At 38.3% G+C, this 144,179-nt stretch overlaps 2 protein-coding genes across 2 annotated transcripts; both read right to left on the bottom strand.

The window, feature by feature from the left end:
- Positions 1-16,911: 16,911 nt before the first annotated feature.
- On the bottom strand, positions 16,912-58,079 carry XK (X-linked Kx blood group). The gene is made up of 3 exons (XM_025371951.1): positions 57,793-58,079; positions 49,727-49,989; positions 16,912-17,738 (listed from the first exon to the last, which is right to left on the bottom strand). The coding sequence occupies exons 1-3, from the start codon at positions 58,035-58,037 to the stop codon at positions 16,912-16,914; spliced, it is 1,335 nt and encodes a 444-aa protein (XP_025227736.1). The 5' UTR covers positions 58,038-58,079.
- Positions 58,080-66,328: 8,249 nt separating this feature from the next.
- Positions 66,329-121,199, bottom strand: LANCL3 (LanC like 3). Its single transcript, XM_025373339.1, has 5 exons — positions 121,074-121,199; positions 88,626-88,749; positions 84,773-84,970; positions 76,630-76,837; positions 66,329-68,159 (listed from the first exon to the last, which is right to left on the bottom strand). Exons 1-5 carry the CDS (start codon positions 121,197-121,199, stop codon positions 68,000-68,002), a joined length of 816 nt encoding a protein of 271 aa, XP_025229124.1. The 3' UTR covers positions 66,329-67,999.
- Positions 121,200-144,179: the final 22,980 nt, after the last annotated feature.

Consider the following 144,179-nt stretch of genomic DNA (forward strand, 5'->3'; position numbering starts at 1 on the left):
TTAAAGAAATGAAAAATTTCAAACATTTTCACTATTATTGTATCTGTTATGATGATCTGTGATCAGTGATCTTTGATGTTACCATCGGAATTCTTCCACACAAACCACACCCATATGAGACAGCAAATTTAATGTGTGCGCATTCTGACTGTTCCACAAACTGACAGTTCCCCCATCTGCCTCCCACTCCTCAGGCCTTCCTATTCCCTGAGACACAGCAATATTAAATTAGGCCAATTAATAACCCTATAGTTGCCTCTAAGTTTTCAAGTGAAAGGAAGAGTTACACATGTACACTTTCAACCAAAAGCTAGAAATGATTAAGTTTAGTGAAGAAGGCATGTTGAAAGCTGAAAGAGGCAAAAAATCAGGCCTCTTGTGCCAAACAGCCAAGTTTTGAATGCAAAGGAAAAGTTCTTGAAGGAAATTAAAAGTGCCATTCCAGTCAACGTAGGAATGGCGAAAAGGAAAACAGTTTTATTGCTGACATGGAGAAAGTTTTAATGGCCGAGATAGAAGATCAAACCAGCCACAGCATTCCCTTAAACCAAAGCCTAATCCAGAGCAAGGCCCTACCTTTTCAATTCTGTGAAGGCTGAGAGAGGAGAGGAAGCTGCAGAAGCAAAGTTGGAAGCTAGCAGAGGTTGGTTCATGAGGTTCAACAAAAGAAGCTGTTTCCATAACATGAAAATGCAAGGTGAAGTAGCAAGTGCTGGTGGAGAAGCTGCAAAAAGTCACCCAGAAGATCCAGCTAAGATCACTGAAGAAGATGGCTACACTAAACAACAGATTTTCAATGTAGACAAACAGCTGTATATTGGAAGAAGATGCGTCTAAGACTTTCATAGCCAAAGAGGAGAAGACAATGCCTGGCTTCGAAACTTCAAAAGACACTGACTCTCTTGTTAGGGGCTAATGCTGCTGGTAACTTTAAGCTGAAGACAGTGCTCATTTACCATTCCAAAACTCCTAGGGCCAGTAAGAATTATGCCAAATCTACTCTGCCTGTGCTCTTGAAATGAAGCACATTTCTAGATGACAGCACATCTGTGTACAATATGGTTTACAGAATAAGCCCACAAAAAACTACCGTAGAGAAAAAAAAAATCCTTTCAAAATATTACTGCTCATTGATATTGCACCTGGTCAACCAAGAGCTCTGATGGAAATGTGCATGGAGACGAATGTCGTTTTCATGTCTGCTAACATAGCATCCTTTCTGCAGCCCATGGATCAAAGAGTTATTTAAACTTTCAAGTGTTACTATGTAAGAAATACATTTTATAAGGCTATAGTTGCCATACAAAGTGATTACTCTGATGGATTTAGGCAAAAGAAATTGAAAACCTTCTGAAAAAGTTACCATTTAAGATGACATTAAGAACATTCATGATTCATGGGAGAAAGTCAGAAATATCGACATCAACAGGAGTTTGGAATAAGTTTATTCTAACCCTCATAGATAGCTTTGAAGGATACAAAAGTTCAATGGAGGAAGCAACTGCAGATGTGGTAGAAATAGCAAGAGAGCTAGAATTAGAAGTGGAGTATAAAGAAGTGACTGAACTGCTGCAATTTCATTTTTTGTTTTTAATTTTTGTGAGTATATAATAGGTGTATACCTTTATGGGTCACATAAGATATTCTGACACAGGCATGCAATGCATAATAATCAGTTCCGGGTAAATGGGGTATTCATCACCTCAAGCATTTATCCTTTGCGTTACAAATTACACTCTTCATTATTTTAAAATGTACAACTAAATTATTTTTGACTATAGTCACTCTGTGGTGCTCGCAAATACTAGGTCTTATTCATTCTATCTAACTATGTTTTTGTACCACTTAATAATTCCCACTTCTTCCTGACCACACCCCCTCTGCCTCCAACCAATACCCTTCTCATGTTCTGGTAAACATCATTCTATTCTCCATATCCATGTGTTTAATTGTTTTAATTTTTAGCTCTCACAAATAAGGAAGAACATGCAAAGTTTGTCTTTCTGTGGTTGGCTTGTTTCACTTAATATAATGATCTCCAGTTCCATATATGTTGTTGCAAATGACAGGATCTCATCCCTTTTTACAGCTGGATAGTACTCCAGTGTGTATGTGTACCACATTTTCTTTCTTTGCTTTAAGCTGAAAGCAATGATCATTTACCATTCCAAACTCCCAGGGCCCATAAGAATTATGTCAAATCTACTCTGCCTGTGCTCTAGAAATGAAACAACAAAGCCTAGATGACAGCACATCTGCTTACAGCATGACCTACTGAATATTTTAAGCCCACTTAAACCTACTGTAGAGAAAACTAGATTCTCCATATTTGTTGTACCAATTCACATTCCCACCAAGTGCATATGAGACTTCCCTTTTCTCCACATTCTTGTCAGCATTTGTTATTGCCTGTCTTTTGGATAAAAGCTATTTTAGGCCGGGCGTGGTGGCTCATGCCTGTAATCCCAGCACTTTGGGATCCGCCAAGGCGGGCGGATCATGAGGTCAGGAGATGGAGACCATCCTGGCTAACAGAATGAAACCCCGTCTTTACTAAAAATACAAAACATTAGCCAGGCGTGGTGGCGGGCGCCTGTAATCCCAGCTACTTGGGAGGCTGAGGCAGGAGGATGGCGTGAACCTGGGAGGTGGAGCTTGCAGTGAGCCTAGATCACACCACTGCACTCCAGCCTGGGCAACGGAGCAAGACTCTGTCTCAAAAAAAAAAAAAGAAGAAGAAGAAAAAAAAGCTATTTTAACTGGGGTGAGATAATATCTAATTGTAGTTTTAATTTGCATTTCTCTGATGATCAATGATGTGGAGCACCTTTTCATATGTCTGCTTGCACTCTGTATGTCTTATCTTTTGCGAAATGTCTATTAAGATCCTTTGCCCTTTTAAAAATCAGATTATACAATTTTTTCCTAAAGAGTTGTTTGAGCTCCTATGTATTCTGGTTACTAATCTCTTGTCAGATGGGTAGATAGTAAATATTTTCTTCCATTTTGTGGGTTGTCTCTTTCTTTTGTTGATCGTTTCCTTTGCTGTGCAGAAGCTTTTTAATTTGATGCGATCCCATTTGTCCATATTTGCTTTGGTTGCCTGTACTTGTCGGGTGTTGTTCAAGAAATCTTTGCCCACTCTAGTGTCCTGAAGAGTTTCCTCAAAGTTTTCTTTTAGTAGCTTCATAGTTTGAGGTCTTAGATTTAAGACTTTTATCCATTTTGATTTGATTTTTATACATGGTGAGAGATGGGAGTCTAGTTTAATTTTCTGCACATGGATATGGAATCATCCCAGCATCATTTATTGAAGAGGCTGTCTTTTCCCGTGTATGTTCTTGGCAGCTTTGTCAAAAATGAGTTCACTGTGGGTGGGTGGATTTGTTTCTGGATTCTCTATTCCGTTCCACTGATCCATGTGTCTGTTTTTATGCCGGTACTGTGCCATTTGGGTTACTATGTCTCTGTAGTGTAATTCAAAGTTAGGTGATGAGATTCCTCCAGTTTTATTTTTCCTTAGGATAGCTTTGACTATTCTGGGTCTTTTTGTGTTCCATATAAATTTTGGACTGTTTTTTCTATTTCTTTGAAGAATGTCATTGGTATTGTGATAGGGATTACATTAAATCTGTAGATTTCTTTGGGTAGTGTGGACATTTTAACAATATTGATTCTTCCAATCCATAAACATAGAATGTCTTTCCATTTTTTGTGTCTTCTTCAATTTCTTGCATCAATGTTTTATAGTTTTCTTTATAGAGATCTTTCACTTTTTTGCTATACTCCTATGTATTTTATTTGCAGCTATTGTAAATGAGATTATTTCTTTTTCAGATTGTTCACTGTTGGCATAGAGAAATACTACTGGGTTTTGTATGTTGATTTTGTGCTCTGCAACTTTACAGAATTTGTTTATCAGTTTTAATAGTGTTTTTGTGGCGTCTTTAAGTTTTTCCAAATATAAAATCATATTATCTACATACAAGGATAATTTGACTTCTTCCTTTCCAGTTTGGGTGCCCTTTATTTCTTTCTCTTGTCTATTTGCTCTAGCTAGGATTTACAGAACAGTGGTGAAAGTGGGCATCCTTATCGTGTTATAGATCTTTGAGGAAAGGCTTTCGGTTTTTCTCCATTAAGTATGATACCAACTATAGGTCTGTCGTATATGGCTTTTATTATGTTGAGGTATGTTCCTTCTACACCCAGATTTTTCAGGGTTTTTATCATGACGAGATGTTCAGTTTTGTCAAATGATTTTTCAGCATCAATTTTAATGATCATGCGGTTTTTGTCCTCCATTCCATTGCTATAATGTATCACATTCATCTATTTCCATACGTAGAACCATCCTTGCATCCCTGGGATAAATCTCACTTGGTTGTGATGAATAATCTCTTTAATGTGCTGTTGAAATCAGCTTGCTGCTATTTTATTGAGGATTTTTGCATCGATATTCATCAGTGATACTGGCCTGGAGGTTTTGTTTGTTTGTTTGTTTTTATGTGTCTTTGTCTGGTTTTGGCATCAGGGTAATACTGGCCTCATAAAATGAGTTCAGAAGTATTCCCTCCTCCTCTATTTTTAAAAATAGTTTGTGTAGAATTGGTATTAGTTGTTAAAATGTTTGGTAGGATTCAGCAGTGAAGCCATTGGGTTCTGTGCTTTTCTATGCTGGGAGACTTTTTATTATGGCTTCAATCTTGTCACTTGCTATCCATCTGTTCAGATTTTGCAGTTCTTCATGGTTCAATCTTGGTAGGTTGTACGTATCTAGGAATTTATCCATTTCTTCTAGGTTTTCCAATTCATTGGCATGTAGTTGCTCATACTAGCCACTAATAATCCTTTAGATTTTGGCAGTATCAGTTCTAATGTCTCCTTTGTCATCTCGGCTCTTATTTATTTGGGTCTTCTCTCTTTTTTTCTTAGTTAATCTGACTAAAGTTTTGTCAATTTTATCTTTTCAAAAAACAAACTTTTTGTTTCATTGATATTTGGTATTGTTTTCCTCATTTCAAATTCATTTATTTCTGCTCTGATCTTTATAATTTTTTCCTTCTACTAATTTTGGGTTTGGTTTGCTCTTGCTTTTCTAGTTATTTAGATGCATCATTAGGTTGTTTATTTAAACTAATCCTTATTTTTTTAATGTACGTGGTTAAAGCTATTATTATCTTTCCTCATAGTACTGCTTTTACTGTGTCCCGTAGGTTTTGGTATATTGTGTTTCCATTATTATTTGTTTCAAGAAACTTTTCAATTTCCTTCTTAATTTATTCAGTTACCCATTACTCATTCAGGACCATATTGTTTAATTTACAGGTGTTTGTGTAGTTTCCAAAATTCCTCTTGTTATTGATTTTTAGTTTTATTCCACGGTGGTCAGAGAAGATGCTTGATATTATTTTAATTTTTTGAAATGCTTAAAGACTTGTTTGTGACCTAACATATGGTCTAGCCTTGAGAAAGATCCATGTGCTGAGGAAAGGAATTTGTATTCTGCAGCCATTGGATGAAATGTTCTGTAAATATCTATCAAGTCAATTTAATCTATAGTGCAGATTAAGCCTGATGTTTCTTTGTTGTTGATTTTTTTTTTTTTTTGTCTTAGAGGTCTCTACAATGCTGAAACTGGGGTGTTGAAGTCTCCAGGTATTATTGTATTGGGGTTTCTCTCTCTCCTTAGCTCTAATAATATTTGCTTTATGTATCTGGGTGCTCCAGTGTCAGGTGTATATGTATTTATAATTGTTATATCCTCTTGCTGAATTGACCACTTTATCATTATATAGTAACCTTCTTTGTCTCTTCTTATACTTTTGGTTTTGAAATCTATTTTGTCTGATATAAGTATAGCTACTCCTACTCTTTTTTTTGTTTCTATTGGCATGAAATGTCTTTTTCCATTCTTTTATTTTCAGTGTATGTGTTTCTTTATACATGAAGTTTGCTTCTTGTAGGCAAAAGATCACTGGATCTTTTTTTAAATCCATTCAGCCAGTCTATGTCTTTTGATTGGAGAGTTTAGTCCATTTACACTCAATGTTATTATTGATAGGTAAGGACTCACTCCTGCTATTTTGTTATTAATTTTCTAGTTATTTTGTGGTCTTCTCTTCCTTCTTTCCTTCCTTCCTGTCTTCCTTTTAGTGAAGATTATTTTCTCCTGCAATATGATTTAATTTCTTGCTTTTTTATTTTTTGTGTATCTCTCACTTAGCAGATCAAAAGCAAGTCTTAGAGGGCTGAGGCCACAGTGCCCCCACAGTGCAGAGAGGACTCTGCTTCAACCTGGCATGCCTGGCACCAGAGGCTTGCTGGCCCAGAGCAAGGAGGCTATGAAGGAGGGCAAGAGGCGGTGGGCATCCATAGACTGTGGGAAGAGGAAGGCTGGCACTGAGGCCCCTGTATCCTGATGGCCTCCTCCACAACTAAGCCTGGGAAAGACACAGTAAATTGGTTGAGGCAATACCAGAGGCTCAAGGGTTTCTCCGCCTCTTCACATTGGGCACTGTCTGAGGGTCCCTTGTCTGGGGTGCTGTCTGATCCCACATTCCCAAACAGGAGAAGTATGGTCATGCTAACAGAGGGCAGAAAGTGGCCCTTTGGTGAGGCAATGTGGAACCCAGGAACGGAGCCTCATCCATGGGAGGGAGCTGAGGGGTGAGAGCCTTCCACGGCACTGCTGCGTAGAACTGCCCAGTCTAGGCCCTTGGAAGAGGCCATGGTGTGGAATCCTGGGCCGCAGCTCACAGTAGACCAAGCCAAGCCAAGGCCTGGAAGCAAGCAGAGGACAGGCCCTGACAGTTGAAGATCTCAGCAGCAGAGTCCAGCAGAACTCAGAGGAACCCATGTGAGCAAACTCGGTCCTGATTCAACCCCGGGCCCAGCCTCAGGCCGGTAGGTCCTGGTATCCCTCTGCCAGGAGCTGGCACGCAGTGTCTCCCATACACCTGGGTGCTGACATCTCAGGGAAGGAGGACAGGGGAGGCATCCCAAAATATAGAGTGTTTAATTCACAGACGTGCAGTCACTCCAAAGAGACAGACCTGCCAGGTGAGCAGAGATGGGTACACTAAGCTTAGCAAGGCTGGTTCCCCACCTCTACATTTTTTGGTACCCAATTCGGGCAGGAAATCACAAGGAAGCTCAAATCCATCTAGGATATAAAGAAGCTACATTTACTCGAACATCTGAACACAGTGTGAGGAAATCAGTGATTCTGTTACTTTTAGATACTTATACCTGATGACTGATTCACTGTTGTAAGCCCCAGATACCTACTTTTGCTTATAAAGAAAGATTTCTGGAATACTGGAGAGCCCAGATGCAAACCTGATGCTTGGGTCCCATGCCCAGAGATACTGATTTAATTGGCCTGAGGTGTGGCCTGGTAGCAGCATTTTCAATGACACCATCCTCTCCAGGTGATTCCAATGGGAAGCCATGTTTGGAAATCACTTAATAGAAACCATCTAGGCCGGGCATGGTGGCTCACGCCTGTAATCCCTGCACTTTGGGAGGCTGAGGTGGGTGGATCATTTGAGGTAATGAGATCAAGACCAGCCTGGCCAACATGGTGAAACTCCTGTGTCTACTAAAATTACAAAACAAATTAACAGGCTGTGGTGGCAGGCACCTGTAGTCCCAGCTTCTTAGGGGGTTGAGGCAGAAGAATCGCTTGAACCCGGGAGGTGGAGGTTGCAGTGAGCTGAAATCAAGCCACTGCACTCCAGCCTGGGCAACAGAGCGCAACTCTGTCAAAAAAAGAAAGAAAGAAAAGAAAAGAGGGGAGGGGAGGGGAGGGAAGGGGAGGGGAGGGGAGGAGAGGAAAGGAGAGGAGGGGAGAGGAGAGGAGAGGAGAGGAGAGGAGAGGAGAGGAGAGGAGAGGAGAGGAAAGAAAGGATCTCCTCATTGTTCAGGACACTCTCTGAGCACAGAAGTAATACATTAGAGCGAGACATCCTTGTTTTTATTGTAAACACACCTTTCCTGACATGAGCGAAGGGAAATACCATCCAAGGAACAGATCTTGGCTAATCTGACATCTTTCTGGTGTTCACTTAGTGTACATATCTGCAAAATGTCTTCTCCACCGTAACACAAACCTGATATGGGAGCTACAGAGGAAATTTAAAATTTCTTAGTAACCACAGTAAAAAAATGTAGAAAGAAGTGAAATTAATTTTAATAGTATCTTTTATTTAGCCTCATGTATCCAAAATATTATCTTTTCAACATGGTATCAAATGTAGAAATTATTAATATATTTTGAATTTTTATACTAAATCTTCAAAATCTCATGTGGGTTTTACACTTAGAGCTCATTTCAATTTGGAATAACCACATCTCACGTGCTCAGTAGTCACATGTGGCTGGTTGTTGCCATACTGGACATCGCTGGTGTTAATATTGTGGCATTAGTATTAGATGTTGAACTGAGTGCTTTTAAAGAGATGGCATTCTAGCATCAAATTTATTTTCCTTCGGAAATATGCAGATGATACCAGGGCCCCAAGAACATAATATTTGTTTTCTCCTATTACCCCAACGCTGTGTCTGGATATAAGTTGTCCTGCTGTACCCTGGTAGTTCTTTAGGGCTTAATAGAAACCTTGCTTTGCTTTTTCCTTTGGAACCAGTTCTCCAGAGAAAGTACACAATCAATTCAGTCTGAGGGGTGGGAAATGAAATGTAAAGCAATGCCAAGGAGTTCTAAGACCTAGAAAATAAGGTCAACATTCAGGCAGAAGAATTAGGATTGTTTTTTTCTGTAATTCACGGTACTGGAAGAAATGTGCGACCCTGGCCGTTGAAGAAGACCACTTTGCCTCCTTCCAAAACTCTTGGGACCCTCTCCATCTTTCAAGAAGGAGAAGCTCAGATTCAGTTTTGTATATGTGATACCTGGAGGTCAGGTTACTATGCTTCAATAATATGTAAACAAGCATGAAGATGGAGGAAGAGGTTGAAGGTGACAGGAAAGATGGAAAGCCTCTGGGGCCCAAGGATAGTTTGCCTGCTAGAATCTAGAATCACCTCTTTCCAAACTGCTTGTTAATATAGATAACAAAATCCTATTGTTTAAGGTATTTTAAACACTTTTAACCAGGTATTCTACAAATTGTAGTTGAAAGCACCCTGATATTATTTATAAGAAGGCTAAGGAAGTAAACTGGGAGGTGAATTGAAGAGTGTGTAGAAATCATATTATTTTGATGGATACTATGATAGTAATATACATGTATTAATGCTTTGAAATTATAGAAGCATTTCACCTTGATGACACACTTCCTGTGAAGGTAGATAATGTACTTTTTTAAGGTAGAACATTTACAGTACACTTTTAAAACAAAAATATTTCCTGATCTCTTGAATCAAGCTGCAAATGAGAGAAGCCACAAGATCTGTGGGTGAACCATTCTCATTTTAAAAGGAAAAGGCTATACCATAAGTCCACAGGAGAAAATATTTCAGCAGAAAAAAACTTCCCAGGGTAATAGATCCCAATAACCTCAATTACAAAAGACATCCTTTAAGGTCACCCTCCACATGACAGTGGTTGAATTTTTAATATTTGTTCATGGTGGGAGCTGGGAGAATAATGACAAAATTACTTTGACTACAGTAACACTTCTAATCAGTCCTGTCCTATCACTCACAACAGCATTCCCATTGGTTTGAAAAAGAATTGCACAAGTGTGTGCCAGATATCTGTAGTAGTGGAGAGGATCACAATACCTCTGAATCTTGGAGGCTGCAGCTCTACAACCGGGCACCATTTTTCCAGAAAATTCTGCCAATCCAATTAAGAAGGTCACCTTGTTAGGGGAAGATGACAAAAGGGAATCATTCTCCTCCCTGCTGGGGTGGCAGTGGGTGTGGTGTTGCAGCACCACTCCAAAATAGAACTTCAAAATCCTGTTTTATTTCTTGAGTGCTATCACCCCTGAAAACCTAACTCATTAACTGTAGAGTTTAGGTAATTAAGATAGGAAGCAAACTGATAAGAAATTAAACCAGTATGCATAATGTATATGTCTAAGGAGGATGGTATTTCCACAGCTCTAGGAAGCAGGCTAATCAGGTTTCAATCAGGAACTCATCATTCAGAGAGAGCAAATTAATTCAGGATAGGAGGCAGGGAGGGAGCAAAAGCACAGGCAGAACCTCAAAATCAATTTAGCTAAATCTATCCTTGGGAGGAGGCAAACCCTCTGACTCCCTCACACGAAGGTGCATGCTACAGCAGAGTCTGAGTGTTAAGTTTTCTGATAACCTGCAGCAGAGAGACGTGGCTGCATGCTGCTGTAACACTCTTTAAAGATGCTCCGGATTCTAAAACTTGCTTAAACCAAGTGTTCTAGATCTCCTTGGCTTAATAATTTCCAGAGAAACAACCATGAAGAGAGAGTGATAAGATGTTAGGTCATTCCCTAGAGTAGGCTTTTGTGGCAGACTCAACTTCTTAGCATATTAGGGGTCTACTCTGACAGGGGTTTTGTGTGTGTGTGTGTGCGTGTGTGTGTGTGTATTGGTAAAGGAGGGATTGGGATGTTTCTGAATTTCCAGCTCTGTACAAATCTCTGCTGCTATAAAGTGCCTTTTCCTGAAAAAGAGGAAATGCTCAAAATGTTATTCATTTAATTAAAATGTATAGTTGAGATTTCTGAGCTCTTTACCAGTTGGAGAGATGTTCATAGAAAATATAGTTTCCTGGAAGAGGGACATTCAGAGAAATATGGTCATAGCAGAATAATACCTACTTCCCTCACCTCATTCCTAATCTTTTAAAATTTGGGTCCAAACACTGTAAAACAGAGTTATAAAAGCAGGGCAGAGATGGGAGTGAACTATAGGTTCAAATATTAAACAGCAAACACTTGAAGCCTAAAATGGATGTCCATGAAAAAGAATTACCCAGCTTGCCAATAAACATCTCAAATTTCCAGTTTTAAGCTATTACTCAGTACTGATAACATCTACATATTTTCTTCAAATAATTTTTCAATGTCTGCTGTAGATCTTCCATTATTCATAGAAAAGTTAAAACTTACTCATAGTTTTAAATAAAGACAACCCCACAGAAGAGAACTGAGTTGATTCACATGGTTGAGGAAGCTTTGTGAAAACAAATGAAATGACTGGCACAATTGTTAACTGGGGTATGGATAGTAAATTAGATATTAGTATTGTGTCAATATTAAATTTCCTGAATTTGATAACTATAGTGTGGCTCTGTAAGAGGATACTTTTATTCATAGGAAAAACACATCAAAGTATTTAGGAATAAAGGGGTGTAACGTTGGCAGTGTAATCTCAAATGATTTACAAGAGAAAGTGACAATGATAATGGACATGGAAAAATATTAATAATAGGTTAATCTGGGTAAAGGGTATAAAGAAATTCCTTGCACTATTCTTCAGGCTTTTCTATTAGTTTAAAATTATTTCAAAATAAAACATTAACAAACACCAAATTAAATAATTTTTATATTGACTTACTTGAATGCTATAATTGTTAATATTCCGTTTTCTTAACATGAAAATATTTATTTTAAAAGACTTCTGCACAGCAAAGGAAAATAATCTACAGATTGGAGAAAATATTTGCAAACTATGTACTTGACAATCTCCAAAATATGTAAGACACTCCTACAACTCAATAGAAGAAAGTGTTTAATAACCCAATTAAAAGTTGGGCAAAGGACTGGAATAGATCTTTTTCCAAAGAAAACATACAAATGGAAAATTGGTATATGAAAAGGTGCTCAACATTCCCAATCATCAGGAAAATACAAATTAAAAACACAGTAAGATATCCCCTCACACCTGTTAGGATGTCTACTATCAAAAAAAAAAAAAATTAAATGCAAGTAAGGATTTGGAGAAATTAGAACACTTGTATACTGTTGATAGGAATGTAAAATAGTACAGCCAATATGGACAACAGTATGAAGGCTCCTCAAAAAAATAAAAAAATAAAACTTCTGTATGATTCAACAGCCCCACTTCTGGGTATGTATCCAAAATAATTGAAACCAGGATATTGAAGAGATATCTGCACTCCAGTGTTCATTGAACCATTATTCACAATAGCCAAGATATGAAAATAACCTAAATGTCCATTGATAGATAAATGGATAAAGAAAATATGGCATATTCCCAAATACTATTCAGCCTTAAAAAAAGAAGGACACCTTGCCATTTGTGACAACATGGAAGAATCTGGAGGATATTATGCTAAGTGAAATAAGCTAGACACAGAAGGACAAATATTACATGATTCCACCTAGATAGGGTGTCTAAAACAGTGAAACTCACAGAAGCAGAGGATAGAATGGCAGTTGCCAGGGCCTGGGGGGTAGGGGAAATGGGAAGTTGTTGTTCAATGGATGTAAAGTTTCAGTTATGTTAGATGAATAAGTTATAGAGATCTGTTGTACAACATAGTACCTATAGTTAATGATAGTGTATTGTGAATTTAAAATATTAAGAGCATAGATCTCATGTTAAGTGTCTTACAAAGGCAAAACAAAACAAAAACAATGAGGTACAAGGAAACTTTTAGAGGTGATGAATATGCCTTTTCCTTGATTGTAGTGATGGTTTCATGAGTGTTTGCATATGTACACACTCATCAAATTGTATACATTAAATATGTGCAGTTTTTTGTATGTCAATTATGCCTCAATAAAGCTGTTTTTAAAAGAGAGGTTTATCCTATAGCTAAGTCTCTGCAAATTCCAAGGCCACCTTCAGAAGCAAAGGAATTATTGAAACAGTCCATGTCTCTCTCATGCTCTGAAATGATCCCTTTAATGACTGATGTTTTTCCCAACCATTTACATTTGATTATATGTGTTAATACCAAGCCATTTCTTTGGTGTTTTATATTTCTGAATCAGTATATATTTATGTTTCTCTAGAAGAGATGTATATTGCCTCTCTTTTTTGTATTGTGCATGGCAACTGATGGACAACTGAACAGAATCTTAGTATCCAGCAGTGTAATTTTAACAAATGGAGTAAATGTTTATAAAACAATCAGAGGAGTTTTCAGCAACCATGGACTGTTGCTGTTCTGCAAGGCTGAATCTTAGCACTCTCAAATTTCTCAGCCTACAGAAGTAATTTCCAGGTGAGTTCATACAACTATAATCAGTTACAATGAAACTATTTTAAAATTTCTGTTTTAAAAATAGTCCCTCAAGTAAAAAGGTCATGTAAGAATTGTATAAAGAATGCAATACAAGGAGAAACTGAAAAATTAATTTATTATATGAAGAAACATAACAATATTTATTAGCATCAACGACTGCAGAGAAGCAGTCAACAAAAGCTCATATCCACAATGCATTGACTGGTTAAGTACTGGCACATTCACTCATAACCACAGCACTAATGTTTTAAGGTGGTTTCCAAAGAAATGTTGTATTTGACAATCAATTTTAATATATATTTTCCCATTTACAAGGCTGAAAAGATTAAACTCACATCCAAATAATGCCTTGAATCAGCATTCAAGTTGTAAAGCACAATTATCAAAAGATGTTGCTATATCCTTTATAGAAAACTATACTAAAATGATACATTCATTTGCCACCAGAAAGCACTTTCTCAGATTCAGTGGGTCTTTTTCTTCCAAGTGCCATGTGTTTGAGTGCTAATTTTTGTAAGCAACTGGTGGTAAGAGAGAGGGCACCTGCCGAGAAGACCAAAGATTCACATATCCACTCAGGAACTCATATGAACGACACTACTTATTTCTTTTCAAACAGTAAAAAAATAAAAATAACTTGCTTATGGATTTGAATAACTATAATAACAACTCTATAAATATGCATAGCACTTAAAAACATTTTCAAAGCATTTTCACATCTATTATTCAATTTGATCTTTCTGATAACCTTGTGAGGTAGGTTGGACAAGGGTATTATGGGGAAACTGAGGCATAGAGCATTTAAGTTGTAGGGCTGGACAGGGAAGTGCCAATCTCTACACTGGGCTGTCTCCAGTAATGAGGAGAAGTCTAAACATGTTTGATGGACTTACTTCAATATATTTTGAAGACATACTTCACCCCCATCCAGCCGAATGATAGCAATTCAGTTGAAGCAGCTATCCTGACAAGTTATGGGATGTAATTAATTAGATAAAGTACTGAGAAATTTAAAAATTGAAATTATAACTGAAAAACACATTTTAACTCCAAACACATGAGAAAATTTGCTGGTTTGTTTTATGCCTATAGGACAACCTAGCTCTCCAGTGTGAACTATAATTTTGCCAATTCAGTAATATAAATAATTTAAAAACAAAAATTATCAGTTCGCCATGGCTTATGTTTTCACCACACAGAAAGAAAGTAGTGACATCCCTTCCCCAAAGTGAATGGACATACATGTGCCCAAAGCTGGGATACCTGTGTATCAAGGGTTAAAACTGACAAAATACCCAAATGAGTTATCAAACCTCTGTCCTTATAAATGTGTGCAGTGGGCTTTGGGTGTCTGACAAACCAGCACTGTTAGTTTGGTTTGGGATCACTCAAGTTGCTCCCCTATGTTTTAAATTAAAGTGATTTAAAATGTATTTGAAGGTTAAGATTTTGTAATGGTTTTTGAGACAAGCTTCCAAACCAAAGCTGGAAAAAACCAGTCTCTCCATCCCTGTCTAATTCGTAACATGCCTAGTCAGTGGCAGGCTGGTGGCTACTCCCACACCTCACTCCCAAGGCCTGAGGTGGAGGCATTTCAGATGAAAAGGGAGCACTATCACCCCTACCATTTGCCACTGCAGAGACTCAAGGCAAGAATTTCTTTCTCACAAAAAGCTTGAAAATATTTGGTGTCAATGAACATAAGTAACTGGTGTGATACAAATATACACTTGGAATGACTAAAGAATGGCCTTACTGCTCTCCTAATCATTATAGAGCCCTTTTGTTAATCAGGAAAAAACAAAAAATGATGTATTAACATGGTAACTTTATTTTATTCAAAGTCATTATATATTTTCAAGGGTGTTTTATGTATTACAATTGTGTATCTATGCACATATGTGATTACATGAAGAGTGCATGGAAGTATATGTTGTATGAAGTATTTTGATTATATATGCTCAATATTTTAGGCCTATTAAGAATAGTGCAAGTGGTAAGTGATGTGTTAGGATGGAGAACACAGTCTTGAGTGTTATTCTTATTTGGTTAAAAATAGACAAAAAATGATCTACTGTCTGGACACAAATATTGGTAAATCAAAAACATTTCAAATGAGAAAAACTAAAATTGAGGCTCTATCGTTTAGGAGCTTATTGATGTATTTCTATGAACTCTATAAATATTAAACAATATGGATGTCTTGTGAAAGAATATATACTGCTTTCTTGACCTCTGAATGTAGTGGAAACTGATTACACCAAATTGCATTTTCTCCTGTGTGCATGAAATTACTTAAAAATTTGACACCAAGAAGAATTTAAAATGACAATTATCCGAAGTGCAATGGCCAGATAAATACGTTTTGTAGGTTAACACAGAGAAATGAATCCCTATTCCATATGGTAAAATCGAGTCCATAAATAGAGTCCCTTTTGTAAATTTCTCAGGCTTTAATATTCATTCTAAATTGGTGTGATCTTTATGTTCACCTGTTTTCAAGTATTTCACTTTCAAGATTTTAATGGTAGAAATAATGGCACTAGATCTAGGCATTTTTCCAAGATAATTGAGGATATGCTACTCAATCGTCTTTTATGAAACAAATAGGGTCTCAGATTAAAGGAAAAAATAAATAGAACATTAAAGGGTGTCAGAGGATAAAACTGGAGATCTTTATCAAATTAACTCACAATATGACAAGTCAAATTGCATTCCATGAAAGACAAAACTTTTCTGGTCATTCCGTCTTTATAATTTAGAAAAAGTTTCTGAATCAATCTCTAATTACAGGTGGTGGTAAGGAAAACCCTCTTCCTTCAAATAATGAAAATGAAAATTCCCTATACACTGGAACTAAGTGAGAGATTTCTGTGGGGCTTTCTAAAAAACCCTTAAGTTAACCAAGGTAACTCTTCTAAAATGGTCCTGACAGGCAAGGAATGGGGAGGCAGGAGTAAGATGGTAAGAATTCTACTTACATAAGCCTCCATCATTTTGATGTTTTAACACCCCTCCTGATCCAGAATTTCATCAACATACCAAAGAATCACAACTTTCCTAAAATTCCAGGGCTTCCATAGCCAAATTTATCACTCATTTCTGCATTCATGGATGCTGAGGGACAAGGTCTCCAAATCTAGGCTCTTGAATCAATTAGAGACAGCATGCCAGGGTGGTTACAGTTGGCTATGTACAAAAAGCCCTAATAAGATGAAAATGAAACCTCTATTCAAAAACCAAACTTGAACAGCCCTCCCTGAAAGCTCTGACGGGAATGATGTTGCTGATGGCAAAACCCTAGTAATCTTTTTTGGTCACCAGGACAGCTCTTGGGTGAAAACTATGTTCAGGGATCATAAAACTTCAGGTTACCCAAACCAGCACTCTGGAAAACTAGAGAACAGGTAAGCCCCTCTCCTCATTCTATCTAATGAATCTAACCAGTACAATTCAGATTTGAGGGGTAACTTGTCAGTGAAAAGGCCAGTAATGCCTAGAAGAACATAACATGGTTACCTGTGAACTGTGAAGCCTTGGGTTGCCCCTTCAACACTCAGAGGTTTCCCTGGCTTCTTCCCATATAGTTCTACATACCCAAGAGCTCTATAAAGAGGAGCAGCTCACAAGGAATTAACAGCTAACTTCCTGCCTTGTTCCCTGTGTAGGGCTCATTATTTGTATGAATAACGGGTATCAAACCCAGAAAATAATATGCCTGTGCCCTGAGACCTTGGGTCCCATTAAGCAGAGCAAAGATTTTCAGCATTCAAGAACTGACTAGGCTCAGGACTTGTTTTACTGCTAGAAGGTGTCTCATCTCTATCTCTGGATGACTGTAGATCTGACTTTCCTATTGGCTCACAGGGTTTTTGCCGCCTGCAGGCCCAGCAAAAACACCTGAGCCACCTCTGAAAGCCTTCAGAAACACTGGAGGAAAAGAGCTTTTTGCAAGGGTGGAAGAACTGATAGAATACAAGCATGAAGAGAATGGCTGTGCAGTACCCAACGAGCAGCTGCAGGACCAACAGAGGTGCGCACACATACATATAGATGTCAGTCTTGAAAAGATACCACAGGAGGAGGAGGATGGCATTCTCAATGAATCTCATCATGTAATACACCAGTAGCTGGTACCAATTATGGGACTTGCTGATGAGGTCAGGGCTGTCAATTTTCAGCTGTACAGCAGACCAGCAGAACATGTTGATACCAGTATAGAGTAAAGTTAGAAAGCATAGTACAATGGTGGTGCCCACCCGACTGAGGGCCTTCTCTATGTTCTCAGGGAATGGGGAACCACTGCACCAGAAGAGGATCCAGGGGTACAAGAAGAAACTGAAGAAGTTGATGAGTATTATAACCACCACCCAGGTCTTCAGGACGGAGGTAAAGAGGACCAGGACTACAACTCGAGTGGCAATCTCAAAGCTCCTCCACAGGAAGATACAGACATAGGCCAGAGGCTTCACTTTGACTTCATACTCATCGTACTTGATTTTGATGGCTAGGATGTTGCAGCGCAAGGCTCCATACACAATGGACAACAGGGATATGGTCATGAGGAGACCTGGGGAGAAAAGAGAGAGTATCATCAAGTCTCACCTCCACTAGGAATCCTACTGCAGCAGACACTCTGTCAGCACCCCACCCACATTCCTTGAACTCTTCTGTTTTATGTGCACAGCCTGACTTCCAGTTGTCAGCATCTGCCCACTGTGCTTGAGTATGTTTTCCAGACTGCAGAAAGCTGCTGCATCCAGATGCCTGTCAGGCTGAAGTGCCATGAATTAATACTCCCAGGAGCACCCTCAATGCCCCAATTCTAGCCCAGATTAAGAGCTGGAATACAAGTACTATGGCTTCCCCATCCATTAGATAGAATATCTCTGAGACATGTGTTCTATGCCATTTCCTAGTACTTTCTCATTGGATTAACTTCTAGTCACCCATGGTGATAGTCGTCTAATAGTTGTCTCCCTTTATTGGCTGTCTTCCCTTCCCCACCTCATTTCTCTTCTCCCGCACTCCTTACATCTTCCTCCCAAAATATATGCACTCAAATTCTTCTCATAGGGTCTGCTTCAGGGTAAGTCACACTAAAATACATTCCTGACCTCATCTGGGCCCGTCTGAATATGTAGAGTCCTTTATATGGTGTGTTTTGTTTTCTCAATTGGCTTCTAAGCTTCTGGGGAATCAAGACTGACCAACCAAATCTGATATTTCCTCTTGATGTCCTTCAGCACATACCAGCAGTAGATATACAAACAGTAATAAGTTGCTCAGTATGTTCCTTTATATCTGCAGGTTCTTTTAAACTGATACACTGACTATAGAATACTCACTGTGGTTGCATTCTTTTTTTTAAATTTATTTATTATTATTATTATACTTTAAGTTCTAGGGTACATGTGCATAACGTGCAGGTTTGTTACATATGTATACTTGTGCCATGTTGCTGTGCTGCACCCATCAACTCGTCAGCACCCATCAACTCGTCATTTACATCAGGTATAACTCCCAATGCAATCCCTCCCCCCTCCCCCCTCCCCATGATAGGCCCCGGTGTGTGATGTTCCCCTTCCCGAGTCCAAGTGATCTCATTGTTCAGTTCCCACCTATGAGTGAGAACATGCGGTGTTTGGTTTTCTGTTCTTGTGATAGTTTGCTAAGAATGATGGTTTCCAGCTGCATCCATGTCCCTACAAAGGACACAAACTCATCCTTTTTTATGCATTCTTAAATTCTGTGGGGAACTGAAGAAACGAGAACTTCACTGTTACTGAGAGTCAATCTGTCTTGGGATGAAAGTCCTTAGCATTTCAAGAAGTCTCAACTCCACCTGTTTATTTCTTAAAATGACTTATGGGTAATGGGTTTATCCAGTTTATAATAGAAGCAGAAGTTTGGGGAGACAAGATGTAGCTCATTTAAATGGAAAGTGGTATTACATTCCAGAGCACAGCACTGTTGGCCTTGAGTTGTACTATCTAAGATATATGATGCCAACCCATAAGTAGACTGTGGTCAAAACTGAAATATAATCACTTACTACAGGCTGCCAACATCTCTAAATACTGGCACAAGGAAGGATGGGAAGCAGGGCTATGAGTTAGGAAATGACAGCCTGGCTCTCGTTTTATTCTCGTCTCACCAGTTTACGCTGAAAAAATGGCAACCTCTCTAGGTTCTGTTTTCTCACCCATAAAATTGAGATAATACCTTTCCATGCCTGCTGCTTCATTTTTAAAAAATATCTTGAAATGTTTATTTATTCATTTTAATAAACTTTATTTTTAGAGTAGTTTTAGGCTCACAGTAAAGTTGAGCAGAAGGTACAGAGATTTCCCATATATTCCCTCACCCGACACAAGCATATCAACAACCCCCAGTATCAACATCCCCCACCAAAGTGATACATTTTTTTACAACTGATGAACCTACACTGACAGATCATTATCATCCAAAGTTTACAGTTTACATTAGGGCTTACTCTTGGCATTGTACATCCTATGGGTACATTGGACATTATACATTGGACAAATGTATAATGACATGTAGCCACCATTACAGTATCATACAGAGTAGTTTCACTGCGTAAAATTCCTCTGTTCTCCACCTATTCATCCCTCCCTAGTCTCCAACTCCTGGAAATCACTGATCTTTTTATTGTCTCCATAGTTTTATGTTTTCCAGAATGTTATATAATTGGAATCATACAGTATGTGTAGCCTTTTTAGATTGACTTTTTTCACTTAATAACATACATTTAAGTTTTTTTCACCATATCTTTTCATCACTTGGCAGCCAATTTCTTTTTAGTGCTGACTAATAGTTCATTATCTGGATGTGCCATAATTTATTTATCCATTCACTTGTTAAAGGACATCTTGGTTGCTTCTAGGTTTTTACAGTTACGAATAAATTTGTTATAAACATCCATATGTAGATTTTTGGAGGGGCATAAGTTTTCAACTCCTTTGGGTAAATACCAATGGGTGTAATTTGTTTGCTGGATCGTAGGGTAAGAGCATGTGTATTTTTTAAGAAACCTCTCAACTGTATTCCAAAATGATTGTACCATTTTGCGTTCTCAACAGCTATGAATGAGAGCTCCTGTTGCTCCACATCCCCACCTGTATTTTCTTTAGTCAGTGTTCTGGAATTTTGCCAATATATTTAAGGTGGATAACATAATATTCTGATATACATATATACTATAAAATGATGACTATAGTCAAGCTAATATATCTATTACCTCATATAGTTACCTTTTCTGTGGGAGAACACTTAGCAAATTTCAGGTATTATTAACTATAGTCACCATGCTGTATATTAGATCTCTAGAACTTACTTATCTGACATAACTGAAACTTTGTATCCTTTGACCATCATCTCCCTATTTCCCAGACCCATCCCTGCCCCTAGTAACTACTATTCTATTCTCTGGTTCTATCAATTTGACTTTTTTAGATTACACATATAAATGAGATCATGCAGTAAGTTTCTTTCTGTGCCTAGCTTATCTCACTTAGCATAACATCTTCCAGGTTCATTCATATTGTTGAGAAATGGCAAAATTTCCTTATTTTTCAAGCTTAGTGATATTCCATTCCAATAGGTATATAGTAGTACCTCATTATTGTTTTAATTTTTATTTCCCTGATAACATATAATGTGGAGTATCTTTTCATATGCTTATTTGCCATCTTGTCCATCTTTGGCAAGGTGTCTGTTAAGGTCTTTGGCCCATTTTTTTTAACCTGATTGTTTTCTTATAGTTGAGTTTTAAGGGTTCTTGGTACATTTTAAATAACAGTCCTTTATCAGATAAGTCTTTTGCAAATATATTTTTTCAGTCTGTGGTTTGTCTTTTTATTCTCTTGACAGTGTCTTCTGCAGAGCAGTAATTTTTTATTTTAATGAGTTAAGTTTATTAGTTCTTTCTTTCATGGATCATGCCTTTGGTGTTATATCTACAAAGCAATCATCAAATCCAAAGTCACCTAGATTTTCTCCTATGTTATCTTCTAGGAATTTTATAGTTTTGTATTCTGTATTTAGGTCTGTGATCCATTTTGGGTTAATTTTTTGTGAAGGGTGTAAGGTCTGTGTCTAGAGTTTTAAAAATTATCATTTTTCCATTGTATTGTTTTTGTTCTTTTGTCAAAGATCAGTTGACTGTTTTTATGTGGGTCTATTTCTAGGCTCTCTATTCTGTTCCACTGATCTATTTGTCTATTCTTTTGCCGCTACTACACTGTCTTGATTGTTATAGCTTTATCCATGCCTGATTCTTAAAATTCAATTCCATGTAATTCTGTCCATGTAACATAATTGTCTCTATCTAAATGTACAATTTAAAATGCATAGGAATAAATATTTTTCTTATTTAAGTTATGAACAAATGGAAAAACATCTATATTTGGTAGACATAAAAACTCTGAAGCTTTGGCATTTATTTGCCTGGAAGAGAAGCTCATTCTTACTCAAAGCGTCAGTTTTTCTCATAGTTTTTTGGCACTGACTTTAATTAATGATGCCATTCACTGGAAAGACGGGAATCTACTAATCAAATTTAAAAAGTAGAAACACCATTACCTGAGTTGACCGGGGAGTAATTGGACTGTTATTTTTCCTGAGAGGCTAATTCAATGGAGCATTGTAAAGCAGAATATATTAGTGATATACTTTGTGTATTACTTATACATGTAAGTGTGGTTACAAACTTCCAAACTCTAAGGATCCAGTATTAAATCATTTTTTCATAGTCCTTATGTTTTCTCCACTGTAAGAAAAATAAGTGCAGAAGATGAGCTAAACACAAATTATTACAATCTAAGTTAAGTAGTCACACATATACGGTATTTATATTGTTATATTTATGGTATTTTGACTCCAAAATATTTATTGCTTTAAGCAATACTATGGCCCACATAATTTTTTCTAGTATCTATCCATTTTTCTCTTGTTCAGTCAATTATTTCCAAATTACATCTTTTTCTCTATCAAGAGAATTAGGCAATTATTACCCGGTTGGTGCTTAGTAGTAATCAACCACAGAAACCTTCTGAGAATGCATAAAACATATTTTGAAATCACTGGCTTTAATCATCATTCATACTGTTGGGTACTCACTACAAAATGTCACAGATAGAAATGGGGTCAGGGAGGGAGACACATTTGGGAGACAAGAAGCTTGTACAAAATGATTCCAATGTACATTTCCAGCTCTAGACTTAAGCTGTCATCTAATGAATGACGAGGATGATGCTCATGCAAATACCTACTGATTCAGACTTAAATGGAGAAAAGTTACCTGACAATATTTCCCAACCTTATCTTCACAGAGCCAATACAAAAGGGGATAAATTGGCAGTATTGCCTATTTAAGTGGCATTTCACAGAAGTCTAACATCCCCTAGTAATCCTAATCTCATTTCCTAGGTGTGTGTATGGATGGAGGCATTTTGCTGTTTTCATCATTATTAGAAGGGAAGACATTACTTTAGGTAAAGCTAAAAGGAAGGCTTTGGCAATATTTCAAACCCTTGGCACACTCCTAAAGCTTCCTCCTACCCAATTCCAGCCAAATGAACTTTTTTCAAATGAACCTTCCTAATTCACAGAGAAATTAACTGTCACTAGGCATGGATTTGTTCATTTCCTGACTTAACACCAAAAACTTAATCTTTATGTAAAGTTATGGAGAATATTTTCTTTCCCAGAATTCCTTTTAGGAAAGGAATTTTATTTATAGGACAAGGGAACAGTTTGACTGTTGCTTTAGAGAGATAACACAAGCTGCCTATAAGATGGAGGATGGTAGATGGTTGCTTTCTGTATTATGGTTACTCTCTGTAGATACTGAATCTTCAGTAAAATGACTGAACTCATGAAATGCTTTTGTAGAATAGACTTTTCAAAAAAATTAGTGAATGACTTCAAAGAGGAAACTGGGGAAGCCAAAGGGGATATGGAGTGCAGTGGCAGAGGGAAACTGGAGGAAGTTAGCACAGCAAGCTTCTGAAAATTAGAATTTTCAACAGATTTCTGAAAGACAGTAATTTTTACTTGTTTTCTTTCAACTCAGTGAACAAAGAGTCTTTCTTACGATCTGGAGCCAGGATCTCCCCACCTGCACTACACTCTATCACTTGCCTCCTCAAAAACTTTGCTATATCAATTATCATCTTTCCCTTCTAAATTCTCAACTACTCCCTTAATCCTGACTCTTTTCCCCTAGTGTATGAATCTGCCTATGTAAGCTGCATCTTAAAAAAAATCCTTCATTGGTAAAAACACATAATTGTTGAAGACGTGATAGATGCATGGGGGTTCATTATAATATCCTCTCAATCTTTTTGTATGTTGAAAAATTTCTATAATAATGAAGCTATAATTCACATACATTTAAAGTGAACAATTTAATGATTTTTTAAATATTCACATATAAGTGCAACCATCACCAGTCAATTTTTAAAAGTTTTCATCACCTCAAAAAGAAACCCCATACACTTTAGCTATCAATTTTGCCCCCACTGGTCCTAAGCAACCACTAATACACTTTCCATCTTTAAAAATTTCCCTATTCTGGACTTTCATATGAATAATATAATAGAACATGTAGTATTGGGTGACTGGTTTCTTTCACTCACCATAATGTTTCTAAAGTTCATCCATGTTGTAGAACGTACCAGTACTTCATTCCTTTTAATGGCCAAATAATATTCCATTGTATGGATATACAAGACATTGTCCATCCATCAGTTGTTAAACATTTGGATAGTTTCTACCTTTTGGCTATTGTGAATAGTGCTGTTGTGAACATTCATGCGCAAATTTTTGTGTGAACATATATTTTCTTTTCTCTTGAGTTTATAGAAGTGGAGTTGCTAGGTCATATGGTAACGTAATGTTTAATTGTCAAAGGAACTTCCATAGTGTTTTCCAAAGTGGGTTGCACCATTTTACATTTCAACCATTATTCTATAAGGATTCCAATTTTTCCACATCTTCATCAACATTTCTTATTATCTAACTTTTTAATTCTAGTCATTCTAATTGGTGTGAAATTGTATCTTGTGATTTTGATTTGCAATTCCCTGATGACTAATAATTTCCAGCATATTTTCATGCGCATATTGGCCATTTGTATATCTTTTTTGGTTGCTTTTCGTTCTTAACTATGAATCAAACTCATAACAGATTTCACATTGCTCTAAAGGTATCTCAAAAAGTGTGCCAGAATTCAAAGCCCAGATCTGCACAGACTAAATATATATTATAGAATAAAATGTTAAAAATGCTCAACATCACTAATCATCAGAAAAACGCAAATTAATGCGTTTCTGATAATTGATAATGAGATATCACTTTATACCAGTCAGAATGGCTATTATAAAAAAGTAATAAAAATAACAGATGTTGGCAAGGATGGGAGAAAAGGGAATGCTTATACACTGTTGGTGGGAGTGTAAATGAATACAACATCTATGGAAAACAGTGTGAAGATTTCTCAAAGAACTAAATAGAGAACTACCATTTAATCCAGAAATCCTACTACTGGGCATCTACCCAAAGAAAAATAAATCATATTAAAACGATACCTGCACTCATATGTTTATTGTAGCACTATTCACAATAGTAAAGATATATAATCAACCTATATGTCCGTCAATGGATGACTGTGTAAAGAAAATGCGATATGTAATGGAATACTACTCAGTCATAACAAGAGAATGAAATGTCTTTTGCAGTAACATGGATAGAACCAGAGGCCATTGTCCTAGGTGAACTAACTCAGAACAAGAGTCAAATACCATATATTCTCACTTAGTGGGAGCTAAATAATGTGTACACATGGACACACAGTGTGAAATGATAGACACTACAGATTTGGGAGGATGGCAAAGGATAAGAAATTACTTAATGTACATTGTACATTAAGTACATTAAGTACAATGTACATTATTTGGGTGATGGATACACTAGAAGCTCAGACTTCACCACTATGCAATAAATTCACGTAACAAAACTACTTGTACCTCTGAAATTCATACAAATAGAAAAAAGGAAAAGAAAAAACGGATAAAGTATTAGTCTTGTGGCCATCAACAAACATTTAAAACGACAAAAAAAGTACAATTTCATTTTCTCATGCTTTTTGAATTCCCTAAAAAAGGCATCAAAAAGCAAAAGATTTCCACGTTAGCATGGCAGATTAGCTTGTTTAATCCATTATTTCTGTCAAGAACAACTAGGTAAACATCTGTTCAAAGACATCAGAGATCTTCTAAAGCAGTGAGTACTCCTGGAGCTAAGACATTTGAAAGAAAAAAAAAAATCTCTAGAGAAAATTCTGAAGCTCTTTTTCCCTCAAGACATTTTCCCAAATGAAAGTGAGTACTAAGAGACAAATAATATGAATACAACTTATAGCAATCTCTCAAAGCTGGTGGGTATGGGAACAAATATTGACATTCAGGCCCCATAATGATCCTAGTGTACACCCAAAGCTTTCTGGTAGAAACTCAAAGGACATCAGGAGTTAGGGTGACTAGAAAGAGATTAAGCCCTCTCAAAGACTGATATAGGTTTCAACCATCTCAAGTCATTACTGAGTCAAGTTGATCTGCATCTAGTCCATCTGGCTGCCATAAACAAAAGCAAAATCTTCCTGGAGAAAGATAGTTCATGCAGAACCTCAAAATTTCTCCAATTTTTTCTTACAAATACCTGGCATTAAATTAAAAATAACATGGTATGCCAACAACAAAAAATGACCAAAATCCAAAAATAATCATAGATAATAAAAATAGACCTATAGGAGATACAGATTTTGTAACAATCTGACATAGACTTAAAGTAACTATAATTTATATGTTTTTAAAATTGTGTGACAAAATTGGTAAATTATCAGAGACTGGAAACTATTTTAAAAATTCAAATGACAATTCTAGAACTAAAAAAAAATACCATAATTACAATTAAGAAATCAACAGATGGGTTTAATAGCAGATTAGATACAGCTATAAAGATAATTAGTACTCACTAGAAGGTAGGTCAGAAGAAAACACTCAAATGGAGAAACAAAAAGCATGAAAAACTTATGGTAGAGTGAAAATGTCCCAGATAGAGAAAAAGAGAGAGAAAGAGAGAGAAAAGAATGGCTCTGACGCAATATGTGAAGCAATAAAGGCTGAGAATTTTCTCAAACTGCTAAAATATCAAACCACAGATTGAGGAAATGCTACAAAACTCAAGTAGGATAAATATGAAGAAAACCACAACTAAGCATATCATGTTAAAATTGCTGAACACCAAAGTCAAAGAGAAAGTCTTTAAAAGCAGTCAGAAAGTATAAGTAAACAGATGAACTTCAAAGGAGTAACAATAATGACAGAGGACAGTAGCATCTCAACAGAAATAATGGAAGCCGGAAGATGAATGATAACCTAAAAGTAGGAAGTAACACAGTCCCAAAGATGAAGGTAAAATAAATACATTTTCTGTCAAAACAAAAATGAGGAGAGGGAATTTGTCACCAGCAGATCTGCACTAAAGGAGAGATGCTAAAAGTAGTATTTCAGGCCCATAAGAAATGATCCTATGTGGAAGCATGGAGATACAAGAAGGCATGAACAAGGACCAAAAGGGTAAATACAACTCAGTTTTGTAATGAGTGAAAATACTTGAATAGTCTTTTCACACATGTGTATGCATGCACACACAAACGCATGCACACACAAACACGTACACAAACACATCCCCAAAATGGCCACTAAAGACATGAAAAGAAAATTAGTCCATTATTCATCAATAAATGCAAATTCAAACTACGATGAGATATTACACACCTACTCCATCACAGAAAGTAAAACCAAGTGCTGGCAAGGATATGGAGCAACTGGAACTCTCATACACTGCTTATGGGAGTGTAAAATGGTAAAACTGCCTGTGCAGTCTCTACTTAAGCTAAACATTGACATTGCTTTTGGTCCAGCAGTTCTACTCCTGCATATACATGCAACAGAACTGTATATATATGTGTACTAAAAGGCCAGCACAAGGATATTTATAGAAGCATTATTTGTCATAGTCACAATCTGGAAATAACCTAAACATTAATCGAAAGCAGACTGTATCAATACATTGTGGTATATTCATACAATGGAATATTATACAGCAATGCTAAGGAACAAACTTCTGTTACAAACTACAACATGGATAACTTTCATGAATACAGTGTGAGTGAAAGAAATCAGAACTCTGATTCCATTTACATAAAATTTTAAAACCCAGGAAAAAATAATCTGTGGTGTGAGAAGTCTGCTTTCTGCTTAGTGGTTACCTTTCGGGGAGGTGGGTGAGGAAAGTAACTGAAAAGAAACATAAGGAGTCTTTTGGGGATTCTGATACTCTTCTGTTTCTCACCTTGGATAGAGAACTACATGAGTAAGTTTACTTTGTGATAAATCAATATTTGCCCTTATGATGAGTATAGTTTTCTGTGTGTCCTTTATGCTTCAATAATAATATGTATTTGAAAAAACTAGGTACACTGTTACTATACTTAGTAGGCACTCAATAAATGTTTATTAGATTAGAATTTTTAAAGGCAAAAAGGACTATCATTTCATTATTATAATGGAGTTGTTTCAGATATATTTTTCCCTACCCTGGCAAAATGCCAAGTAGAAAATAGACATGGCATAAACCCCTACTTAGATTACTACAGCAAAACTCATTCTGCAATATAACCAGTATGATGCCCTAGTATTGTTAAAAGAAAATTCTTAAAGTCTTAGTGACTAAGATCTCACTGTTACCAAAATCTCTCTTGAACATCTGTCAGTTTACCAGCTGTTTAGCCAAAAATTGAGGACTTTTCCTTCAATACGTATTTATATCTTGTCCTCAGAATTGTGAGAACAAATACTATGGCCCATCACTCACAACCCACATGACATGATTATAACTGTATACTCTATAATCCTTAGAGATCCTGAGTGATTTTGTTCTTTTCTCCCAGATGTATTTTGATTTCTTGCCTAAGGACCTGGATGATAAGATCTCTTCCAGTGCATCTTTCTTATGCAAAAAATTATTGCACTCTTATTTCATGCCAAGGGACTATTGTAAGAATTTTACAGCTATGAATCACTCACTTCTAACAATTCTATAAAGTAGATACTGTTACTATCCTCATAATAGAGATGAGAAAGTGGAGACATAGAGATGTTAAATAACTTCCCAGAGATCACTCAGGTTAACAGAGCTGGAATTCCAATCTAAGTAGTCTTGCCCCAGAATCATAGCCTTAACCAGTAGGCTCTTCTGCCTAAATAAATAGAATTACATCTATTTCCCTAGCAGTGGTCTCAGCTCCACATTTTATCTCTTTTGTTACTTGAAGGCAGGAAGGAGTCCGCTACCCTTAAAACTCAGGACCTCAAGGAGTCTGGAGAATCCACCAAGGGTACTTTGAGGATTTGTTCAATTCTTCCTTGCTTCCACTGAGCCCAAATTTCATGTCTGTCTTCTATTATGTGAGTATTTCATATGTAAAGACCTTCTGAAATCATGCTGGTTAGGCACCTGAGAATGGGTAAGCCTCACTGTGCTAAGCTGGTTTCTGAGAATTGCCTCTCAAGGAATAACCAATGATCAGAGAGAAGTGGGGGCAGAAGCAGATCCCTCTATCTGCCCTAGCAACTTGTCCTCCTCCTTCCTTATCATCCTGCCTCAGGCAGAGAAAGGGGCATCAGTAGTTGAACTACACACACACACACACAAAAAAAAAAAAAAAAAAAAAAACCTTCCTTTCAATAGCAGATCAAGGAAGTAAGATCCTAGACTCATATATGGGGCCCTCTATCAGCAAAATGGAAGCAGCAAAATGGTATCTAACAGCAAAATGGTAGCAAGACCACTCAGAATCCCAAGACAGAATTTCTCTATTCTACTGCAGATTTTCAGATAGGGCAAGGCATCACAAACCCTCTTAAAATGTAGCTACTCATGTACAGTGAACCTTGTAAATAATAAAGCATGGCCATTAGACCCTCCATGACTGAAGCAATCTCTCGTATTTTTTCTTTTGCCAACACTTGAACCATAGACACTCACAAATATTTGCATGCACATTCTTACCTCCACTAATCTTTTCAACTACCACAATAATCCTCAGTGCATTTTTCTTCCCAAATCTATCTTCCCTTCCCTCTTTTCCAAATACTTTATTTTTTGTTCTCCTTATTTTATGGTCATGTTTGATACATGTCCATGGTTGTAAACAACATGAAAGCCTTTTAGAAACAGGTAGGATAAAAAGAATGAAAAACAAGTGGTTTGGACCTTGCAAGGATATCACTTCTTCGATGTGTGATTATACATACTCAGTGCCTCTAATTCTATGCAGCACTACCAAGACCTACTTACTTTACGGAGATGTGGGTGAGGAATCAGAAGGCCTATACGGGATACTGGATTATTCAAATTGTTATATAAGCAGCAGTTACATGTTTCACTAAACTCAAGCACAGCCTTGACAAGACACCCTTGTGTGGGGGTGGGTAGGAGGCATATGTCTTCCCACTAAGTACCACTAAGTAACTTCCATTGACTTGTGGCCACAAACTCCAGGAAAAACTCAGAGCCAACATCATGCCAAAGCCAAACCTAAGCAAAAACTCTTGGTGGGTGGATGGAAACATTCTCCCCCCTGGCACATTTGGAGGTGGGTTTAATTTAGGAGGAATGAATATGAACCCACCTTCAAGTCTTGCAGACTTAATATAATCTTATAATAGGCATATACCATTATGCAATCATATGGACCATTGTTTAGGCTGCTACAGCAGCTATGTATACTATACTGACTATAGCTGAAAATGACCTCTGGTGCAGAAAACCACTAAATGGAATTGTTAGAAATGTAAGCCAATAAAGTAAGAAAAGTACCAGAGCATCCAATCTACTATCAGATATATACAAGCTATTTCTTTCTTGGATTTGCAATATGTGACACAGACCATAGATGGTCTGCAAAATCTAAAATATTTTTCTTCTATCCCTTTACAGAAAAAGGTTGGCCACCCTACAATAGAACACTTTTCTGCCACAAAAATGAATAAACTAAGTTTACATTCATCAATGTGTATAGTTCTCAAAAATATAATGTTGACTGAAAAAAAAATGCAAGTTTCAGAAAGTTATTTGCAGTGTGATAAAGTTTAAAGACCTACAAAATCAATATATCCTATTTATGGATACAGTGCCTATGCAGCAAAGTTATAAATCATGCACAAGAATGATAAACTCTGAAATCATGACAAGGAAGACTCACAGGGTGCCCCAACTATACTATAAATTTTATTGCTTAAAAAGGAAAAAAATACATATCTAAAGCAAACATGTCATGTAAAGATTTGATAAAGCAAAGAGGAAAATATACATATACACACACATATATACACATACACATATATATACACACACACATATGTATATATTTGGAAATATATATACATACATATATATGTATATATTTGGAAATATATACATATATACTTATACACCTATATAATGCTTTTCTAAAGAATCCTAACATACCAACAGAGCTGTAGACTATTGAGCAACAATAAATGTTTTATTTAAACCATTAAGTCTTTGGTGGTTTGTTTTTCAGCAACAGCTAGCTGATACAGCAGAGACCTCTCACCCCCTTTCCAGGCATATGGCACCACAGTCTTTATTCACTCCAGGCTATTCCCTCAAGTCTCCCTCCTTCAGGAATATACAAATGAAAAACAGGCCTCAGTCACTATGCTCATAAATACTCCTAAACTCCAGGGTACACACAACAAGCCATCTCTAAGGGAGGTAAGCAACTGAGATAGGCCTATGGGTTCCCAGCTTCGTAAGTCAGGGAGTGACTTGACTACCCTTGTTGCTAGCACCGTTCATCTTGAAATTCTACTTTAAGTGGCTTCTGGAAGGGAGGAAGTAACCTATCACCATAAATAAGTTACAGAAGATCCTCTTCTCTTCTGCCCCTTCTCCCCATGTAAGTCCTTTTAGAATTGGAAGGTATGGGTATGTGAGGTTGACTGTGGTAGTGTTAGTTTGTTACTCTCAGAAAATCCTGAGAGAAGAAAACTGGACAGTCCTTAGTGGCTTTTTTTCTGAAGGTAATATATTCAGCACATGGGCCAGATGTCATTTCTGGAGGAAAATGAAAAGTCCCACTTAATTTCTTATTATATAAGAAATAATTTCTAACAATGAGTACTTCACCAATAGAAGTGTCTTTTGAATACTGACAGCTCCACTGCTGAATATAATCAAGCAGAGGCTGGTGGAATACCTTTCAGGGACACCGAATAAGTGGTTTCTACAGAGTGTGCAAAATCAAACATGATGATCTCTTAGGTCCCTTCCATGTCTAACATTCTCCAACTCCACAAGAAGCAGTATTGGTTAAAACAACTAACATTGGGCCAAGTGTCCAAAAACTGGGTCTTGGTCTTGGCTTTGGGCCCTTAAACTTCCTAAACCTCAGTGTTGCAGATACTGTGGGTCTCCAATTTAATTGGTATCCTTCCTCTCTTCTTCCTTAAAGGCAGAACTCTAATTCTGATTAGGTGCTGCTCATCCTTCCACGTGTTCAAGGAAGATGATCCCAGGTTTGACCACTGGAGTAAATAAAGATTAATATAGACCAGTCTCCTAACTTATTCTGTGTCACAGACAAATACAAAAATTATACTATTTGTAATTTGTATTCATTGGGTTAAGAGGATGAAACTGGTCTATCCACTCCAGGCCTTGCCCAGCTGTTCTGTAGGGTCAAGGATATCTACACCTCAGAGAAATCTGTAACTTCGTTTTCTATTCCTGTACCTAGAGATTGGTTTGGCATGGACATGTGACCCAATCTTGGCCAACGGAAACGGAATAGAATTATGTTGAAAAAACGAGGCATTCCTCCCTAATAAAAAGAAGTACACAGGAAGAAACCTCCCTCTTCATCATGTCTGCATGTAATGTCTAGACCTAAAACTACCTGTAGATGTTTTAAAACATGGCTCCTGAAGTCCTGTGGAATACCACCCGTCAACAAGTGGGGTCTACGTTTTCTCTTCTTGAATCTAAGATCATGTGACTCCTAAATAGGATCAAGCAAAAATGATTCTGGTTTCCAGGCCAACATATTAAGACACAGAAAACTTCTACTTCGTGTCTCTTGGAATCCTCACTCTTAAGATCTAGCTTCCATGTTGTAAAAAAGCCAAGAGAGGTCCACATGGAAAAGAACCAAGGCCTCCAGCCCTCAGCCCCAGCTAAGCAACCAGTATTAAACAGTACCAAATTGCCAGCCCCTAGTCAAGCTGCCTCAGCTGATGCCACACGGAGCAAGGCAAGCCCTGTGGATACCTACACAAATTACAAAATCATAAGCAAAAGAAACCACTGCTATTACTTTAAGTCACTACGTTTTATGGTGGTTTGTTATGCAGAAATACATAATAGATACATGGTCCTCTTGCAATCATCAGGGGAGACACCAATAAGAAACCAAAGAAAACAGATAAAAAGATGGAAAGTGCCTGGATCCTCGACACTGTTGTGCTAATAAGTTAGTCAACCGTAGGATCACTCTGCCTCTGAACTTATTATATGAGATAATACATTTTTACAATTTTAAATTGCTTTTAGTTGCATATTCTATCACTTGCAATGAAAACATCTCAAATGATACCCTCACTTTTTTCATCTATGAAATTGAGATTAATTGGCCGGGCACGGTGGCTCCCGCCTATAGTCCCAGCACTTTGGGAGACCCAGGTGGGTGGATCATGAGATCAGGAGATCAAGAGCATGCTGGCTAACACAGTGAAACCCCGTCTCTACTAAAAAACACAAAAAACTAGCCGGGCATGGTGACGGGCGCCTGTAGTCCCAGCTACTCAGGAGGTTGAGGCGGGAGAATGGCGTGAACCCGGGAGGCAGAGCTTGCAGTGAGCCGAGGTTGCGCCACTCCGCTCCAGCCTGGGCGACAGAGCGAGACTCTGTCTCAAAAAAAATAAAAAAAAAGAAAAGAAAAGAAAGAAAGTAATTGAGATTAATTTAACTTCCCTGCCTAACTCACAAAAAATACCTTCCGTGATAACAGTTAGGTTTTTTTCAACATTCACTGACCTTACATTGAGCAGTCATATGTGTCAGAACTGGGCATGCACAAATGAGTAAGACAAAAATCCACAGCCACCCAGAGTAGCCCATGATCAATCACTCTCTCTTTTGCAACAAAAACTTATACTCATTGTGAAAGCATGAAACACAGATAAATGGAAAGAAAAAAAGTACCCCATATTCTCGCTATCTCAGGACAACAACTAATTGATATTCCAGTGTATTTCCCTTCATACTTTCTGAAGTTTTGTGTTTTGTGTTTTTGTGTGTGAGTATACACATGCAAAAAAAGATGATGTTATGCCAAAAGTTTATAAGCTTACATCACGTAAAGCACCACATACAAACATAAAAAGCTATGCCTTCAACTCCCTCCTCACAATATTCCTCTATGAATATATGAATTAAAGCTATTATCATTAGATTAGTTCATAAAATACGGTTGGTCCAGAAAACAGACAAAAAATTAAGTAAGGTTTTTTCAGAATCTAGCCAATGTGTCCGGCCAAGGTAGATCTCTGGGCAGCGATCTGATCAAACAGAAGATGATTGCATCAGGTTATCAAAGTTCAGAGAAGTGTGGTATAAAATTAGACCTAAGAATCCTAGCCTATTTAGCCTTCCCCCAAATACAGCAGAAGTGAAATTGCAGGAGTGAGTTATTAAGAGCGCTTTCCTAGTAATCCAAGAGTCAATAAACACCTCTGAAATCACTAATTCAAACACCCTATCCTGACCACCACCTTCTACCCATCTGACTTGCTTGCTTAAGAGCTACTACGATTGGTTTTTTTAAATTTTTACCAAGTCCTCCAATGAAACAAATCCTCTATTTTCCCACATCCAGCTAAGAATACTTGGTGCAAAACTTCATTCATTCTCTTGCACAAACCTCAAACATGCTTATCCTTCAATTCTATCACATCATCTGTGACTGAAATTGTCCCTGGATGAACCTAGCTTTCTTTTTCACAGCTGCATATGCCTGGCCCACTGTGATTCAAATTATCATATCTATTTAGATGACTACTCTCAAACTGAAGAGCTTGAGGCAAGCATCTGGGTACAGGTGGTTCATTTGGGAGGTAAGCCTAGAAAGCAGAATGAAGGAGTTGGGTGGGAAGTGGGAGAGGGGAGGAAGCAAGGCTACTAAAGACTATATTTTTAAACGGGTTACCACTGTGGCAAATGAGGCTCATTCCCACTGGAGATCCACAGAGGATTGTGTAAATTGTACCCCAAATTATCCATCTAAAGGACAGAGAGGCTGAGGTCTTATCCATCAACTACCATCTCCCTTAGTTTGGGGTGGCCCCGTGGGCATTACCTTACCCACACTTCTCATCAGTACCTGAGTTGCATTCCCTGCCAGAGGAGAAAGGCCTGTGGCAGAAAGGAAGAGAAACACTGCAGTATGTGCTGCGACACATGCTCAAGATAGGATGTTGGCAACGTGCACAGAATCTTTCACCACAGATGCATGGACATACGTCTCAGAGCATCCAAGGCCTGCTATCAGCCTATGTATCTCTCCAGGCTACACAGCCATTCCTGCCTCCATACTAAATCTTAAAAATCTCTTATGGTATGTCTTCTTTTAGATGTCCCACAGACACCTCCAACTAAAAATGACAGAAACTGAGAGGAGTCAGAAACACATCATGGATTTAAACTTTCTGAGAGAATTTGCTGATGGCAACAGCATGGGGCTTCCTCAAATGAGTGATTTTGCCAATGGATGAGGCTGTGAGGAGCCCTGCCAGGCTCTGGAACCCAGGCATCAGCAATTCTTCTTGAATTGGGACATGTCAATTAGACTGACTGTCCCACCCCTAAAGAATCGGTGGCACTCAGGCCTGTGCACCGGCATTTCTGCATTCTGTGGGGCTATGTAACTCCTGTTGTTGTTGTTGGTCTTGTTGCTTTTCAACTCTAGGATACAGGCTATCTGACAGGTCACTGACACATACTGCAAAATGCATTGTTCAACACAGGTTCAACTGTCTTCCCTCTCAAAATGTCATACAAGAAGTTTTGTTTCCAATTACATACTTATTTTGATAACTCTAAATAATCCTTAGTTGGTTCTCTTTTATTTTATTTATTTATTTTGTATTTTTAGTAGAGACAGGGGTTTCACCATGTTGGCCAGGCTGGTCTCAAACTCCTGACCTCAGGTAATCCACCCACCTCAGCCTCCCAGAGTGTTGAGATTACAGGTGTGAGCCACCACACCTGGCCATAACATCTGTTCATTTCCTTATGCGTAAACAACAGGTTCACATCTGTATGAGCAACATAATTTTACCCTTTGAAAAATATATTTTAACCACTTTGGAAGTCATAACAAGATGTCCAACTGATTCACCTGTAAGAGTCAGGTAAACATTGCTGACAAGGAAGTGCACCTCGTGAGCAGTTAAAGCCTAGGCATGTCCTTTCTTCGCTCTCATAGGTGAATCCAGAGCACCAATAGAGCTTTGTTGACACCCTCGTTTTCTCATTTGAAATCCTCTCTACAAATTTTGTGTTTCTATTTTGTTCTGGTTCACTTACAACCATTAAGTTATTCCCCTTTACCATTGAGAGAAATGGTTTGAAATCCGATTTTAAGGTCTAACAATCTGGAGATCTAAGTGCATCCATGGTTTAGAGAAATCTAGTCCCTATTGGGTGACGGGCAACAGAAAGTCTGGTTTGTCACCCTTTTTGTTAGTTTATTTTTCTAAGCTCAAATCACTTAAGAATTTCATGCCCTTTGACAGGAAAAGAGCTATTAAAATCTGGACTGGGGAGATTTTCTGATTTTGTGTTCAATCTTGATCCATGCCTGAAATTGAAGAATTGAAGCTACAAACTCTATTTCTAGCTGTAGGTCTATATGTCTGTAATATCCTCACTCTGATTGTACGAGTGTATAATGTTTTCCTACCTATGCACAGTATTAATACGTTAGATTATAAAGTCTCCCAAATTAAAGGAGTTCTATTCTGATTGGCATATCTAGACAAGTAACTGCTTATATAAATTGAATATAACTAGAATTTCCTAAAATACGCAAATTGTACTATTGATTTTTAAATGTGCTAGTCTAAAAAATATATTATCCTAGAAACCAACTCAAAACCATTTTAAGAATTCAGATTTATATAATTTATGTAACTCTTTGGCAAATAAGACTAGTTTAAGACTTTGAGTTTAATGTAAACATCTCTGATTTATCAGTGTCATATTTAATACAAGCATATATTTTTATACTCTTGGGTATGTTTTTCCTAAACTTATACAGCTTTTTGATCAAATGAGCTAGAATTATTCCTGTCAAATATTTAAAATTACTTAAAAACTTAAATCTATTTTTAAGCAACTTGAATCACTGTTCTGATAAATTTGTAGTTCCATAGTAATGAGGTTGTGTAGTATGTTACCTTGAAGAGCATTTCCAAAATTTTTAGATAACTGAAGATCTTGGCTATTCATTGGCTTTCCAGATCATTTCTAAGTAAGACAGAATTCTGAAAAATTGATCAGTAAGCACAGTTTTCATTTATACACCATTGCTTGTTATTCGTACATGCCACAAAGAGGCTTTATCTTTGAGTCTGTAAATGAACATTTTCATTTCTGCCACACTGTGGAATTAAATAAGGGAAGTATGTGGCTGGATAAAGCTCAGTGAAGTATATTCATGAGATTGGTTAGGCTGCTAAAATGACAGAAATTCACAATTATCTACTCCCTGGTTTTCTTTGTGAAATACAAGTAGCTGCTTAAAAGTTATTATTAATACAAGTGAATGAGATTACTAGGAATCTCAAGATAATGAAATTTTTATTATGGGCAAAAATGTATATTTCTGTTCTAAAGAAAAATGACTTGTTCCAGGATGGGAATGAGGAAGAATGGTGAAGGATAAAACCTGAGTGAATAAAGAAAGTTGTAGGAGGTTTGCAGAAAGAGTCTGAAAAGGAACACAGTTTTGTGTTAACATTTTGCCAAATCTGGCTCAGTTTTGATGGGTTTATTTGTGAGACTGTCAAAGTAAATAGTGGGTTATTTAAAAGCAAATATTTCATTGAAACAAATCTAGAATTAGTTTTTCTGTGAAAATGAGTTTTCTTGGAGTATTGGTCTGTTCTTAATAAAAGGTTGTAAAAGATTACTTTTGGCGTGTATTTGTTTCCTATAACTGCCATAACACATTACCACAAACACAGTGGCTTAAAACAACAAATGTTTGTTGTCTTAAAGTTCTAGAGATCAGAAGTCTGAAATCAGTTTGGCTGGGCTGAAGTCAAGGTGTCAACAGGGGCATGCTCCCTCCAGAGGATCAAGGAGAGAATCCATTTCCTTGCCTTTTCCAGCTTCTACAACTGCATTCCTTGGTTCCTGCCTCTTTCCTCCATCTTCAAAGCCAGCAGTGCAGCATCTTGTTTCACTCCTCACATTGTCTTCTTCCTCTGTGATCAAACCTGCTGCTGCCTCTCCCTTATACGAACATTTGTCCCGGGCCCACCTGCATGACCTACAATACAATAATCTCCCAACCTCAATCTCTTTATCTGCAAAGTTCCGTTTGCCATATAAAGTGACATATATAGGTTTCAGAGAGTAGAAAGTGAATATCTTTGGGGTCATAATTTAGCCTAAAATATTACCTATGTAATCCTGCCCTAAAAGTAGGGATTCTGCATCTTACCACAATAACACTTTTTTCCCCTAACTTTATCTTGCCCTTGATTATTCTCTTCAAAAAAAAAAAAAAAAAAAGTTCTCCATTAAGAATGTATTAAGGTCTTTTGTATGTTTATCCAAATATTGTACTGTCACTTTAATTAACAGATAGCCAAGCTACAACCATTCATGTACTCAGCCACCCATGATCCTAACTTAATTCTCAAATCTCCTAGCAATTTTGCCTTTCAAAATAAAATTCAAAAGTTTAAATGAAATAAAATGAAACTCTATAAATCTTTTACACTTAGACTTATCTTTGAGATGTCCAACAGAGTACCTAGAAAATAGGAAAGATTTGTTCTTTCACCTTATAAAAAGATAGATATTAGATAAAATTAGTTTTGCTTCTGTTAGTATTGATGAGTTGCATGGAAAAAAGTAAAATCAAAAGAGGTGGTCTCCAGCCTGGGCAACATAGGTTAGATCCTGTCTCTAAAAAAAAAAAAAAAATTAGCCAGGCATGGTAGTGTGTACCTGTATTCCCACCTACTTGGGAGGCTCAGTGGGGAGGATGGTTTGAGCCCAGGAGTTTGAGGCTATGGTGAGCCATGATTGTACCACTGCACTCCATCCTGGGTGACAGAGTGAGACCCTGTATAAAAAAAAAAGAAAAAAAAAGAAAAAAAAGAAAAGAGGTACTCAGCCTTCCCTAGATAAAATCTGAATATGAAATACATTATTAGTATAAACATTTCAGAAGTTCTAGATTGTATGAGAAGTTCCTAGAGATTTGTCAGTGCCCCCACAGTCCATAGTATGTTTCTAATTATCAGAGTCCTGCTAGTGCTTTCCTTCATGATATTAGGCAACAAAATTATGGTATTAACAGTCATCATTTCAGTAGATTTCTAAAACTATTTAGTCACAACTTTCCTTTTAAGTTTTATGAAGCATCTTCCCTCACGGCTTTTTAAGTTGAGGATGCACATCAAACCTTTTTATGGAGGTTTAGTAAAATACAGATGTCTAGAATCTACCATAGACTTACTTCAAAATATGATTAATCATTATGCTGACATACATTTTGTTCAAAACTTTTTTACATTGGCTTTATTATCTTATTTTGTATGTCACAATTTCTTCTTCAGTTGTATTATTTTTGTTATGTACTTCCACTGGACTTTTCACTTTATCACAAGTCGTAAGTGAACCATAGGCACTTTAAGTCTCTATCACCTCCAGATGCTTTTTTTTTTTTTTTTTTTTTTTTTAATTCTTGTTGCCCAGGCTGGAGTGCAATGGTGCGACTGCGGCCTACTGCAACCTCCACCTCCCAGGTTCAAGCAATTCTCCTGCCTCAGCCTCCCAAATAGCTGAGATTACAGGCATGTACCACCACGCCCTGCTAATTTTGTGTTTTTAGTAGAGACAGGGTTTCATCATGTTGGTCAGGCTGGTCTCGAACTCCTGACCTCAGGCTATCCACCCACCTTGGTCTCCCAAAGTGCTGGGATTACAGGAGTGAGCCACCATGCCCGGACGATACTTTTTTTTTTTAAGAATTGTAGTCTCACTTTGTGGCCCAGGCTAGAGTGCAGTGGTGCAATTGTAGCTCACTGCAGCTCAGAACTCCTTTGTTCAAGAGAGTCTCCCAACTCAGCTTCCCATGTAGCTGGGACTACAGTTACATACCACCATATCCAGCTAATTTTTAAAATATTTTTGTAGAGACGGAGGTCTCACTATGTTGCCCAGGCTGATCTTGAACTCCTGGCCTCAAAGGTTCCTCTTGCCTCAGCCTTCCAAGTTGCTGGGATTACAGGCATGAGCCAGTATGCCTGGCTCTCCAGATAGTTTTTGATTTACACTGATGCTTCCCTAAAGGCCCTACAATCAGCTACAGGAGGGAGATTTTTGTCTTCAGCAAAGAAGGATTGTCTTAGAGCACCATGAAAAAGGTCAGTACCTCAAGTACTTCAAAGACTAGGCTCTTGAACACAGGCTTCTCATGCCATCACATTGCCACATTTAAGACAATGGTTAGTGGACAGATCAGAATTACCGGAACACCTTAACTGAGACATATTTGTGTTCATAACACAGTTTAACACAATGTCCAGTGGAACAAGACCTAGGTTTGCAAAGTCCAAAGACTTATACTATAAAATCAGCACTTTTCTCCTAACTTGTCTGGCCTTCCCCAAATAAAGCACAAATGAATATTCTTGGGACTGAGTTATTGAGTGCTTCCCAAGAAATCCAAGAGATCCTAACACCTTGGTATTGAAGACTTTAGCTTATTTTTCTCAGAGGAGAACATTAAACACTTTCTCTTTTGAGACCCCTTTTTCAGGATACAGTAGAGGAAGGAGCCCCAGGCCATCATTCTACTGTGCTGCCCACTCACCATGTGACTTTACAAGAACTGATTACCATCACTGGGCCTCAGTGGCCTCAGCTGTATAATGGAGGCCCTAAAAGAATCATGTCCTCTGAACCCTATGTACCCATTTTCCATAGAAATATTTTGTTAGGAAAAGAGCACAGTCATAATTATACATTTCTAGCTGACCTTTGAAACAATTTTTCCATTTTCCTCACTGGAAAGTGATGGGTCCCCAAGTAAACTACACTGTAGGAGACCAGAACCCAGTTCTGCCTCTTCTTTCAGTATGTTGTCCCTTCTTGTCACGAAGACTCCCTTTCACAGTTGCCTTGGTGAATTCTTTTTATCCTACATTTCAGAACTCAACAATCTTACATCTAACATGCCCCACTGATGCTAATTGTTTTCCTTAATATTTTTTGGTTTAACAGAAGTAGTTCAGCAACATTTTCACCAGTATTATGCTAAAGTCCTAAATATAAGAGGGATAAATCTGTTTTCATGAAGACTCTGAAGGAGAAACAATACCAACTGCAAGTCCTGCTTACTGCTTTTCGTTAGATTTAAAATCTAAATCTAAATCTAAAATCTAAATCTAAAAAGTTTGAGGACTGGTACAATGAACTGTCTGTTACCAGTCAGTTACGATAAGTATGGACATTGAGAGCTGGCATTAAGGAATCTGTATACATCTGATTTAGCCACATTTAAATTAGTGGGCTCACTTTTTGAACAAGGTATATACCAGTGCAGTTGTTAAACTTGAATGACAAGTCAAATATGAGTGGCATACTAGTAATACAACCACATATCAGTTCACAATGTACTGGAACAAGAAAAACAAGGAAGTTTGCTTGGTCCTACCCCAATGATATTTTGAGAAGCACTGCACAATATACTACTTCATTAAATGAGATTGATTGTTCTGAATACTGTGGACTTGTAATTAATTTATAGTGAAAGTAACAAACTCAAGTATCTCCATTAATCAGACAACTACTATAAATTAATGAAGTGGATCAAATATAGGACCTCATAGGGAAGAGTGTGGAAGGAATGTGGCAAACCAGAGGTCCAGTCTTCATGGAGCAGTAGCTAGTCATCTCTATGTGACTGTAATCATGTATACCCTCATTTCTACTTCTCAAGAGAGCCAGAAATCCAGACTTCCAGGTAAAATGTTATTGATTTTCAAATGCTACCAGCTTATTAATTTTCTTTTAAGATGTCTGCTTAGAACTAGCAAACCTATCCGCCATCCAGTTTGAGTTGTAAGATGCCACTTTGTAGACTGTGCTTTAGGAAATAATATATTAGAGATTAGCAGTGTCAGGGTTGTCCTTAGGGCCATGTGGAAGATGTGCTTGTCTAAATCCCAGAAGTCTTTCTTGCCATATCATGTCCACTGAACCTCATATTTCGAGGCACCTCATTGTCAAGCTGCTCACCCCACCACTGCATGATTCCTTATGGAGAGCCATGGAGCACTCCCAGCCTTAGCCCAGCTCCTTGCTTCCTCTTCTGTGCATTTGAGCTGCAAGTAGGCCTCTCTCTAGCAACTCCAGGTGGGGAGTCTCCTTCAGCTCATCACTTCATGGCGACAGCGCCCCCTCCCCTGGCCGAAGTGAAATATCTTTGTGTCCAGGACATGGGTTTCTCACAGCCTAGTTTTTAAACACGAGACCGCTATTTACTTCATTCTCGGGACACTCCTGTGAATTAGCCAAAGGGCAAGCTGGGTCCTTCTGCTTAGACAGAGGCAGAGAGAGGGCGAGTCACAAGGCAGGAGGAGCAAAGGGGACACAAAGAGGAAGGGCTCTTCCTCTGCCAGGCACTCTCCTGTCTCTCCACAGGGTTCAGCAGGATGTGGCTCTCATAGCCAGTGGCCCAAGTGCCCAACAGTAACCTGAGAACCAGGCCCAGATGCACCCCGGGGAAGCCTGCCTGCATGTCTGGGGTTAGGGAAGGAGACAGATGCAGCTGTTTATTAGGGGTCACACTGTGCATATCCCAAGTGGACCCAATCTTTGGGAAAACTAAAGATAAGGGACTCTTATTACCGCTGTTTTACACATGAGCATGCCTGCCCAGCAGGAGTAAATGAAAGTCCAAGATCACATGGTCAGAAAGTGGTGAACTAGGATCTCAAACCCAGGTTGTCTGATCTGTTATTGAATCTGGCTGGGCAGCCTCCTGGCCAGCAGGCAGCAGAATGCGGCCATAGAGGATCCAAAGAACGGGTGAAAATCTAAAATAAGGACATTCACAGGCAAGGGGACAGATTGTTACAACACTTGATGTGACACCTTTTTTAAACAGTTCAGAGCACAAGTTTTTAAAAGTACAGTACATGCTCATGAAGGCTGTTTTGAACATGGTTTGGAAGCTAGTTATCTTTGGAAAAGATAACTTGGAGGGTCTATGGAAACTGAATAAAGGTGGTAGCTATGGCAGTAGCTTCACCCACTTCACCCAAAAAAAAAAAAAAAAGTACAGTACATGCTTTAGAGGCCATCACTCGAGACAGAATTACACAGGTTATTTGTATACCCTTGAACCTGTTTTTGGCCATTGATAACTCTATGCTGTTCTATGAAATACATGATCATACACACATTACTTTTTCTGGGAATGCGATTGATAATTGTGTTTATAATTGAATACATTAACAAATAAGTTTTGTAATATTTTGTAACCATTAAGAACGATTGGATTGCATGTCCTAGGCCAGAGAGCTTTTATATAATGTTACTACTTAATTTAACAGTGTCCATAAGAGGATAGAAGAATATATTCCAAACAAAGTGTCATAGTACCAGTTACTAATCCCTGTCTCAAGTCTTTTTTGGAATGAGGCAGGGTACAAATAAATAAATAAAATAACATGACCAAAACTCTCTTTTTTTTTGCATTTTTCCTTGTGTTTTCCCCATCACTCCTCAATCTCCATGTAAAGCCTGTCCCATGAAGTTCATGCCAGCCAGTATGCAGTGTGCCCCCCTCCACCCACCCCTGTGGCCACTGCCCTCTGACTTCAGACCTTTGCTATTCTGAATAAAGCCTCCCGCACCTCAGTCAGAGTCTGCAGCTCCACCCCAGGTTCCAGCATCAGGTCGGGAATTTATCAAGCCTAGGAGGCCCCCAGCAACTCCCTGGCCTCACGAGGCCTTGCAGTTCAAAGCCAATGAGGAAGTCTCTATATCTTTATCCCCAGTCAGCTCCTCCCACCAGGGCCAGTGCTCTCACTAACACCACTGGAAACTGCCCCTTCTATAATCACTGATTCAAACACCCCACCTATTCAGCTCTCTATGGGATAGCTTCTCCTAGATGTCTCACAGACACCTACAACCCAAAATTAGAGAACCTGAGAGAAGTCAGGGGCACTGTCATTAAAGACTTTAATAGCATGGGCTGATGGCAGCAGCCTGGAGTCTCTCATCCATGGAAATTTTTGAGGCTGGATGAAATTGTTGATGAAGTCCTGCCAGGTTCGGAGACCCAAGCATCCCTCCTTCTCGGGCTGGGGCACCTCATCAACCTGATGGTGGGTACATCCTCCAAGAGGCATCTGAGCTGCTCATCCTTGTGCATGGCCCTCTCCATGTGTTCTGGGGTGATATGCACCCTGCAGCTGTTCTGGGCCTCCTTGCCTGCCTGCTCCAGGATGTTGGCCATCAGATACTAGAGAATAACAGCCAGGAAAACAGGTGTGGATGAGCTCAGGCACTGGGAATACTGACCTTCTCGCAGAAAGCCGTCCATGTGGCTAACAGGAAGCTGCAGCTAGGCTTTTGTGGAGCAGGGAAGAATCTCCTTTCTAAGGCTCCTTTTTGCCCTCACATGGTCTTGGTGAGTTTTGTTTTGATCAGCCCTCGTCGGTTTTCCCACTAGCCTGAGCCTCTCCAGGTACCAGTGCTTATTCCCGCCCATTGTGCTCCAGGCCCTCCTTGGTCAGGGAGCTGCCTTCATGACAACCTCAACTTTGTGATATTATTGGTGTCCACTGAGCCCTGATCAAGCCTGGCCTCGAAATGTCTCTGACAGGAACCTGCTCACCCTAATAACTGGACCATCTTTTTGAGGAAAGTCTAACTTTATACTTGACTTAAACATTCTAGCAACAACAACAAAAAACGTGTTTCAGTCAAAACCTTGTCCTGTCTTCACTACGCCAATCCAGGTTCTGTGATTCTAGCTTTGTATGGCCAGTGAGCTCATTTACATTCCTCTATAAGCTGTAAGTCACTAACAGACATGCTCAATGTCTTGTACAGTAGAGGTTCAAATGTCACCCTTCTCATGCTGTAATAAAACCAGTTTTACTTCCATTTACATACTCATTTTGATATCTCTAGTCAATATTCCTACATCTGTCCTTTGGGTTATCTTATAAGCTGGTCCGAACATCTGCTTGTTCTCTCATGAGTTAAATAGAATCTTTAAAATGTGTTCATTTCTTTAAGCCTGAAACTGAAAGTAAAATATACCTTGCAAACCTGCTACTTCACTACCAAGACAAATGGAGATCCATGGCTACAACAGTCCATATCAGGAACTGGGAATTATTCTTGACATCTCTCACTGCCTCACCTTCATATCCAATCAATCAACACATTGTTCCACTTACGCATTCTTAATATTGCTCCAATAATCCACTCTTACTATTCCAGTCCAGGCCATTATTCTCACCTTGACAACTATAGTAGCCCACTTCCTAGCCTCTCTGTTTCCTCCTTCACTCTCCTCCAATCCATTTTGCAGAGTAATCAGTTTCTAAAACTAAATTTGATCATGAGACTTGTTACTTAAAACTCATCAGTGCCTTCCCATTGCCTCTGGAATAAAGCTTGAAATCCTGGGATGCTCTTTCCTGATTTTTCTTCATCTGGCTTCTTTTCTTCATCTAGCAGTTTTCAGTTTAAACCTAAGTTTTGGAAACCTTTGTCTCATTTCTCAGACTCAGTTAGACACCCCCCAATATACCCTCAGAGAGGCTACTTATCTTTCACTTTGCAGGATTTATCTTAAATAAATTATGCATTTGATTAATAATTTGTCTGATTTTATATATCCTATTCGAAGATGATTGGGGCCTGTCTACCTTATTCACCACTTTATCCTCAGAGACCAGTACAGGGTCTAAAACACAGAACACACCCAAGAAATACTCATTGAGTCCATAAATAAAGTCACACAAATCTAACCTCAAATTCTGGCTCCTCTGGCAGACTATGAGTACAATTTTCCTCCAATTTTTTTTTTTTTTTTTTTTTTTGGAGCCAAGGTCCTCCCAGGCTCAAGCAATCCTCCCGCCTTATCCTCCCAAGTAGCTGGGACCACAGGCATGCACCACCACTCCCGGCTAATTTTTGTATTTTTTGTAGAGATGGGGTCTCATCATGTTGCCCAGGGTGGTCTCAAACTCCTGGGTTCAAGCGATTTGCCCACCTTGGCTTCCTAAAGTGCTAGGATTACAGGTGTGAGCCACTGTGCCTGGCCCAATTTCCCTCTTTAGTAAGATGGAGACATTATCTACCTCAGGGACACTGTGTAAATGAAACAGAAGAATGCCTATCACAGTACCTGCCACAAATCAAGGGTTCATGAAACAGTCATTTTTACTACCAACATTACCACCTTGAGTGGAATAGAGAAGGGTACTGTGAGGGACAGGCAAGCCAAATGGCAGGCTGCAGGGGCCTTCACAAAGCACAGTAACGTTGGTGTGCTCACTTAGGCTTCAGCCCAACCCATCCTCCAAGATCCTCAGACTTGAGCAAGCCCTTGCTGAGAACTGACTAGACTCAGGGAATCTCAGGATGTCCAAACTCACCCAAGACTGAAGCTCACAGACACAGTGTCCATTATTCACTGACTATGAGAAAGAAAACTTCCCCATAGCATAAGATTCCATTGATATGAAAGATTCATAATAGTCAAATCTATAGAGACAGGAAGTAGATTAGTAGGTTGCCAGGGGCTAGGGGCAAGGGAAATGAAGAGTGACTGTTAATGAATAGGGGACTTCTTTTTGATGTAATGAAAACGTCTAAAATTGTCCAAAACTTTTCGGTGCAATGAAAATGTCTAAAACTAGACAGTGGTGATGATTGTATAACATTGTCAATATACTGAAACCTACTGAATCGTACACTTAAAATGGTGAAATTTATGTTATATAAATTGTATTGCAATTGAAGAAAAACAATAACTCTCCAGTGACCATGTAGCTGGCTCTCCCTTCTCTCCCTCACGGCAAACTCTGCTAATGCCAAATCCATCAATGTTTGCTCAATGAGCACAGAATCAGTGAGAGAGGAGAGAGTTACAGAATTGGAATGCTGAATAGGGTCAGGTTGTGATGGACTCTATGTCCTTCTGTCAAGAGGGACACATTTCTATTGGTCTGGACTGCATTTAGATGATGTGGCAGACACTGTCAGCCGCCTATTCATTTTCCATTCCTCTCACTATCTTAAGAGAACATGGTTTTGTTATGGGTGGTCATGGGCCCAACCACATGCAGGCCATGACTAGTCTAACCCAATGTTCTCAAACTTTGCTGATAATAAAATCACCTGGAGCCCTTGTTTAAAGAACAAAAGGGAAATAAAAAGAAAAGACATAATTTTGGCTCCCATCCCAGACACAGCAAATCACAGTTTCCAGAGATGAATCCTGGCAATCTATATATTTAACAAGCCCCCAGGTAACTCTAATCATCATCAGGGAAGTTTGAGGAATACTGGTCTAAACCACTGGTGGCAAACATTCCTAGACCTGGCTTTCCTAGCATCCCTTGAAGCTAAATGACTGATCAGTTCTGGTTAGAGACCTAAAGTCATTTCTGTCAGAGAGATTTCTGGAAAAGCTATAGTTTTTAATAAAAGGAGGAAGACAAAGCAAAGTCTATTAGGGAGATTCAAGGAAAAGCTACATTCATTAATAAAAAGAGAAAGATATCTACCCTTCCTTCTTCAGCCCTTCTTACTGTTTTGAAGGTAGCTATGATGGTTGGAACTGTAGTAGCAACCCAAGCAAAAGGCCAATGGCTTGGCAGGGACATCAACTTTGCCACTATTGAGCAGCTGAAATAATGTCAGCAACTGTCTACTTCCAATATCTAGTTAGATAAGAAAAATAAACTCTAGGTTAACTTTACAGTTAGGTGTTTGTTCCTTGCACCAAATACATTTCTAACCACATGACAGACACTACCAACATTTGCCTCTGTGACACACCCTAGGCCATGCTCCATTCATAAGGGTCTTACCCTTTCCGAGTGAGATAATCCTTCCTTATATATGTTAAGGCAGTGATTGGGGTTAGTCAAGACCTGCATAAATGGCAGCCATCTATCTTTTTAACAAGACCATGCCCACTTCCTTTTTCCGTAGCTATTTGATTTATCATTTAACTCTCAGAGGACTTATGGTTTTCCAAGTTCTTTTGGGACATTTCAGATATCCATTGTGACACTGACATTTTATAAGATAGATCTGATTTTTCCTGAACAGAATTATGTCTGAAAAATTGTAACAAGGGTTGGCAAACTTTCTTTGTAAAAAGTTAGTAAATATTTTAGACTTTGTGGGCCACATTATGTTTATTGCAACTACTCAACTCTGTTGTTTTAGTCCCAAAACAGTCACAGACCATACATAAATGAAAGAGCAGGGCTGTGTCCCAATAGAACTTTACTGACAAAAACAGGCAGTGCCCAGATTAGGCCCATGGGATGTAGTTTGCCAACCCCTCAACTGTGAGACAATCGTCACTAAAAAAACTTGAGGAAAAAAATTGGATCTACCTCTAAAAATCAAATAGGCTATCATCACATCTGATTTATTGCTGTATCCCTGCCACTTGGAAAAACAATAAACTGGGAAAAAGAGTATAGTGGCATGCAGTTTGGTCAAGACCCATTCCAGTTATAATTCCTTAGGGAACATGGATGCTGCTATATTTATTGAGCTTTTACTCCCTACCAGGTGTTGTGGAAAGTATTTCCATATAAATGTTGATCCACTAAGGTTCAAGATCTCTACTTGAGATCCTGACTCATACTTTAAGAAACACAATCAGGCAACCTGGATAAGGGAGATGGCTCAACATGTAGGTATCCTGTGACTCTGACATGAATTATTACCAGCCAGTCTGAAATATAGGTAGAAAGAGGATAAAACTGAGTGAAGTAAAATAAATAAGTCTTTCTTATATTCAATGTTTTCTTAAACATGTGTTTTTTCAACTTAAGGCTTTTAAATCATTTTGTATATCCATAATAAAACTTACCATAATAGTTTTCATTTACCCATAATATTAATACTTGGGAGGGTATCCACTTCTCATTTGTAGGCTTTTCAATAAAATCTTGACTCTGATGCAAATAGTGTTGTTTTTTAAACTTAACCAAAATCTGCTCTTATTTTGATGATGTGAGAATAGCCCAAAGGTAGAACATTGTCTTGACTTATAAACTGATATACCTATTACAAATCTAAGAAGACAGGAAAGTAGCCTTGTTACATTATTCACCACAAAGTTGTTAAGCCAACTGTCTCAACTTGTTGAGAACTAGCACTGAAAGACAGAGTGAAATCCCAAGAGGACCAGCCTCCAGTAGCTGTATTTTTAGCCTCTGGTAAACTATATTTTCTAAAAATGGCCACAGTGGTATTTTTGGTCCCACATGATCTTCCAGAACTCTACCATTCCCCAACAAGAGTCAGAGTTGGCTTCCCTCTCCCTTCCCTTGAATCTGGGCAGAACTTTTGAGTACTTCAACAATGAGAAGGAAGCAAAAGTGATGTGCCCCAACTCCCAAGCCTGGATCACAAAAGCTGATACGGCTTCCATCTGGCCTTCCCTCATTCTTAGAACACTCACCCTTGGAAGCAGCTACCATGCTCTAAGGAAGCCCAAACTCACTCACACAGAGAAATCAAATGGAGAAGATCTGAGACTCCCAGCAACAGCCAATATCAAAACGTGAGCAACAAGACATGTGAATGAAGGGGCCATGAATAGATTCTAGCCCCCCACCTTTGAGCCACCCTAGCTGATCCTTAGTGGATCACAGATTAGGTAACCCTTTTGAGCCCTGCCTAGAATGCAGAGTCATAAGCAAAATAAATGTTGTTATTTTAACTGAGTTTTGAGCATAGTAACTAGAACATAGATTCAGAATTAAATGCACTTAAGAACAAATTTCCTTTGAAACAAAATAAACTATGTTTTGCTTCTCATTTTGATCCCCAAATGTAGGCAGAAATTAAAAATATACGTACTTCTTCCAACAGTGACGTCCTGCTGCATGATACTTATGTACAGCTGTAGGGTCAGCTGAGGGGCTGAGCCCAAGAAAGCCTGGATCACTGATGCCCGGCTGAACGCTGATCGGTGGGTGATTAGCTTGCCTTCTGCCTGGCCCACCTCTTTCTCAATCTCCTCTGAGAGGCCATTTTTTGGCATTTGCCTCTTCTTGGTGATACTGACATAAGGCTCTTCATTGTTGCTTGACTGAAAGTAGATGCAGAAGACTTCGAAACACCTGAAAACAAATCAGCAAGTCATAATAATTAGAGACAGACAGGATTCTGACTTTCCATGCTCATCCTACTTACCTTTAGCCTGATTCTCAAAGACTTGACTTGACTACTCTGAACTGTAGTCACTCTTCTAAATCAACCACTCCAAGGACCAGTTCTCCGTATGCAGTCCTCTTGAGGCTTTCCAAGAGGCCAATGGGAATGTATGAGAACCAAATGAAGAAGTAACACCAAAGGCCACTGAAGCAAGGAAATATCTTAGAGAATGGAAAGTGGTTCCAGCTCCAGGGTCATAGAAATAATGTGCAGTTTTCCTTCCTGACACATACTAGCTGTGTAGCCATAGCCAAGTCACTTACTATCCCCACCCCAGTATATTCCCTCCACTATAAAGCAGATATAATGCCCACTTTGTCATATTGCTGTGAAAAATGATAATACAGTGTGACTGCATGCATGCACGCACATACGTGTGTGTTCCACATCCAAAAGATGCCCCAAACCACCCCAGTTAAAGCAGAAGCTATGGCTTGGAAATCCTCCAGCACAAGGCAGCTTACCATCTAGCATTTCACTGGGAGACCACGACATGTTACCTATCTCTCTGTTTTCATTTGTCCTTACAGGGCAGGACTAAAGTTAGTCCCACCTAGGGATGGAGACTTAATCAGTGACCTTTCCAGACTGAGAGAATACCTGGCTTTTAACATCTGAATTTCCTCTCTAGGTAAAAATATGGATGCTGAAGCTGGAAGAATACTGAGGTCTGTGATTAACTTTGAAGTACACACACACACACACACACACACACACACACGAATTGATAGATGGATAGATATGTGAAACAAAATGTTAATTGTAGAATCTAGGTGGTAAGTACTTGGGCATTCACTATAGAATTCCTTCAACTTTTCTTCTGTGTGTTTGAAAATTTTCATAATAAAATTCTGGTGAAAAATGTGTTTTCCCTAGGAGTAAGAAAAATACTCATGGCCGTAGGTTTATAATTTGTTAAAGGACGTTTTGTCCCTCCTCTAACATGCACTTTTATAACAACCTTATGATGCTGCCAGAAGATTTTAATGGCTTCATCTATTTCATTGAATGTTAATGTTATAATGCTAACTTTATACTGTCACCCTGAGGCGACTACGGCAACTGGAATGTATTTATAGTTTGAAATAATAAAACAAAGCTTGACGTAAGAGAGGAAATGCAGGAACCTTTCTGGTGAGTACAAAGTGGACATATTTTGTGATTAATACCATTTTTCATTTGTTGCTAGGAGAAAGAAAGTGCATGGTGTGTGTGGGTGTGTGGGGGTGTTGATTTGTGTACGACATTTTGTCCCGTGGGGTCAAGAACACTTTAATGTATTACATGAAAATATGTAAAACCACACAGACCAGTTTCTTCAGTTGGAAATAATGTCAGTGAAGTTCAGGCCACAAGTTCAATCCCAAGCATGTCCAATTGAATTTTCTCTGAAGGAAAACTCAAATTAATCACTGAGGGCTATATGAGGCCTAGCAACTTCACACTGTTGGACCACTGACCACAACAAAGATTAGAAAACAGAATGAACTGTCCGGGTGTGGTGGCTCACGCCTGTAATCCCAGCACTTTGGGAGGCTGAGGCAGGCAGATCACCTGATGTCAGGAGTTTGAGACCAATCTGGTCAACATGGTGAAACCACGTCTCTATTAAAAATGCAAAAATTAGCCAGGCGTGGTGGTGCACTCCCGTAGTCTCACCTACTCGGGAGGCTGAGGCAGGAGAATTGCTTGAACACAGGAGGCAGAGATTACAGTGAGCCAAGATTGCACTACCGCACTCCAGCCTGGGTGACAGAGCAAGACTCTGTCTCAAAAATATAAAACAAAACAAAAACAAAAACAAAACAAAAACAGAATAAACTGATAATCATCTTTATTCTCAAATATGAGATGAATGCAGATGCAGTTTACTAAGTGCTGTGGGGATGCAGACAGCTGGATACCCCTGCCTCATTCGGGGGCACTCACAATCTAAACGGGATAGTGGGACATATGCACAATAAGAATAATAAATAATGAAAATTAATATTTATATAGCACTTTCAGTTATGACATTTTATCACATATGATCTCACTTAGAAGAAAATGTATTGCAACAATTTAAATCATAGCATTATGTATAATAGCAAACTTCTGGGAATACTCTAAAGGTCCCAAAAATGAAAGAATAATTAAATAAATCCTAATATATCAATTCAATGAAACATTATACAGTCCTTAACATCAATGGTATAGAAGTACAAATACCAATATATAAATTTTTTTCAAAAGACAGTCTCACTCTCTCACCCACACTGGAGGGCAGTGGTGTGATCATAGCTCACTGCAGCCTCCAACTGCAGCCTCCAACTGCTGGCCTCAAGGGACCCTCACTCCTGAGCCTCCTAAGTAGCTGGGACTCCAGATGCATGCTACTGTGCCCAGCTAATTTTATTTTTTGTGAGGAAACAGTCTCACTATGTTGACCAGGCTAACTATTTTTACCATATTTGGTATGTGGAAGAAGCAAATTACAATAGAATCATATATTTTAAATTACATTTTTTATAAAAAGAAAATCACATATATAAGAAATATATACAGATTACACACACATACCCACACATACATATAAACAGTGAAATGTTTGAGCTGGCTCATACTGACTCAGGAGAGCAGACTGTTAAATAGGAATTTTGTGAGCCAGTTGTTAAACAACTGGTAGCTTGATCAATCATGATGGGAATATACGCATTAGAGAAATCAGCAAACACTGAAAATCAGGGCTTGTTTTCCCCAAGAGACAGTTTACTAGCATGCCATTATAAAAATATTAGTAAGGATATACAACAAAAGCATTAGGAATTGTTCTCTCTGAGCAGTCAAATGAGAGCTTTTATTTTCCTCATTGTGCAAATCTGTTTCCTGCCCTTCTGTCATTTTAAAAAATGTTTTACTTGCATAATAAAATCAAGCTTAGAGTTTTGAAAGACTAAAACAAACAAATTAAATACCAGCACATGCTAAGAACTGAATGAATGAAATGAGGGTTCAGATGAGAAAGCAATTTTCCTGATGCCAAGGAAGGTGCTGGATGAAACTGGAAGCATTCTGCAGAATTGTAGACAAAGTAAAACTTCCATGGTCATTTGATGGAAATGAAAGAAGGTCCTAAAGCTCAGGTGGAACCTCTTCTAAGCCACTGTTTTTTCCCAGGTGATACATTTGTATTAGCATAGAGTTTTACATGTAGTCATAGGTGTTTAATACATTTGTAAAAGGCCCCAAGACCTCCTGCCACTGTAGGTTAGGAAAACTGATAAGAAACAAACTACTATTCTTGCAATTCTGCAAGACTCATCTAATTACTCAAAATCTGTTTTTATTTTTTGGGTTTTTATTTGTTTGTTGCTTGAGAGGTTGGCTAAATAAAGCCAGAAATTAGATACTTTTATCAAAATTGAATACTCAAGGTAGTTTTTCAGTAGCATCTACACCAAGGGAAAGCAAATTTTCTGTGAAGTATTTATAAGAAAGTAAATATTTTATTATTTGCAGGCCATGGTCTCTGTTGCAACTGCTCGATTCTGTCTCTGCAGTGTGAAAGCAGTTGTAGCCAATACATAAACCAGTGAGCAAGGCTGTGTTCCAATAAAACTTTACCTACAAAAACAGGTGATGGGGGTATTAGGCCTGTGGGGTACAGTTTGCTAACCCCAATGTAGATAATCAGCAAGTTGATCCTTATTTTTTACTTTATCCCATTTTCAAGCATCATAGCAGAAGGAGCTTATTCCTTAGCTGAAATCATGCATGCGGATGTCAGCATAAATAATCTGTGGTACCAGAGACCCTAATTAAAACACTTTTTCCGAAGAAATACTATAATTTCCAATAAGCCACATTATCTTCACATGACACACATGCTCTGTAAGCCTACACAAAACCCAAATTGGTTAAATAGAAAATGCTGCAAAACCTTTGAAAAGCCACTTGCTTAATCTCACTGAACCTCAATTACTGGACTGTAAAAATAAGATAATGACAGTTAACTCACAGGGCTTTACCATGGATGAAATTAAACACTGTATATAAAAGCACCTTGCAAATGAAAAAAGAAATTCTCTTCAAATGTAGACTATTAACATTTTAAATTCTTTAAAAAGTTTAATGTAGAAGGATATATTATGGTGCATCATTTTGCAGTATTCTGGAAAGGTTTTGGGAACTTCTTAGGCTTTATTTTATAAATGCAGATTTTTCATGTACCATTTTTTTCCTCACTATACCAGTAATAAAAAAGAGATGAGGGGAATTCCTTGAACTTGTAACTTATTTATATTTATTCCTCCCAATTAATTTATAAAAATTAGCATAAATGTAAAAGAATCATAAACAGAATTTTTAAAATGTTTTTGTGTTTTAGGTAAGAGATCTTTTCCCTGCTCTGGTTTGCTAGAGTATCTATTACAATACACAATAAGATTTTCCTCAAAATTATAAATAAATTCAAGGCATTATCCAAAGTTCGTGTCATTCAAACTTAGGCTTAATGTGAAAACAATCATAAAAACTGTAACTACCATTTTAAATACAAGACTGACACAAATGAAATATGGTGCTCTCCCTATGCCTCCCTAAAGGAAAGAAGGAGCAAAGCCTAGTTAGTAGTATTTAGGCCAGAATCATTAGTGTAATGTATTGCAGTTTAACTGGGCCATCGTGCTGCATGAACTCAAACGCAGCATCTACCTAGCAAAAACACAAGTTTGGCTAGTATTCATCCAAAGGCAAGAAGAGTTAAACTGTCAAAAAACAATTTAGAAATATTACTAAATCCAATCCATAAAGAAGGGGGTAAGAATCACCATGACTCTCCTTTGTTTGAGGGAAATAATTTTTATCTTTATGTAAAGTTGATGTCTTAGAGTTAAAATGGAATCAAACAGTCAGCAGGAAGAAATTCCAGTAAGATATTAAGTCAGGCTAATACACAAGAACAAACTGCTTTTCTTTTAATCTGGAAGCTAAGAGACTTGGAACCACATTTTGTGTATCTCAGTAAGGTCATGGGTCCAATATCTCCTTGAAATAAATCAGCTGCATTAGAATCAGTGACTCCTTGTTGATGGAAGGGGTTTGCCTGTTGTTTTGTTTTTTTATCTTTTATTTTGTTTTTGCTTCAAGAAGACAATGGCCCATTCAGAACTTTCTGGAAATAGGTATTTTTATAGTGTTGAAACTTTATATATAGATGAGAAGTTATCTCTTCAAAGCACTAAAAGTTTTCTTTCCTTAATAAAGTTAAAATATTTTTACTGTAAAAACTGAAAAATATAGAAAAATATATAATTGTTTTATTATATGGTTTTATATATTTTCCAGAATATTAAAATCACTCATAACCCCACTATTCAGAAATTATTATTCTTAACATCTTGGTATGTTTTCTTGAGTTCAGGTTTATACTTGTCATCTTGTTTTTATATATATTATGTTATTAGCTTTGTCTTGGGTTACTCTTCGTGTTTAGAAACACTTTAAATAGTAGCAGTGATAGGGTATTATCATTTACTTGGATTGCCAAGATGACCAAACTTTTTCTTAATTTAAAATGGAACTACTAATAGAATGTACTACACAGTCCTCTGCTTTCTTCCACTGAGCACAGGGAACATAATTAGCTCTTTTTAAGGAGCCTTGAGAACATAGTGTGAGGCCTCACTTTCCTCACCTACAAGATGGGGACAATTACATCTATGTCATGGTGAGGATTCAGTGAATTGAGGGATGTAAGTATATATCAAACCATCTAGCACAAGAAGCTTTTGAGAAATGTCAGTTCCCCTTTTTCCTGTTACTCCACTTAAACATTATCTGTTTTCTTCTCACAGATAATGTTAAGAAATGATAAGTGCCCTGCCCAAAGTCAGATCACACTTATTTTACTGAGCGGGAATACAGTCTGGATCACAGGGTTTACCTGGCTAGAAAGGACTAACTCTCTCCTCACTAAATGGCTCCAGGTTCCAGGACTTCTAAAACTCCCCTCCCTCCCTCTCTTTTTCCCCACACTCTTCCCCAGCTATCAGGAAGTCAGCAGCAACCTCCCACTCCTGTCAGTGTACCTGTTTATTTTCCTTTCTAGGATTCTGCAGCTTCTGGAGGCTGAGAAACTTGTTCACCAAGTTTGCTGTGACTGTGTGTAAACTACAAGTCAGTAGTTCGTGTGTCAGCCGGAACAGTTTTCTTTAATATGAGGTGCAAAAATGTTATGGCCAGGTGTGGTAGCTCACGCCTGTAATTCCAGCACCTTGGGAGGCCTGGGCAGGAGGATCATTTGAGCTCAGGAGTTCCAGATCATCCTGGGCAACATAGGGAAAACTTTAGGAGGCCCAGGCGGGAGGATCACTGGAGCTCAGGAGTTCGAGACCAGCCTGGGCAACATAGGGAGACTCTTTCTCTACAAAAAATACAAAAAAAGAAAAAGGAAAAGAAAAAAGAAAAAGAAAAGGAAAAGAAAAGAAAAAGAAAAAAAAAAAGAAAAAGAAAAGAAAATTAGCCAGGCATGATGGCGCTTGCCTGCAGTCCTAGCTCCTCTGGAGACTGAGGCAGGAGTATCACTTGAGCCCAGGAGGTGGAGGATGCAATGAGCTATGATCTTGCTACTGCACTCCAGCCTGACTGATAAAGCAAGACCTTTTCTCAAAAAAAAAAAAAAAAAATTGTAACTTTGTAAAATTTATCTTGCTCCTCGACGTGTGTATGCGTGTGTGCGTGTGTGTGTGTATGTGAGAGAGAGAGAGAGATTTCCTGGTAGGAAAGGTCCTTAGCTAGCTGAATTTTCTGGCAGCTGAGGTGTCTCTCCGGCCTTTCCATCTCTTCAAATTCCTCTGTTGCCTATGTCCAAAATTCAGTATTATAAACTTATTTCTAATCCAAATGGACGTCTTTTGTTTTACTTTTCCAATAGAGATGAAAGGTACTAAAACAACACATTTTAAACTCCTTAGATAAGCCAGTCTGTTTTATTACAATATATTTCTACTTGCTTTGTGTTAATAAAAATGAATTTCCAGAAATGTCACTAACAGTTTTTCTTTACTTAACACATAGCAAGTTTTGTCTTCATGGTGCATGTGTACCAGCTTTAAAGGCTACGTTTATAAGTTCGCCAGGGCCGGAAGACATTTCTAGAACCCCATATGTTTCCATATCCCATAATATTCATTACGCCACCAAGAGAAAAGAATGGTGCATGGATTTCTTGACTTCCCTATGAGAATTAAATATTTTTAAAGCTTTTAGAACAGTGCTTGGCACACAGTAAGCTCCATGCTTGATAAATTAAAATTAAATCACCTGTACATGCTGTCCCCATAACCACAGCTTAGAACACACTTCCCAAGGGTTTGTGACCACAAAAGCCAATCCTGTCAGAGCCTACTTGACCCCAGAGAAACCAATGTCTTTAATGAGGTTGAAGCACAAGAAACTGCCATTTTTGTTGGTCAATTTCAGTTGAATGTTGGCTATTTCATTTGATGGAACGTAACAGGAATTCAGTGTGCCCCAGCTTTATAACCATTATACCATGATTCGTCCCATTCCTGACTGGAATAATGGGGCTGAGGGGCATGGCGGACCGGCTTGGGGCCCAGCCACCTGTCTACACAGGAAAACCGCCTCCCTCCACTCGAGCAGGTCCAGGGATCAGGCCACAGGACCGGGGCTGCGGCCTGGGCCTGGCTCTGGGTGTCTGCACGCACCTGAAAAGGGGCCCAAGTTGCAGCAGGTGCAGCAGCAGCACGAGCGGGCGGTCGCGGCTGAGGTCGCGGTGTACGAAGAGAAGCGTGAGCTGCACGAGCGCGCAAGGCAGTAGCGAGAAAAGCAACGTCAGCGCCTGCCACATGCGGTCCCCGCCCGAGCGGTAGGTGCTGCTCAGGCTGAGAGCCGCCGTTGTCTCGGCCACGAACAGGAACACGGACGCCAGCACCGAGGCCGGGAATTTCATCTCCGCGCGTCAGCGGCTCTCACCGGGGACGGACGCAGTGGCGGTGGCTGTGTGGCTGTGGCTGTGGCTGTGGCTGTGGCGGCGGCGGCGGCGGCGGCGGCGGCGGCGGCCGTTGCTCGAGGGGCTCCCAGCATGCCCAGCCCCAAACTGCTCCCGCGCTCTGCGCAGCCCGCCGAGGGCACGCGGGCCCGGCCGACAGGCCTGGGCTCTGGAGCTGGACCTGGGGGGGGTGGCCGACCTGGCTGGGGTGGGGTGGGGTGGGGCGAGCGGCGCAGCCTCGCCGGGACACGCCCACGCGCTCCGTGCGCCGCCCGCTCGCTCGCTCGCTCGCCCGCCAGTGCCGGCTGCGTCTCTGTGGTGACCTTCCCCTGGCGGGCCGCGAACCCGCGCCGTGAGACGGCTCAGGCAGTGGCGCGGGAGCTCAAAAGGATATAGTTGGCCCTGCGGGCGTCGCGCGCAGCCTCTGGGTCCTAGAGTCCCTTGGATCCTATCTTGGGAAACTGTTCACATCCCTTTGAAAAACTGCGACCACCCAGGCCCAGAATTGGAGTCCCGACGCCTTTCTAGCCCAGTCTATTTTCTTGGCCGAGGAAACGCGTGATTCTTCAAAGGGCCAGCGTTTCCGGTCTTTTAAAAATAACCAGACCACACATAGGCTTTTCAAAGCGCAAGTATATTGTCATGCATCCACCACCAAGTGGGAAAAGATTTCACTTTTCACTGTGCCATGTGAGCATGTCCCTTTGTCTTCCAAATACAGTGGTCTGAAGCATTGCTTCCAGTGGTGAAAAAGCGTCAAAGATCGTCCCTAAGAACCAATCTTTACCTCCCAGAAAAACTGCCTACAAAGTGTATTCCTCTATAAGTAATTCAGGGCAAAGATCAGGGCCTAATAAGGAAGCAGTTTTTTTATTCCAAGGCAGACCTCTGCTTATTGGTGTGCCAGCACCAAGACTAACAAAACTCCTTTTAGCTCATTGAACTTTCCACCATCTTCTTGATATCAGGATGTACTCAGCCCACCCCCGTCCCTCAGACCTCGATAAGCCACTAAATCTCTCTAAAACTCAGGTTCCATAAAGGGATGAGACTTAAATAATTATAAGATCTCTTCCCTTGTTGAAATTGGGGGATTTCAATCTTCAGACATCTCTGGCATTTTTCTATTTAAGAAAATAATGTAAACACAAATAGAATGTCAAGATTCAAAAGGAATCAAAACAAAAAAAAGGTACAGGGAGAGAATGTGGTGGGCTGTTTTTCTGTTTTTTATGTGGCATGAGAAAATCCATTTATGAGTTAAAGGACAGATTCAGCCAGCAGCTGAGAGGTAGCAGGCCCTTTCCCTAAAAGGATTACTAATGTCTATTTATAGAACACAGAAGGCCACCATGTCCTGGGCCAAGATACATACACTGCCACAAATACAGAATCAGCAGCAACACTCCACAGAGTATTTGTGTAATGTTTTAGTTGACATCATGGTTAGGTTTAAAGAAAAAATTGGTAGCTTAGAATTATTAATCAGTACACTGAGTATTTAGCATTAGATTTTATTTTAAGGCAAAGGATTATCACAGGTTTTACATTAAGTGTACTGTACATAAATGTATTGTAAGGAGGGGCAATAAGCCAGTAAATAACATTGCTTTAAACACTATAAAGTCCAGTTTATAGCGAATTATTTTCTACAGTACAAAACGAATACAGAAAACACATTTGGAAAGATCACAGTGTTTAGAACATTGTAACAGCAGTTGTAAAAACCATAAGGTGCATCGCTAAGCTTCTGACTCTATCTTGCTTATAAAGAGATTTCACTATACCATGCAGTGGGCTGTGAGCAAACTCCCACGTGAAAAGGAAGCAATATCAACTGACTAGTACTATCCCCTCCAGAAACAATCAATAACAAAAGCTAAATTCTGATGAGCATTTGCAAGTTGATCCTTCTTAGTCTGCACACTTGCTCACTCAGTCTGCACACCAGCTAACTTGCTCCAGTGATCAACGTCTTTCTGTATTATCATTTGCCATTTTGTCCTTGAGAATAAGATATACCTTATAGATTATGATTGCTAGTTTCCCTGTCAGACACCTCAGTGGGTTTTGACTAAAGATTAATGTCATGTATTGCATTATACTTTTTCACTAGGACCAAAATACCCATTATTTTTAAAAATATTATGTACATAATAATAGACTTATAGAAAGTGATGTTTTGGTGTATTAATATGTAACATACTAGAATACTTGAGAATTTGGCTTTATTATAAAATACAGTAGTATGACATTTTGTGATATAGTAAAATATGTGGCAAAATATTCTACTCTAAATTTAGACCTAATTGCTGCAGATGTCTTTGAAAGAGCCTCGAAGTGCCCCTAAGGAAATATAATGATTAGCAAGAGGTCATATAACCTGTTATGGCAAAAAGACATTTTTTAAAAGGCTTTCATTTTGTGTCCGAGTCTTCCAAAATTCTACTTGTGTACAACAGATAACTGCTGTTTGATTTAGTGTTAACAGAAATTAGTAGGATTTTAAAGTAGTAACAACCAATCACTAATATTTGGTAATTTTTTAATAATTTTATGCTTTTAACTCTGCATTTGTGCCAAGGCAAATATATTGCAAAGAGTACAATTTTATTAATAATACTAATTATTTGATCAGTTCCTCAAAATTCAATAGTACTTTAAATAATAGTAGTTATTCATTCCTAGATACAATTTGAAACAAGCAGTTATACTATATTGACAGAGTATTTCTTTGTACCTCCCCATAAGTAAGAAATTGCCCTAATGTGCTGTTTGTGAAATGTATCATTAGGAAGGTGAGCTTTGTTTTTTTCAATGATACAGTTATATTTCTGTAAGTACTGTGAATTATGCCAAAAAAGCTTTCTGGAGCAGTAAATTCTATTCGCTGGGAAATACACATTCCAAAACTAACATGTGGTGCTTGACCCAGTATATATTCACCAGTATATGGCTTTGCAAAGTGCTCCCCCTAATAATTTGATTCTACAAAATCCATTTTTAAATGTTTGTTAACTTAGAGCCATTGGATTAAAGATATTAAAACTCAGACTTCCACGAAGAGTTCCCCCAGATGTTCAAAGTTGAGAAAGCTGTACCTTTTTAAAGATTGGGCTGTCCTTCCTTATCAGATTCTAAAACCAAACTTTTGCACTTAGAATATTTAATTTCTACTGCTGAAGAGTCTATATGCAACTCATGTTACCTTTGGCATTTTCAAGAACATAGGGAGTCCACTGCTGCTACAGTATTCAAAAGACATCTTTAATATTGAAATAGCAAAGTCCTAAAACACAAAGACAAAACTGATTATCTAAATCAATCCACATGTTTGAATGTATCCACATATAAGGGTTACCACATTCAACATGAACCAAATTCAGCAGCAGAATTAATTATATTGGTAACTGCCACTTAAGCATAGATTTGAAAACGAAATTTATGGGGACAACATCAGAGACCCCACTAAAACCAAGTTGCAAAAAGATCACTTGTTAAAGATTGACAGTAGTCAATTATAGTCTGTATCTTTAAAACTGACTGCTATGTCACAGCTACTTCATACATATTACTAGAACAGTACACATTAAAGCATGTACATTAACACCACACGCAAAATATAAAAATAAAACATCAGCAAGAATTGCATTACTCTACTTAAGAAACTGTATGTATTTGGTGTTTACACATATACACATTCAGATGTCCCCCACCACACCCCCACATCTTTTTAGAGTGTTCACCATTTCTGAAAGAATAAGAGGAAGGTATATACTTTGGTACTTTCTGAAGATCTATGTCCAAGTGCAAGACTTTAAAGCCATCTGTTGGTTTCAATTTAGGAGGTGGTTGTTCTAGAACAAAAGAGATATTCTTCTCAGGTGATTCTGAATACAAGGATAAATTTCTATTTATCCTTGTATTCATTTCCAAAAGGAGTGGAAAAAGAGAGGAAAACACAAAGTTTTTCTTATGGAGAGACACTTGTGGCAATTTCTAGGATTCTTATAGACACAGAACTCAACAACTAAATAACGTCAAACAGGTTTCTTTACCCAGGAGAGTTTTCTCAATCTTTAAAATGTTAATGTATCATATAATCTTCAAAAGGGGGTAAAATAATAAAACTTTCCTAACTTATTTAATCACAGAATACATTTTTCCACAGGGCAGCTCTTGGTACTGCTGGGCTGCATTTGGGGAAATAGTGCAGCACTCATGTAATAGGCAGGTTCTGTTTCCATTTTCTCCCATAACAACAAAGGAAGGTAGAAAGACTTTATCAATACTAGGAACCAGGAATGGGATGCAGGCCCTGCACTGTCCGATACAATAGCCAACTCACATGTGCTCTTATACACTTGAAATGTGGCTACGTCGAGACTGGAGATGTATAGGAAGTATAAAATACACACTGGAGTTTGAAGACTCAGTACAAAAATGTAAAATATCTCATTCATGTTTTTATATTGATTGCATATTGAAATGCTATCATTTTGGATATATAAGGCTAAGTTGAATATATTATTAAAATTAATTTCATCTTTTTCTTTTTACCATTTTGATATAGCTACTAGAAAATTTGAAAATTGCATATGTGGTTTGCATTCATGGCTCACATCACGATTCTAGCAGACACTGCTGCTGTATTTGTGAAACTCATGGCTGTTGTCTTCTACAGATGGTTACTAATGGCTTCAACCTGGCAGAAGTTTTAATAAGCTTAGTCAAGCTTAATAAATAAGTTTAATAAACTTAGTCAACTTAGCTTGAACATATCCTTTTACTGAGATCTATCTAATAGCTAAATGTCAGCTTTTGATTCATATGCGATATTGACTCTCCTTAAGTCCGTCTCATTCTTTTTTGCTCGACTACTTACACACACACACACACACACACACACACGCTCGCACACAGAGGGATAAACTTTTTCCTACAGGGACTAAGAAAACCCAAAAGGGAAGCAAACAGGAAGTCTTTGCAAACTCTTTTCATAACCCTGGGTAGTTAAGCCTCATGTATCTTTACCCCCTTCTCCCTCTTCTTCCTGAGTATTGGACAGGGAGAAGAAAGAGAAAAAGAAGTCTGTTCTTTTAATCCACATAACTCACCAAACCCCAAAAGAACAAAAATATGGGTGATTCGGTTATTTTAAGTAATTTTTTCAAATTGGGTTCAGAAGGGGTAATTAATAGGTGCACAAAGGCAGAAGAAGATTCTGGGAATTCTGCAGATAAGTGACTTTGCCATTTGTGGAAGAGTCTAGATAAAAATGACAAGGTTCAATGATTCAAGAAAACAAAAACAAAATCAAATAAAACAAAAAACTCTAAAGGCATCATCCAGCAGGCCTCGATTCATTCGTACTTTCAATTAAAGAAACAAGAAGAGAGATCGCACCTCCAGTATGAGATTTATGATAATGGATGAGGGTCAAACATTTAATGTAGCATCAACCTTTTTGTAACATTAAAAATAAAATTACCAGGTTTATTTATGGAGGGAAAGCAGGATAAATGCCACCACCACCCTATTCTCATGAATAGCCACACTCACTTGTGATCTGACTACTAGACCCAGCTTCTGTTGCTGCTGACCTTGAGGTTGTCCGCCCTTCTGTCCAAAGGGTAATCCAGCCGTATTGAGGCTGGAACTCTTAGCTAAGAACAGACATGGATGGAAAAGATAAGGAGAAAACCTGCCCTCCCAGGCGAAAGGAGGTCACATGATAGAGCAGATACAGGAAAAAACATATCACAATGAACTATAATATTTAAAGAGGATAAGAAGGAGACGTTGGTGAATCAGGGGTGGTGCTGGGTTAGAGGTCCCAGAAAGCAATGGAACTCATGGGTAAAAATGGACTGGTTCTTTACAGTGTTAAACATGCATCCACAACTCACTCTGAGATACTGAGCTTCAGCAAGCTTCCCCTCACCCACCCCTTTGCCTGCCTTCTCATTTGCTTTCCTTGCCAAATTTATACCAATATTATGTGGGCTCGGCAAATTTGAGGCTCATTTAGCTATTAATTTGGGACAGTGCTGAATAAATAGCCCAGGTCCCCAAAGGAATGCCTAATATGCAATTGAGAGTATATTTTGATCACTATATGTCACATGGTTCTGAGACTTGAATTAAAGTGCAGATCAAACTCACCCCAGAATTACTTTATTTTCCAGTTCATTTTCTCTCTACAGACCTGGCTTGCCTGCTCCTTTTCTTGAGTTATTAGCACTGTAATCTTTTGTTCTCAGCAAGCAAAATAAATATTTGCATTAAAAGGAGCTTCTGAGCTAAATCAGTCTATTCCCATGTAGTAAGTCTTGTTGAATCAGAACCTTCTGAGGCAAAATGCTGTGCTCAGGACTGGTGGTAGAATATTTAAAAATGTACACTTGGTTTTTATCCATCTAGTGACCCAGACCTCAAGCACTGCATCCACATATAGAGATTCTATTTGGTGGAAATGCTTATTGGAAGTCATAACTGGGCATGATTTTTCTATGTATATAGTGGGTAAAATATAACATCCCTTTTAAATATATAAAGCATCTGCACATTAGAAGACTCACTTATATTCATTTTATCATTGACAACTTTTATAACAATCCTGTGAAGTAAATAGGGTGATTATTATTATTACTATAGTGGCCCCTAAAAGTGGCAGAGCAAGACTTTGAGATTTCCAGCACAGGGCTCTTTGCACTACTAATGGTTTTCCTTTTAATTGTGTGTTCATTTAACATGGCTAGAAATTACAAACACATTTGTTTCATTGAAATTACTGAGATTTGCTCTTTCAAATTTGAAACAATTTCAGTATTACCATGATTAAAATCTTAATATGTCAAAAAAGTTAAAGAAATAAGCTGCCACTGGAAGAGATGCAATTTAGCACAGACCAAGAAAACGACTGTTTCTCGAGTTATCAGTAAGTAAATACTGTTATCTTAATAGCATAGTCAACTACCTAAAGAAGCACAGGGAAATGTACTCTAGCAAACCCCTGTTCTACTCAGTTATCAAGTTACAAGTGGAAGTAAAAAACTACAAACTGATGACTGAAACAGGTATGGGCAAAATACAAATATATAATATTTTGGGGTGTGTGTGGAAGAGATGGTATGTAATTACATTAATGAAACAAAATACACAGAGTTGTAATGGTTTCCAAAATGTCCTGCTATCAAAGTAGAATGCAGTCTCCCCATTACTGAGAGACTCTTTCAATGTATCCTCAAACATTTCCACTATTACCTTCAGGGTTTATAATTGCTCACGCTATGTATAGTAAATAATATTAAAGTTATACTAGTGGTGGTGAAAATGCCCCTGTAGCCTTTAAGAGACAACAGGCTTAAGTACTACATTAAAAATGCTACCACAGAGAAGGGGGGCAAGTTGGATAATTAAATAAGAAGGAACATGCCACACTTTCCTACAGCAAAATGTAAGGATCTTTTTTCCCCTTCTTGGAAAAATAATATAGAAGAGGACCTTCCAAAATCTACAACTCTTTCAGGAAAATGAAAAGCTTCATCAACATGTTTAAGTGCTAAACAAGCCTATTGTTGTTTCTAATTTGCCGAGATGTCATTTCATAAAGACAATACTCAAACATGGTCTTTGCTTAGATTTGACACACAGAAGGGGTTGTCTTTCATAATGGTTAGCACATCATCATCAGACCTATCAGACCTTAAAAGGGCAGATAGGCCCGGAAGTGGTCTTGTTTTTCTGAAGTTACTAGAAATGGAACTGATATGATAATGAGCTAGAGTATCAGTTCTGAGTGCTTTAGGTTTCAGGTCTCAAGGATGAATTGTGAAAGAACAGCAAATGGAAACAGAAGGTAGCTTTGAGGGAAAGGTTATTTTGTTCACTATTGTATCCCCAGATTCTAGTCTAGAATACTGAATAAATAAACTTAGAAAGTGAAACCCTGGGTCTGAATCCTTGTTTTGTCCTTTTCTAGCTGTGAGACTTTGGAGCATTTACCAAACACATCTGAGGGGTTCTTGGACGATAAAAACTGCATGTGTTCCATAAAGCTCTGTATATAGGATGGTTATTATATTCAGCCTATATGAAAGAACTTCTGGACCCAATCTAGAGTCATCTGAAAGCTGCTATTTATGTGGTATCACGCCAAACTGAGCATTTTCACTGATGAACAACTGAGGCCAATTTGATACAGTTATATCTGAGGATGTAAAAACGAAACAGGAAACTTAAAAGTTGTATGCATTTCAAAATCATTTTGTCCTACTTTATTGCAATGAGTGCAAACATACACAGTCATAAGATACACAAAGATAGTTGTTGCTTTCTTTGGTCAGATTCTTTGAGAATGTTATGAATGCTAGAGACCCTTATCCCTGCAAAATGAGCACACACACACGAACAAACTGGTCCATACACATACATACACCAACACACTTGTAGGTTTGCTTTGTAGGCAACAGAGCATTCCCTAACTCATTCCAAAGTCTATGATTCGAGTTAAGAATTACTGAAATAAAGAATAAGTATTTGGATTTACATGGGAATACATATGGAATACACACATACATACACACATATACATAATATATCCAAATATTTAATGCCTATTTAAATAAGTCTTATAAAGTACACAATTTCCTACTCAATCTGATATATGCAATTGCCACTGACCAAATTCTAGGAAAAGGGTTAACTCATGCTCTGCATATTGAAGTGACAGATGCTCCTATAGTGTTCTGCGAACCATTGTTTACTTGAAGCAATTTCACAACTTCTATGTGTTTACAGCAGGGTTGAATTTAATATGACAACTTGGCTCAATGAGTATTACAGCCAATTTCTAGTGGACCCTGTGTCTTGGAAGGTAAGGTAACCAACCACAGAATTCACTCATCTCTTCATGTAATAGTATAAAATGGAGCAAAATTATTTCCACAATCACTGGTAACTTCCCCAGCCTGTCTCCCTGTCCCAAACAAAGGCAGAAATGACACATCTTTGTAGTGGTTACCCTGATCTTTGAAATTAGTGATTTTTACCAAGAGTATATTTTATAGTTCAGCTAATAGCTCCATCAAGATTATGTACATAAAGGCATTTTAAAAATTACTAACAATAGACAATACACAGTTCACACTTCCTATGGAGAAAAACACTTGACAGCAACACTTGCTATAGTATAAGTTTACTAGCTTATAAATTTTGCTATTCTAATTGAGCTTTGACGAGAAAAAGGAACCAGGAAAAGAGATGTTCTAAGGTCTAAGAAAACTTCAAATTTTAGTATCTGAACTAAGCTATCATATGATTTCTTTAAATTGCCCAGGGTAATGAAAAAAAAAATGGAGATTCATATGCAAATATCTTTACTCAGTAAAAAACATAAATTTCAATAAATATAAGCACAGGACAACCAAGAGTTTATTTTTATACTTCAGCAACCTGACAATTCATCCCTCATAGCAGTTTTCAGCTGGGCAATTATTTTAATTTTTGATTGTCTTTATTTCTGAATTTAAGGGTAGAGGGCACACGCAAACAGTCAAATTCTCATTGAGATTGCAAAGGTATTAGCATATTTTTTTGTCATAGTCCACACTTGCAGTTTGGTTTTCTATGTCATAACTGAAAAACAGATCATTTCTCTTTCCCCTTTTCCTATGATCCCTTGTTTCACATCTATTCCCTGAAACATTAAATCTCTGCAGTTTTGAGATGAGTTGTGGTATCTTTATTTTGCAGATCCTTTCTCAAATCTGGCATCATGTTGCCTTCACCTGCCTGATTCCTTCCTTCTGGTGGCAATGTTAAGGCTCATGGTCGCGATACCATTGAATGTGGCTTATGTGGAAACTGCCTTGGCTTGGCTCAGGGGATCTCTGCAGGGCCACAGTGGAAGATGGAGCCTTCTAAACAAAGACGCTGAAGAGAGGGAATTCAGCCTGATTGGGCTGCAGCAGGTCAATCAGAAAGCACACTGTCCCGGAGAAGCCTTCATACAAGCTGTATATACTTTCAAGGACCCGAGAACCGGCCTTGAATTCCTCAGTAAATAAGAATTGAGCAAACCTAAGAGAAGAAGAAAATATGAACAGTTTACATGAGTGTTTCCATATTATGGACCTTGGGTTGCTTCTTCCTCTTCTATTAAAGTTTTAGCATAATTTTATTTCCAGAATTATATAATTAAGTATTTTAAGAAGCACATTTTCTCTGTTAAAAAAAAAGAAGAAGATCCATTATATAACTGTGTATGTTTCACAACAAATTATGCTGGCAAGCAAATCCAACTATTCTTAGAGTTTGCAAAGCAAAGCAGTTTGGAATTTTCAAAGATTTCATTCTTTCTGTCATCCAGTAATTAAAGTAAAAAAAGACAGATAAATTGCTCTACTTTTATTTATCTTGAAAAGAAGCAAAGTGATACGTGACTGTTCCTTTAAAAAAGTAAATATGCTGTGTTTCTGCAGGCATATTACTTCTGAGCTGGGTTTTCATTTATATGTGACAAAAAAGCAGAGACTGTGAAAATAAATGGGCAAGATTTTATACAATCTGTGCTGTGAGCAAACAAGGGAATAAGATGAATAGGAAAAGGCAGCAGCTTCACAATGATAACATCAAATAGCAAACGCAGCTACAAGACAGATTATTTTTGAGACATCCACCTTAAATTAAATCACAGGCCTCTAAATTCCCTATGAAAGACCTTTTTTCTTTTACCCATATTTGCCACAAATATTATTCAGATGATTTTTAACAAGTAACATTTTTATAGTAGTTTACAGCTTCCAAAGTGCCATTACCTACATCATCTTTTTTTACTGACTTGCTCTACTCATTCCCATCAAGAACACAAATAATCACCAATCCAGAGGCTGGAATTCACAGCTTGATAAGACCCAAGCACTGATACTGTCATAAATTTAGGTTACTGCTACTACATAGGGGGTCTTACAAAGGGTAATTATTTATTTGATTTTTTTAGGGCTTTTGGAATTACATATGGCAGCTTAAAATAAATCAGCAGGAGGCCGGGTGCGGTGGCTCACGCCTGTAATCCCAGCACTTTGGGAGGCCAAGACGGGCAGATCATGATGTCAGGAGATCAAGACCATCCTGGCTAACACGGTGAAACCCCATCTCTACTAAAAATACAAAAGAATTAGCCGGGCATAGTGGTGGGCGCCTGTAGTCCCAGCTACTCGAGAGGCTGAGGCGGGAGAATGGCGTGAACCTGGGAGACGGAGCTTGCAGTGAGCTGAGATCATGCCACTGCACTCCAGACTGGGCAACTGAGCGAGACTCTGTCTCAAAAAAAAAGTGTATATATATATATATACATACACACACACACACACACACACACATATATATATACACACACACATATATATATATCAGCAGGAAACAGATTGTAATTCTGTTTGGTACAATTTTTCTATAACTGTTTTTCTGAATATGCAAAAATTTTTAAATGGAATTTAAAATTTTAAACAGTAGAATATTAATGCATCATAAGAGTTACTTCTAAATTTGTAATAATATAGCCAGCATCATGATATAGCTTCAGTTGGGCTCCTCAGAAAAAAAGTTTTCAAGTGTATAAAATAAACCACACAGGATTCCAAAGGAAAATAATTATATTAAAACACAACAAAAATTTTAAAGCCAAATTTGTGATATAATAACATATGTATTATTTGCTAACACATTAAATGCCAAGGTACAATAGTGGATTTAATAACTGCTAGCATTTCTAGCTAGTGATGTGAATATAACATATTTTACAATATCTGCAACAAGAGTAATATGACATGAGAATATCTATGAATTCTATTGTTTGCAAAGTCACAGCTACTAATACTTCTGTGACTTATTACCTACATTCAGAAAATTAGGAAATGTTACCTTTAAGTTTGAGATACAATCTCTTTGTCAAGCAAACTCACAAATCCTAGATTAAGAACCCCTGGTATAGTAGAAAGAACAAGGGCTTTGGCAAATTTCTCAAATTGACTTTAAAATGGTGAAGTTGCAGAACTGGATAGTGTTATATGTAAAGATAAAGGATACCATATATCAGGCTCTGAGAATATAGCAAGCATTTGATAAATAGAAAATATTACTTTTTACATAAACATATAATAAAAGGAGATTTATAAAACATAAATGTAAAAGACGATTTGTAAAATCATAGTATAAAAGAAACCCACAATGTTGCTGGCTATTCTTCTGACCTTTCCCCCATGCACTCATTTGTTTGTTGCATTATTACATGTTATTAAAGTATATATGATTTGGTATCCCGTATTTTTTCACTTAAAATATGCTAAATATTTTCTATGCTTTTCAAAATAATTTCTAAATGATACATAGCAACTTAAAATAGTACCAGCAATGTCTGAGAGTAGCAGTTTCATTGTATTCTGACCTGTATTGTGTGTTATTATTTGTGAAAAATATTTCAAAAATCGATCCAGTGGTGCAAAATTAAACAAATTTTTTCCTAAAATGTTATCAGTCGAAATGGAAGTCAGCATGCTAATTACAGAACTAAAAAGAATAGAAGACACAATAAAATATGAAAACATTTCATATCAAAACCCATTGATTATGACCAAAACTGAATGTAGAAGAAAATTCATAGATCTGTGAGTTACCATTATTATTAATAAAATGATGGAATGCTTTCTAATTAAGCATGTATAAACTCTAGAACATAACAAAATGAAAGGAGGTAAAAGTGGAAAACAAAAGAGAAAAACAAAAAAAAGTTAATAAGCAAAACCAGAAGCCAGTTCCTTGAGAGGATTAACAAGATAGAAAAAACACTGGTGCAGCTGGCCAGGAAGGAAAAGCATTAGAAATCACCAAGGGCACATAGCCACAGAGATAGAAAATTAAAAATATTATGGAACTATACGATCAGAACTCTATGTCAAATATTTGAAAATTCATAAGAACTAGATGGTTTTATAGAAATATATGCACTACCAAAAAGAAGAGGTAGAAAACCCGAGTGATTAAATAAGCATAAAAGAAAATTAAGAAGTTGTCAAATATTTTTCTGCAGCCATAAAATCCAACTGTATGTTAAAAAATAATAGGTGACAACCAAGTAATATTCATTTTAGGGAGGTACACATTTTTTTAACATGCAATTGTTAAAGTATGCCCCTAGCCAACAGACAAAATGGGCTCCCCTTGGCAAACTGAGGTGCTCCAAGTTAAAACAGGACCAGGCAGCTATGGCTGGGTGAGGGAGTGATCATGTACTCTGTGTTCTGAGAAAGACATTATAAAAGCATCACAGGACCTTTCTTTCTCCAAACCAGTTCCTGTCGTGAGTGCCAAGATATGCCAGCCCTCCACCCGCCATTTGGAAGAAACAGGTGACAGAGACTTCTGGTTTTGAGCTTGCAAAGTAACTAATCAGAACACACCTAAGCCAAACAATCAGAGTCACCTGCCATGGCCAATCAGGGCTCAGCTGCACTGACCAATCAGAACTGAGTTTCAATCCTTTATTTGCATAAAAGGACCTGACCCTGGGCAGGCAACTTTGCTATAAAACCCAGCCCTGAAAGGCTGCTTCATTTTACACCACAGGCTGTGTATCCTCTGTTTGCAAACTGTTCACTGGAATAGTCTCTTTCCTACACATTACGTTTCAGAGAACTTTTGTTCACACAATGCCCAAAGAATACTCAGATATTACCTCCACATTTCCAGTCTTCTACATGTTAGTGAGAACTGTAAGTTGTCCAAAGAGACCTGGACCCTAAATCTTACATCCAAGACTCTGTAAGCTAGGACTGGCCTGCCAGAAAATACTTAATGGGTACAAAGTTCATTATTTGAGTGGCGGATACCCTAAAGTCCTGACTTCACCACTATGCAATCTATCCAAATAACAAAATTACACTTGAATCCCATACATTTACACAAATTTTTAAAATATTAAATATTAAAAATTACAAAAAAGAAAATAGAGGGGTTTTTCTGATCCCTTTTAATACACTTTACAGGTAATAAATGAATTTCATTCATTTCTGATGAAATTTAGCCCAAAGGTGAAATCCCACTACCCTAGATAATATCCAAAATTACTTTCTTTTTCCATATTTGTGCACCTAAGGAGATTAAGAAACCAGGAATCAATTATATTACAGATTTCCTAAACAATAGAGCTTCAAATCGAAGACTTACATAAGTTAGTATTTGCCCTTCAGTGCATTCATGTAAATATCATGAAAAATAGTTTATGTTTTCTAAACATTAAATATTAGATAAGTTGACTTGGAAAGGCCTTTCTGAGAACGTGACTTTTGAGTGAAAGTCTGAATGAAATGGGGGAGCTTGGAGATATATGTAGAAAGTGAACATTACAGGTGGAGGGAACCAAAACTTCCAAGGCCTTGAGGTGGAGTGTACCTGGCATCCTAATGAGATTACAAGGAAGCCACAGTGGTAGAGAGAACCAGGAGGAAGAAGAGTAGGCAATGAGATTAGAGAGGTAATGGGAGGCTAGATCATGTAGGACCTTTCATTCATAGGAAAGACTGGCTTTTACTCTGAATCATATAGGAAGCCATTGGATTACACTGGACAGAGAAGTGTTATAATCTAACATGATAAACATTATAAGAAGTGAATATAAAAGACCATGGTAAAACATAGAAGCATTCCTAGTAAAATCAGCATAAAAGCAAGGGTGTTTACTATCACTCTTATTATTGAACATTGTTATAGGATTGCATTGTTATAGAGAAGAACCATGTAGTGGGAAAAAAATACCATACACATGAGAAAGGAAGTAACAGAATGATAGTTATTTGCAGATATGTGTGTATCTATTTAGAAAACCCAATATAATCAATAAAAAACTAATAGAAATAGTAATGGAGTTCATTAAGGCAGCTAGATATATTATTATGATATTTATGAAAAGTAAAATACTTATAAGATACAGTCTATATTTATATGAAAAATTATGTATTAAAATTGATAAACTTCAGTGATGTGTATGTTTTAAAAGCTTTCATAAATACCAGTAATAAATGATATGAAAATATAATGAAGGAAAAGAGTCCACTCACAATAAACCTGGAAATATAAAATACCCAGGAATAAAATTAACAAAAAACATACAAGATCTTCTTCACAAGATCAAAACTTTACCAATGACATTTGTTTAAACTTAAATAAATGGAAAGGTATACCATGTTTCTGGATGGAAAAATTCAACATTCTAAAGATGTTGATTCTCATTAAGTAATCTATAAATTCGATGAAATTCCAATCAAATTTCTGTAAGATTTTTTAAAAATATGACAAATTGACTCTAAAATACAATTAAAAGAATAAATGAGAGAATGATAGGTAGAATATGGGGAAACTATGGAACTCATATATTTATATAAACTGTTTATAAAAAAATTGGAATTTCAAATCATGAGGGTAACTGGTCAACAGATGCTATTAGAATTTTTTTAATAAACAAAAATAGATACCTATCCGAGACCATTTAAAAAGTAATTTCTAGCAGAATCAAAAAATTTTAATGTCAAAATAAAATCATAAAATTATTACAAGCCCATGTAAATTAATAGTTTTCTAATCCTGAAGTGGGAAAGGGTCTTTTTAAGCATAACACAAAATCTAGAAATTTTAAAGAAAAGATTGAAAACTTTTACAAGAAAAACACTTAAAACTTTGGTATGACAAAGGCTCCGAACAAAATTAAAAGAGAAATGGCAAAGCCGGAAAATATTTACAGCATGCATTGACGAAGAGTTACAATCCTGAATAGAAGCATCACAACAGGAAAAAAAATGGGCAAAGGATAAAGACAGGCTGTTTATAGGCCAAGAAATACCTATGGACCTAATGACTTCAATTCTAAAATTTCTCTGACAAGTGCTTTCATAAGTGCACAGAAATGTATATATTGGACATTTGGGGAAATTTTGTTTGTATTAGTAAAGATTACACAAATGTCAAGTGTCCATTATTTAAGGATTGGTTAATTATGGTACACGCATAGTGAACAACTACATAGCCATTTTTTTAAAAATGAGATAGATTCATACAAAATGAAATAAAGAGCGTCCCTTAAAAATTGTTCATTTAAAATTATAAGCTGCAAATATAGCGGGGAGGTGGTGGGCTCACACCTGTAATCCCAGCACTTTGGAAGGCTGATGCAGGAGGATAGCTTAAGACCAGGTGTTCAAGGCCAGCCTGGGCAACATAGTGAGATTCTCTCTACATAAAAAAAAATTAGTAGTTGTTGTTTCAGTCCATTCTTGCACTGCTATAAAGAAATACCTGAGATTGGGTAATTTACAAAGAAAAGAGGTTTAATTGGCTCATAGTTCTGCAGGCTGTACAGGAATCACAGCAGCTTCTGCTTCTGGGGAGGCCGCAGAAGCTTCCAATCATGGTAGGAAGTGAAGGAGAAACAGACACATCTTACATGGCCAGAGCAGGAGCAAGAGGGGAGGGGGAAGTGCTACACACTTTTAAACAACCAGATCTCTTGAGAACTCTATCACTATATAGTACCAAGAGGGGATGGTGCCAAACCATTCATGAGAACTCTGTCCCCAGGATCCAATCACCTCCTATCTGGCCCCACCTCCAACACTGGGGGTTATAATTCGACATGAGATTTGGTAGGGAAACATATCCAACCCATATCAGCCACATATGGTGGCATGAACCTGTGGCCCTACCTACTCAGGAGGCTGAGCTGTGCCCATGAGTTGCAGGCTACAGTGAGCCATAAATCACACCACTGCACTCCAGCCTAGGTGATAGAGTGAGACCCTTTCTCAAATAAATAAATAAATAAATAAAATTATAAGCTACAAACAGTACATATAGAACTATTATACATATATAGTAGTAGGAGCTCATTAAAATATATATGTACACATATACATTTATGTGAACATACATTTATGCATAAAGAAAAGTCTGGAATTATAAAACTCAAATTTATACTAATAACAATGAACATTTACATTGCAGTTACTATGCGCCAAGCATTATTTCTAAACGATTTTTCATATATTAACTTGTTTAAACTACCAAACATTCCTATGAGGTAGGCACTATTTTCCATATTTTATGAATGAAGAAACTAAGAATCACTTGTTAAAATGAGCTAAGTGACTTGTTAAAGGTTGCATGACCTTGTTAAAGGTCACTTAACAGTCACTTAGCTCATTTTAATAAGTGATTCGTTAAATGTCACACAATCAATTTGATAATCATCAGTTGTACACTTTCAGTGGGAATCTTCACAATGGTACAGGGGCTACTCTAGCACCCCCTCCCACCTCTGCCAAGTGACAGCTCAGATTCATGGGAACCAGACTACATGGGTGGGCATGAGAGACCACTCTGGCTTAGAAGACCTAAGTGTCACACAGGAAAACAATATCTTTTGTAACCACTCATGGCTATGGACGGCTTCTAAGTCCCTTCAAAGTGAATGCTACTTTCATGCCACTCTGCATTCAGGGAAGCCCCTACTTGTGCTTTTCATCAGATTATTTATAGTTCATTTATGGTCCTCCTGGCCCAGTTTACCCAGCTTACCAGTCAGAGGTAATATCTATTAAAAGCAATGTTGTCTGGTATATAGCAGATGTTCCATCTTTATCAAGTTTACAGGGAATAAACTATAGAGGAAAATTTTATATTGTCTGTATATATATATATATATATATATATATATATATATAGCCCAGCAATTTCATTTCTAGAAATTTATCTTTCAGATATACCTATACATGTGCAAATGATATATGCACAAGATTAGTCATCATAGCATTATTTGTAGTACACAATATTGGAAATAACCTAAATATCCCCATAATACACACACACACACACACACACACACACACATATATATATACATTTTAGTTTAGATATTTGACCCTTCAACTCTTGTTGAAATTTGATCCCCAGTATTGGAGGTGGGACCTAGTGAGAGACGGTTGGGTCATAGAGGCAGATTGCTCATGAACAGATTGATGCCATCCTCCTGGTAATGAGTGAGCTCTCACTCCATTTGTTCCCAGAGATGATTGTTAAAAAGAGCCTGACACGTTCCTCCTCTCTCCCTTCTTCTCTCCCCATGTGATACCTGTTTTCCTTCCCCTTCTGCCATGAGTAGAAGCTTCCTGAAGCTTTCACCAGAAGCAGATGCTAGTGATGCTTCTTGTACGGTCTGCAGAATCATGAGCCAAAGGAAACTTTTTTCTTGATAAACTACCCACCCTCAAGTATTCCTTTATAGCAACTCAAATGGATTAAGACATTTACTTATACACCATGTACACAGAATATCTTTGGGAAGATAACCAAAAAAACTGTCTCTAGGGTAAGTCAACTGCATGGCTACAAGGCACAGTTGATGTATTTATTTTTACACTTTTCAAACCATGTGACTGTATTACTAATTCAGAAAAATAATTAGATTAAAATTTTGAAAAAAAGAGACCCATAAAGAACAGCTGACCTTTGAGCTCGGTAGATATATTTAGAGTTTCCCGTGAGCCGGTACAGCAGCAGGAAGACATAGGCACTGCCGGCTACTCCATGGCAAATCCCAGGCCCCTTCTTTAGCAGGCCTTTCTGCCAGGTGAGTTCCCCACACCGAATACATGTGTCCAGGTACTGCGGTTTCTTGGAAACTAGATAAGCTTTGGCAAACAGATAGGCAATTCCTGTGAAAACATCAAAGACATTAGAGGTGACTTTCAGGACTTAATACTTTGGAGCAGAACTTCTAGAACTATAAAAAGCTCATGAGTACTGGTAAAACACAGATTCTAATATTGTAGTTCTGATGTGGGGCCTGAGACACTGCATTTCTAACAAGCATTCTTCTAAAGACCACACTTTGAGTAGGAAGGTGCTAGAATGTTCTATAAGAGAATCTTATTTTCCTGGTGAGATTTTAATTTGTTTTAATTGTATTGCAGGGTTGGCCCCGGGAGAAAGAGCAACATTTTTATTGACGTACATAGATTGATAAAATCTTAAATTTAATTTATGAATGGGTTCATATTTAATAATGGGTTCACATACTCTAGTAAGCATTATGTATATTTGGTTATTTGAAGTGGCTAAATATTTGTAATGAATTTGTAGTTTAAAATTTGTAATGTTTATAACTATACACATTTTCTTAAGAGCAAAACTGGGAGTCTTTCCAAGAAAAACAATGCTCCAGAAGGACCTTGCTAAGACTTCTACTTTAGCTGTGAAGTGAGTCCTTCCCACCCTGATTGTTCCAAGGAAAGAACTGTTCCTTCAAAGCTCTTCAACAAAAGTAGTATCAATTACAAGAGAAACAAGAGAAGCAACAGCTATTAATAGAAATGATTTTCCCCAAGTTCTAGGTGTTCATATTCAGTGAGGAGGTTGGTATCACAAGATCACATTCTCTCCTGCATAGCCTACCTTTCTCCTATACAAAAAGTGTGAAAGACTGAAATATAGCTGGTATCTTGACTACTTCATCAATCAGAGTTATCATTGCCTTTCATTGCTTTGACCCTATAGGCTATTTTACAACTCTGTAGAGATAGAAATTGTCTTGTAGAAAACTGATAGTAATGTAAATATTTTTTGTCCCTAGAAGCTCACATTCTGTCTGGTAGAGGTTGACTTCCCTCTGCCTCTGTGGAAGAAGCCAGTTTTGCATTTATTAAGCAAACTTATTTCAGCATTCCTAATGGCCTATATAAATATGTCTACTCTGGATTTTCCTTTGAAACAGTTGTAACACCTTTCTGGTTCCCTCATTAAATAATGAGCTCAGTAAAATGGTTCATACATATTCTTTTTATATTTGTATGAGGGTCATGATTTCATACGCTTTTTAAGTTTATCCTTTAATATACCCTGTGATTAATACTTACATAGCAACAAGCTCTTTGCTTAGTCAGTGTTTTCCAGTCAACTACTGACAATGTTTACCTACAGCATTCTCCTACTTCAGTTTTAGGAACAAAGTATCTTGCACAAACTAAAGGATGATATTGAAAGAACTGAACTTATTTAATCATACATTCATTCATTCATTGCGTCCACTCATTTGACAGTAGTCATTGATTATGTACTGTATGCACAGCTCTAGGCAAGGCTGGCATCATGGGCATGCCACCTGTGCAGGCCTACAGCCCATACTCCTTAAAAGGGTCCCATGTTGAGTTTAATGCTCTGCTATTACCACCTTGAAATTCTTAATAATTTTTCTAAAAAGAACTTGCATTTTCATTTTGCTATGGGCCTCCCAAATTATATAGTCAGTTCCAGCCCTGGGTGATATTAAATAAATGCTAAACATGACTCCTACCCTTCAGGAAGGCACTCTCCAAAAAGGGAGATAAAAATATATGCATATGACTGATACATAATAGGATATATAGTTCATGATGCTGCTGGAACATAAAATAAATGGTTCTCTCAATAATACTAGTGGAATCCGAAAGGTGGAAGTCCCAGGCCGGGTGCGGTGGCTCATGCCTGTAATCCCAGCACTTTGGGAGGCTGAGGCGGGTGGATCACGAGGTCAGGAGATTGAGACCATCCTGGCTAACACGGTGAAACTCCGTCTCTACTAAAAACTACAAAAAATTAGCCGGGCATAGTGGCGGGCGCATGTAGTTCCAGATACTCAGGAGGCTGAGGCAGGAAAATGGCGTGAACCCAGGAGGTGGAGCTTGCAGTGAGCCGAGATCGCGCCACTGCACTCCAGCCTGGGCGAGAGAGCGAGACTCCATCTCAACAACAACAAAAAAAAGAAAGGTGGAAGTTCCCTACAGAGATAGTTAGATGGGGCCTTAAATGGAAGGAGCACTTTTTCAGAACTTTGAAGGATACATACAAAATTCCAGGCCCAAGATGAAGTAGGGAGGGCATTCTATCTAGCACCAAGATTAGCAAGGGCAAAGATATGGAGCCAGGAAGGACAAGCCACATGAAGGCTAGTGGGGCAATGTTCTAACCAACAGACCAGTGGGGAACAAGACTAGACTGGGTTCTGATTATGGATGGTTTTACAAATCTAATTAGATAGCTTGGACTGTACTCTGTGGTCATCAGGGAACCAATGGAAGTGTTTTTGTTGTGGATTGGTTGGCTTTTATTTTTGTATGACAATGTGATTATTATGGACAAAATGTGCCAATTTTAGTGGTGTCAGGAGAGACCTAAAGAAGATAACAGGGTAGCTGTGAGCTGGTTGTTAGCAGAAAGACAAAAATGAAGCCAATGACCTGTACGTTCATCACAGCACTATTCACAGTAGCAAACACATGGAGTCAACCTAGGTGCCCATCAATGGTGGACTGGATAAATAAAATGTGGCACATATACACCACGGAATACTATGCAGCCATAAAAAAAGAGATCATGTCGGGAACATGGATGGCGCTGGAGGCCATTGTCCTTAGGAAATGAATGCAGGAACAGAAAACCAAGTACCACATGTTCTCACTTATAAGAGGGAGTTAAGTGATGAGAACACATGGACACAAAGATAGGAACAATAGACACCAGGGCCTACTTGAGGAGGGAGGGTAGGAAGAGGGTGAGGGTTGAAAAACTACCTGTTTGGTACTATGCTCACTACCTGCATGACAAAATCCTTTGTACACCAAACCCTAGTGACATGCAATTTACCCATGTAACAAACCAGCACATGTACCCTCTGAATCAAAATAAAAGTTGAGAAAACAAAATATAATAAAGTGTTAATTGTATATTATGTAAATTTCACCTCAATAAAAAAAAGAAACAAAAAAGCTTCTTTAAAAAAACCAAAAGCCAATGAAAGAGACATTTTGCAGAACTTGGTAAATGTTTCTATATTAATTGGGCATCTACTATATGCCAGGCACAGTAGTAGGTGCTAAGCTCTTAAAAAGTCTCTATCTTCATGGTGTTTTTCAGCTTAACTGGAAGTATTAATTAGACTACGTGAGGGGAAATAGAAGTCTCATGGAAGCACACAGGACGGCCCCTAGCACACACCTGGTAGAAGGAAATGACTATTAGAGGGGTGACACCATCTAACCTGATTATTGGGGGTTGATAAGGAATTAGCAAGGTGTACTGCATGCTGTTGATGACCTACATGGATCAGCTTTACGTTACCAGCAAGTGCCTCATTTCCCAGTTCCTGTGAAAGTTGGCAACTAACAAAGCTCACTGCTGCATCTTCTTGAGAGATTTGCCCTCAGAAAAATGAGAGGCTATGCTATGCAGCCACCCCTCACAGGGATGACACAGGGATACAAAATATCGGCTTCCTTGCCTCAAGGGAGACCCAGCTTCTTGATATAATCTGTGTTTCTTAGCTTCTCCTCAGACTCAGGGTGAAGCTAGTCTCCAGGTAAGACATGCTCCTCTTTGGCCTATTCTGCTTCCCTGCTCCCTTACAGGTTCCTCTTGATACCAAGCTCTAATTTTAGACCCTGAGGAAAGAGCTTGGTGAAGAAGGAGGGCATTACAGCCAATCAAAGGAAGGTGGGTGGGAAGGCCCTGCTCTTGTTGGCCTCCCTCAGGCTCTAGGTGTCCTTCCTAGATGATTGCTTTAGCCTCCTGTCCCCAGGTCTGCCATGCCTTAAATTCATTCTGTGGCAGAGTGAGTGACCTTTCTAGGACCATAATCTGACCATGACATTCTCCTGCTTAAACTACTAAATGACTTCCTATTACCCAGATGTCTTAGCATGACACAGAAAGCCCTTTGTGACTGAGCTCCTTTTCTATTTTCCCACCTCTTCTCCTCCATTCCCTTCTTGAAACTTTTCACTTCAGTAGAACCAAACCACCTACAGTGCTTTCATGCTTCTTACTACCAATGTGGTTCACTTTTCTTGGAACAAACTTTGTACCTTTCTTGATCTGGCTAACTTACCTTAGGCATCACAACCTCCAGGAAGCCTTCCCCGGACCTGGAGGCAGCATGAGGAACCCCTCTGAGCTTTCATTGATCCTATACAAACTTTAGCACTTACACAAAACCCAATTAAAATTATCTATTTCCATGGCTGCCTCCCCTAATACAGTGCAAACTACTCAAGAGCAGAAACTGTATCTTGTTCACTTTTTTCACACTAGTGTGTGGCATGGTGTCTGGCAAATGCCATGAACCTCATGCATGTCTGTTGACCATAAAGTGCCCCATTTCTCAACCCAGCACAGGCTGATACTGGGGTATGGATGAGAGATGTAGAAGGAAGAAGGGTGAGATGATCTAATTGCTATACCAGGCTATGAGCCCCAGACAGCTTAAAAGGTATTGATCCTGTGGTTCTGGCCAGGGTAAAAGAGCCTCTTCCTGCATCCTGGATCACAGAATGTTACATGGAAGTGACCCTGCAAAACTTCTAAACTAAAATTTAGTAAACCTGTTGGTTCCTAACCCAGCATAATGGAAGCCACAATAAGGCTACTTAATTTAAAAAAAAAAAAAAAAAGGCAATGGTGGGTTTCTTTGCTTTTGATAGGAATCAGGAACCACATCATTTCATCATAGGAACACTAATTATTGTGCATTGATAAGAAGCCTGAGTCAGCAATGATGTATGACTTTGCCAAATGCAACTGGGAAAAGGAATTAATTATTACTTAATAAATATGTTTTAAGAGACTAAACTTTTGAAAATATGGGATCTAATAGGACCTTGTGACAGCCAGACTTGGCACGTATACCTTCAACACACTGGAGAATCACCACTCAGGTCCATTCTGGGTTGTGTAATTTTGCTGAGGCATGTATTGTACAGTGTGCACTACAGAGCTTAATGAACAATGATATCTGCACTGCAAAAGCCTTGTTGTTCTTTATTCAAAGTCACCTACCCAAGAGCCTTTACAAAATGAGTTTTTTTTAAAAAATACCCACACCTGTACTTCATGCAGCGTCAAGGAAATGCACTGTCAGTGTTACCACAGCAGTGATGTAACCTAATGCAGTTGAGTTTATTTTAGCCACAGCATTTGTTTTAATGATTTTGTAAATGACTTTGGTCCTATATTTCAGAATTGTCAAGGTTATGAAGGGGTCACATAAATCTTCCTGTAATACTTTACAGGACTTATTGAGAAAAAAAGCTATATGCCACACAAGGTATTTAAAAACGTCTTGTTCACAAAGTTCTTGGGGCACAACCCTCAGGAATGGCAAGGGACCAAAGTATAAAAGGGGGTCTGTGGTGATCAAAAGATTGAGTTCTGCTACTCAGACTCAAAGTGCTCATTTCACAGATAAAGAGACAAAGGCACAAAAGAAACAAAGTGACCCTTTCTTAAGATCAGTAAACTGGTTAGTGTTGGAGCTGAAATTAGAAGCTGGAGTTATTAACTTAGAGTCAAGAACTATTTCTACACTGCATAAATGATAACTAGGCTTGTCACCTGTGGAGGTGGGTTGAAGGAGCATCAATAGGTAACAATTATAGGAACAGATAAGGTATCATTAATGAAGCTCCACGTTGTGGATTATTTCTGGCAGGCTTTTAATCACAGAATTAGTCTGCTGCCTCAAACCATCTGCACTGTTCATAAATCTACTCTCAAAAATGTTTTCCTTAAATAAATGAAAATTAGTTTATAGTTCGTTTCCTGCATAGCATTTTTGGAGAGTTTACTGTTGCCAACTTCTGCAAAATCTTGGTGGTCTTTGGACTGCACTTATTAGACTTATAATCAATCTTGATGCTGTTTTTAGAGCACCTCTTCAAAGAAAGATCAATACCCTTGAGGTGGGGGTAGGGGTTGGTAGAAATAATGGGCCCCACTTCGTTTTCTATTCATTTTTGAATTGGTTTCGTTTTGGTAGTCCAGTGAATACGTGGACTGAATGATTTTTCTTTAAAACTTATGTTTAATCTTCTCTAGATACTGAACATGAATGATAAAGGAGGAGATAGTCTCCAAAGTGATGAATCCTATGCTGCACTGTTATGATAAATGATTTACAAAGACAGATGGTATTTAGTGTACATAAAGGATGGAATAATTGCCCTGCAAGACACCCACATCAATTAACTGACCCAGTCATTCATTTTAGTAGATTATCTTCCCACTTTTTTCAGGACTTTTACTAGCACATTGAATCCTTTTAAGATATTCTGTGTTTAAATTGGGATGTCTCCAAAATTCAAGGATCCTTGCTGGGATGCTTGGAGGATATCCAGAGACCATCACTGAGAATAATTAAAATAAATAAGAAATGGAAGAATTGAGCATAACAAGAAGGAATATCATTTCCAGCATGGTAAATAACTTGTTTTTTCCCCAAAAAAGGTCAAATTAAAAAGAAATGGGCTCAAATCATAACTGGCAAAAGTTAGCCTAGACATAACACATCATGCATGGATACTGGTACAAGCACACATTTTGAACTTCCTTCGATAGGTAAATGTAGCAGGCAGAAAAAATATGACCAATACACTGCGACTTACATTATTCATCAACTCAATACTATACTTTCAGGGATTATAATTCATCAACTCAAACTGTACCCTCCAAAATGAAATTATAGTTGGATTAAAGACCATTAATTAATGGGAGGAAAAGGTAATGAAACTCAGGTGAAAAACTAAAGAGAAATCAAATATATTTTAAAACTGTGCTTGTGGGATTGAAGCATGGCCTTGAAAATTAAATCGACTCAGAATCTAAGAATTTTGTATTACTTTGGTATTTTAAATCTCTCCCCTGGCCATCTAACCAATATTGACTTATTTATTTGAATCTAACTTTTTTTCAAATTACCCATTCTCTGAAGGCTTAATTAGCAGTGTGATGGAATTTCTTAAAAGTGGGAAAAGATAGGGTTTACTAAATTTCTAGCCTCAATTCCACAGAGTTTACTGGGGATGGCTATTCATGTTTCTAGACATCTTGTTTGGTACTGATGGAAATTCTTATTTGAAGAAGAGTTGTAGAATAGTGCATCCCAACCTTTAAAGTGCACGTGATTTGCCTAAGGATACTGTTAAAATGTAGATTTTGATTCAGTGGGTCTAGGGTGGGGCCTGAGATTCTGGATTTCTATCAAGTTCTCAGTTGTCCGTGCTACTGGTTCCAGGGGCCACATTTTGAATTGCCAGGCTCCAGATCTGCACTATCCAATGTAGCTACTGAGCACTTGAAATGTGGCTAGTCTAAATTGACATTTGATATAAGTATAAAGTATATGCTGGATTTCAAGGACTGAATATTTTTTAAAATATGAAGTATCTCAATTTTTAAATTGTATATACATGGAAATGACAATATTAGGGGTACATTGGGAACTATAATATATACTATTAAAATTAATTTACCTGATTTTACTTTTTTAATGAGGTTACTAAAAATGTAAATTACATATGTGGCTCATATTATACTTCTATTGGACAATGTTAGTTTAACTTTATAAACAAATACATATAGATCATATATTTTAAAATGTAGAGGACGATTTTCAGAAGTTGTTTTACTGATCAGGACATTTGGCTTTGAAAAATTTCATCTCGACCCTTTTATCTCACATAGTAATGACATAAGATGAGATATCCTCAGTTCTCAGAAAAGGAACCTCCCTGTGGCTAACCTAGATGAAAGGCAATGTTTTTAGATAACAGAGTGTGTGAGACCTGGAGCGCCATGGCACCAGTGCACCAGCTCATTCTCTCTCTCGATGGTCTCGCCGAGCTCAGGTGGCCAGTTGCAATTTTGTTCCTGTTCCATGAGAAAGTCCACGCTCTGCCATACCAGCTCCCGATCTGAGGGCTTGAGATGCTCATGGTAAGAAAGAAGCATCTGAAGAATAGACGACAATCCATGAGCTGCCCCTGTATGAACAAACAAGGCATAAAATTCACACAATTGGGAGGACAGCTAGTTTGATTTAGTGAAAAGATCGACAGGATAAAAAACGATAATGCCAATATTACTTGAAAGCTCATATAGCAATGTGATAACTAAGTTGCCTAAGAACTGGGCTTCTAGCAAACTATAGCTTGTAGGCCAAATATGGCTCACTGCCAGTTTTTCTAAATAAAGTTTTATTAAAGAATAGCCATGCTCATTCATTTGCATATTTTCTATAGCTACTTTCTGGCTACAACAGCAGCATTGTATTTGTGACAGAGACCATATGGCCCAGAAAGACAAAAATATTTACTCTCTCTAGCCCTTTACAGAAAGTTTTCTGACCAATATCTGTTTTAGAGAAGAGATCTTTTCAAACTTTGTAATTGAAATATCAGTAGCTTTCATGAAAATGCTCCTAAAATGCTTGAAAATAATTTGGTCTAGGTATCCTAAACATTTATTCTTTTATTCATTCATTCAACACACAAGTATTAAGCATCTACTCTGTACAAGATACTGTTCTAGGTACAGAGGATAGATCACTGCACAAAACAGACTAAATCCCTCATTTGTAATGTTAACACTAGTTATTGATACTCATTTACTTAATCCTTTACATTTAGCACTTGCATATTAGGCACTGTCTAACCCTGGTTATACAGATAAACATGATTTGGTTGACACCCTTGAAGACCTTTCCATCTATTCCAGTGAGATGGCCAGATTTGTAAATAAATAATTAGAACATGAGGTGATAAGTGCTCTGTGAGAGATGTGTACCAGGAGTATGATGGTTAATTCTGTGTGTCAACTTGACTCGGCCATGGAGTGTCCAGATATTTGGTTAAACATCACTTCTGGGTGTGTCTGTGAGGGTGTTTCTGGATAAAAATAACATTTGAACCTGTTTGCTGAGTGAAGCACATTACCCTCTCCAATGTGGGTGGACCTCATCCAATTCACTGAAGGCCTGAATAGAACAAAGAGTCTGAGTAAGAAAAAATTAGTTTGTCCTGCCTGACTGTCTTTGAACTGGGAATTGGCCTTCTCCTGCCTTCAGATTTGGACTCAAACTGGAACTTGTATACATTATTGGCTTTCCTGGATCTGGCTTTCTCAGCCTCCATAATCATGTGAGCCAATTCCTTATAATAAATCATTTAGTTATATAATAAATCATATTCTGTTTGTCTAGAGAACCATGACTACCACAAGGACTAATAGAAGGAATGGAGGAGAGCTTAACTTGGCCTCGGGGTGGAGGGGATGCTGAAGGTTCCATACAGAGAGTGTCATCTGAGCAAAGTCTTGAGAATTCCTAAGATAATTCTGAACTAGCAATGGGTATTGAACTAGCAAAGTCCTGAGCATGCCTTTGGAAAAGAAGTTAGCTTAACAAAGGTAAAAGTCCAGTCCCTCTAGGAGTTTTCACTCATTCCCAGTTAGTAGAATCCTGATTAGTGGGTGGTACTAGGGTCAATATATTCTGATGGCTTGCTCTTTAAACTCAACTCTATAATTTTAAAGCTTTGTTTTTGCATTCAGGCACCTTTTACTTTGCCATACTCAGAACTCTTGACTCCCCGGAAACAGTTTTACAGTTTGTATTCAGTCAAAATTTCTATTGCTCTTAAAATTTGATCATGAAATTTGAAAATATCTTTATTTTGCTGGATTTGAAATTGTTGGGAAAAAAAAGATTGCTTTTCAGGAAAATATTTATGCACTAGATACAAATCTAGTTTAAGCTATATATGTAAAAAGCCAGAATGTTAATTTCTCTAAAGAAAACCTGAAAAATATTGGGAGGCTGAGGTGGGAGGATCACTTGAGCCAAGAATTCAAGGCCAGCCTGGGCAACATAACAAGACCCTGACTCTATAAAAAAAAATTTAAGGATAAAAATTTGACCAGGCATAGTGAAGCAAGCCTGTAGTCCTAGTTACTTGGAAGGCTGAGGCAGGGGGATCACCTGAGCCCAGGAGGTCGAGGTTGCAGTGAGCTATGATCACACCACTGCACTCCAACCTGGGTGACAGAGGGAGACCTTGTCTCAAAAAAATAAAACCAGAAAAATGAATGGAATAGATTAGGGGACTATAGCAGAAACTGTCAGTGCCCTGGCTCATCACCTCATCTACACTCACCATTCAGATGCCTCTTTGTTCCTGCTTCATATCTCAAGCATCTATCATTTTGCCTGAGGCTTTCTTTGGCCACAGGAGCATGCCCTGCCCAAAGGGGCAGGACAGAATTGCTAGGGAATTAACACCTCTAGGAGAAGCCAATCAATAAAGCAGAGAGTTGGTGGAAGAATACCCCAGCTTCTTCACCCCTTGGGTGAAACAATTCTGAGATGTGTTCTATAAAGTCTTTAAGATTCCCTAGGGAAACTGAGCCTCAGTTGTCCACAGTTGCTCATTATTACACACTCAATTAGCTTCTTTCTCTTTCTTGTCTCATTTCTCTGCTCCTCTATCAACACTTTCTGAAATTACCTTTCAAATAAACCTTTTACACCCAAATCCTTGTCTCAGGGCTTGATTTTGGGGAGACTTAAACAGAAATATAAAATTTCTTTGAGAAAACTCATTGAAGTTGTTTATTAGCTATTCATTCATTCATTTGGGTTCCCTAATTATGTGCAAGCTCTGTAGTGAGGTCTAGGAATCACGAAGATAAATGAGAGAAAGTTCCCATCCTGAAGGTGCACAAAGCCTGCTTAGGCAGTTAGGCAGGTAAGCCACTAATTACAGTGTAATAAGGGCTCCAACAGAAGTATGCGCAGGATGACAGCATGTTACCCAGTTTTGCTTTGGGAGAAAACCTGAAACTTGTAAATATTTCTCCAGAGAGGATTCAACAACCCTTCTTCCAAAAGCACAGAACATTTTTCAGCAGATTAATGATGTTTGAGCAGAGTCTTGAAATCTGGGTATAATTATTACAGATTAGATAAAGGGGTTGGGAGAAGTAGGGCATTCTAGGCAAAAGGAACATGGACAAAGGTAGAAAGAGAACACTGCATGTGGGAGACTATGCTGGACAGAACCTGGAGGGTAAAGATAAAGCTTGAGTCTAGAGAAAGAGGCAGGTGGTCCATAAAGGGCCTTGCAAATCTTGCTCAACAGTAATGGTGAGGCACTGAAGGACTTAAAAGAGGAATAACTAATTTCTTTTTTTTTTTTTTTTTTTTTGCATGGCCCAGAGCTCACCATTAGCCATTACTATGCAGTAGTCTGTTATAAATCCACTACTATTAGAAACTTTAAAATGTTAGTGGCTGAATCCTACTTTTCTATTCAGAGGCACTACTTTCAATCGTGTGTGAAAAGTTTTCACAATGTTTCAGCAAAATTAGGCCAATGAGCTTACAATCTAAAATAAAGATATTAGTCTTGAGTGAAAGTAATTGTTGAAATAGCTACATTTCTGTCAGGTAGACTATGAAAATAAATATTAACTTGTGATTTGTGTTATCTATCAGTATAGGTTTTTAAAGAACATTTTAAAATATTTCTTATTAAATGAATCGTAATGACCTATGGCCAAACAAAATCTTCCAGCCTTTATTCCGCATTAATATTAGAGACCTTCTCCATCCTAAAGGCCCATGCCAACACCTTTACTTACCCAAGTATTCAGTTCCATAGTAAGAATACATCAGGGGGAATGGTTTCCTCTTCTTTATGGCATACTGCTTCCCAGAGTCCAGAATTGCCTGGCAAATTGACTTGATCTGTGCTGGAGTCAGCACCTGAATAAGGAAATCCAGAAGTAGAAGTCAAAGCAGGATCTCCTTTTTCCTTAGACACTGAATTTTCTTGCTTAAGAAGTCTAGCATCATATCCACAGATTCCTGTACTATATGTAAATAAACTTAGTCAACCACAATTTATTCTTTTTTTTTACCACTGATTCTTCCTTTGTTGTCAAGTCATCAAATCTGCCCTCTTTAGAAAACTTACTATTTCGGTGGAAAACACACAACTTTATTGCTATAGGTTGCTATAAAATACAAAGACTACCTTATGGTTGTTATATCATTAATCCTTGTCACAGGAACAAGGATTTGCTCAGAAAAGAACAAATAGTCCTAACTGATTATGCTTAATAAAGCTGTTACTCCTGGTGTACGATGTAGGTCTGGCCCAAACAATGGATCTTCAATTTGTGTTATTTAGACTGTGCTTATAAAGACTGTACTTATAAAGCCATGATTCTGTGATAAGCTGCAGTATGACGGACTCACTCTAGGCATTTGTACTACCTGAATGAAACCAAAGTCCAATAGTGTCAACACAAAATAACTTCTAACATCAAAATGACTCTGAATAGAGAATGGCTAAAATGTAATGACTTGTAGTCTTCCATGTTTTATTCAATCTGTCCAGTAGGTTTTAGGATTATAGACATTAAAAGGTTCTCAAGCCTTCAAAGCATCTTTGCATTTATTAAGATTCTGCTCAGGTTAGCCATGTGTTTTGTATCCTGCCCTTCCTGGGACAAATTAGATGTTCCCTTTGGCACACTCCCTTTATGACAGTGACATTTGCTCTGGTGCACAGCACTGTTGTGTTAGATCTCTCTCTGTTGTGTTAGATTTCTCTCTGTTGTGTTAGATCTCTCTCTTTCTCTCTCACTAGACTATCGGTTTTTTGAGAGCAAACACTGTGGCACCTCATAATTTTGGTATCCGTGGCGCCTAACACAGAATTTGAGGGAGGTCCTTCACAGCTGATGAGTGAGTAAATAAGTGACAGGTTAACTGGTATGAGATTCAGAGCCCTCCCTCCCTTCGCTCTTTATTCCCTTCCTCCCTCCTTCTCTCTTTCCCTCCCCTCTGCGATTGTTCCTTAAGTGCCTACTACATTCCAGGCAAGATTGTTCTGGATGCTGGAGATATGACAGTGAGCAAGATAGACAGGACCTGTGCTCTCATGAAGCCAGTCTTCCCAAAAGGTAGACCTGCACAGGAAAGGTACTGGTCAGATTAACCAAAACTAAAAAACATCTAAGTTTAGTCTGATTGAATGAATCTGGGATCAATAAAAAGGCCGTTGGATTTTGGCCTCTCTCCTAAAACTGGCACGTTTAATTTTCCTATCCAATATCCAGCATTAGACCAGCCAATTCCTTTTGAAATAAGTTTCTAATGATTTAATTCATAAATTGCTCCTCTGATTTACCTGGTATTAGAAGGAAAAAATATAATCTGGTTTTGGTTTCCCAAAATCTAGCATTTAATTTGGAAAAATAATTACTTCATGAGGGCACCATTCATTCATTCTGCCAATTAACATTTATTGAGCTACTATTCCAGTAAGGTACCACAATAGGTGTTGTGGAGAAATTCAAGAAACCATAAGACATATTTTTTCCCTACAGGGAAGTTACCATCCAGCACTGGAGATGAGATATAGACAAGAGTCTACAATAGAGCAACTAAAGCTCATGAGCCTAGAGATAGAAAGAAACTTTCTCCTCTTTTTTTTTTTTTTTTCTGTTTGCTGAAATAATGATGTCATGGCTGTCAACTTAAATTTCCCTTTTATGAACCACTCTCTCTGTCTCTTAAGTTTACTCCTCCTAACATTCCTGAAGACACTATCTTCCTATGCGGCATCCCCACTGTCCTATCATATCAGCTCCAAGTCTTCTTTCCTTAGCTTAATAGCAAATTTCTCCTAAATGATTGAATACACCCATTCAAATTGCTACCAGAATTTTCATTTGCTGTTGAAAACATTTACTCTTTGTGCCTTTATCAGTGCCAACTGATCTTAACTACTTAAAATCTTGCATCATCATTTGTCTCAAATCAACCCCTCTTTCTCAGAAACCTGCTAAAACCCCTGAAGGGCATGCGCTTAATAGGACTCTATCCTGATTGAATCCCATAGTCTTCTGGGAATATATTCTGGCTCTGCTCAATATTGATTTTGAATCCATATGACAGAGGCAGTTTTTGTGGTAGGAAGCAGTCACTGAATTTGCAGGGATGTATTCATTTGCATTACTAAAATTTTTCCTATTTGACTTTCATGCCTATAACTGAAAATTGGCTTATTATTTCCCCAGTTGAACATTTATTCATATGTTATGTGTGTGTGTGCATGTCTGTGTACGTGTGTGTTTGCCTGCTTATTTTTAACCCAGAAAAAAATCAACTTATGCTATATGTGGTGCCATCCCCCTTTCTTTCTATCCTGAATCCACAGCTTAGAATAGGGAAAGAGTTTATAAAATATTATTTCAAAACCTCCCATGGTCATGCATCATGTCTGGGTGGTTTCCTCTTATCTCTCAGAAACACTGTGAAAAACAAAGAGAAACCAGCGCTTGTTCAGCTGGATAGAGACCAGTTATGCATGCAGTTCTTTATCTCTGGGAACAGACAAGACCTACCCTTCAGCTTATTGATCAGCAAATAAAAACTAGAAACACAGCCCATTAAAAGCCTGTGTGTGGGGAACACTGAGGAAGAGTATTTTTTGCCCCTGAACAAATAGTACAGAAAGAAGAAGGGAGTTGAGATTCTGGGGTAAGGGCTTGAGCTTGTTCTCCTGTGTGTCTGCTTTCTCAAAGATCCCTCCAGTCTCTAGTACACAGGAGCACATGCATGAGCACACCCACTGCCTCCAAGAAGATGGCCTATGTGCTTTTGAGACACTCTGAGATCCTGGGAATGAGGGAGCAGCATTTCCAGTGGGGGAACAAAAATGACTAGGCATGGCAGAGAGGGACTCCCTGGCCATCAGGCCTTCACCAAAACAAACCCAAATTATTCCCTGTCCTGTAGTTGTAGCCCCTAAGATCAAGGCATTTGTTGATATTTTGGATGGAATAGATTCTTTTCTTTTTACATTGAATTAAAATAAATGAAGATATCTCAAAAATACAAAGCAAATCTGAGGTGGTTTGGTTTATTTTGTTTAGTTTAACTGATTCACTTTACTGACCTTGTGAAATATTCCTATTGGTTTGGCCTCTGAGTATGAAGAGACAAGAGGGCAATAAAGTTCATACTATATTTCTTGGCCCTGCCTGAAAATCATGCTATGACTGAACTACCTCCATGCAGAGGAGAGATGACTTTCTTTTTTAAAAATTGAATAAAGAGACCAAACCACCATTGACTCTTTCCCAAGGCAAGAGTCCTACCTACAGCGCCTCTGAAGTGGCAGTCATTGCTAGCTATATTTCTTTTTCTAGGCATCAAACACCTCCTGCCCCTTCCCCATCAGCATTGATTGAATACACGAATAGCAACTAAATCTTGGGTGTGCCAGTGTCCTAAGGCATACTATGCCAATCAAATTCCTCCTCTCAACAATTTGAAATGCATGTTCAAAAAAAAAAAAAAAAATGAAGCTGTCAGTATTCCCAGCTGCTGCTGAAGACAGGTCAGGAATGGGCCCATGCATAAACTGAGGTCAACAGGGAGTAAGCAGGGGCTGTGAAGGAGAAAAACAGAATAAACCACCCAGCAGTGAGAGTGAAAGGAGACTGGAGCAGATATGCTAAGAGAAACAATGATACCAAGAGAGAAAGTTAGAGGAAAGTAGAGAAAAATAGCTCCCTCTTCCTAACAGTTTAGGGCTACTCCCTTTAGGGCTTCCTGCCAATTTTCCATACAATACCCACCCCCATACTCCTTCCCTTTCCCTTTAATCATTTGAGAGTCTCAGTTTCTTGCAAAAAGAGCCTAATTAGAATAGACATGAATATAAAGCCAAACCTTTCATTTGTCACTTCATCCCTCACATAAACAATCAGTTTTCCTACCTACCATACTAGATCCTTTCAGTCAAAATAACAAAGATATCTGCATCTAGGGTGCATGATAAGGTACATGCGAAGACTCTCTGGGCATGGGACCCAGCATTGGGATTTTTTTTTTTTTTTTTTTCCCTGAGACGGAGTTTCACTCAGTCACCCAGGCTGGAGTGCAGTGGCACGATCTTGGCTCACTGCAACCTCTGCCTCCTGGATTCAAGCAATTCTGCCTCAGCCTCCTGAGTCACTGGAATTACAGGTGCCCACCACCACACCCGGCTAATTTTTTGTATTTTTAGTAGAGATGGAGTTTCACCATGGTTGGCCGGGCTGGTCTCAAACTCCTGACCTTGGGCGACCCGCCCACCTCGGCCTCCCAAAGTGCTGGGATTTCAGGCGTGAGCCACCGCTCCTGGCTGGGATCTTTCTTAAGCTCCCCAGTGGATTACAAAGAGTGGTCAAGGTTAAGAACTACTGCCATAAAATACTAAGTGAATACAAAAATAGTTTTTAAAATCAAAGTAATAATAATATAATGTAATACAATATAATAATAATGATGATGAAGAGGAGGGCTAAAGGGAAAACTAGCAAAAGAACTCCCAGGTATAAAGAAATTCCTTTGGTCTGAGTCATGGAGGACTCAGAATATCTGTCCAGTCTTAAATTATCTGTCCTCAAACTTCTGTCAGTAGCCCATTTGAGACCTCTGATATCTCTAAGAGATATCTGCTCCTCAAAGTGTGGTCCATGGACCAGCAGTAAAGGTATCCTGATAGAAATTCAAATTCCCAGGCCCCAGACCAGACCCAGTGAATTAGAAACTGAATTTTATTTGTTTTAATTTATTTTTTATTGTTTTATTTTACTTTAAGTTCTGGGATACATGTGCAGAATGTGCAGGTTTGTTACATAGGTATACGTGTGTCATGGTGGTTTGCTGTACCTATTGACCTGTCCTCTAAGTTCCCTCCCCGTGCCCCGCATCCCCCAACAAGACCTGGTGTGTGTTGTTCCCCTCCTTGTGTCCATGTGTTCTCATTGTTCAACTACCACTTATGCGTGAGAACATGCAGTGTTTGGTTTTCTTTCCTGTGTTAGTTTGCTGAGAACGATGGCTTCCAGCTTCATCTATGTCCCTGCAAAGGACATGATCTCATTCTTTTTTATGGCTGCATGGTACTCTGTGGTGTATATGTGCCACATTTTCTTTATCCAGTCTACCATTGATGGGCATTTGGGTTGTTTCCATGACTTTGCTATTGTAAACAGTACTGCAATAAACATACATGTGCATGTGTCTTTATAGTAGAATAATTTATATTCCTTTGGGTATATACCCAGTAATGGGATTACTGGGTCAAATGGTATTTCTGGCTCTAGATTCTTGAGGAATCACCATACTATCTTACACAATGGTTGAACTAATTTAGACTCCCACCAACGGCGTAAAAGTGTTCCTATTTCTCCACAGCCTCACCAGCATCTATTGTTTCTTGACTTTTTAATAATTGCCATTCTGACTGGCATGAGAAGGTGTCTCATTGTGGTTTTGATTTGCATTTCTCTAATGATCAGTGATGTTGAGATTTTTTTCATGGTTTTTGGCCATGTAAATGTCTTCTTTTGAGAAGTGTCTGTTCATATCTTTTGCCCACTTTTTGTAGGGTTGTTTTTTTCTTGTAAATTTGTTTAAGTTCCTTGTAAATTCTGGATATTAGACCTTTGTCAGATGAGTATATTGTAAAAATTTTCTCCCATTCTGTACGTCGCCTGTTCACTCTGATGATAGTTTCTTTTGCTATGCAGAAGCACTTTAGTTCAATTAGATCCCATTTGTCAATTTTGGCATTTGTTGCAATTGCTTTTGGTGTTTTCGTCATGAAGTCTTTGCCCATGCCTATGTCTTGAATGGTATTGCCTAGGTTTTCTTCTAGGGTTTTTATGGTTTGGGGTTTTACATTTAAGTCTTTAATCCATCTTGAGTTAATTTTTGTATAAGGTGTAAGGAAGGGGTCCAGTTTCAGTTTTCTGCATATGGCTAGCCAAGAAACTGAATTTTAAAAAGATCACCAGATGGTATTTTGAGAAGCACTGGCTTAAGAAACATTAGCTATAAATTCTTTAAATTTCCCAATGTTAGGTTAGGTCCTGACAACACTATGTATCTGGAATATATAAATCTGACTTTCCACAGATTATTTTTTGTAACTATGACTATCATGGCTTTGGTTTCTATATAAAGGAAAGGTTGATTTTTTAAAAAAGACAAGCTTTTGTAAAACTGCTATTGAAGATATTGTTCACAGTTTTCTAACGCCTCTATACGAAGGCCCAAGTGATAAGCTACCCTCATAGCCCACCTAACAAAGTGAAATGAGAGTTTGTCTTAGTCTTGAGGGCCAAGAGGCAGAGTTAATTCCTGTGCTTAGTGCAGAAACTTCCTTTACCCTAGGGGTTTTGCTATAAACATTTTACCTCTTAAACCTTAAACCATGTTGAATGGTTAATGGTTTCACTGTATTGGTGAATTTTTGTTGTAAACCACCCCAAACACGTTTTTGGAAGTGGATAGAGCCCAAGGAAACATTTTTACAATATACGGAATATGCATCTTAAGGTGACAATGAATTATTAGTGTCGAAGTACAGTTCTAAGTCTTACCTGACAGGCAATCCTCACAGACTCTGAAACAACTGTAAGGAGGTGCTAGACTTCCCACCCTAGGCCTTGCTCAAGCACCACCAACATTATCATGTAATAGTCCAAAATGCCCTGAGTGCCCATCTGCATAGAATGCAGAGTCACTCTGATATCACAGCAAACACATATGTAACAGAGTAAGAATCTGCTATTAACTTAATGTTTTCGCCCAGCAATTTATTTCACCCAATCCTTTGCCTCATCATCCTGTTGGTAGCATAGGCTTCTGCCTAGAGAAAGAAAGAAGCCATCTGACTACCTAATAAACATCAAAATGACTTTTTTGTATGTCTTTTTTTAAAGTTAGAGCTACTGGAATGAGACAAATGACTTTTGATACCCATGGACAATAAAGAAAAATGTGGGTTGTTAGATCCTGGATTTTTTTTTTTTTTAAGATGGAATCTTGCTCTGTTGCCCAGGCTGGAGTGCAGCGGCGTGCTCTCGGCTCACTGCAAGCTCTGCCTCCCAGGTTCATGCCATTCTCCTGCCTCAGACTCCCAAGTAGCTGGGACTACAGGCGTCCGCCACCATGCCCGGCTAATTTTTTGTATTTTTGGTAGAGACGGGGTTTCACTGTGTTAGCCAGGATGGTCCCGATCTCCTGACCTCATGATCTGCCCGCCTCAGTCTCCCAAAGTGCTAGGATTACAGGTGTGAGTCACCACACTCGGCCTCCTGGGTATTTTTAATACTTAAAATTGATACTATAAAACAATAGATTTGAAGGATAGTTCTGAGTAAACTCAGGATGGACATACAAGCTGTTCAAGGTGGGATGAGTTGACATGGAAAAGAAATCAGAAGTTGAAAGTCAGTGTGAGTGTGGTGTCCTGCTTTCCTACCTCCACCCCATCATGCCAAGCCTTAGGAGCCTTACAACAGGCCTCCAGACAGGTTTGGGAATCTACAGTTTGTTAGGATGTGTGCCTCCCTTTTGCCTGGAACTCAGGAAGATGGCAGCCTCAGAGGTGTGTCTCTTGCTTCAGGGTCTGGGACCAGCAAAAGAGATACCACCATGTGGCCTGTCCCATATGAAACAGCAGAAGATGATCCTGAGTTTCCTATGGGCACCGGAACAGAGTAGAAAAACATCTCATCCCCAAAATCAAATTTACTTTTTAAAATGTCCAGTCCAAATCATTTCAAATTAAAAAGTTAGAGAAATTGTTTATACAAAGTCAATATTCACAAGTGGTTAAATTTTTACTTCCTATATCTCTTTGGGGTTGTAGTTCACTTGGAACCCACTAGGTTACAAGAAAGAGCCAGGCCTTTCAGGAAATCTCTGTAGCAGATAAAGATTTACTTAAGGTATTGAGAAGACAGAAATTTGGAGGAGCTTCTTTGAGGCAGAACATCATGAGCACTCTTATAGTGCATAGTGACCTCCAGAGAACATCATGAGCAGAGAAGGTGTTGAGCAAGCTTAAAGAGACAAAATAGGGCTAAAGAAAAACTTTCAAGTAGGAAACTGATCTTGACAAACTGAGTAATTCATGAGTATTATGTGCAAAGCCTATGCTAAGTTGGAGAAACATGGGATCTTAATAATGAGACTAAGTAGACATGCAAAACATGTAAATAATGAAATATTCAGCATTCATTTAAATCCTAAAAGTAGTACGCTAAAGGAGTAACGTGAATGGAGTAAATATTGAGGGCCTCACAGAGGAAGAGGAGTATGAGCTGAGCTTTTGAAGGACAAGTAGGAAGTGGGTAAATGAAAGCATGGGGAAGAGAGGATTTTTAACCTATTGGATGATGGGGGGAGTCCTGTGTATTGGGGCAATGCTTCAAAACCCTCAAGGTGCACACATATTACTTGGGGCTTTTGATAAAAAACAAAGATTCTAATTCAGTAGGTCTAGGGTGGGGCCAGGATTCTGCTACTAACAAGCTCCTTGTTACAACAGTGGTGATGCTGAGGCTGACACTGCTGGTTCATCAACCACACTTGAAGTAGCAAAGGATTATGAAAATAGAGAGGCTGGTTGCAGCAGAGGATTTCTTTTGGAAATGGTGAGACGTTAGACTGAAGGAACAATAGAAGTTCCCAATGATATTCAAGGCAGCGAGAGGAAGCATTAAGCAAAAGTGTTGCATATTATCATTTAAATGATTAGATTACCCAGAAAAGGGACACAGCAACAAAGAGAAATTCTCTTCCAATATTCTGCATGTAAGACAGACATGTCCATATTTGCATGCTCCACTGAGGAGCTCTTTTAGCCAGTGTGCCCAGGTTTGTTATTTTCTTAATTGGTCTCTAAATGGGGCATGTGTGCTGGTGCAGAATGAGCAAGTCCCTTCCATCTGGTTTTCCTGATGCTCCCTGACCATTATTATGCTGGGCTATGAGGAATAGGAGGCAGGTTGCTCTAGTTGATGATTATCTTCCCGTCATTAAAGGGATTCAGCATGGAATTTCAGTTATAAACATTTGGTCCCAGGTACCACTTTACAGTTGTTTCTTTTCCCTTCTCATGTGAAGAAACATAAACCGAGAAAACACTAGAAACCAGAAAAGAAAAACAGGTTTTACCCCATTCTTACAGCCTGACTGCTGGCTTTAAAGATTTATTAGAAGTAGCTGGTAACCCAGTCTGCACCAAGTGTCACTAGATTATTTCATTCTCTTTCCTCTAAGACACTAAATGTCTCAGAGCACAAGCTTCCTTATCTACAAAAACAGGATTATGTGTGTCCCACCTATCTCCTCAGGTAATAATGAGACTTATGAAAAAGCAGTTCCCAACGTTTGACTGCATACTGCAATCACCTGGCGAGCTCTTAAAAATCCCAACGCCCTGTCCACACCCCACACTGATTACATCAGACTCTGGGCGTGGGACCCAGGGATAAGTATCTTTTTTAAACTCTCCAGGTTATTACAAAGAGTGTCAAGGTTGAGAACTACTGACATGAAATACTGAGTTAATGCAAAAGTAGTTTTAAAAAGCAAAGTAATAATACTATGATTATGATAATGAAGAAGAGGAGAGCTACAGGGAAAATATGGAAAAGACCTCCCGAGTATAGAGAAATTCCTTTGGTCTGAGTCACGGAGGAATGGAAGGAGAAACCTGATGTGCACATGAATGAACATGCTGGGTCAGGCCAGAAGTCCACTAAATGCCATCCAGTGTTTCCAACACAGGCACCAATGCACATTGTGAGAGGCTAATGAGGAAACCGCAGAACACAGCAGACAGTGCACTGGACTAGGAATCAGGAGATCAGGGCTTGAGGCTCCATTGGCACCATACCCATGGTTAAGTCATCAGACCTCCATCTCTTCATCTGTAAAATAAAGGGGCTGGACTAGTATCTATTCACTAGGTCACAGCTTCTCAAATGTTAGTGTTCCTAAAAATCATCTAGTGATCTTGCTAAAACACAGCTTCCCAGGCCTCACCCTCAGGGATTCCGACTCAGTAGCTGTGGAGTGGGGCCTGAAGTTTTGCATTTCTAACAAGATCTTGGGTGATGGTGATGCTCCTGGCCAGAAAAGCACCTCTTGAGTAGCACTGTACTAGGTGACATCTAAGATGCAGCTAGGTTCCAAGCTCTATGGTTCTCCAAAGCATTGGGGGAATCTGGTTTTTGAACATAAAAAGGAGAATAGCGTGGTGATAAACAGGGACTTGGGGGTCAGATACACCTGGATTCCAAACTTAGCTTTACCAGTTTCTAGCAGTGTGAATTTGTGAGTTACTTATTCTTTCTTAGCCTCATTCTTCTCATTTGTAAAAAGTCATGATAATATCTACATCACTGGATTGCTGTAAGGATTTCATATAAGATGCTTAGCACAGTTCCTAGCATAAAGCACATGCACAATGCCTGCAAGTGATAGTGAAAAGGGACATCTGAAGTTCAATAGTGACTGAACTCCAGGCCTTGGAAGTTTGAGATCAGCATATTTCTCATAAAATAATCATGCTATTGCCTACTTCTTATACCTCATCTTCCATCCAAGGACCAGCTTATGTCAGCCTGTATTCCTAAATTGTTCTAACTTATAATTCATAAACTAGCAATGTATGACCCTTCATGTCTGTGTATTTACTTTTCTCATCACCACACTTGCAGCCTTCACTGTCCCACTTTTCCCAAAATGACATTCCTTTGCTCTTTCAAAATATCTCTCAGGTTTATCTGGTTTCTAGATACTAACTAACTAAATAACTTTAGACAAATCATGCAACTTCTCTGGACCTCAATTCCTCATCTGGAAAAATAAAAAGTCAGGCTGAGGTGGTCTTTAATGTGTCTTTCACATAGAGCATTTTATGATTCAAGTCTTTATGACATTTATAAATCTATATACTGTATACATATTTGGGCTGTAATTCTGTAATGTGAACATGATAGTATGTTTCAGCAGTTTAATTTCTTAGAGAAAAAGCAAAAAGTCATTTGTGGTGAAACTAGAACACAGGTTCAACTTGTCCTATTCTAGGCATTTTATCAATATGCCTATTTTCTTATGTACTTTCTTCCTAATAGAAAGCTTAAAGGACTAGAACTCTTTGTAGCCTCCTGGCATGAGTTACTTGAATCATCTGCAGTTGTCAATCTCCTGATGTACCCAAAGTGAACAACGACATCAAGACTGAATGCTTTGTTGACTATTTCACATTATACCTTTCTCTAAGTCACTGTTGAATGAGTATGTGATTACAGTATTCTCAAACTGTGGTTCAAAATGTTCAAGTGCCTGTTTGGTACATGATAATGTACTAGAGAGTACAGAAGTATAGGGATGCATAGTTGCTTATTGTCAAATATACAGTACATGCCCTTCTTATTTTGAAAGGCCAATTCTGAATTCATAGTGGCTTACACTATTAGTTAGTGACATCTCTTTTCCCTTTATTTCTTGCTAACTGAATATCAGTTTTATTAGGCTAGCAATTGTGTCTAGCCTTAAGTGACAGTAATTAGCCTTGGCCAAACATGTAAATCCCATTGTCCCTTGCCAAGTACCCTGCATTCCTTGTAGCTAGGGTTGGCTATGTGGCCTCACTTGATCAATGGAGGAATCTGCAGGAGCTTCATGGAAAGCTTTTTGTTTCATAATACATGGAAATAAAATGGACATACATGGCTGTTATCTCCCTTTCCTTTTTTTGGCTGCCTTGAATGCATATGTGAGGCCTGAAGTAGCACACGGCCAATTTGCATCCTGCAGCAATGAGCACGTGGATGAAAGGTCAACATTCTGAGAATGATGGGGGAGAAAGAAAAATCCTGGGATTTTTGGACATTATTGAGCATCTGTACTACAACCAGGACCACATATATCCAGACTCTTGTTATAAGAGAAAATCTAATCCCTTTTTAAAAAGTCACTGTTCATTGGGTTACTTACAGCCAAGCCCACATAAACTGGGCAGCCATAAAGTGCCAATCTAACAACACTGCTAGCCTTCACTACCCTGCAAAGCAATTTTTGCCCACGTCTACCTCTGTTGTCACAGAAACCTCTGACTCTAAAGCTCTTTAAAGTGGGACCGACTGCCTGAGTAGGCAAATTTAAATGCAGTTTCCAGTTCTGACTGCACTCACAAGGTTGCAATTGATTTTTCTCGTTAAGTGCTATCCTAGAGCCCAGGGACAAAGAGTAGAAAACACTCTTTGCTGCCATTGCCCTGGGTGACCTCCCTATTTCTTCCACTTATCCAGCTTCAGGTCAGGGGCAATGGACACCCTCCAATCTGTCACCATGATAGCAGATCCTCAAATCCTTAAGTCACTTTGGGAAGACAAAGAGGAGGCCTGTGGGAGCTTCAGCAATAAGTGCTATGAAGCAATTATCTTCTTTTCCAGGAACCACAGTTCTTTCCACTCAAGTGACTCTATTATGTACTACCTATTCTGTCATCTTAGAGAGGTATTCACAAAAATGGTCCTGGTTGAACAATATGTGAACAATTTGTGAAATTTTAAGGCTTAATAGCTCTTTCACCTAGATGCTTTCAACAGAACAAGCTGAAAAGGTATCTTTTCCCGTGTTCTTTGACACGTGCCTGTAGGATTGATGGATGCCCTGAAGGTCATAATTGCAGAAGGGAAGGCAGAGATACTTTAAAATTGCTTAGATCTTTCTTCCTTTTTTCTTTAGTACCTTAAAATACATTTTAATAAATGTATTCCTTGGATATAGGGGAAACAGTGTGATATAGTGCTGGTTGGGCCATGAACGGTAACTTTTCTGCGTATAACATGAAACCTAAAGCTACAGGGTATGTGGGGGGTCTGGTAACCATAGTTGGAAAATTCATAACTTCTAGCTTTGTCATAATATGGCCCTGAGTAAGTGATTTAACCTCTTTGGCTTCACTGTATTCATCTGCAAAATGAGGTGGCTGACCTAGTAACTTCCCAGTTCCTTTCTGGCATACATATATATGAAATAAAACGGACATATATGTTTCCATCCTTCTCCCCTTATTCATTTATGTACTGTAGGGAATCCATCCTCTGTGTGATCATGTCCAAAGCAGCAGTTTTGTTATGTTGACATTTTCTGGTATTTTAAAGGGAAAATGTTTCTGTTTTCTTTTTCTGGCTTCTTTTAATAATTTTAACCAGTAATCTTTAGGAGAGCTAGATTATAAAATTCAGGTAGAATCATTTTCTATGTAAATGGCATCTCTCAAAAGGATATTTGAGGTGACCACAGCACGAAGGTGTGATAAAGGGAGTTGCCGCCACCACCTGCATCCCCTTACTAACTACCAGGAAAAAAAGTGACACCATGGCCAGATTCAACTTTTGTGTTATGCCTAGTGGAAGGAGAAAGGAATAGAGGACTTCAGGAGGAGCTGGCTCTATGGCTGAAGAGGAGAGAAGGTAAATTGACACCCTTATTCTGTTAAGGGTAAGAAGTTCCCCCAAAGTCTCTTCCGTAGATTTAATATTTGACAAGTTTCAAATGGTCACTGTCAAATGAATGCAGCTGGGGAGCCTACTGCCCTTGGAATGGCTCAGATGAGCAACTGAGATATGTAACCAATAGTAGGCAAAGCAGGATTTATAACCTTGTAAGTTAGTAACTAAGGTCTTTGTCTTAGACGAAGATTTATTCTGTGATAATTATTGAGCCCTGCTATGGCTTACTAGGAGAACATCAGTGAGCAAAAGAGAGAAAAGTCTCTGCCACTGTGGAGATTACACTTGACATGGTTTGGCTCTGTGTTCCCACCCAAATCTCATCTCAAATTGTAATCCCCACATGTCGGGGGAAGGGCCTTGTGGGAGGTGATTGAATCATGGGGGGCAGGCTTCCCCATCGCCGTTCTCAGATCTCAGTTCTCAGATCTGATGGTTTAAAAGTGTGGTACTTCCCTCTTTGTGCTCACTCTCCTGCTGCCATGTAAATAAGTGCCTACTTCCCCTTCCACCATGATTGTAAGTTTCCTGAGGCCTCCCCAGCCATGTGCAACTGTGAGTCAATTAAACCTCTTTTCTTTATAAATTACACAGTCTCAAATAGTTCTTTATAGCAGTGTGAAAACAGACTAATATAACATTCTAGTGGGGTAGTCTGAATAAATTCATATCATGCTCCATGTTTTATTTCACCAAATGTGTCTTATTCTGCCACTGTCCATAATTTGTTATTATTTTAATGAGGGCATGTTTATAAAGTAATCAATATTAAGTGAATTGTGTACTGTCATCTCGTGTTGCCTGGGGAAAGTTTAACAGGAGATAAAACTCATTCATAGCCTCCAATGTGAATTCAACTGAAGGCAATCGCCAAGATTGTAAGGATGGACATATGAAAGAAATGGCCAGCTGCTATAGCACATAATTACATGGTGAGTTTAAAAAAAAAAAAAAAAAAAAAAAACCAGAGATCTCAATCTAGATCAAGACTTTGGGGGAAGGGAGAGAGAAGAATCAGACACTCATTTTTTTAAAAAAGCTCCACATGTGATGCTGGGACACAGACACTGCTTTACAGGGCTTTGCATTGCAAATCCAGCATAATTTAATATTGCAAATAGCACAGGTGGTTAGAACAAGCAACTGAGCTTAATCTCATGTGGTTCACGTAGCATAGCTGGATATATTCCTAGTCACAGACTAGACTTTTAATTATAAGCTTAATGCCAGGTACCCTCACTATAAGTTTGCCTCATTAGTTGTAACACAAAATACAACTGACCATTTATCACTTTTTAAATAAACCAAAGCAGGCTTCCCGATGATACTGAGTAGCCTCATGCTTAATATGTAAAGCGAACACGTTCACTAAATATGTAATTGGTCATGAAGCAGTACTTTAAATATATGGTCTCCCAATTACAATGTGAAGGAACAACTCAAGAGAGAATTTACCTACATACATGCATGCTTTATATATATATACACACACACACACATATACATCCATATACACACACACATATATACACATGTATGTTATATATATGTGTGTATATATATGTATTCTGTTGATGTATATTTAGGAAGTTTCCAGATTTTAACTCTTATGGATAAAGCTGCTGTACACATTCTTATGCAAATGGGCCTAGGCATTTATTTCCCTTGGACATTGATGCACTGTAATAGATATCCATATTTTATATATATTATATATATATATCTCCATGTATGCATACATACACACACATATATACATATATATACATATATACATACATCTATGTATACCTATATACATATATACATATATACATACGTGTATATACATATATACACACATGTATATACATATATGTATATATACATATATACACACATGTATATGCATACATATATGTATATATACATATATACACATACATATATGTAGTGTGTATGTATGCATATATGTCTATATATATAATATATATAAAATATGGATATATATTACAGTGCATCAATGTCCAAGGGAAATAAATGCCTAGGCCTATTTGTATAAGAATGTGTAATGGTGCTGGGAAAATTGGCTAGCCATAAGGAGAAAGCTGAAACTGGATCCTTTCCTTACTCCTTATACGAAAATTAATTCAAGATGGATTAGAGACTTAAATGTTAGACCTAATACCATAAAAACCCTAGAGGAAAACCTAGGTAGTACCATTCAGGACATAGGCATGGGCAAAGACTTCATGTCTAAAACACCAAAAGCAACGGCAGCAAAAGCCAAAATTGGCAAATGGGGTCTCATTAAACTAAAGAACTTCTGCACAGCAAAAGAAACTACCATCAGAGTGAACAGGCAACCTACAGAATGGGAGAAAATTTTTGCAATCTACTCATCTGACAAAGGGCTAATATCCAGAACCTACAAAGAACTCAAACAAATTTACAAGAAAAAAACAAACAACCCCATCAAAAAGTGGGCAAAGGATATGAACAGACATTTCTCAAAAGAAGACATTCATACAGCCAACAGACACATGAAAAAATGCTCATCATCACTGGCCATCAGAGAAATGCAAATCAAAACCACAATGAGATACCATCTCACACCAGTTAGAATGGCGATCATTAAAAAGTCAGGAAACAACAGGTGCTGGAGAGGATGTGGAGAAATAGGAACACTTTTACACTGTTGGTGGGATTGTAAACTAGTTCAACCATTATGGAAAACAGTATGGCGATTCCTCAAGGATCTAGAACTAGATGTACCATATGACCCAGCCATCCCATTACTGGGGATATACCCAAAGGATTATAAATCATGCTGCTATAAAGACACATGCACACGTATGTTTATTGCGGCACTATTCACAATAGCAAAGACTTGGAATGAACCCAAATGTCCATCAGTGACAGACTGGATTAAGAAAATGTGGCACATATACACCATGGAATACTATGCAGCCATAAAAAAGGATGAGTTTGTGTCCTTTGTAGGGACATGGATGCAGCTGGAAACCATCATTCTTAGCAAACTATCACAAGAACAGAAAACCAAACACCGCATGTTCTCACTCATAGGTGGGAACTGAACAATGAGATCACTTGGACTCGGGAAGGGGAACATCACACACCGGGGCCTATCATGGGGAGGGGGGAGCGGGGAGGGATTGCATTGGGAGTTATACCTGATGTAAATGACGAGTTGATGGGTGCTGACGAGTTGATGGGTGCAGCACAGCAACATGGCACAAGTATACATATGTAACAAACCTGCACGTTATGCACATGTACCCTAGAACTTAAAGTATAATAATAATAAAAAATAAAAAATAAATCATTGCAATAAAAAAAAAAGAATGTGTAAAGCAGCTTTATCCATAAGAGTTAAAATCTGGAAACTTCCTAAATATACATCAACAGAATGAATAAATAAATGATGGTATATTCATACAATGGACTATTAATTAACAATAAAAAAGAGGACCAATTACTGATACATGCAGCAACATGGCTGGATCTCATAAACAATGAACAAAAGAGGTGAGACACAAAAGAGTATTTGCTGTATGATTCCATCTCTATGAAGTTCAAAATCAAAGTTTGGTGATAGAGGTCAGAAAAGTGGTTACCTACCTGTTTGGGGGTTTGGGGGTGTGTGTTCAGGATGAATGATATTCATTGGGATAAAGGAACCTTCTAGATTGATGGAAATGCTCTGTATATTGATCTGGTTAATAGATATATGATATGCACAGTTAATTCACTGAGTTATACCCTTAAGATTTGTACATTTTGCTATATGTAAACTATACTTCAATTTTTTAATAAAAAAGCAAAAATAAATCAGGGTATTGAACAGCATATCTATTATATGGTAGAATGAATAGTTTAGTTGTCTGTTAATACATTTTATCTGAATGTCAAGGTCCTTTGGTTGTAAGTAGGAGGCACCAACTTTACTAGGTATCCTGAATTAGGGTCTTCCTAAGACTATCGGAAATAGAAAAAAATATACACCCTACTGGGAAGACGAATTACATAAAAGAGCACATTACCTCCAGGCTGACACACCCCCTGGCCAGGGCTTGGTGACCAGAACACCATGACTGGATTTCACTTCCCCTGCCCTTTTGACCAGGTGCCTTTATACACGGCACAACCATGCCTGTCCCCCTATCTGTAAGAAAGCTGCATGAGCTCCTGAAACCTGAGGGCAGCTAGGACCAAGAAGGAACCAATGCTTGGACCCAGAAATCCTCCAGGCTGTAGCCAGTGTTCTCTTTCGGTGACATGGGTCTCTGCCTCTCTTTCACTTTCTACAGGTCTTCTTTCACTACTTTTCTGTGGCTGAAGGTGACCTCCCATCATACTATCACTCTGTCTGTCTCTGTCTCTGTCTCTTGTCTCTCTCTCTCATTCCAAGTTTTAACATGTCCCTCAGTTTTAGTCACATTACAGGATCAAATAGAGTTACTGAAACACAATTTTAAATTCCTGGGAGAATCTGATACGTTCAGCCTCATTCAGGTTCAGCCTCATTCAGGTGTGTTTACACAGTGGCATCCACTCTAGTTGAAGGAGCAGGGCCAAGTAATTCAAGATGGCTGCAATGATCCACCCAGAGGAGAAGTAGGATGAAACTTCACAGAGAAATGGGGTTATTCTGAGCTAGGCAGACATTCCCAGAAGGGTCTACTCTATTTGTATCAGGAATGTGTTTAACTTAAATGAACAGAAAATCTCATTTCTAGTGGCTTAATCAAACAACAGGTCATTTTTCTCATGTAACAAAAAGTCTAAAACTGGCTGACTGCTGATATTGCTTAGCTTAGTGACTTGGGATGTTAGAGCCAGGATGACACAATTTGCACTTCCTTCCATCATGGTGGCCTATAGGCACAAAACGGCTGCTGCCAACTCCAGACATCATGTTTATATTCAAGGTGGGAAGAAATGGGAGGGAGGGGCAATGCACATGTAGTCTCCTGCATCAGAAAACCAAAAGGTTTCCCAGAATACCCCAGCATATTTACACTGACATGTCATTAGCTAGTACTGTATGACATGGCAAACCTGACAGAAAGAAAAGCTAAAAAATCAAGCAATTACTGGCAAAAATTGCTATGTCAAACAAAAGTAGGGTTATATTAGTAAGGACAATGTGGCAGAAAGAGCTCTGGTTGGCAATAGTGTCTGTCACCACTCCACTCTGAACTACAGGAATCCATATTGTCTGAAAATTTGTTAGCCATTTATGATCGTGTCTGAACACAGGTGATGGAAGGCACACTTAATTCCTTTTTCAAAAATGCACTGCTTCTTGCCACACACTATGCCATTATATATTCAATTTTGCACTCCACCACCTAGGATCCTTTGGCTAGAATTTGCATTCTATTTCCAAAGCTCTTGTGGAGATAATTGGTCAAGGCCGGTTTCTCAGCTCTGAATATGACTGTCTAACCACTACACAAAGGCCTTTTCTAAACCAAAAGTAATATAGAACTGTAGAAAGCATGCTTAGAGGATGCTTGGCTTTCTCTAAATATACTACTTCAGAAGTGATCTAAAGATAACTATTATTTCAATATATGCAAATCGATAATATTCCATTTAAAATCTGTTCCTTACTGTGAAACAGGTGCAAGAGACGACGAGAGTGTTTAAGTAACCAAGTGCAAAGAGTCTTCACCTTTAAAAGGAATAGATGGGACTAGATGGCTTCTAGGCACCCCCCCCATGCTTGATATTATACTTTCTAAATGGCCTGCAATCACAGTCGCTCCATATCATGAGGGACATTTCTAAGAATTGTCTAGATTAGCATTATTCTTCAATTGAGAGTCAATGTATTCTACGAGGTGAGAAAAATGTCATGGAAGAGGACAGACTGTACTTATCCATCTGATAAATGAAGAAATTCAAATTTCTAGCTGATGTACATATAAGATTGTCATGAAAGACAATTACCTATGCTTTTTAAAAAGTTGTTTTTTCTAACAGATGCTGGTGAGGTTGCAGAGAAAGGAGAATGCTTATACATGACTTGTGGGAATGTAAATTACTTCAGCCACTGTGGAAAGCAGTTTGGTGACTTCTCAAAGAACTTAAAACAGAACCACCATTTGACCCAGTAAGTCCATTATCGGGTATATATGCAAAGGAATAGAAATCATTCTATCATAAAGATGCATGCACATGTATGTTCATCACAGCACTATTCACAATAGCAAACACATGGAATCAAACTAAATGCCCATCAATGGTAGACTGGATAAAGGAAATGTAGTACATATGCACCATGGAATACTATGCAGCCATGAAAAGAATGAGATCATGTCCTTTTCAGCAGCATGAATGGAGCTGGAGGCTCCATTCATTATCCTAAGTGAACTAGCACAGGAACAGAAAATCAAATACTGCATATTCTCACTTATAAGTGGGAGTTAAACACTGAGTACACATGGATGCAAAGAAAGAAACAATAGACACTGGGGCCTACTTGAGGGTTGCGGGGAGGGAGGAGAGTGAGGATCAAAAACCTACCTATCGAATACTATTGCTTATTACCTGGGTGATGAAATAATTTGTACACCAAACCCCCCATGACACACAATTTACCTCTGTAGCAAACCTACACATGTACCCTTGAACCTAAAAGTTAAAAAAAATTAAGTAATAACTGTACATATTCATAGGGTACATAGTGATGTGTGTGTGTGTGTGTGTATATATATATTTTTTAAATATAGTGATCAGATCAGGGTAATTAGCATCCATCATCTCAAACATTTGTGATTTCTTTGTGTTGGGAATGTTCGAGATCCTCTTTCTAGCTATCTCAAATTACATAATAAAAAAAGTTGATCTCATAAAAATAAAAAGTAGAACAGAGGATACTAGAGGTTGGAAAGGGGAAGGGAAAGGTGGGGATAGGGATAGGTGTGTTAAATGATACAAAATGACTATGCTTACCTATGCTTTTCAATGTTTAAATATTTTATTATACACATTTAAGGACAAAATCTGGGGAAAGATCATGGTAACTGTGTGTGGGGAAATGTTTAGATATTTGTTTATAGAATATATATTCATGTCACAGCATATTTATCATTATTCGTTAATTTTGTCCTTACTTCATCTCATATTCTAACTTAAAAGTGTAGGAACGAGAACAAACTTTGGGTATCCATTCAAAAATCAACAGGAAAAGAATCCTAAATGTCTGCAGGTGGAAACTACATTAATTATCTTTGGGCAAATTACTTTAGCTGTCTGGATATCAGTTTTCTCATTCATGAAACGGATCTTAAAAGTCCCTTCCTTGCTCTAAAGTTCCAGGTTTCTATTATCTCTGTCAAAGAAGTCTGTCCAAATCAGAATTGTTCCGGTGACATCAAGTTTTCACTTCCAGTTTTCAAGGTTTCCATGCTGCCCTGAGTCTTACGTCACTCTTTTTTTTTTTTTTTAATTCTGTGAGGTTTCCCAGTATCTAGTAATAACATGCCTTTGAATTTATTTTTATTCCTACAATTTTTGTATATAATTCCAAAGAGTTTTAAGAATAGTACAAAAATTCTCATACACCATTTACCCATGGTAATATTCTGTTAACATTTTGCCACATTTGCTCAGTCATTCTATTTGGGGAGGAAAGGTGTTTTGGAGTAAGTTGCAGACATGATGCCTCTTTATCCAGAAATACTTCAGTATATATTTCTTATAAACACAGACATTCTCCTACCTAACTACAGTGCAATTATCAAAATCAGTAAATTTAATACTTATACAATACTATTATCTAATCTAGAGTCTATATTTAAATTTTTCCAAAACTCCCAATAATATCTCTTACAGCTATTTTATTTTCTGTCACAGGAACAAATCCAGCATCACACATTACATTTAATTGTCACTTCCCTTTATACTTCATTAATGTGGGATAGTTCTGAGCCTTTCTCTTTCTTGACAGAAGTTTTTGAAGAGCACAGGCAATTTATTTTATAAGATGTCCCTGAATTTGGATGTGTATGATGTTCCTCATGATTAAAGTTACCTTATGCATTTGGGGCAGGAAGATTTCAAAAGTGACGTCCTGTCCTTTGCAGAATATCATACTGGGAGAGACATGATATTTGACCCATACTGGTGCCCCCTCTTTTAAAATTATGTTATTTCAAGTTGAATTTCTATTGCCTAAGATTGAAAAAGTTATGACCAATTTAAGGATTCAGCTGTTAAAGACCCACAGCCTCTTTTAACACTATCTCAACAGTAAGGTGTGGTTACATTAAGCCTGGTTACATTCAAGCTGGGAAGGTCTACAACATAGGAGTTTGACAAAGATCACCAGCTAATAAATTAAACGTACAATGGAAGTCAGCTAAATCAGCCAAATCAGTGGAACATAGATTGGTAGGTGCAAGAGGTCAGAGTCCATGAGGTCAAAATCAGGAAGCACCAGTCAACAAGGATACTGAGGACTTATTTCAGGGCAGAGGTTGTGGGCTTACTGCCCACTGTTGTAAAGCTAATGGGTGGAGCTGGCCCTGGGCCCATGGGTGTTAGTCATAGACCTTAGTGGAATACAGGAGTAGGCTGTTCCTGGCTATGACAGATTCTGAGGTGTTAGCACTCTCTTACTGAGTAATGGCAATACCTCAGTGTTGGCATTACTGTGTGCTTTCCTCTTACTCTAGACCAGTATTTCCCACATTGTAATGTACATGCTGATTCCCTGGCAATCTTGTTAAAGTGCAGAGTCAGTTAGGTGTGCTGTGAGGCCTGAGATTCTGCATTTCTAAGTCCCCAGGTGATGCCAGGGGATGCTGATTCAGAGCATCCTTTGAGTTTCAAAGCTGTAGGAGAACACTGTTTTTGGCTATGGCAGGAATGGAGGTGCTACCACTACCTCACATGCCCTGGAGTCGGCATTACTGTGAGATTCTCCTCTATTCTACACTATCACATAGAAGCTTCTTTTAATCAATCAGTTCAGATCTTGCTGAAATATCCTACCATGTAATTTAAACAGAAAAAGTGACTCCAAAAGGATGAAGAGGTGGGAAAGGAGGAGATATATATGGCATACTGCCGAGTCAGAAATAAAGAGAAACTCCATAAACATTAAACAATGAATAATGGCTTTATTTAAAAGATTCACAAGAAATCTCATTTTGACAGCCTTGACAATGTGTATGTCCCAAGAAAGGATGGCTCTCCCTGGCAAAGAAGTGTTGGCTTTGCATCCATCCTCATTTTTTCTACAGAAAATCATAGTCTACCTACATAACATAGCAAACCTGGTGACTAGGGATCGTTTCCTTGTAGCAAGCACCTCTAAATAGGCCCAACACAGCCTTCCCATAATACTCACAGAGTTCTAAAACTGAGAAGGTTAGAATTGAAGTAACAAGGGCATTACTCACAGGGAAGAAGTTGCTTATTATTAATTCACTTTCCTGGACCATTCTTTAAAATCAGTGCCTTTTGTAAAGCTCTGTTTTAAAAAGAAGTACCAGTCGGTATTATAGCTCTGTGACAGGTAAATTTGGGACATGACAGCAGATGCACTGTATGAAAAGGCAGTCTAGCAATGCAGCAAATTGTTTACTACATTTGCTTTTGATTAAAGGGAAAATATCTTGAAGTCTTCAGGGAAAAAAAAAAGATACCATTTTACTCCAGTAGAGGGAGCCTATGAAGCAGTCAACATCAGTCTTAAAATATCAGTGTTCATATGATCTTGTCAGAGTGAGTTAAGGGTCATTTGCCAAAAAAAGAAAAAAGAATCCAGTTATTGAAGCATGAAAAAGCAAGATAATGACCTTGAAATAACGATTTCAGGTGCTCAATACTTGCTTAGTGAATAAATGGTTTGCTTCCTCCTTCAGGGAGCTGTCATATTGGTGACCTCATTCACTCATCAACTTATGGACTGCCAATATTAAATCACACACCTATCTTCTGGGAGAAGCTTAGATAGTAAACAATCAGAATTCAGTTGTGGGAGTGAAGAGCTAACTTTTGTTAAGGGTCTCCTATGGCAAATGATTTCTGTTTATCTTTACACCAACTCAGAGAAAAGGGCCCACTGCCATCTTGAGGATGAGGAAACTAAGTTTCTGAGAAGCTAGTAGCTTGCTTATGTTCACACACCTAGGAAGCGTGAGAAGTGAGAAGATGGAATATTGTTCAGTCTTCATTCTAATGTAATAGGATTATATGTCCACATCTTTGTCGTGTAACTGCACTGTTTCCCATTGTGGCTGAAGCATATTTCTGTGCCCTATTAATGGTCTTGGCCATGTGAATTGCTTTGATCAAAGGAATGTTAGTGATATAAGCAGAAGCTTGAAATGGGCTTGCATAGCTTGTCTTGTCCTGAAACACATAAAATTGAGTTGAACCCAGCATACAGCCTGAAGCAGAGCAATCCCAGATGACCTGCAGACCTATTGGCAAAAAAATCAATATTTGTTATTGAAAACCATTGAGATTTTGGATTGTTACAAAGCAACAACTGACTAGTACAACACCTCTGTACATTATACCTAGCCCAAATTTGCAGATGAGAACACTGAGGTACTGAAAAGTAGCTTGCTCAAATAGGAAAAAAAAAAAGTTCAGGGACACCTGGAAGAGCTCTCCTGATATCTCTTTAGCTAGAACTGTGTAACACGGCTACCTACAGCAGCGAGGAAGGATGGAAAAGTATCTGACATTGTGAGTCTCAACTCTGGGGACTAGTATCCACTACCATGGAAGGAGGAGAGATAACAGTGTCTGCCATTCCAGTGTTGTGAGGCTCTAAAGTCCATTATCTTTATCAGTACCCTGTGTTGTGTTCTATTATGGGTACACAGAAGCTACCAGGAGGTCCCTTCAACTTGGCATTTGTGAGCTCAATATGGTGGTATGGTTTTGGCTGGTCCTTTGGAACTTCTGCAATTTCTGTAAAAAGAAGATGCTTTGGGTAACTGACAGTCCAAGAAGAACAGGACTGACATACATGCGGCCAAGCTGAATCCACACAGAGATGCCCCATGAGTGAGGAAAAATAAAAATTTTTTGTTATTGTAATACACTGAGATTTAGGGATACTTGTTAGGTATTTAAATACAACTAACTAAAACAGTGCTCATCCTGTGAATGGACTTGAAGTTCATCCAGTCCTATTCCAAACTAGTGATACAGGTGAGCTTCAATTTGTAACCACCCAGGAGTGTCACCACATGGTACTGCATGGTAGCTGCCATAGTCAATGAGCTCTCCAAAGAGTCTTTTATAACTTCCCCTTCTCCCTAGTGCCCGCAGCCTGACCGGGATACAACAGTGTGGGTTTTCCTCTATACACAGGTAGTTGAAAAGTGGCTAAATCTCACAAGGGGATGCCATGAAAGTGGTGAATGTGAGCCGATACACTTCTTGGGGTTACTCAAGGCTCTGAGCATCTTGAGGAGGAAGCAGTGCAGGCTAGGGTCAGTGTTGACTCCCTGATCACCACTGTCACATCCACCACTGCCAACGAACTGCTGATGTTTCAGTAAACGGTGGTATGACCTCTTATTCCTCAGAACGTCAGGTCAGAGAAGCTTCTTAGAGGAGGCAGATAAGAAGAGCAAAGAAAATCCCGCAAATGTGCTACCCATTATATTTTGGCCACAATTAGTACTAAATAAAAGTGTCTGACACTAGGTATACGATGGCTAATGAAAGAATCTTGGCCTCTGTTTTCGTGGAACTTATAGTGATTTAAATTGTGTTATTTTTACATTAATTTAATAAATTAATTTCCAGATCGACAAAATATTTAAACATCAAAAAAGTAATCATAAAAGTTACAGTAGAACAAAACACAGAGGAATGATTTTATATATGTTAGCAAAATATGTAACATGATATTAATATTTTAAAATTTACAAAGTAGTTAGAAAAAGAGCAACAATTCAATGGGAAAAATGGGAAAGGACATGAACAAGAAATTTGCATACAATAATATGCAAAAGACTTAAAACATATGCAAAGATTATCTTCATTCATAATTTGAGAAATGCAAATTACAATGAGCTTCCATCTTTAATCTTGCAGAGTGGAAGAAATGGGTAAGTAAAATTTATATCACAGGCAATTTGTGGGGAAACAGGCACTCTCATACACTGTTGAGAGAGGTCAATAGGCGCTACCTCCTTGGAAGGCAATTTGGCAACATTGATAAAAAAAGTGTCTTAATTCCAATAAATATTTTTCCCAGATATACAAAGATATATGTATAACTCACTGCAGTGTTATATTCAATGACAAGACTGGAAACAACCAAAACGTCTGTTACTAGGGTACGAGTTAAATGAAGTGTGGTACATCTATATACAATGAAATACCATTCAATCATGAAAGGAATAAGGCAGATCTATATGTATTGATATAGAAAACTACCCAACATATAATGTCAAATAAAAAAACAGGTTACATACAGTATGCATAGCATGTTCCATTCACATATGCATGCTCATGGATATGTTTAGAATATTCCTGGAAAGATTCATAAACATGTAAAATTGGTTGCTTGTGGGAATGAGAACTGGATACTGGGAATCTGAGGTGAGAGAAAGACTTAACTCTCATTTTATATACTCTTATCTCTCATTTTATATACTCTTTTGTAAACTTGGATGTGTTTTTATTTTTGTTTTTACCAAGTACATGCAATACTTTTAAAAATGAATACTAGTTAAAAATAAATCATACAATAAACAAATAATTGAATAGTCCTAAAAGTATATTAAAAAGCAAACAAAAACAAAAACTAATAGCCTTTAAAAATCAATGCTTTTAAAAGAATCACTTTTTAAAACAATGATCTAGTGATTAGATTGTGGAAGGCTGGATTTTCAAGGACTATTGAATTTCATTCAGTAGACAGAGAATGACCTGAAACGCAAACTAATGACAGTTTTTCAGCTAGGAAGGGAAATATGGTTATTTACATAACTCTGAGGACACAGCAAAGATAATGTCTACATTATCTTGGTGCATCTTCTACTACAGAAAGGCTGAAGGGACAATACCATCAATTTACACCTATGTTATGGCTGGTTCAGGAGAATTAAACATTTCTCAGGCACTGAGACACTATAAAATTTCAAAGTGGCCACTTCTCTTAAATTATAAAAAGTAAATAAATAAACCCACAACATTAATGCTCTCCTTAAAATAAAGTGGAGGTAAGTGCACTGGGCTTTCATGGTGGTGAATGCAGGATAGTTGCATTCTTAGGTAAGAACTGAACTGTACCTAGTTAAAAACAAAAAACAAACAACAACAACAAAGACCCTGCATTCAATGCAGAAAAACTGCCTATGAAAAGGTACCAATTGAACAGTTGAAATAATATCCTCATAATCCATCAATCAATGAAGTGGTGTTTGGTGAATTTCTTATATCCTCAAAAGGAGCTAAGGAGAAATAGTGCAGTTGGATGTGATATAGCCATGTCTTATGGGAATGTACAGTTGTAAGGTAAAAGTAGATCTTAATCTGGTGCAGTAATGGAGACAGAGTATAGGCAGTTGGAGAAGTGATTTGGAACATAAGTTGTGCCTAAAAGTAAGAACATCTAGGTGAGGAAAATGGCATTAGTAAAGGCCTACTGATGGACCACCAGCAAATTGAGCAAATAGACACCAGTGCAATAACATATCATGTTGTGAAAGAGAAAAAGATAACGTTCAGGTTGAATAGAGAAGCTCAGTTCAGTTTGCGGTGGCTCGAAAGACACGAAGAAGTGTGCAATTCATGTGTTACTCATGCATTTACAAATTTTGTGCTACCAGATGACAACAGATGATTAGTAGAAGGGAAAGGGTGGGGAGGTTCCTGTGGTTAAATACTTGGGAAAGTTAAAAAAAAATTGTTTTTCAGTGTAGGATTTCTCAGTGTAGTATGAATCTCTAAGAGTGGGATAGAGTTTGCATAAAACAAAAAAGTATTTGACAGTAAGTCCCTCTTTTTGCACAATCTCCATTATCATGACAACCATGTTTGGGAAATGTCACAGAAGACACAGGGAACTCTTATTGATTCCAAAGAAAGACAATGACTTGCACAAGATATATAGGCGGTGGGTTGTAAAATGAGCTAAAGTATTGACATGAAAGCATTGGAACTTCCCTTTATGGGTATCCAAGTTTCTCTCCAACTTGAGTTCCTTTCATGTACGTATAATTCTGATACCTTTTTACCACTATAAGAATTGTGATTCCAGGAAAATGTCAAGTTGAAGGGAACAATCTCAGGGGACCGGGGTGGCTCTTAGAAAAAAAGAGACCCGAGGATTAGGAGGTAAAACAGACGGTAGAGGAGGAAAGTGTTTGGCAATAATGTCTTGGGAATGACGAAGGAAGATGAGAGTCATCCCAGGCCACGGAACTGTGAACTATCCTCAGGGGTCACCAGGGAGAGGTGTATGAGGGATGCTGACAGGAGGCGATTTGGCCTAAAGCCATGAAGCAGGGCCAAGGGGATACCACAATTAAAGGGAAGGGGGCTGAGTGTAATTGGCTCCAATGCAGCTTATTCCATGTCAAGCTTCCAAGTTCCTTCACATCCCTGGAATATGGTGATTAACTAAGGTGGGCCACTTGGAGTTCAGGGTCAACTATTTCATGTCATAAAATCAGAAAGACCGAATATTTGGACGTAGGACCAGACACAGTCCAAAATTATCTTTTAACAAATGAATATTTTCTTCAACAAAGCAAAACAAATCATTTCATTGAAATAGCAGTGAGCGAAGGAAAATAGAAAAAAAAACAAATATTAAAGTGATAAAATGTTATTGATATTCTCTTTAGTTAGAGTGTCACTTTTAAAGTTTTATTTCAGTGAATGTGAAAATATCTGTAATGGGTTGCTATTGATCCACCAGCACTTATTTTCACCATAAAGATGACCTTCAACCAAGTTTTCCTTAAACTTAATGCCTGTAGCTAAAGATCCCAGAAGTGATGTTCTTCAGAATCAACCAAGTATCTTGAATTTTCTTATTAAGCAATGGTATTTATGTGTTCTGCCAGTACTGTGTCAATCTCTGTGTGGAGTCTGAAAAACTAATAAAAGACAGGGCATTACCTCAAGGCATGTATAACTGGACAAGAATAATAGGGACACACAAATATTGCAAACTGAGGAGGAGCTAAGTAGTGATGAAAAAGGACAAAGTAGCTTGTTACTGAGATATCCAAATCCAGATGGGTCAATCTGGAAAGGATGAAATCTCATATTAAGATGTTCTTAATTTGGATGTAAATGAGATGGGGGCACTACGGACTACTGATGTGACAGAAACAAGGATGTGATCTGTGGAGATCTGGGTTGAGATGTGAGCTGAGTGCCCACTTCTCCAGCCCTTCAGGCCACTCCAGAAGTGTACTAGGAGAGGAGTATGCATGCGATGGTGAGGGCCTCCGAGCTTTGGAAGGGACACCTTTCTAAGTGAGGCATGTGGGGTTCAATGATAATGAATAACCAAAGCCAGATGATTGTTCCAGAGACAAGTTCTCATTTATATGTTCCAAACGGCTGTTATCTCTGGTCTGAAGGTACTTATGAAAGTAGCTGAGCTCCTCAGTCCAGGCCATGGTCTCATGGTCAGTCCTGCAGTCTTGTCCCCATTTCTGTTTCCTGGGGCAATGGAAAATAAGACCACCATAGGAATGTTGGAATTTCTGGTTCTGGAAATGGGGCCATCAGCAAAGAAAAACTGCATGAAGCAGGGAGGAATTTGTGCTGGAGTAGTGTCCCAAATCCAGGGTATACTGGACTTAGAAGTCCTTGAAATTTCTCTGCAACTTGCTTCAGCTTCTGTAAGATCATGTAGACTCTGCAGCTTATCCCCATTTCCCCAGGCCTGATGGCAACTAGGTAGATGAAATTCACTGATCCTATCACAGGCCTGAATATCTGCTGTTAGGAGGGTTTTCATCCTCCAGCAGCCAAGTGTTACCAGTTGTCTTTCCATGTCTGAGACTCCAAGAGTTACTTACACTTTTGCCTTGGGCTTTCTTTCTCTGGAGATTCCCACATTCTGTATTTCACTCTAGAAGTCAACTGGCTCTTAGGAATGTACAGTTCCAGAAAACCCCACTCGTCAATATTGAGGAGCATCTTGGGAATGGCACATTAGGAGTCTACACAGAGGAGAAAACCAGGCTGTGTCCCCTGAGGATTTGTTTACCTGCCTTCCTGGGGGCTTCCCCTATTTCATGCCTTCCCAAATGTGCTCCAGAGCTCTCTCCCTGGCTAAGTCTTGAAGGAAGATGGGGTACATTTTTGTAAAAAAATTAAGAGGGAAAGACATTTCTATGTAGGAATGACAGTATGATCAATGGCTAAGTGTCATGCTTTTAGGAGGATGGGGCATCCACACTGAGGGAGAAAAATGCTCTGAAGAAGAAGAGATGTGAACTTAGTTTACTGATAGATTGGGATAGAAAAAAGCAAACAGTTGATGATGCAAATAAGAGCCTTTGAGTACAGAGGGTTGAATGAAGGCTCTGTGCAGCTGTTTTCCATTTCCAGGAAAAATAAGGAAATTTCCACTGAATGAGAGGAAACAGTCTTAACATTTGACAACAGAATTGAATGTAAGAAAGTGGAGAGACTGATACCTGCAGAGTAACTTCTCCTTTTTATTTCCTTGATCAAGGGCAGATTTTGTCACTAAGAACTAGTATTTCATTGGCAAGTTCCAAATTTAATAATCAAGTATGTTGCCAAATTAGGACCGCATAATCTAAAAATAACTTGGTTCAACCAAACTTTAACCCCACTTTTGTAGTATCCTTACCCCCCCTAAAATTTATGATTTTTAAATTCCATTTTATATTTCTTCAGTGTCTCATTTATTGTTTCTGTCCATCTCCCTTACTTGGGTTTCAGGTCAGTGTTGCATGAACTCTGCTAAATTTAGAAAGATTCTGGTTACAACTCTAAGTAAAGGATTTTCTGCAGACAATCCTGTCAGGAAACATCCTCAAGGAGAATTTATTGTCGAGCAAAAGTAGATGTGAAAAGGGGATCTTGATTGCTGGTAGAAAAGAATATGCTTCCAAATGAGAATCTGTGTGAAAGTGCTATACATGGTAATGTTGGTAATAATTGTGACAAATTTTATTTGGTCTTTTGATTCTGCACTTTTTTGTTCAAACTTAGGATCCCATGCACAAGATTGAATTATAATTCAATCTTGAATTAATATAATTGAGTGCCAGTGTTTCTTTTCAAACACTATTCTACACAATTATCTCTTCAAACAGAATAGTGAGGATGAAACATTCCTTGAAATAACCCACCTTTCCCATTCAATTCCACCATAATAAGAGTTAAAAAACTGGAGCATAGCCACCAGGATTAAGAGTGAGAGGAGAAGGCCTCAGAAAAAGGGAAGCAGAGGTTTGAAATATAGGATGCGTTAGGAGTTGAATGAAGATGGGATAAATCTTCATTCCCATCTTCCACAATTCCCTGGTAGAATTGTGTCTCTCTAAACAGAGATGAAGTCCTAACCTCTAGTACTTGTGAATATAACTTTATTTGAAAACAGATGATCAACTTAAGATGGTCATCAGGATGGGTTTTAATCTAATATGACTGTGTCTTATAAAATGGGGAAATCTGAACACAGAGACAGTCATACACACAGGGAAGACAATGTGAAGGCACACAGGGAGTATGTCATATGAAGATGAAGGCAGAGATCTACAAGCCAAGGAACATCAAAGACTGCTAGCAAACCATCAGAAGCTATGGAAGGGGCATAAAACAGATTCCCCTTACAGCCCTCAGGAGGGACTAACCCTGCCAACACTTTGATCTGACATTTGGCCTTCAGAACTGTGAGATAATACATTTCTGATGTTTAAACCACCTCATCCGTGGTACTTTGTTATGACCATACTAGGAAAATAACACAGGGTTGTAAGGGAAGGAGGTAAAGAAGCAAGCCACTAATCACCACTAATAGTGTTCCCCTTCCTGTGGTTGTTTTCCCACAATGCTCTCCTCAACTACTGTTTTAGCAATTCAGTGTCAGGAATGGAATTAAGAGGCACAGGGTCCCATGTGGTATCTGCAAAAAGCAACACCACAAAAACGCATACACATGCACCCCTAGCCTGGATTATTATATTTCCGTACATACCTGTGAAGTTCCAGTTTGGGGCCAAATGAGTGACCTTGATGAAAGCCTTGTGGCCTCCTGCAGGGAGAGGGGCCCAGAAAATCTTGGGTGTGGCAGGGTCAAAGTAGCAGTTTCTGGGGCATTGTTCTTCAATTTGGCTTTCAAGAAGCCCTTTCAGCTGAAGTAGGTCAGAGACAGAGCAGGCTGGCTCCAGGCATCCCACCCTACTTCTGCCCAAAGCAGGTATGCTTTCTTCTGTGAACTGGATTTCTGCACATGATTCCAATTGAACAACAGGTCCCACAGTTGTTTTTTTTTTTTTTTTTTTTTAATGGCTAAAAATTCCTTTGTAAGACTCACATGCTTTAGCCAAACTCATCTAGTAATCATTCTTCATGCACACTTCACCTCCATGCCTTTGTTCATGCCTTTTCTTCTTTTGGGAATGCCCTTATTCCTGATTCCGTCTACTGAAGTCTTCCTGGCTATAGGCTGTTGGTGGCTTACCCAAAAGCTTTCCCACTGAAACGTACTTGCTCCCTGCTAACAGCAGCTCTATCCTCCTGGAATATTGGGCCGAGATTACTAGAAGTCATGGAAAGTTGAACAGACCCTGGTATACTGGTAGTCTCATGTTCTAGTTCTAGTAAATCGGACATAGTGGAGATTTGCTGGGAGGCCTCTAGAAAAGAGCTGCTACCTTGATAAGAATGCAGAAGAGGGATTTTTTGTGCTATGCCTATTGGCTTCTTGCCTTTGAATATGGTTGGATGAGAATGTGATTCTCAGAGCCAGAGCAGCCATCTTATGATTGATCATAAGGCAGAAAGCAAGAGGTCTAAAGAGACGCTGACCCAGAACCCTGGCATCCTTGAATAATTGAATCAGCGCTGGAGACTGCCTACCTCCAGGCTACTTATGTGAGACAGAAAAACCCTTCTTCTTTAAATCACTCTCAGTCAGGTTTTCTGTTACAGCCAAATGCACTTCAAACTGACAGCATTTCTTCATCCTCCAACGCCCCCTCCAGGAAACATTCACCAATCTCTCCAACTACCACAAGGTTAAATCAATCAGTCAATCTCTCTCTCTCTCTCTCTTCCTTGTTCCTATAGTCACATGTGTGAGTGTTTATCACATTTGATTATTCACATTCAAATGTCATTTTTTTGAATTATAAGCTCTCAAGGACAAGACCTTAATGTGTTGTTCTCTGATAGAAGTGATCTTTCAAAAGAACACTTTTAAAGTTTTAATGTACATACAAATCACCTTAGGATCTTGTTGAAAGTCAGACTCCTGGGGCCCATCCACAGAGGTTCAGATTCAGTGGGTCTGAGGTGTGGCCCAAGAATCTGAATATCAAACAAGTCCCTAGATGATACTGATGTGCTGGCCCAGGGACCACTCTGATAAAACACTACTCTAAAAAACTGTGTACCATTTGTATTATCCTTGTCACATACCATCTCCTACTGTTAACCTTGTTCCTGTTTGTATTATATCCCTAGCAATTTTGTGAACTCCCTGAGGGCAGAGACCATATGCTATTCTCCTTGTTACCTGAAGTTCCTAGCATAGTGATGCTCAACAATCTTTATTTAGGAACTGAATGTATGAATGAGTGAATACAGCTACTGATCTTCTAGTCAGGTTTATTATTCCCATCAGTGATAAATGAGACAAGCCAGTACCTCACTGACATTTCTGCAAAGAAAGTAACAACTTTAGAATGCTAGTCAATAAAATCCAGCCAAGAGTCCTTTTTTAACATTGGACCCCATTACAATGTAGAGATGCTAGCATTTTGCCCCTGATTTCGGTTGCATGAAGTTACATATTTTTATGAGTCACATATTTTATATTATATATTTTGTTCCCTCTGGTTCTCTGAGCCAAGAAGTGCCTCTTAAAATAATCTAATAAGTAAATAAATTTTCTTCCAGGCAAGGGCTCTTTGTCACATATATGCATTATCTGGTTGGAAAATATTATCCAGAGTGGTAGGAGCGGATAGAGAGTTCTTCCTGGAACATTAATGGTTGAATTGTTATAGAGAACATTAAATTTGATTCTTGTTTTCATCTCTGATGGGCCTTGTTCTCAGGAGACCCTTCATGGAGGAAATCTATGATATTAGGACACAATGGGGAATGGAAGCCTGAATCTCATCCACCACAAAATTGCACTGAGTGTGAGACAAGGCTACTGATGAAAATATTTCCTTTCGTACAAAAGTGGAAAATAATATTTTTGCAAAACCTTAAATAGTGGCATTATTTTTAAATTATTGTGAATAATATTGCTTCTATATCTACTGGGATTGCTATTCAGACTATTTAATGAGAAATATTTATATCAGCAGGATTCCAGTTCTGTGATATTTTTTCAAAAGCAAAGGCAATGGTAAACAGGCATGCAGAAAGATATCCTCAACAAAAACTTGCTAAGTTGTTTCCTTTGTGTTCCCTGCTAACAGCAAGGGTGGAACAACCTGTTTAGGATATGAGAAGAAAATGTGGTAAAGATGAAAATTGATAGTAGATTCATTTCCAAGGTGTAAAAAGAACAGACAAAAATTATATAATTATTTAAGTTCTATTCATTACATTCCAACTTTTGACTATTTAATAGCCATCTGTTGGACCCAGTAGTAAACCGAATATCAGTTTACTTATCACTCAATAGCCATTTACTAAGCACCTAAGCAGAGCAGTTAGGCAATCACATTTGAGACCCAACTGCAGGAATTCTAATTACAGCTTCACTATATATGTGCTATGAGAAGCTGATAATACCACTATCCTCTTTGAGCCTCAGAGTACTTACCTGAAAATGGGAACAATGATAGAAATGATCTCATAAGTTATGTTCTTGCCTCTCAAAATGTGGTCCATAGATCTGTAGCATCAACACCACCTGGGAGCTTGTTAGAAATGCAGATTCCTAGGCCCCATCCCAGATCTACTGGATTAGAATCCAAACTTTAACAAAATCCCCTGGGGACTTCTATGCACATTAAAATTTTAGAGGCACAGGGTAGATGACAAGGGAGCAGGCTCTGAGGCCAAACTGCATAAATCCTAGCTCTACAATTTACCCTCTGTGAGGCCTTGGCATGGTACTTAACCAATTTGTGCCTCAGTTTCTTAACCGTAAAATGGGGATAATAATAAAAACCCAACTCATAGGGTTGCTGAGAAAAGTAAATGAATGAATACCTTTAAAGAGCTTAGAACAGGGCATAACACATAAGTGCTCAGTAAGACAGCTGGTATAATAGTGAGGACTGAGTTGTAAATGCTGAATAGTAAATAACAGAAATTACTCAGTAAATGTTAGTTCCAGTACACAAAATGGTGTTGAATGTTGTCAGGAAAAATATGATTATAAAATGGACACTGGTCTTATTATACTTGTAACCTAGTAGTGCTAATTGTGCTTATATGTGGTATACATTTTTTTAAAAATCACAAGTCTTTCAGAAGTATCCACTCAATGGCAGTCAAGACATCCCTGCCACAGCTTCAAGTTTGATCTAAATTGTAATTCATGAGCCAAATTTCAACTAACACTTCTTTTCACACCATAGAGTGACAACCATGGTAGAAGAAAAAGCCACTTCCTTTGACATCCTTGTTTTTAAGCAGTTCTCATATAAATCGCTCCCTAAGATTTACAAAGTTGACAACATTCAAGAGTCTCATCTGGTAAGTTGTGTGGAAACAAATTGGTTGTGCCTGATGCCGGGGGAAAGAAGTGAGTTGATTCTACACACCTGCACTATTTCCTAAAACAAAATGTGTCCCACAGTGGTGCTCAAACTTGGCTGCCCATTAGAATTGCTTGGACAGTTTTTCAGAAATACTAATACCCAGGTCCCACCCCCAGAGATGTTGATTTAATTGCCTTGGAGTGGGGCCCAGGCATGGGTATTTTTTTTAAGTTCCCCAAGTGATTATAATGTGCAGCCATGGTTGAGAATCCTGGCTATAAAACACATTAGGCCCAAATGTGCCCCCAGTTAGTGGAGGGAATTAGCAGAAAGCAAACAAGAACCAAGGACAAAAGAGGAAGTAAAAGAGAGGATATCCAAAGAGATAGCTAATCAGCATTCTGCTTCTGTGTCCTGGGTGTCCTGGGATGAACTGGCAGGAATGTGGGTTTACTACAACACTAGTCCAACTAGGGGTTTTGTAAATTTGACTTAGTTCCAGAGAGACATCCCAGGTCCAAGCATAAATCAGAACCCTGAAGTAGCAGGAAGACAGTTTGAGAAATGTAGGACTAACAAAATGGGGTAAAGAGGAAAAGCACACAGAATAGTTGCTATTGAATCCATGCCCTCTACTCATGGCACCTTTCATAGACTTTCTCAAAGTTCATTTTCTAAAACACCAAAACCTAGAAACAACACACATGTGAGTAGAACGGACTAAACATACTGCAGTAAATACAATGAATATTACAAGCAATAAGGCATGAACTGCTGCTTCACGCAACACAGACATAATGTTGAAAAGGCTAACATACAAGAGCACAAACTACATGATTCCATTTATATGAAGTTCAAAAAATCACCAAAACTGATCAATTACGATAGAAGTCACAAGAGTAGTTATCTTTTGGAGGAGGTCCTGTCTGGGCAAGGTTTGAAGGAGTCTGCTGGTTAGGTGCTAGAAATGCCGCATATCTTTGTCTGAGTGTGGGTTATAAAGTATGCACATTTAACCAATATTTATTGAGTTGAATACTTAAGATGGGTGCACTTTGCTATATGCAAGCTATACCTCAATAAAAAAATTAAAAAGAAATTTATTTGCTATTATTATAACTCATCCAATAAATATTTATTAGAAGCCAACCCTGAGCCAGGCCATGTCCTAGGTGCTCGATACTGAGGTGTGCTAAACAACAGAGCCCCTGCCCCCTTGACACTTACATTCCAGTGAAGAAAGTAGACCATGGAACATAAACAAACATATGCAACATGATGTCAGGTAGTAATAATAGTAATAAAGGCCATAAAGAAAAATCAAGCAGGGTAAGGAGCTGCAGAGTTTGTGTGTGGGGTTGGAGGATGCTATTTTAGATAGCAAGGTCAGAGAAGGTCTTTCTAAGAGGGCAACCTCTCAGCAAGTTCAGGGTATCTGGTTTCCAGACCACAGCAGAATAAAAGCAGCACAGTAGATGAGGATGGGAATGTCCTTTGAAGGCAGAAAAATTGATAGAAACAGGGAGTGTCAATTGACAGCAAAGGAGAGACATAGTAGCTGTAAGATAGCAGGCCCAAGCACTCAGGGGGCTCAACATCAGGGTAACATATCCTTCCCACTTTTATAGCTGTTAGGAATTCCCTGTAATAAAGCTCAAAACAGCTTTCTATTCTATCACTTCTCTCACTGTATCAACATTTCCTGATCTCTCTTCTACTAGACAGTGAAACTCTTGAAAGCAGGGATTTGGTCCTGTTCATCTTTGTATCTTCAGCACCAACCAAAACGAGGGGACAGAGTGAAACAGTCAATAAATATTTACTATCTGCCTGGCTGTCTGATGATAACTAAGTCACTCCAAAAATATTGTTATAATACTACCTTCCAGAATTCTCTGTGTAAGCATGTGATATATCATTTACAGTTAAGCATAATACATCAACTGTTAACTTTTGAGATTGAGTGTTTAAAGAGAACAGTCTCAGCCATCTGGAGAACTCACTTATAGGAAACTCCTAATTTCCCAAAGTTGCTGAGGAAATGAGATGTAACTATGTTAATCAATCCTGTCTTGACATCACCTGATCTCTCTCCTGGCCTCTCAGCTTGGAGCACTGGTGTTCAAACTTCAGGATACATATAAATCACATGGGGAAGTGGGGTTAGAAATGCAGATTTCCAGGTTCCATTCTCATAGATTATGATTCACTATGTCTAGGATATGAACTAGAAATAATAATAAAAACAATAGGCCAGGCATTGTGGCTCACGCCTGTAATCCCAGCACTTTGGGAGGCCAAGGTGGGTGCATCACCTGAGGTCAGGAGTTCGAGACCAGCCTGCCAAACATGGTGAAACCCGTCTCTACTAAAAACACAAAAAATTAGCCAGACCTCATAGCCCATGCCTGTAATCCCAGCTACTCAGGAGGCTGAGGCAGGAGAATCACTTGAATCTGGGAGGCAGAGCTTGCAGTGAGCCGAGATCGCACCACCGTACGATCGCACCACTGGGCAATGAGAGCGAAACTCCACCTCAAAAAAAAAAAAAAAAAAAAGGTACATTATTGAACACTTAGAAATTGGCAGGCATTATACCACATTCATTTCACATTCTATGTCACCTAATCCACAAAACAGTTATATGACCTAGGTGCATTTTACAGATAAGGAAAATGAGGCACAGAAGGCTCAAGTAATTTCCTGAGGTCACACAACTAGTAAATAGCTCAGAGATTCAAACTCTGGCACTCTGGCTCCAACGCCTATGCTCTGAAACTCTTCAGTCTGTTGCTTCTTGGTATAAATTTACATCAAGCAGTCCAGTTATGCTGGCGGCCTGGGAGCTTCACTTTAAAAACACTGGTCTATATTAGTCCTTTCCTTTCCCTTATGCATCCTTTATCTATAACTACTGGTTGCTACCTTGACCCTGGCCATTCAGAAAACCTTTACACTTTCTACACCAAAAGGGGACCACAGGCCCTATCCTCCTTGTTTAAAATGATAGGATGGCTACGCCTACATTCGTGGCAAGGATGGAGTATAACAAAGGAGCAAAGATACCTCAAATTATAGCTTGGAGGGAGCATCAAAAAACGCACCACAGCCATGGAGCAGAGGATATGGCCAAGGTATGAGGATACCCATTGGAGGAGAGGAGGAGAGAAGGCTAATCAGTGCTCTGCTTTCTGTTTTGGTCTATCCAGAAGCATCATATGAAAGATAATGGAAAGATTTGTTCACTCTGCCTAAAGTCTTTGTTTGACTTCATGAGCGTGTTTGGGCTGGGTACAGGACAAGCTGCAAGTGTCAGAGTGAATGCCCCCAACTAGGGACAGGGATTGGTGATTAAATACTCTACTTTCCTAATTCCTTCTAAGGGACAACTCTGGGTGTGTTCTACACCATCCATCAAGAGTCTCCATGGGCTCGAGCCCTAGTTGTTCATGGGGGTAACCTGCTTATTATCACACACTTCATTGGCTTTCCTCCCTGCCCAACCTCATTTTCCACTCCCTCACTATGTTTCCTGGAATGACCTGTCAAACAAACTACTTACTCCCAAATCCTTGTCTCAGGAATTACTTTGGGGGTACCCAAACTAAGATAAGGACTATATACAGTATAATAAATGTGGTGGCTACTATAGGTGAAGTTCTAATCTTGGTGAATCTCTTAGGGTGTCAGAGAGGGCCACTGTTGGTTAGAAAGGCCACTGATAAATACTTGCAACTTCTGCTTCTCTTATTTAATTCCTTTTTTACTGTCTCCTTCTCAGCTCTGTGACCTGAAGTGTTTAAAAGTGGCCAAAATTGGCCTCAGGAACAAAGATGGGGGGAAAAGCAGGGTTGCATCTGGGACTGGCCTTGTAGTAAGGGCCAAGCATTCTATCTATGGGGATAGAGGGAGAAAAAGGAGCAAGATGAGAAACACTGAGCCATCTCTTTGGCTGTTGTAAATACTAATTGAAAACATAGAACATGCCTTAGGGTCCCCTGTGTGGCAGACTGTATTATCCAAAAATGGCTACAACAGCCCATCCACATGCTTTTATAGCACCTTACCACTCTCTTTCCCCTTGAGCCTCAATGGTCACTGTGATTGCTGTGTGATTATCTGACATTTTATGATATCCAAGGCTAGGTCATGAAACGTCAAGCACTTTTGCTATATTCTCTTAGGATGCTCACTTAATTCAGCAACCATGCAATGAGAAAGCCCAATCAGTTCATGGAAAGGCCAATACAGGGAAGAACCAAGGCGTCTAACCCCAGATGAATTCGCAGCAGACAACCAGTACCAACTTGCCACCCATGTGAATGAGCATCTTGAAAATGGTTCCTCTAGCCCCAAGTTGAGCCCCTTGGCTAACAACAGAAGGAGCAGAGACAAACTATCCTGCCAAATCTCACCCAAATTGCATATTTTCTAGCAAAATAAATGGTTTCCATTATTTTGAACTACTAAGTTTTTAGGTGGTTTGTTATGCAGCAGTAGATAACTGATACCACTTGGTTTCCCAATAACGGAAAGCTGACTCAGGGTTTTACCAAAACCTTATTTTTTAAAGTCACAGTATATTTTCCACTTTATGAAGCCTGTACTCTCAGGTTCTCCCCTCAATCTGCATGCCCCTACCTCTTTACTAAGTCTGCTGTAGCAATAGGGAAAGTTTCACATCTCACCAACTACAAGAGCTTTCGTGTGACTGTAAATATTTGTTACTTGATAGATACGTGTAGTGGGTTTTTTTGTATCCCATCTACTCTGGTTTTCTTGGAAACTTAATTTTCCATAGATTCCCTTGATTCCCTCTAAGAAATAAATGTTATTAGAGCAGAGATTGAGTCTTAGGTTCTTTGGGTAAACTTAAATTCAAGGACCCATGTGGTCCATTCTCAGTGCAGTATCTCTTTTAGCATCTACAGATAATTAAAAAGCAGCTCTTTCTTTACTTGGCTTTCAAAGTACAATAATAGAAATCCATTCTTAATCCACAATAACACTTCCTCATACCCGTTCCTGATTCTCCAACTCCTTTGTCCCTCATAGCTGCTTCAGGACCTTTTACACATCAGTGCTTTCTCAAGCCCCAGAATCCATTTAAGTTTTATTCTCCCCTTCTCCCAAAACCTTAGTTTAGCCTCCAGATCAACAAGGAGTATTTTTTCCTCCTCTAGGAGGGTGAAAGGTACAATAAAGAGGGCATCTAAGTAGGTAAATATGGATTTCTTTTTAGCAGGTGGAAGGTTGCTGAAAGGAGACAGGAAGGAAGCTTGCTACCACCAATTTATCTAAAAATTTTGTCTCAATATATTGTAAAGCATCTACTTGAATGTAACTAGCTAATGAATACTGACCAAAAGATAAAAACAGAAAATAAGTGGAAATAAACTGTATGTTAATGAAAATATGTGCTTAGACTCTCAGTGGGAATTTGTTTTTTAGACTTAATCTTAGTATCAGGAAATCTTCCCATTCTGTAGCACCAAGGAAAACTTAAAGCACATTTCTGACAATAAATTTGTTAACTGGCCCAGACAAACAAAATCTGAGGGAATCAAATTCTTGTTTTAAGTTTAATTCTCTTTGTCAACTCAATTACCCATTTTGCTCGTTTTCAGTCATCATTTCTGGTTCTCTTTTTTCCTATGTTAATGTGAATATTCAAGATGAGTAAAGGCAATTTGATAATTTTTTAGTGAGGATTTGGATTCTCAAGAAGTATTTACAATTAATCGTTGTCCCCAGTGGGTCATAATTCTGAGTCAGGCAAGAAATTTCTGAGGCATTTGTGCCAACAGTAAAAACCTTATCTAGTAATAATTACAAGGGCAATAGGAAAAGTAAACTTACTAACAGACCCTTCCATTCCCTGATTACTAATACTTAGTAAAATACTTGCTCCAATCAAAGATTTCCCCTTCTGCAGGAAATTCCACATTTATTCTTATTTTCCCGACTATCCCTGCTATCCCTTTGACCAGTGGTTCTCAGTATGATCACTGGAGCCACACCATCACCATTCCTTGGGAACTTGATAGAAATGTAAATTCTCTGGCTCTATCCCAGACCCATGGAAACAGAAACTCTGAGGTAGGGCCCAGCAATCTGTGTATTAGCAAGCCCTCCAGGTGATTCGGATGCCTGCTGGATTGTGAGAACCACTGCCTTAAAACATAAAATTGAATTAGAATAATACAGTGACCTAAAAGCCAAAAGACCTGAGTTCCGTTCTGTGTTCTGCTATTAGTTTACTGTATGCCCTTCTCTCTGGACTTCGGTTTTCTCATCTATATAATGAAGGACCTGGGAAACAAATTGTTTAAGGCTTTTACTAGTTCTAGGAAGTAACAAAGTCACTGCCCCCGAAGCACTAGCCAAGTACTGTAATATCTTGGCACACGGTTCCATTTTTTTTCATGTCAGATTTTTTAAAGTTTCAGGAATGGCTAACCCAGTCTTGTCAAAATGACTAAATACCTTAAACAGTTAGAAGCTGTACTTAAAACATTTCTGGCAAGACCAAATCATTTGTTAAAGTTGCTGGTAAATGCGCCCTGACAGTTTATCTCCCTCAGAATTTGTCATTTCTCAGCCAGAACATTAATTCATCTGATCAGCCCAGGAATTTTGATGTGCAATTATTTTTTATTTGACCTAAGAATAGATTCATAATTCCTCTTCCATTCATAAAAATATTCTCCCTATACAAAATGACTCAGCATTAGAGTTGTTATTAAGATGCCAACCTAGCATATTCTACTGATAGGAATATTTCAACACATTCTTGCAATAACATTAAAACAATTTTGATGACAAATGTTATATAAGATTTATATTCTAAGCTGGTACTATGATATTCATTTGGAAAATATTTCTTTTTTTTCTGCTGATAAATTCAATTTGGTAATATTGAGCTGAGATTAATCTTAAGCAGAGACATAGAACATGGGCTGGGTGCTCTTTGTTGAATTTCAACAAATGATTCATTCCATCAATTCGTCAAACTTCAGAATGTGACAAGCAAACCTGTGATGACAAAGATAGACTTTCCAGACTGGATGAAATCCTGACACAAGTAGCTTTGAAATTGGCTTAATCCTTCTATTACTGATGGCACAGAGAATGAAAAATGAGATTTTTACCTAAAGAGTCACTGATAATAGGTAAATGGAAGAGCTTACATAGTCACAATGAAAAATGGTTCAGGAATTAGAAAGAGAAGAAGGAAATGTATGTTGTGGGAGAGGGGAATCATTTAACCTGGCACTTTTGCCTTTAAAAATAAACATTAGAAGAAGAAACTGAGAAATCGCTGACATAAAGGTCACAACCAGCCACTGGTAAAGTCAAATGATCTCCCCAAGCCAGTTTTCAGTACAAAGAAATGTTTAAAGGCAATATTGCATTAATTTAGCACAGTGCTAGGCACTGTGGATGGCAAAAAACAAATGTGAAGAGAAAAAAAAGATGAAGAGAACTAGACCCTTGCTAAGCAACTAACTAGGTTATTCTGAACATGTTGCATCTGAGCAAATGGGCTCTTAATGGAGAAGATTTTCTTCCAGCTTGTATGCTGCATAATTCCATCATAAGTGTTTGAAACACTGTTGAATAGATAGACTTACATGTGAAATAATCAGAGGATCAGATTAGGGTGTGGAAGCTGAGCTTGTTTCAGGCTCCTTGGACAAGGAGATATCTGGGTAGGAGTACATGTACGTGGGACTGCTGATTCAGGTAAAGCCTCATGGGGGTAAATCAGGAGCTTGTTCCTCCTTTGTGTGTTATTTCTGCTATAGAGACAGTTAACTCAAGGGCCTGGGTTCCATCTATTCATTCAACAAATACTTACTGCACACCTACTATGTGCCAGGCACCGGTTTTAGGGGATGCATCACGGAGCAAAACAAAGATTTCTGTCCTCAAAGAGTTGACATTCCTGCACGGTGTAGAGAAATGTGTTAACATAGCAGCACTGGGAATGCTATTCTTCAAAAGGCCTGCTTGCAGGGTTGGTCCTTGGCTGGCATTTGGGAACTTGAATTGTGGGACGACCATTCCCAGGACTGGTAAGACTGGCTCACTGCACCTAAATTGTGCCAACAATGTGACTTATGCTGAACACCTACTTTCCTTCTGGGAGTCTGGAATTTTGATACGTGTTGGGCAGGGGGTGCCTATGTTACCACTCCCCAATAAAAACCTGGATACTGAGTCTGTAATAGAATTCTCTGGTAGACAACACTTCATATATATTGTCATAACCCATTGGTAGGGGAATTAAGTGCATCCTATGTGAGTCCACTGGGAGAGGACCCTTGGAAGCCTGCGCTGGTTTCCCCAGTATTTCAATCCATGCACCTTCTCTCTTTGCTGATATGGCTTTGTGTTCTTCCACTGTAATAAATCATAACTGTGGCTATAACCATATGAGTCCTTTGAGTTCTCCCAGTGACTCACTGATCCTGGGGGGTGGTCTTGGGGATCTCCAAAACACAGGAAGAGGAGGTTCAGACAACACAAAATTTATATTATAAATGAACAAGCTGTCTAGTATACTAGAAGGTGATCAGTGTTCAGAAAAAAAGAAAATGCAGAGCAGGGAAGGAGGACTGAGATGTGGTGAGAGTGTGGCAGTGTGTTGTATTAAATAAGAGGGTTCCATGTAGGTCTCGTCAAAAAGGTGTCATTGTATCGAATACCTGAAGGAGGTGAGCATGTCAGCCAGGTGATGTTTTCTAGGCAGAGGGCACAGCTCATGCAAAGGCCTTAAGAGGGGAGTGTACCTGTGTTTCAGGAACAGTAAGGAGGCCTGTGTGTATGGAGCAGTAGAAGCCTGGGGGACATAGGTAGGACATGACGTCAGGGAGGTAATGCCAGGAAGGGCTGTTGCTCATCTTTTAGGGCCCTGTAGGCCATCATGAGGATAATAAGAAATCAAAATAAGAGTAGGATAACTAAAATGAAGTCAGGGGTGAGATGAATATACCAAAGATGTGCACCACTGACTTTCACAGTTGTTAAGTGGGCTGTATACTTGCATTGGTCTAAGCAGGAAATCTCAGAAGTTGAGTCATTGTATTTCAGTCTTAAGGTGGGAACTACATCAAAAGCAACAATATACTAGCTTAACAATGCGGTTGCATAATCACTATTCAGTTTTGTTTTGTTTTGTTTGCCTTTCAAAAGAACAGCAAACAGCAAAAGCACATAACTGAATAACACCATATCCACTGTGGCCTCAATCTGCAGTTTAATACCTAACATTGGCCCTTTGGAGGCGTAAGGATAAATGGTCCATGATACTTGTGAAGAAAGCTGTCTGGGATTATTTGTGGCAGCCCTAATGAAAGATGATGGCGGCAAAGGGGATAGAGGGGTGTGATATACTCCTCAGCATCTGTCCCTCCCCTTCTCCAGCACACACATCTCACACTTCACAGAAATGTAGAAACCGAGAACACACATCCACACATCTCAATGCATCTCTCATTTCATGCTGCCTCTGAAACCACATGCTGTGAAAAATTGCAAAGGCTGCCACAAAGTCCTTCCCTCTCTGCATCAATGACTTTTGCTATTTTACTTTGTAGCTCCTTCCATCAAAAAGTGGAATCCAGTTGTCTACCCTTCACAACTGAACTGGCTACATGACTTGCTTTGTTCGAACTGGCTACATGACTTGCTTTGTTCAACCAAATGCAGCAGAAGTGACGGTGCAACACTTCCAAACTTAAGTCTTAAGAGGCTTTGCATGCTTCCATTCCTGCTCTTGATTTTGTGCCACCCCTGTCACACCAGTCAATAGCTGGATAGCTGAAAAACTTATAAGTGAGCCTGTGCCAGGCCAGCCAGTGTTAGCTGACTTTTTACCTAACTGCAGACACATGTTCAAACCCAACCCAAATAAGCCAAGTCTGACTCAGCTCACCAGAACTATCAGGTGACCTATAGACATATGAACAATAATAATAAACAAAACCTAAGCCACTCAGTTTTGAGGTCGTTTGTTATGCACCAGTAATAACTGACACATGTGCCCAAGGTGGAATATCTCTGAAAAAGTTCTCCAGATGACTCATAACAAGATCTCTGAATCTAAAACCACTACAGAACCTCTTACAGCACCTCACAGGACAAATGCAGATCTGACTACCATTTCAAAGCCAGAAAGACTTGGAGGGAGGCCAGTGACTTCAAAGATGGGGTGCTTAGCTTCAGAACAGCTCTGACATTTTGGCTTGAGAGTACAACAGTTGTCACACTGCTTCTCTCTTCCCCTCCAGCTCTCCAGGAGAAGAGCAAATGAAATGTTGGGAACATTCTCTGCTCAAGTACAACAAAGGGCAGATTCTCACATGGCTCAGGGAGGCTGAGCCTTTGGCAAAGTGGGGAACAGCAGGAAGGGCACAGATGCCAGAGTAGCTGAGAAAGAACTCAGTGCCTAAGTGAAATGTCGGCAGGCTGCCCAGCAAGGAAGCTGGCATTGTTTCAATATTGCAGCCTCATTTTGTAGAGGTGAGATAATATTTTCATCTCCCAATAATAGCAGAGCTGCCCATTTTTTTGGTATATTTCTTAGGCAGCAACTTAGAAAGTTAATTTAAAACCTGAATGTGCCCATGCCTATCAACTTCAACAATTCTTTCTTTTTCCCTATCCCCGCCACCTTTTTTCCCTTTTCTTCTGCACAAGGTATCCCCACTAATCATTGTGCTCTGAAAAGAAAAGTTCAAGATATTCCAATAATTTTTCAAAGTCATACCAAGGGGTCTCTCAATACAAGTTGACTAAAGTGCAGTGGAATGTAGGTATGATTTGCCAATGAGAATGTAGATCTTAAAATGAAATACAAACACAAGTCTAAGAACCACAGTGGGGTTCTTCATTCATCAGTTCATTGAATACCAAGTATGGTGGAAAACAAGACAGGATATACTCCTTACCCTTTCGGGTTTGAGGTTTTGGGTCTGCTCTCAAAGAACTCTCAGCACTGGCAGTGCTCAGGACCCAAAGTGCCAAGTTCTGTGTAGACACAAAAGAGGGAGTAGTAGTTACAAATATGTCAACAAAGGGGCAGTGGAACCAATGGGAAGTTAGAATACAGCACTCCACTTCAATGTTCACATCTCCCACAGTCTGTGGATTCAGCTCATTCACTCTGAGGCATGCATAAAACTCCTGGAAGATCTAGTTTCTGATATCTCTACCACATTGTCCCACCAGGACCCTGCTCATCTTTTAGATCCTGGCACAAGTTATTTCACATTTTCTTTTGGAAGCAGGAAAGTGATTCTCTAGTAAGAATTAATCTCCTGATTCAAGATCTATCGAAAATAGCCCACCTATATCTTTTCACAATTGACATTCCCTGCCAGACTTCCTATAGGAATCTGTAAAACACTTCTATTTCCTTTAGATCAGTGAAACAAAATTTAAATTATTCTTTTATCTCACTTTTCTCCTGAAATTCTAAAATCTACACAACACAGAAATCATTCCTTTTCATCCAGTGACTAGACTACAGATAAAAAAGGTATGAGCTAATTCAGAAACAGCACAGAGAAAGGATTAAACAAGGCAATCACCTTCAAAATGTTACAAAACCAAGCTGAAAAGACTGATTTTGACTGTACATGCTGTTTTTAATTAAGAGAAAAAAAATTACCCCTCCAACCAAGATTGTATTTTTCCTGAATTTCAAAAGAAGAGTTATCTCCTAGTGATTAAATTATTTTAATAAGATTAAATGAAGAAGGGGACAAAAACAGTTACCCAGGCTCAACTATGTATAAAATCCTACTCCAGTATAGATCTAATTAACTTTAGTTGATGCAGAACATTGACTAAAAAATCAAAAACAAATATATACTAACATAATTAGAGAAATATTTATTATTTAAATAATCAATGTCTAAAGAAAAAATTTTAAAGAAATACACCCCAAGATTTTCATGTTTTATGCTGCTTCATTCTTTGGGAAAATACCTCATAGATTGCTTCTTATCAAAAATGGAATCTTGAAGTGCCCCAAGAGGCATTCTAATAATAATTAATGGTACAGAGTTTTCTTTCAAAATCATTAGGGATTCATTAAGCTGACAACACAAGCTGTTTAATATTTGCACTTTCTAATAAGACTACAGAATAAGGGGAGCTGCCATAATTATGACTTTAGAAATTATGAATTTAGAAATTCTGTTGTTGAATTTGCAAACTGCTTTACATGCATAACATGATGTCTGTTTGCCTTTCCTTTTGAATTCAGGTATAGTTTGTTACTTCAAAACTATATATATATATATCTCACTGGGAGGGAGTGGAGTTTGGATGTCAAAATATTGTTTGACCTTTGCTTCTTCTCTCTACCAAACCTCCCAACCTGCCCCAATACACTCACTCTTTTTCCTAGAAATGATTACTGCATTCTGCTAAAAACAAAGTTTAATCACATCATGCGGGGAAATTTTACTTCTAGTTACTTTTGGCATGGCACCAGTTTGTTGCCTACCCAGTAGCAATCTCTCCCTTCTTTCTTGCTAATAGTACCCCAATATTTTTCAAGGTAGGCCAGATAAGTGCAAGCTTTCCAGGTTCCCTTGCGTGGCCATGTAACAGTTCTGCTCAATAGATATAAAAAGAAATTTGCTGGAGATTTATTGGATAGCTTTTGTTTTCCTGATAAGTTCAGACATATCTGGTACAGACTTCACTCTTCTTCCTGCCTTGGACATAGACATGGTATCTGGAGTTTCCACACATCATCTGCAACCATAAGGCAAAAAAGGCAATGAAGTCCAGAGACACTGGCCTTGATATCACCAACTCATTGAACTCATTTGCTAGCAGCCACCAACTTCCAGACTTTTTTATATATTAGAAAAATAACCCTATTTTAAGGCACTGTAAGTCATATTTTCTATCACTTGCAGCTGAAAGCATTGCTAACTGACATTCATACAGGAAAGGAATCCAGCATTTGCCCTCAGATTTGGGTAGATTTCATTGTTTAAAATAATTCTTTTTAGTTTACTGTAATGTGCTCCTAGAGAATAGAAGCATACTAAGTATCCACAATGACCATGACTGCACACAGACTCATTAATAATATCTTGTCACTCGAGTTTCACCCAAGACCAAAGCAAGCAATGAAATTATCATTTTATTAAAGCAGTACTCATCCCATGCACCACTGATCATTGATCATAAGTTGAAATTTACAAGGGAAAGCTGTGGCTTTCTGAGGACATCATTAAGTGGCATATCACAGAGGCTGAATCTTTTATCTTTCCTTAGTATTTGGGGGCTTTTCTCTGATCCTACGCTATGCATTTAACCACAATATGCTATTCATGACAACTCTTCCCCCACCAAACAGCATTTTCTGATGGAAATAAATCTGACATTTTTCATGCCCAAGGTAAAATGATCTTAAAGGATATAGACATAAAAGGAGCGGTTTCCAATACGAATAGTATCCCTAGTGTCAGCTGAATGTTTTTACTGAGTGGCATAAGGACACAGGCAATAACCAGTTTGGGTGAGTGGGCTAAGCTTCCAGTAAAGGGTTATACAACTGTCCCACTTGCTAGTTTGTCAGACAGGTGACCTTACAAAAGCAGGGGTTCAAAAGTGTTTTGCATCTTGTCGCTTAACACTTGGTCCTCAGACCAGGAACACAGATACCAACTAGGAACTTAAAAGAAATGCAGAATCTCAGGCCCCATCCCAGCCCTCTAACAAGTTCTCCAAGCGATTCGGGTGCATGAAAGTTTGAGAAGTACTGAATTAGTATTCTAATAAGGTTCATAGTAGGTTGCAATACCAGGATGTTAATTATTCCCATCCTAGTGAAAGGCATGCATCATCTAATATTCAGGGAGCTATAGATGTTGCCTGTGGACACTGAAAAGATTAGCAGCATTTGCCATGGTGGCAAGAAGGAAGGTTACTCTGCCTGTGGTGCCAATAATTAATATATTTGACTCATCCAATGATATTAATTTTTCCCTAATGGGTCATTTATTAAGGTCTCTGAGGTTGATATATACTCTAGTCCATCCTTATCCATAGGGGATACATTCTAAGATCCCCAGTGGATGCCTGAAACCTCAAGTACTACTGAAACCCATGTATACTGTTATTTTTCTATGCATAACTACCTAAAATAAAGTTTAATTTATAAATTTGTCAAAGTATGAGATTAACAAAAATAACCAATAATAAAATAGAACAATTAAAATAATAAACTGTAATAAAAGTTATGTGAATGTGGTCTCCCTCTCTCTCTCTCTCAATATCTTATTGTACTATATTCACCTGTTTTCAGACTGTGGTTGACCAAAGGCACCTGAAACCACAGAAAGTGAAACTGAGGATAAGGGGGGGGGCTACTTTATTCTTTAAGATGACAATGATAACAATATTTGTTTCTGGGAAGCATGTCATGGATATGCAATGCCAATCTTTTATAAACAAACTTCTTCCCGTCACCTTGATGAGCCAACACAAATATCTCAGAAGTCTGGCAGGCTGCCTGGTTTATACCACTGGAAAGGGTTACTTTGGATATTTGTGCTACTTGAGCAGCCAGTTTCTAGAATGCTGTTAACAGAGTGCCCACAGAATTCTCAGAACTGGAGTTTAATTATACCCATCATAGCACCAATTCACTTGAAAAATAAAATTCATGTTTTGCTCTTCTAAGAAGACTGTGAACATCTAACCAAACATGATCACATATATGCTGCAGCCTACAGTGATTGTGCCACTGTATGCTGTGGTGCTCTGAACAGCGTACCAAGGAGAAGGGATTAAACTGAGTTTTAAAGAAGTTATTCTAACTTCACTAAGAGTGATTGCTGGAAGCTGAAACTTTCCAAGAGAGCATCAGGACTTTGCGTTCTACAAATTAAGCTGGAAACCATTGGCAAAATTTCTGCTGCCAGCATTATAGTGGTCTAGGGCAGTGGTTCTCAAAGTATGGTCCTCGGATCAGCAGCACTGGCATCACCTAGCAACTTGTTAGAAATGCAAATTATCCCACCCTACCCTAGACCTATGTAAGGCCCAACAGCTTGTGTTTTATCAGTCTGGGTCAAGTGACTCTGATGAACACTAAAATTTCAGAACCACTGGGATCAATAGTATTCAAACTATCATTGGTGAAGAAATAGTCTTGTTTTTTATTTAAATGTCTAATCCATTATGGACTGGTATTTTCACAAAATAACATACTGACACATTACCAGAGAAATTACCAAAGAAAACTCAGTCTAATTACACAGTCTAATTGTTCATGAAGTTCCTAAGTGCTTACCTCAACTTTCTATACTTACATCCTTAGACTAGTAACAAATTTGCAGAATGGCACCGGCCTGCAAGCCATACTTTGAGTAGCACTAGTCTAGATACTTCGAAGCCCCTTTTCCTATCATAAAAAAACTACATAATTTTATCAATTCCAAGATACACTTCTTTAAAAAAAAAATCTTAACATCTTTGAAATTGGAATATATATCAAAATCACTATCGGTCAGGAGGCAGTAGAACATGACTCTCGTGGTCTGTGCATGTGCATCAAAAACTTCAAAGTAGGTGTCAACTACTTGGGGAAAAAATGCCACAGACAAAGTGGAACACTCTTTTAAGAAATTCTGCATCACTGCTGCTTTCGATGGTACAAAGAGATACTTTGTGAAAAATCATGGAAATCAGTGACTGAGGAAGAAGTGATTCAGAACTGAAGAAGTCCAACTGTAAGAAAGTTTTATGAGTATCTTAACGAATTTATCTTGCTTATATTTTTCTGTTAGGTATACACATGAGTGATACATGATAAAAATCAATGTCTAAATAACTTTAAAAGATAAGTTATACTTGTCCTTCAATAAGTATAAAATCCTAAGTGATAAGACAGTATTGTGTCATTTCGATTGACAGTGATTTTTCTCTTTCTTACTGGTACATAAAAATGCATCTTACAAAAGACAGATTATTATAATTGACCAGATACTGCATATCCTTTATAAAACTTATTTACCAATACATAGTTAGGCTCAAAGAAAGTAGGAGAAACCTCAAGGTCTCCTAACAAAGCAAAACAAAACAAAAAAACTTGAGCTAAAATATATGTGGTAAGCAAGGAAAGGTTGCCCTGATGGCAAATGTTGGTATCTCCTGCATTAAGCCAGAGAACCTGGAAGAAGGCTAGACTGGTCCCAGATTAGCAGTGTCTCTGGCTCCCAGAAGCAGCAAACACAAATCTCTGTGGGGAAACATCCTCAATTTACGCAACACACATTTAAATCAACCAAATATGAGTGCATGGTGAAAGATGAAAGACCCAAGGAAGCAAGCCACCATGAGTGACAGTCTGCAGAAACAACAAACAGGAAAATTAGACCACTGAGGACTTCCAAGATTGAAATTACAAGATATAGAATAAAAAATCCATTTACTACTTCAAAAACAGGTAAAAATCACAAAACTTGGCAAGCAATATAAAACCATGAAAAAGGATCACCTGGAACTTACAGAAAAGATAACTAAAATTGATAAATACAAAATTCAATGAATGTGCTTTACAGCAGATGAAACACCACTGCTCGAGAGAGAACTGGTAAACTGAAAGATAAATCTAAAGAAGATATCTAGAATGCAACACAGAGAAATAAAGTAAATGAAACATGTAAAAGGGAGGATATAATGTATGTTCATTTGGAATCCCAGAGGAGTATAGAGCAGAGTGCACTACCTTGGTTGCACATTGGAATTAACTGAAGAACTTTAAAACTATTGATGCCTAGGACCTGCCCCAGGAGATTCAGATTTAATTTGTCTGGAGCACAGCCTGGACTTAGGAATTTTTTAAACTCCCCAGGTGATCCTAATGGGCAGCCAAGGTAGCAAAGCATTGATATAAACAATGGAGAAGATCATGAATTCAATTTAGACAAAGTCTTCTTAGAGATGACACCAAAAAAATGTGAGCAACAAAAGATAAAGTTATAAACTGGACTTTATAAAAATTAAGAACTCGTGCTTCAGAGGAAACCATCAACACAGTTAAAAGACAACCTACTTTTGTAGGTTGGCAGAAAATATTTGCAAATCATACTTCTGATAAGGAACTCATATCCAGAATATATAAAGAACTCTTACAACTAAATAAAAATAATAATAGCTCAATTAAAAATGAACAAAGGATCTGAGTAGACATTTCTCCAAAGATGTGCAAATGGCCAATAAGCACATGAAAAGATGCTCAATATCATTCCTCATCAGGAAACTGCATATCAAAGTGATTATCAGATACCACTTCACACCCAATGAACATGACTATAGTTAAAATGTCTGATAACAATAAGTGCTGTGGCCAGGCTTGGCGGCTTACACCCAGTGCTTTGGAAGGCTGAGGCTGAAGGATGGCTTGCGCCCAGGAGTTCGAGACCAGCTTGGGCAATATAGTGAGAACTCTGTCTCTCCAAAAAAAAAAAAAATGGTGGCATGTGCCTGTAGTTCCAGCTACTAGGGAGACTGAGATGGAAGGGTCACTTGAGCCCAGGAGTTCAAACTGGCAGTAAGCTATGATCACCCCACTGCACTCCAGCCTTGGTGACAGAGACAGACCTTGTCTCTAAACAAATAATTAAGTGTTGGTGAGGGTATGGAGAAACTGAAACCCTTCATGCATTGCTGGTGGGGATGTAAAATGGTGCAACTGCTGTAGAAAACTCTCTAACAGTTTTTGAAAATGTTAAATGTACAGTTTAACATTTAACATTATAATCCAGCAATTCCATTCCTAGTTATATATATACCCAACAGAAATAAAAACTTATGTCCACATAAAAACCTACACACAAATGATCAGGATTATTAAAAATAGCATTATGGCAGCATTATTCATAATAGTCAATAACTGGAAATAACTCCAATGTTCATCAACTGACAAATGGGTAAAATGTGATGCATTCATACAATGGAATATTATTTGGCAATAAAAAGGAATGGAGTATTAATACATGCTACAACATGCATAGACCTTAAAGACATTTTGCTTAGTGAAAGAAGCCAGTCACCAAAGACCATATATTATATTATTCCATTTGTATTAAGTGCCTAGAATAGGCGAATCCATAGAGAAAAAAACTAGATTAGGGGTACCTAGGTCAGCAGGAGTGTGGGATGGGGTTGAGAGGAATAGAGGAGTAACTGTTAATGGCCTCAAGGTTTCTTTTTGAGGTAAGGAAAATCTAAAATTGACTGTGGTGATGGTTGTACAGCCCCATGAACATATTAAAACCATTGAACTGTATACTTTAAATGGGTGAATTTTATGATATATAAGTTATATCTCAATATAGCTATTAAATGGAGAAGAGGCAATATTTGAAGGGACAACAGTTGCGAATTTTCTAGAAGTGATTAAAGATGTGAATCCACAACTACAAGAAGCACAACATATAACAAGTAGGATATTTTAAATGAAATATACACAAGACACACCAAGTGAAACTTAAGAAAGCAAAAGACAAAGGAATTCCTGGCAATCAAAAATCAGAAGACACTGTGAACATACTGAAAGTACCACAGAATCCTAACTGCCAGAGAACACAGCTTCAAATTCTGAGAAAGTAATACCTTTGGCCTGAAATCTCTTTTAAAAGACACTAGACACTAACAGAAATCACAATAAGATTGTTCTGCCTTTGATTCACATTTGGTTCATCAGGACAGGAACACAGCTTGCCTGATGAAAAACATAAAATCTCTTAAGCTCAAAAGCAAAATATTAAAAGCCATTTGACACAACAATTTTAGCAGAACCTCTCAGAAGTCACTTGCACCAAAAGGAAGAATTGGAGATTTTTCTCTGACCGCTGGAGATACTGATAGGGAGTTACCTGTCGTTCAATTATCAACAGCACAACTCAGAAACAGTTGTTCCATACAGGGTGCCACCTTGCTAATTAAAAGCTCATGCTATCTAAGATGGAGAAATGTTATATTAAGTCACGGTATGCTTCAGAAAAATTCTGAGGACCCATTTTTCCTTCCAACTTCTGATGTAATGATCTCTTCAGGTGTCTTTATTCAATAGGAGAAGGATATGATTAGATATTCGTTTCTTAGCTGTGGTAAAAGTAAACTTACTGGAAACAAGCTTTGACTTGTTTCCATACATATATAATTCATGAACATTGAATTTAACAGCTATTTGGGGAACAACATATTAATATAAAATTAAAGTGACAATTTTCTATATTAGTCTCCATTCTTCTTTACAGGAAAAGTGCAAGCCCTTCAAAAGAAACAGACAAAAAGAGAAATTCTAATAGCTGTAAAGTGCATAGGTAGCCAATGTTCAATTTATCAAGAGGGAATGCAAGCTTTAAACATAAGGAGATAAGGGTCCAGAAATATATATGAAATTTTATCACCTGCGTGAATATAAAAGTAATGAGGATTACTTTTAAAAAGTGAAACAAAAGCCTTTTTAGATGTCAGGTATTGTGCTAGGACAAAATTACAGTTTCCTAAAAGATATTTACAATCAGAGAGTTCTACTTGTCAGCACATAAACGCGTAAGTGGATCATTTGGACCTGTCACAAGCTAGGCATACTTCCCATTTTATAATGTACAAGTGGTAGAATTTTACCATCTTTTGGCTGTCAAAAGGCAGATTGTATGTGAAAATGTGACAATATTCATGACCAACTAAGTATCCTGTCCCTCAAATACTTAATCATAAGTGGCTCTGCTGTCAGACCCATAAAAGTGAAAACACATTCAAGCAGGAGCATGTAAAGAACTAGTTTTAAAATATAGGTTGTCCTTTCTTGAGATTTTTACACTTGAGCCTCAAAGGGCATTATTTGGTTTCATAAAATTAAAAACATGTCATCTGT

The sequence above is a fragment of the Theropithecus gelada genome, chromosome X (genome assembly GCF_003255815.1).
Source record: "Theropithecus gelada isolate Dixy chromosome X, Tgel_1.0, whole genome shotgun sequence".
NCBI lineage: Eukaryota > Metazoa > Chordata > Mammalia > Primates > Cercopithecidae > Theropithecus > Theropithecus gelada.

What these genes read in the sequence shown, in the direction of transcription:
- XK (XM_025371951.1), bottom strand. Translation starts at nt 58,037, where the DNA reads ATGAAATTCCCGGCCTCGGTGCTGGCGTCCGTGTTCCTGTTCGTGGCC. An exon ending in CAACTTGGGCCCCTTTTCAG is followed by an intron (nt 49,990 to 57,792) that starts GTGCGTGCAGAC and finishes ATTTGTTTTCAG; the next exon opens with GTGTTTCGAAGTCTTCTGCA. An exon ending in GGACGTCACTGTTGGAAGAA is followed by an intron (nt 17,739 to 49,726) that starts GTACGTATATTT and finishes TTTTCTCCCCAG; the next exon opens with GTCTCCTCATGACCATATCC.
- LANCL3 (XM_025373339.1), bottom strand. Translation starts at nt 121,199, where the DNA reads ATGTCCGATTTACTAGAACTAGAACATGAGACTACCAGTATACCAGGG. An exon ending in CTATGGAACTGAATACTTGG is followed by an intron (nt 84,971 to 88,625) that starts GTAAGTAAAGGT and finishes TTGTTCATACAG; the next exon opens with GGGCAGCTCATGGATTGTCG. An exon ending in TATATCTACCGAGCTCAAAG is followed by an intron (nt 68,160 to 76,629) that starts GTCAGCTGTTCT and finishes TTCTTCTCTTAG; the next exon opens with GTTTGCTCAATTCTTATTTA.